General features: G+C 34.4%; 3 protein-coding genes across 3 annotated transcripts; 2 read left to right on the top strand and 1 right to left on the bottom strand.

The window, feature by feature from the left end:
• Nucleotides 1–9360: 9360 nt before the first annotated feature.
• Nucleotides 9361–10404, bottom strand: LOC126776623 (trypsin, alkaline C-like). Its single transcript, XM_050499274.1, has 4 exons — nucleotides 10362–10404; nucleotides 10126–10270; nucleotides 9770–10019; nucleotides 9361–9648 (listed from the first exon to the last, which is right to left on the bottom strand). Exons 1-4 carry the CDS (start codon nucleotides 10396–10398, stop codon nucleotides 9361–9363), a joined length of 720 nt encoding a protein of 239 aa, XP_050355231.1. The 5' UTR covers nucleotides 10399–10404.
• Nucleotides 10405–32982: 22578 nt separating this feature from the next.
• LOC126776447 (uncharacterized) lies at nucleotides 32983–33844 on the top strand. Its single transcript, XM_050498969.1, has 2 exons — nucleotides 32983–33084; nucleotides 33408–33844. Exons 1-2 carry the CDS (start codon nucleotides 33060–33062, stop codon nucleotides 33683–33685), a joined length of 303 nt encoding a protein of 100 aa, XP_050354926.1. The 5' UTR covers nucleotides 32983–33059; the 3' UTR covers nucleotides 33686–33844.
• Nucleotides 33845–41285: 7441 nt separating this feature from the next.
• Nucleotides 41286–142146, top strand: LOC126776418 (IDLSRF-like peptide). Its single transcript, XM_050498928.1, has 5 exons — nucleotides 41286–41455; nucleotides 122227–122346; nucleotides 130525–130653; nucleotides 139507–139659; nucleotides 140202–142146. The coding sequence occupies exons 2-5, from the start codon at nucleotides 122229–122231 to the stop codon at nucleotides 140393–140395; spliced, it is 594 nt and encodes a 197-aa protein (XP_050354885.1). The 5' UTR covers nucleotides 41286–41455; nucleotides 122227–122228; the 3' UTR covers nucleotides 140396–142146.
• Nucleotides 142147–144179: the final 2033 nt, after the last annotated feature.

Raw genomic sequence — 144179 nt, 5'->3', positions numbered from 1 at the left:
AGAGGGAATATGTTCGAATTCTTCCGTATCATATACTATATACGTAAAATATTCACATGTAAAGTTTTCACTGGTGGTAGGGCTTTGTGCAAGCTCGTCTGGGTAGGTACCACCCACTCATCAGATATTCTACCGCAAAACAGCAATACTTGATATTGTTGTGTTTCGGTTTGAAGGGTGAGTGAGCCAGTGTAATTACAGGCACAAGGGACATAACATCTTAGTTCCCAAGGTTGGTGGCGCATTGGCTATGTACGCGATGGTTGACATTTCTTACAATGCCTTCCTATTCTATAAAAATATACATATAATTACAGATTATTAAGCAATGAATTAAGGAGATCACATCCTCACTGTTAATTGTTTTTTAAATATTGGTACGAAGTGTAGACGTAGTCTACCCTTCTATGAATGAATGAATGAAAATGTATTAATTTGTTGCAACTGCTTCTTTTACAACTAGAGCTTAATACTTTACAAACGTATTGTAGTTGATTTAATTCCATGCCCTTTAAGAGAAACTGTCGGTATTATGTTCGTCTGTAGCAAATACTGGTTGTGGAGTCCCGTGAATATAAATACATAGTCATTGGAGCTTAACCAACATTTATAATTTAATCTCTGTAAGACATGAAGAGGTAGTATAATTCAGCTTGCATGATTTGATGCAAAATAACTACGAAACATTCCAAGTGAAATAAACGCTTTTAAAAATTCAATTGATCGAATTAATCAACGTAATTGAATGCCAAAATGGGTGCAAGGTTTACGTGTACGAGATTATACTGGAGCGTTATAAAACTCTCGTTTATGTATTACTAAGCCTTGTTTATGTATTACTATGTTTTATGTATTACTTTTAAGCCAATTAGGCTTAAAAGCTTTGATATATTTAATATAAAAACGTTACCCAGTCAAGTAAGTTCGTAAAAATAAAAGACAATGAGGCTCTCTCTATCGAGCGTTCTGGAAGAGTATCCTGTATGGAATTTCAGCGATAGTCTGCGTATAGGGCGTATACGCGCCCCCTCTCGGAGATTTTATTTTGCTTGAGAATATTTGTCATAGTGGTGTGTGGCGATTTCAACGTAGACTTGTTAAAAGATACGATGTCAAGCCTCAAGCTGGTTACTTTATTTAAATCTTTTAATATAATACGCAAATATTATGAACCAAGCAGAATAATGACCGATGGGCTATTTCTGTACATATTGTTAATATAATATATAATTTAACTTTAATTTTTAACAAATGTATGTAGACACAGGTTCATTTCCTGATTCAGGGAGGGTCGATCAACCATTGACGCCCTGGATGCCCTAAAGACCTGGACCACCGAGGCGGTGGCCCGAGGAGACGTAGTTCTGGCGGTATCGCTGGACGTAGCGAACGCCTTTAACAGTCTTCCCTTCGAGACTATAAGGGAGTCACTCCGATACCACGGGGTGCCTTCCTACCTCAGAAGGCTGTTGGGGGCATACCTCCGGAACCGAGTGGTCCTCTGGGAGGGGGCGATGGGCGACTTGTCCGGCGTTGGGTAGGCTGCGGCGTTCCACAGGGGTCGGTACTCGGCCCAATTCTGTGGAACGTCGGATTCGATTGGCTCCTTAGGGCACCCATCCTTCCCGGAATGAGGGTGTTGTGTTACGCGGATGACACCCTCATCACGACGACGTCGGAGTATCGCTCACGATGGACCGGATTGGGATGCTGGGCTTAAGGGTCTCTGTCACAAAACCAGAGGCCCTCCTATTCCACGGTCCACGTTGGGGTCCCCCTCGAGGGCCGTCTATCACCGTCCAGGGGACGGTGATTAAGGTGCAAGCCCAGATGAGGTATCTGGGCCTGATCCTGGACGGAAGATGGAGCTTCAGGCATACGTGGTACGCTCCATAGCGTTGTACGGTGCACCCATTTGGGTGGATGCCCTCACCGCTCGTAACAGGGCTTTTCTGCGGAGGCGGCAAAGAGTCATAGCGGTGAGAGCGATACGTGGGTACCGTACGGTGTCATGGACGGCAGCGACATTTCTCGCCAGCGATCCGCCCTGGGAACTCCAGGCGGAGGTGCTTGCGGAAGTGCACCGGTTCCGGGTGGAAACGAGGTCAATCGGCGTCCGTCCAGGGTCGGCGGAGGTTGAGCGAGTCAGGGCCCTAGCCCAGCAAGCCTTGATTCGTAGGTGGGAGGAGGACCTGAGGTCCCCGTCGGCAGGCCTAGTGACAGTAGAGGCGGTCCGCCCCCACTTGAGTCGCTGGGTGGAACGGAGTCACGGCACACTCACATTCAGGCTGACGCAGGTACCAACCGGAGCAACCGGACACGGTTGTTTCGGTAAGTACTTGCACCGGATAGCGAGGCGGGAGGTGACACCCTCCAGCCATGAGTGTGGTGCACCTTCGGACACAGCGTGCCACACTCTGATGGAGTGTGCCGCTTGGGGACCTCAGCGCCTGTCCCTGGCGGCCTTAGTCGGTGAAGACCTCTCGCTGCCGAGTGTGATAAATGTCATGCTTGGTAGCGAGAGGTGCTGGTTGGAGACGGTCACCTTCTGCGAAAATGTCATGTCGCAGAAGGAGGCAGCGGAGGACTCGCTTCGCCGAAGAAGACCGGGGAGAAGGCGTCGGCGCTATGCGCATCTACTCCTACGCCCTAAGTGTTGCCGGGGTTAGGGGTCTTTGTACCCTGAGAACCCCCTAGGATTTGGAGGCCTGCACAGGCGGGCCAACCGTCGGGGCGTCACGGTTGTATGTGCAAGCGATCCCGTGACGCCCCTCGAAAAGGCGGTGTGGGTACCGCTGGTTTTTTAGTGGGTATTCCGGCGCATACTCGGCGCCAGCGTAAGAAACGCGTAAACGCGTTTATCCAGCGAAAAAAAAAAAGGTTCATTTCCAATTTTTAAAAGTGAAAACAGAAGTGATACTAGTAATTATAGGCCTATTTCAATAATCCCGTCACTAAGTACATTAAAAAAAGATTTAATATGTTTTAAAATAATATTTTAATCAACTTCTTACACACATGTATACTATCTGCATACAGGTTTTTTTTTTTAATTATTAATGACAATAATTAAGTAAAACCTCTATGAAAATTAATCGTAGCGACCTTTGAGTAAGGCCAGTCAATGTATTTTTGTTAATTATATGTATTACTGAAACCTATGTTTTATGGAATATCCTAAATAATAAGAAAATATTTAATGTTCAACATTAGGTCAACATTAGGGTTTCACATAACACCATATTTAATTATTTTTTAATTATATCATTGTAAAATAATTGTATAAGTATTCGTTTTAATGAGGTGAAAATTGATTTTATGGGTCCTATTACGACTTTTAGAAGTTAGGTTTTTGAATAAAAAGTGAAGTCAATATTAATTATTTATTAGTAAATTGTTCATCGTTACAAGGATAGAGGTCATTACTTCGAATAACTTGTTATATGTTACACAGCGGTTCTGATGATCCAGTTGGTGAAAGAAGCAACCGGGGTGGCGACGATGTGAGACCAGGAGGTGTTTCCGTAGTCGAGTCCGGAAACGACGCCCACTGTGATGTTGCCGAAGAACCAGGGACTGCCGCCGTCAGTGTTGGTCGAGTTCAAACCGCTAATAAGAGTTCCACAGAGGAGGTTAGCAGTGGAGTTGAAAGTCGTCTGGTTGGTCGGTAGGTTGATGCCGCAATGATTGCCACTGACCGTTCTCACTAGAGAAACGCTAAGAGAGCTTGAGAACTGTAACAATGAGAATAACGTATTTACGTAATTTCATACAGGTTTTCCAAACAAAAACGTAACACGAAGTGAATGTGTTTGAATAGAAGGAAAATTAAAAAATATTGATCAATTAACTCACATTGCCACGACCCCAACCGCCTTGCGCCAGGGTTAGGCCATTAGGGATGTATGTTTGCGGCGTCGGAATTGGAGTCCTCTGTATAAGAGGGCTGTATGAGAGAGGGGACGCTAGTCTCACGACTGAGATGTCGCCAGCCTGTAGGTCGGTAGAGTTTCCTCTCGGGTAGTTATTTACTCTCTCGACGTAGTTGATGATGCCACCGGTGTGGCGCAATTCAGCGCCGGCGCGGATACGATATAAAGATGGTCTGTGTGAAACGAGCAGTGAAAAGATGAATTATAAATTATAAGTTTTGAATAACTAACGGTTGTAAAATTTAGTCTTTAATTAAGCATCGAAGTACTTACGATGCAGTGAAGCAGGAAGCAGCAGAGAGCACATTTCTGGTGTTGAGGATACTCGCGGCGCAGCTCTGCTCAAAATAGCCCCACGGCTGGAGAGTCTCCACTTGCACGATGGAAGGGTACGCTTGCAAAAACGCCGATGATGCACCTGATAGTCGAAATGTTGTTTTAGAAATAATCACATTCCGATATGCGAATTCTCTGACAGAATGTGTACGACAGATATCGCACTTACCCACGAGAGCGAGACTCAATAACCAGACGAGAGCCATTTTAATTCACTTTTTTGTTTCGAATGATCCCTTACACACTTCCCTTATTCTTATATACCGTATCGTAACCTTTGTTATCTCCAGTGATTACAACTATATCTATAATAACTTTATATGTATATAATAGAGGATAAACAGATTACAGATTCTTCGTAATATTTTTTGCAAAATATAATGACTTAAGGTCTGGCGGGAAATAAAATTTAACCAAGGTTGAATGATAATTCAATATTCTCATAACCTTTTTTTATCTTATATTAGAATTGCCATATTAAATCCTACCATTTAAATATATGTATAACAAGCTACTCAACTACCTATTGAAATAATACCAAAACTACAAAAGTACTAAAATTGTCTATGATATTATCTCGATATCTTTCATAAGAATTAATGAAATGTTTATAAAAACGGCTTCGTAAATAATGCATTATTTTAGAACAAATCGGTTACCATACAAAAGGTCAACCTTAAACAAACAAAAGGTAAACCTTAATAGTGAGTCAACCTTAAAAGATAAACATATATCTAAGCGTGGGCGTTTTGACCGAGATTATCTAGCATAAGCTGAAGCCTATTTAATATGATTGATCATATAGATCTGAGCTCAACTTACATTGGAAGTGTCTAAATGTCTGAAACTGTTTATTTTTTAAGTTTGTTTTGTTTCTGTAAACTTTCAATCATCATCATTTCATAGACTGTAAGAAATATTGATCATCTTTTATATCGTTAATGTGTCAACAAGCTTGGAAACTAAGTAGTTTTATCTCTTGTGCTGTAATCGCACTGTCTAACTCACCCTTCCAACCGGAACTTACCTTACCAAATATTGCTGTTTGGTGGTGGAATATGTGATGAATGGGTTGTATCTAATCAGAAGGGCTTGCACAAAGCACTACCAAAGTAAATGATAAGTAAGTAATAGTTTTTAAATGTACATAATCAAACTTTATTATGAAGTAATTTGACTGCATAAGGATTAAGTTTTTGCGATTTTACTATAATAGTTAGATATAGCCTTTTTGTATGTAATAATGAGTAATATAAACATGTATGTATTGTATTATATATATATCCTATTTTTGTAATTGAAAGAATTCTTCAATTACAAAAAGATCTAATTACCTCTTTATAATTTTAGTATATAATTATAGATTAAGCAAATACATTTCTTACAACGTTGATTGCCAAATATAAATTAATATTTATATGACCTCTGTTCGTTCCTAAACTATTAATGAGATTTTTCTTTGTATGTTTTATATTTGTTTGACAGATTTGTAGTACCAGGGCTAGCGAACTCCTGAAACAGAACCAGAAAGAACAAGACCGGCGGGCCAATCGGCACCGGCATCTACCTCGTGTTTACAAGGTCGATGACCTTGTCTTCGTAATAAAGTATTCTCAGTCTACAGGGAAACTGGACCCAGGCATGCGTGGGCCTTACCGTGTTCTCAAGACACTGCCTAGTGAACGTTACGAATGATGTCCTGAGACGTGTGCATTCTTTGAGAGTGAGTAGTTGGCCACTTTTATTGCTTGTTTGCTTGAGTTGGACTGAAATACTATGTGTTTAACCGTTTTTATTTGACCCGATGTAGATGATACTAGGTCTGTTCTGCTGAATGACTCGATGTCGATGATACTGAGTCTGCCGTTCCGTTTGCTTAACTTTTCATTTCTATTATTTTAAAATCAACTTCTGGTTCCTAAAACTACAATATACTATATGTTTCATGTACCCTTATTCTACTCGTGCGAAATCGGATCGAGTACATGAGAATCTTAAGTTTATTATATTACAACGGATATGATACTTTAGATTTGAAGATCTATTAGCTTGTAACATTACTAAAAAAAGATTACTATTATCAATATACTGAATATAAATGATACCAAGAAGAGATTTAAAATAAGAATTATATTTACGTATTATAAATTCTCGGAAAATTTTATCAATAACGTTTATTTTGAATCAATAGTTATTAATTATTATTGATAGTATTTTGCCGATTACGTATAAACATTGCTTAGAGACAGCTTTGTTAAACAATGTTGTGTTTTCTTCTTTCGAATGTCAAATCAACAATGATATAAAGAGCTAAATTAGTGTTTACCTAAACAGTCGCTAAGTAACGTTTATAAATAAGGTCGAAAGATCGAATAAATTCGAATTCTTCCGTATCATATACTATATAACTAAAATGTTGGGAAAGGTCGATGGAAATTAAAAATATTTATAAAATTACAAGCAATGAATTAAGGAGATCACATCCTCACTGTTAATTGTTTTTTTAAATATTGGTACGAAGTGTAGACGTAGTCTACCCTTTTATGAATGAATGAATGAATGAAAATGTATTAATTTGTTGCAACTGGTTCTTTTACAACTAGAGCTTAATACTTTACAAACGTATTGTAGTTGATTTAATTCCATGCCCTTTAAGAGAAACTGTCGGTATTATGTTCGTCTGTAGCAAATACTGGTTGTGGAGTCCCGTGAATATAAATACATAGTCATTGGAGCTTAACCAACATTTATAATTTAATCTCTGTAAGACATGAAGAGGTAGTATAATTCAGCTTGCATGATTTGATGCAAAATAACTACGAAACATTCCAAGTGAAATAAACGCTTTTAAAAATTCAATTGATCGAATTAATCAACGTCATTGAATGCCAAAATGGGTGCAAGGTTTTCGTGTACGAGATTATACTGGAGCGTTATAAAACTCTCGTTTATGTATTACTAAGCACTGGCTTAAAAGCTTTGATATAATTAATATAAAAAATGTTACCCTGTCAAGTACGTTCGTAAAAATAAAAGACAATTAGGCTCTCTCTATCGAGCGTTCTGGAAAAGTATCCTGTGTGGAATCAGCGATAGTCTGCGTATAGGGGGCATACGTCCCCCTCTAGGAGATTTTATTTTGCTTGAGAATATTTGTATTAGTGGTGTGTGGCGATTTCAACGTAGACTTGATAAAAGAAACGATGTTAATCCTCAAGCTGGTTACTTTATTTAAATCTTTTAATCTAATACGCAAATATTATGAACCAAGCAGAATAATGACTGATGGGCTATTTCTGTACATATTGTTAATACCATACATAATTTAACTTTAATTTTTAATAAATGTATGTAGACTCAGGATCATTTCCTGATCTGTTGAAAACTAGTAAAGTATTACGAATTTTTCAAACTGATTACAGAAGCGATCCTAGTAATTATAGGCTTAATTAATTATGGGCACAAGCGTAGCCTTCGTGTTTTAGTTGATGGTTGCGCTTCACAATTCTATGTAGTGAATGCTGGGGTCCCCCAGGGATCTGTGCTATCTCCCACACTCTTTCTTTTGCATATCAATGATATGCTCTCTCTTGGGAACATACATTGCTATGCAGACGACAGTACAGTGCATGGTGGATACAACGGACGCGCAGTGGCTGGGCGAGCGGAAATTGAGGAGAGGCGGAAGAATCTTGTCATTGAACTCGATAGGACATTAGAGCTCATCGCCAACTGGGGCTCTGATAATCTTGTTGAGTTTAATGCCAAGAAAACACAGGTATGCGCTCTCACAGCGATAAAGTCAGCATTTTCCCCTCTTCCTTCCCTCTGTGGTACTCCGCTGGTGATACAAAGCAAAATCGCCATGCTGGGGATTGACGTTCGCTGCGACCTTAGTTCAAGGGATTACATCGAGGCTGTTATAAAAACAGCTTCACGGAAACTCGGAGTTCTGAACAACGTGCGGCGTTTTTTCACTCCACAACAACTGTGCCTGCTGTACAAAACACAGGTACGGTCTTGCGTGGAATATTGCTCGCACCTTTGGGATGGCTCCGCTAAGTACCTACTGGAGGCCTTGGACCGGTTGCAGCGACGTGCAGTGCGCATTATTGGCGACGTAAAGGTCACAAACACCCTTGAATCTTTACAATTGCGTCGTGAGATAGCAGCACTGAGCGCTTTCTATCGACTGTATCACGGCGAGTACTCTGAGGAATTATTCTCTCTAATTCCTGCTTCCCCCTTCCTTCTTAAGTCCACGCGAGCTGGTTCTCGATGTCACCGACTAACTGTGACATCAATTCCATTGCGAACAAAGAAATTTGACAACTCCTTTCTTTGTCGCACTTCCAAGAAATGGAATTCCTTACCAGCTCACGTGTTCCCCTCCTCTTACAACCTGGGTTCCTTCAAATGAGGCGTGAAGAGGCATCTTGCGGGCCGGCAAGGCGAAGGCGGCTAGTGCAGAACGTTTTTCCCGTCTGTACTGGCCGTCGTCGCGTTTGGACTCTACTACCACTTACCATCAGGTGGAGTAGAGTCATTTGCCCTCCCGGCGAATATAAAAAAAAGGCTTATTTCAATACATTTAGTCACTAAGTACATTAAAAAAAATGTAAAATGTTTTATAATAATATTTAAATCAACTTCTTATACACTTGTGCACTATCTGCATAGAGGTTTTTTTAAAATTATTAATGACAATAATTAAGTGAAACCTCTATGAAAATTGATCGTAGCGACCTTTGAGTAAGGCCAGTCAATGTATTTTTTGTTAATTATATGTATTACTTAAACCTATGTTTTATGAAATATCCTAAATAATAAGTAAATATTAAAATATTTAATGTTCATCATTAGGTTATATTGTTTCACATAACACCATTTTTAATTATTTTTTAATAATATCATTGTAAAATAATTACATAAGTATTCGTTTTAATGAGGGGAGAATTGATTTTATGGGTCCTATTACGACTTTTAGAAGTTAGGTTTTTGAATAAAAAATGAATTCAATATTAATTATTTATTAGGAAATTCTTCATCGTTAGAAGGATAGAGGTCATTACTTCGAATAACTTGCTATATATTACACAGCGGTTCTGATGATCCAGTTGGTGAAAGAAGCGACGGGGGTGGCGACGATGTGAGACCAGGAGGTGTTTCCGTAGTCGAGTCCGGAAACGACGCCCACTGTGATGTTGCCGAAGAACCAAGGACTGCCGCCGTCAGTGTTGGTCGAGTTCAAACCGCTAATAAGAGTTCCGCAGAGGAGGTTAACAGTGGAGTTGAAAGTCGTCTGGTTGGTCGGTAGGTTGATGCCGCAATGATTGCCACTGACCGTTCTCACTAGAGAAACGCTGAGAGAGCTTGAGAACTGTAACAATGAGAATAACGTATTTACGTAATTTCATACATGTTTTCCAAACAAAAACGTAACACGAAGTGAATGTGTTTGAATAGAAGGGAAATTATAAAATATTAAACAATTAACTCACATTGCCACGACCCCAACCGCCTTGCGCCAGGGTTAGGCCATTAGGGATGTATGTTTGCGGCGTCGGAATTGGAGTCCTCTGTATAAGAGGGCTGTATGAGAGAGGGGACGCTAGTCTCACGACTGAGATGTCGCCAGCCTGCAGGTCGGTAGAGTTTCCTCTCGGGTAGTTATTTACTCTCTCGACGTAGTTGATGATACCACCGGTGTGGCGCAATTCAGCGCCGGCGCGAATACGATATAAAGATGGTCTGTGTGAAACGAGCAGTGAAAAGACGAATTATATATTATAACTTTTGAATAACTAACGGTTATAAAATTTAGTCTTTAACTTTAATAAAGCATAGAAGTACTTACGATGCAGTGAAGCAGGAAGCAGCAGAGAGCACATTTCTGGTGTTGAGGATACTCGCGGCACAACTCTGCTCAAAATAGCCCCACGGCTGGAGAGTCTCCACTTGCACGATGGAAGGGTACGCTTGCAAAAACGCCGATGATGCACCTGATAGTTGAAATGGTGTTGTAGAAATAATCACATTCCGATATGCGAATTCTCTGACAGAACAGATGTGTACGACAGATATCGCACTTACCCACGAGAGCGAGACTCAATAACCAGACGAGAGCCATTTTAATTCACTTCTTTGTTTCGAATGATCCCTTACACACTTCCCTTATACTTATATACCGTATCGTAACCTTTGTTATCTCCAGTGATTACAACTATATCTATAATAACTTTATATGTATATAATAGAGGATAAACAGATTACAGATTCTTCGTAATACTTTTTGCAAAATATAATGACTTAAGGTCTGGCGGGAAATAAAATTTAACCAAGGTTGAATGATAATTCAATATTCTCATAACCTTTTTTTATCTTATATTAGAATTGCCATATTAAATCCTACCATTTAAATATATGTATAACAAGCTACTCAACTACCTATTGAAATAATACCAAAACTACAAAAGTACTAAAATTGTCTATGATATTATCTCGATATCTTTCATAAGAATTAATGAAATGTTTATAAAAACGGCTTCGTAAATAATGCATTATTTTAGAACAAATCGGTTACCATACAAAAGGTCAACCTTAAACAAACAAAAGGTAAACCTTAATAGTGAGTCAACCTTAAAAGATAAACATATATCTAAGCGTGGGCGTTTTGACCGAGATTATCTAGCATAAGCTGAAGCCTATTTAATATGATTGATCATATAGATCTGAGCTCAACTTACATTGGAAGTGTCTAAATGTCTGAAACTGTTTATTTTTTAAGTTTGTTTTGTTTCTGTAAACTTTCAGTCATCATCATTTCATAGACTGTAAGAAATATTGATCATCTTTTATATCGTTAATGCGTCAACAAGCTTGGAAACTAAGTAGTTTTATCTCTTGTGCTGTAATCGCACTGTCTAACTCACCCTTCCAACCGGAACTTACCTTACCAAATATTGCTGTTTGGTGGTGGAATATGTGATGAATGGGTTGTATCTAATCAGAAGGGCTTGCACAAAGCACTACCAAAGTAAATGATAAGTAAGTAATAGTTTTTAAATGTACATAATCAAACTTTATTATGAAGTAATTTGACTGCATAAGGATTAAGTTTTTGCGATTTTACTATAATAGTTAGATATAGCCTTTTTGTATGTAATAATGAGTAATATAAACATGTATGTATTGTATTATATATATATCCTATTTTTGTAATTGAAAGAATTCTTCAATTACAAAAAGATCTAATTACCTCTTTATAATTTTAGTATATAATTATAGATTAAGCAAATACATTTCTTACAACGTTGATTGCCAAATATAAATTAATATTTATATGACCTCTGTTCGTTCCTAAACTATTAATGAGATTTTTCTTTGTATGTTTTATATTTGTTTGACAGATTTGTAGTACCAGGGCTAGCGAACTCCTGAAACAGAACCAGAAAGAACAAGACCGGCGGGCCAATCGGCACCGGCATCTACCTCGTGTTTAGAAGGTCGATGACCTTGTCTTCGTAATAAAGTATTCTCAGTCTACAGGGAAACTGGACCCAGGCATGCGTGGGCCTTACCGTGTTCTCAAGACACTGCCTAGTGAACGTTACGAATGATGTCCTGAGACGTGTGCATTCTTTGAGAGTGAGTAGTTGGCCACTTTTATTGCTTGTTTGCTTGAGTTGGACTGAAATACTATGTGTTTAACCGTTTTTATTTGACCCGATGTAGATGATACTAGGTCTGTTCTGCTGAATGACTCGATGTCGATGATACTGAGTCTGCCGTTCCGTTTGCTTAACTTTTCATTTCTATTATTTTAAAATCAACTTCTGGTTCCTAAAACTACAATATACTATATGTTTCATGTACCCTTATTCTACTCGTGCGAAATCGGATCGAGTACATGAGAATCTTAAGTTTATTATATTACAACGGATATGATACTTTAGATTTGAAGATCTATTAGCTTGTAACATTACTAAAAAAAGATTACTATTATCAATATACTGAATATAAATGATACCAAGAAGAGATTTAAAATAAGAATTATATTTACGTATTATAAATTCTCGGAAAATTTTATCAATAATGTTTATTTTGAATCAATGGTTATTAATTATTATTGATAGTATTTTGCCGATTACGTATAAGCATTGCTTAGAGACAGCTTTGTTAAACAATGTTGTGTTTTCTTCTTTCGAATGTCAAATCAACAATGATATAAAGAGCTAAATTAGTGTTTACCTAAACAGTCGCTAAGTAACGTTTATAAATAAGGTCGAAAGATCGAATAAATTCGAATTCTTCCGTATCATATACTATATAACTAAAATGTTGGGAAAGGTCGATGGAAATTAAAAATATTTATAAAATTACAAGCAATGAATTAAGGAGATCACATCCTCACTGTTAATTGTTTTTTTAAATATTGGTACGAAGTGTAGACGTAGTCTACCCTTTTATGAATGAATGAATGAAAATGTATTAATTTGTTGCAACTGGTTCTTTTACAACTAGAGCTTAATACTTTACAAACGTATTGTAGTTGATTTAATTCCATGCCCTTTAAGAGAAACTGTCGGTATTATGTTCGTCTGTAGCAAATACTGGTTGTGGAGTCCCGTGAATATAAATACATAGTCATTGGAGCTTAACCAACATTTATAATTTAATCTCTGTAAGACATGAAGAGGTAGTATAATTCAGCTTGCATGATTTGATGCAAAATAACTACGAAACATTCCAAGTGAAATAAACGCTTTTAAAAATTCAATTGATCGAATTAATCAACGTCATTGAATGCCAAAATGGGTGCAAGGTTTTCGTGTACGAGATTATACTGGAGCGTTATAAAACTCTCGTTTATGTATTACTAAGCACTGGCTTAAAAGCTTTGATATAATTAATATAAAAAATGTTACCCTGTCAAGTACGTTCGTAAAAATAAAAGACAATTAGGCTCTCTCTATCGAGCGTTCTGGAAAAGTATCCTGTGTGGAATCAGCGATAGTCTGCGTATAGGGGGCATACGTCCCCCTCTAGGAGATTTTATTTTGCTTGAGAATATTTGTATTAGTGGTGTGTGGCGATTTCAACGTAGACTTGATAAAAGAAACGATGTTAATCCTCAAGCTGGTTACTTTATTTAAATCTTTTAATCTAATACGCAAATATTATGAACCAAGCAGAATAATGACTGATGGGCTATTTCTGTACATATTGTTAATACCATACATAATTTAACTTTAATTTTTAATAAATGTATGTAGACTCAGGATCATTTCCTGATCTGTTGAAAACTAGTAAAGTATTACGAATTTTTCAAACTGATTACAGAAGCGATCCTAGTAATTATAGGCTTAATTAATTATGGGCACAAGCGTAGCCTTCGTGTTTTAGTTGATGGTTGCGCTTCACAATTCTATGTAGTGAATGCTGGGGTCCCCCAGGGATCTGTGCTATCTCCCACACTCTTTCTTTTGCATATCAATGATATGCTCTCTCTTGGGAACATACATTGCTATGCAGACGACAGTACAGTGCATGGTGGATACAACGGACGCGCAGTGGCTGGGCGAGCGGAAATTGAGGAGAGGCGGAAGAATCTTGTCATTGAACTCGATAGGACATTAGAGCTCATCGCCAACTGGGGCTCTGATAATCTTGTTGAGTTTAATGCCAAGAAAACACAGGTATGCGCTCTCACAGCGATAAAGTCAGCATTTTCCCCTCTTCCCTCCCTCTGTGGTACTCCGCTGGTGATACAAAGCAAAATCGCCATGCTGGGGATTGACGTTCGCTGCGACCTTAGTTCAAGGGATTACATCGAGGCTGTTATAAAAACAGCTTCACGGAAACTCGGAGTTCTGAACAACGTGCGGCGTTTTTTCACTCCACAACAACTGTGCCTGCTGTACAAAACACAGGTACGGTCTTGCGTGGAATATTGCTCGCACCTTTGGGATGGCTCCGCTAAGTACCTACTGGAGGCCTTGGACCGGTTGCAGCGACGTGCAGTGCGCATTATTGGCGACGTAAAGGTCACAAACACCCTTGAATCTTTACAATTGCGTCGTGAGATAGCAGCACTGAGCGCTTTCTATCGACTGTATCACGGCGAGTACTCTGAGGAATTATTCTCTCTAATTCCTGCTTCCCCCTTCCTTCTTAAGTCCACGCGAGCCGGTTCTCGATGTCACCGACTAACTGTGACATCAATTCCATTGCGAACAAAGAAATTTGACAACTCCTTTCTTTGTCGCACTTCCAAGAAATGGAATTCCTTACCAGCTCACGTGTTCCCCTCCTCTTACAACCTGGGTTCCTTCAAATGAGGCGTGAAGAGGCATCTTGCGGGCCGGCAAGGCGAAGGCGGCTAGTGCAGAACGTTTTTCCCGTCTGTACTGGCCGTCGTCGCGTTTGGACTCTACTACCACTTACCATTAGGTGGAGTAGAGTCATTTGCCCTCCCGGCGAATATAAAAAAAAGGCTTATTTCAATACATTTAGTCACTAAGTACATTAAAAAAAATGTAAAATGTTTTATAATAATATTTAAATCAACTTCTTATACACTTGTGCACTATCTGCATAGAGGTTTTTTTAAAATTATTAATGACAATAATTAAGTGAAACCTCTATGAAAATTGATCGTAGCGACCTTTGAGTAAGGCCAGTCAATGTATTTTTTGTTAATTATATGTATTACTTAAACCTATGTTTTATGAAATATCCTAAATAATAAGTAAATTTTAAAATATTTAATGTTCATCATTAGGTTATATTGTTTCACATAACACCATTTTTAATTATTTTTTAATAATATCATTGTAAAATAATTACATAAGTATTCGTTTTAATGAGGGGAGAATTGATTTTATGGGTCCTATTACGACTTTTAGAAGTTAGGTTTTTGAATAAAAAATGAATTCAATATTAATTATTTATTAGGAAATTCTTCATCGTTAGAAGGATAGAGGTCATTACTTCGAATAACTTGCTATATATTACACAGCGGTTCTGATGATCCAGTTGGTGAAAGAAGCGACCGGGGTGGCGACGATGTGAGACCAGGAGGTGTTTCCGTAGTCGAGTCCGGAAACGACGCCCACTGTGATGTTGCCGAAGAACCAAGGACTGCCGCCGTCAGTGTTGGTCGAGTTCAAACCGCTAATAAGAGTTCCGCAGAGGAGGTTAACAGTGGAGTTGAAAGTCGTCTGGTTGGTCGGTAGGTTGATGCCGCAATGATTGCCACTGACCGTTCTCACTAGAGAAACGCTGAGAGAGCTTGAGAACTGTAACAATGAGAATAACGTATTTACGTAATTTCATACATGTTTTCCAAACAAAAACGTAACACGAAGTGAATGTGTTTGAATAGAAGGGAAATTATAAAATATTAAACAATTAACTCACATTGCCACGACCCCAACCGCCTTGCGCCAGGGTTAGGCCATTAGGGATGTATGTTTGCGGCGTCGGAATTGGAGTCCTCTGTATAAGAGGGCTGTATGAGAGAGGGGACGCTAGTCTCACGACTGAGATGTCGCCAGCCTGCAGGTCGGTAGAGTTTCCTCTCGGGTAGTTATTTACTCTCTCGACGTAGTTGATGATACCACCGGTGTGGCGCAATTCAGCGCCGGCGCGAATACGATATAAAGATGGTCTGTGTGAAACGAGCAGTGAAAAGACGAATTATATATTATAACTTTTGAATAACTAACGGTTATAAAATTTAGTCTTTAACTTTAATAAAGCATAGAAGTACTTACGATGCAGTGAAGCAGGAAGCAGCAGAGAGCACATTTCTGGTGTTGAGGATACTCGCGGCACAACTCTGCTCAAAATAGCCCCACGGCTGGAGAGTCTCCACTTGCACGATGGAAGGGTACGCTTGCAAAAACGCCGATGATGCACCTGATAGTCGAAATGTTGTTTTAGAAATAATCACATTCCGATATGCGAATTCTCTGACAGAATGTGTACGACAGATATCGCACTTACCCACGAGAGCGAGACTCAATAACCAGACGAGAGCCATTTTAATTCACTTATTTGTTTCGAATGATCCCTTACACACTTCCCTTATACTTATATACCGTATCGTAACCTTTGTTATCTCCAGTGATTACAACTATATCTATAATAACTTTATATGTATATAATAGAGGATAAACAGATTACAGATTCTTCGTAATATTTTTTGCAATTTAAAGTGACTTAAAGTCTGGAGGTAAAAATTACATAACTACGAATCATTCAATAATCGTTTTCTCATAATCATTTTTATCTTATATTGAAACTGTACTTATATTTTGTATTATATTATACATAGAGTACCTTTTGAAAATGAAAATGAAAAATAGTTTATTCTTTATCAAGTTGTACATAGCAAATAAAGTTTGGGACCCTCTAGTGAGTATAATATAATACTCGTGACAGAAGGACCCGCTCTTCCATAACATACAATTCTGTCCATGTTCTTAAAAAGAATAAACAATATCTTACTATATACTAAAACTCACAATCAGTAGGTAAACTAACATTATATCAAAATGAATTTTACTTGTGTGTTTGTGTGTGTGTGTGTGTGTGTGTGTGTATGTGTAGATAGGTGTATGTGTAGATTACAGTAGATTAGATTATGTTTTATGAAACAGAATTAATTCGGTGTCATCGTATGTTTTTGTTTTTAACCATTCAAATAATTTCTGTTTGACGTTAAAATATTGTTCGGGATATATGTTTAGAATTTTATTAATTTTATTATAAACCTTTTATTTATATAAATTAAATTTATCCTATAGTTGATCTTCCAACAAGCTACCTAACTTTTTTGTTTATGTAATTTTTTTAATTCCAAATATTTTCTCGCCTACTTTTATCAGTCTGATTACAATTTTCAGCTCAGCTTTCAGCAAATGGTTTTGTTAATCGTTGCGTTTGTTTGTAGACCATGTATATCATATAAATTAATTAGATAACGTTGATTACGAATTCACTATCGTATTAGATTCAATGCTTTAAGCCTTTATTGGGAAATTTGTTATTTGCAACTTTAAATTTCTACTTGATAAATCTTTGATGCTCTCACAAATCTCATATACAAAAGAGGAATGTTACCCGGAGACTGGCTAAAATTTACGTTCATCATTTAACCCTAAAAGCCAATTTCTAAGACATGCCACGAGTACCGTACTATGAGCTTTATGAGTCACGAGAGCAAATAATAAATAAATATGACAGTTATTACACAAGTACTAAACGAAAGGTTCACCGACTAGACAAGTTTCCAGAACTTACGCAGATAATAACCATTCGCGGTTGTTTTTGTGAATAACTGTTAATCTACAAGTCAATTTCATGTCACATAAACACACAATATATAAAACAAAAGGTTCCTAATTATTTCACCTTTTTTTATAGTGTAGGTAGGCGGACGAGCAAAAGGCAACCTGATGGTATGTGATCACCAACGCACATAGACATTGGCAATGTAAGAAATGTTAACCATCACTTACATTGCCAATACTCTACCAACCTTGGGAACTAAGATGTTATTATGTCCCTTGTGCCTATAATTACATTGGCTCACTCACCCTTCAAATCGAAACACAGCAATAAAAAGTATTGCTGTTTTTGAACATTTGTAGTATATGAATACCTCTTGAGTTCCAATAACATCTAAATTGATTCTCACTCAAGTAAGAAAAAAGCCGAGGTGTAAGCTCCACGATTATCGGGAGCGAACAGTGCTACGCTTAGTCTGTTATTTACCTACACATTCTTTTTTGTTGTAAACTATAAACAGTTGAATAGTGCGTTTGTATTTTTTAAAACTATTTATACTTTATACCGCACTATAAAATATGACGTTGGTCAACGGGGCGATAGCTCAGTAGCTCATGGCGCAAATAATTATTAGGTTCCATTTGTATGTAACCGTATGTATTTATTGGGGGGTAGGACTTTGTGCAATCCCGTCTGAATAAGGACCACCCACTTATCACATATTCTACCGCCAAACAATAGTATTTTTGTGTTCCAGTTGGGTATGCCAGTGTAACTACAAGCGCATGGGATATATGCATGCATATAGGGTATATAACATCTTAATTTGGTATCGCGTTGGTGATGTAAGGTATGGTTAATATGTCTTATTTATATATATATATCTAGTCTGTAATTGGCAGGGTCAGCACGACTACCCTTTTTGGGCACGGGCTGCACGTTTCGGAAGTCAAGCTTCTGAAGGGGAGGCAGTGAGGGCCGACAAAAGTTCGCTTCAACTGATTTAGCTAGGGACCAATACGCTTTGTATGTTTATCCAATAATTAAAACCGTTTTGTAGACCCGTATTCTATTCGTGCGAAATCAGAACAAGTATATGACATCTTTATCATATTACACAATATATGATACTACATTTGAAGATCTATTAGCTTGCAACATAAGTATAAAAAGATTACTATTTTTATTATCAATATTCTGAATATAAATGATACCAAGAAGAGATTTAGAAAAGGGATTTAAAATAAGAATTATATTTACTTATGATAAATTCTCAGAATTTCTTATCAATAATATTTATATCGAATCAATGGTTATTAATTATTATTGATAGTATTATGCTGATTACTTCTAAACATTGTTTAGTGACTGACTAGGTAATCAATGCTGTGTTTTCTTCTTTCGAATGTCAAATCGTCGATGATAGAAAGAGTTAAATAACTGTTTAACTAAACAGTCGCTAAGCAACGTTTGTCATAATACTATCGATATTATGTTCGTCTGTAGCCAATCCTGGTTATGGAGTCACGTGATGCTAACAATACAAATACATAGTCCATTGGACCTGAACCAATATAAATAATTTAAACTCTGTAAGATATAAGGAAGTAGATATACTGGCAAGATTTGCCCCAAATTAAGTAATAAACATGGCAAATGAAATAAAATCATGTAAAAGGTTAATTTATTAATTAACGTTATGACAAAATAAGTGCACGGTTGGATTTATTAATGTCTACTTTCGTTTTGGGTTTCGTATGCAGATACATGTGCGGTAATTTGTTATCTTCCACAAGCAGGTTTTTTTAATAACTATTTGAAGAAAAAATATCGATGCCAGTATCGAATATGATTTGTCTTTTAAATGCAAATTACTTGTTATTGTTTATGATGTAAAGGAAAAACGAGAGATAACGCAATTATAACCACAACAACAACCTTTATTACCTAGTGGTAATAAAGGTTTTTTTTAAATGTTTGAATTGTTTTATTAAATTGTTAAATAATTATTTGCAAAACTTGAGCAAAATTTGAAACTGTTAAATATATTTGTCCAATTCCAAAACTATTGGCACTCCAAGTAATAATTCTACAGCTTTTTATTATATTCATCAAAATATTCGGTATGAAATTCGGTATAAAATTTTAATACAGCTTAATTTAACTATGTATGATTTGTATTTACATAAATTTCAATCATTATTATTTTCATTAATTTCAACAGTACTTAAATTATTTGTACTTTCAACGATTGCATTATATCAAAACGTCAGCATGTCGGTGACGCGAAGCCACGAGTCTATCCCCTATGATAAATCAGCGCAACACGCCTAAAGAAGTTTTTCACTAGAAAAAATTGAATCATAATAACCTCTTTACAGGACGAATGTTTCTTTAAAGGAAATGTCATTAATGCGAAATATTGAGAAATTATCAATTTGTTTTTTGTTTTACTAAAATATATCTGTTTTTGGTGAAAAAATATGGTACTCATGGGACGCCCGGCAGAGTAAAACATCGAAATTGATGGTTATTTTATTTTTTCTCATATATTTTTTATAATAGGTTTATTAAAATAATAGAGGCAATTCTTTTTTTATAGAGGTTATGCACAAAGAAAATCGTATTCAGCTTTGTAGCATTACTTTTTCCATTAATTGTCTAGTCATTTTAATTGCTAGTAAAATTCCCTCGTTCGAAAAAATAAAATTTTATGGACTTGCTTAAAAAGTTGTTTCGTAGGTGTTTTTATAAATATTTATTTCTCTCTGTCTGTCATCGCTAATTTGACAGTCGAATGTTACTTACAAAAAAATATGGTACTCATGGGACGCCCGGCAGAAGTAAAACAGCAGAAGTAAAATATCGAAATTGATGGTTATTGAAATAATCTGACTAAAAAAAATATTTTACATATTTTTTAAGAAGAAGGTATGACGGGCCTATTGGCCACCTGATGGTACGTGGTCTCCGCCGCTCATAGATAATTGCTCTGTAAGAAGTTTCTTTTATTGCCAATGCGCCATCAAACTTAGGAACTAAGATGTTATGTCCCTTGGGCCTGTAGTTCACTGGCTCACTCACCCTTTAAACCGGAACACAACAATTATAGTAAGTATTGCTGTAGAATAGCTGGTGAGTGGGTGTTACCTACGCATACGGGCTTCCACCAATTCTCACCGCTTATAAATCAATATGGATTGAAATTAATAAAACATAGGGTTTCATTAATAAAATAAATCATTAAAAAATAATATAAAGGGCATACACTCGTACGGAAAAGCATAGGAATTTATGGTTCGTGCCACGCACTCAGAAAGACGGAAACAGGAATCACGAAATAACGCTTACGGTCACGTTGTACGTCGGGTCTTTTCCCCGAATTGCGCCGGTAGTTGTTTCACAACAAAATGTCTGTTTTTTTTTTTTTTTAATAGAATAGGAAGGCGGACGAGCATATGGGCCACCTGATGGTAAGTGGTCACCAAACGCCCTTAGACATCGGCATTGTAAGAAATGTCAACCATCGCTTACATAGCCAATACGCCACCAACCCCTTGGGAACTAAGATTTTATGTCCCTTGTGCCTGTAATTACACTGGCTCACTCATCCTTCAAACCGGAACACAACAATAACAAGTACTGCTGTTTTGCGGTAGAATATCTGATGAGTGGGTGGTACCTACCCAGACGAGCTTGCACAAAGCCCTACCACCAGTAAATGTAAACTCGAAAGACCAATCGCTTAGAGATAACATCTTGGACTTCAAGTTCTGTAACTCCAAAATGCTATAAGCATATTGTATTTAGTGAATTGTTGCTATTAATAAGCAAAAGGAGTAGCTTACTAAATAATCATCATCTCGACTACATATGATGAAAATCTTCCAATGTGTCATCCAATCCACATTGAAGTTCTCCAACATGAAGCTTCAACCCACAAAAAGAGAAGAAGAGGGCTTTCAGCTCAGAAGTATATTTTCAAAGCAGTCAGAATATTTTTTTTTTAAATAATATAAAAGAGCCGTTCTTTCTTTACATTAGCCGTAGTTTCTGGTATTATTTTACTAGTAGGTATACCGGGCTAGTTAGTTGAGTAACTGTCTTGTAAGTGGTAACATACGTTATTGCAATAGTATTACAGAAAATGATAAAAAAATCAATTATATATTTTCAATTATATGTATATAATCATTAAAGTACGTTGTTTGATAAAGTATATTACAAAACCAATAACTTTACAAGTCAGCTTTAAAATACTACCACCATTTTGTATATATATTTGGTTTTTGTTTAAATATTTGGAATTTATGCTGTTATCCATGAAATTTTATTTTAAAATTGTTATTCTGATGTCAAGATGACCGGCCGTTTATGATTTCGTATAAGGGCTCCGTATTATGCATTTGTCTTTGCACAATCATTTACTAACTAAACACATTTTTATTAGATCAATAACTTAAAAAATAAAGATTTTACTAGTTATTTTACATAATAAATAAAACGTAATCGATATATAATTTTGCTAATAAGATCTTTATTTTAATTTTAATTCCTGTCCTCATTCAGCTTGTTATGTTACTTGAATTTTCATGAGGATTGTTTAAGCGATAAGGTAACAATCGGACGAATATAATTTCAAATAATAATAGTATTAATTACGGTACATCCGTCGGATATGCGTAATAAGCTTACAATGGGAAGTTAAAATTTGAATACTATAACTTCTGTATTAATAATATTCAGATTACACAACAAAATAATATTTATTGTGAATTTAAAGATTATCGTTAATTTTATCCTAATCTAGCTTACCGCGGGTGTTTTTATAATAACGATAAAGAGATAAATATATATTTTATTTCTGTCTGTATGTTACATATTATGAGTATATTTAATTATGATTTTAATTTTAAAAATAAATAAATCTATAAATAATCTTTCGCCGGTGACTTTTCCGAACCGATATGGCATACAAACCTTCAAAAAAAGAGCATACTCTTATCTTGAAGGCCGGCAAAGCAACCTGTTAGCGGGGTGTTTCGGGTGTTGCAGTTGCCCATGGGCGGTGCAGTCACCTTCCATCCGGTTTTCATCCTCCTGCTCGTTTGCCCTCTTTAACATATAAAAAAGATCATGAATTCGTGAAAATTTGCGCTTTTAATGTGGACTAAGTTGTTGGAACTATGGAAGTAAAATTAAATTTGATATAAGTAGGTATGTGAAATATTATTGCATTATAATAAATATATCATTAAGCGTTAATTATATCAGTAATCAAGAACTGTAATGCATAATGTAGCCGTAGCCGAGATGGCCTAGTGGTAAGAGGCGTGAATCTTAACCGATGATCGCGGGTTCAAACCCGGGCAAGCACCATTGTTTTTTTATGTGCTTAATCTGTGATTACAATTCATCTCGTACTTAACGGAGAAGGAAAATATCGTGAAGAAACCTGCATGTGTCTAATTTCACTAAAATTCTGCCACATATGTATTCCAACAAACCGCTTTTGAGTAGCGTGATGGTATAAACTCCAAAACCTTCTCCTCGAAAAGCGAGAGGAGACTTTAGCCCAGCAGTGGAATATTCACAGGCTGTTACTGTACTGTAATGCATAATAAAGCAGTTTTTTCAGTAAATCGCATGGAACGTGTAAATCTCAGGGTTTATTTATCTTTACCCCTTCTGCGATTGAAATAGGCTATATATAAATTTAATAACTGTATTTTCAGTGATATGATTCCTAAGCTGCACTGTACGGCACTTTACCTCGGCCCTTAACTATTGATTTTCAATTGATTTTCAGACAGACAAAGTAACAAGACTAATATAGTTTAATATTTATCTTTCACAATTAAAACCGACTGTCTTAAGAATAAATTTTAATCTATAACGATAAAAACTGAACACCAAATAAGCCGACAATGTATATAAATGTTAAGAAATATCAGAACTATTATCAGATATCAAATAGTGAACCAAAATGGCATTCGTCTGGATCTTAAGCCTCGCCTTCTTCGTGGGTACGAATAGCTTTATTTTTTTATCATATATATTTTTTAATAATAGGCTTATTAAAATAATAGACACAATTATTTTTTTATAGAGGTTATGCACAATGAAAATCGCATTCATCTTTGTAGCATTACTTTTTCCATTAATTTGCTAGTCATTCTAATTGCTTATAAAATTTCCTTTTTCGCAAAAATAAAATTTTAAGGACTTACTTAAAAAAGTTGTTTAGTAAGTGTTTTGATAAATATTTATTTCTCTCTTTCTGTCATCGCTAATTTGACAGTCGAAAGAAGATACAACATTGCTTACCATTGTGGTAAGCAATATTATATTTATAGTAAAGGCGTTGTTGTATAAAATTGACACATAAGAACTGGGCCTATGAATATTAACATTATTTTCTTATATATTAATTCATTAATCATTGTTCAAGGTGCCTCATCGGCGTCTCACTTCAAGTACGACTGGGTTGCGGCGAACTCCACCTTGGCGGCATACCCATCTGTCGTGCAAGTGGAGTTCCTACAGCCATGGGGTGTCTGGCAACAAAAGGGCGCTGCGACCATCCTCAACTCAAGATATGTTCTTACTGCGGCCTCTCTATTCTCTGGACCGTAAGTCCTTAAACTACAAATATTATTTATCAACGTATTCGGATAAGAGCGCATGTCGTGAAGGGCATCGCAGACGCTCTCATCTCATCATGCCTCCACTCCGCCAGCGCTCTATATTTCCTCGTGTGGGCGTGACGCAAGTCTCCTACGCTATATATTATTAAAATAATAAGAATAATATATTTATTTTATAAAGAAAACTATGATCATCATACCAAAACTAACATCATTTAAATAAATTTTCAGAGATTATGACGCGTTATACCGCCGCGTTCGTGCTGGTACCAACTTCCTCAGCTCCGGAGGTATTATCAACTACGTTGAAAAAGAAAACAACTACCCGTCAGGAAACTATACCAACCAGCCCAGAGACATCTCTGTCGTGAGACTAGCGGCCGCTTTCCAATACACTCCTCTCATCCAGCGGTCTCCTATTGTATCGGCTGGATCCATCATCTCTAACGGCTTAATGCTGTCCCAGGCGGGTTGGGGTTCTAGAAATGTGAGTTACTTACAAATATTATATAATACAAGGTAATGTCCTCCAGACATCACACTGTATTATGAGTTTTAAATAAATAAACTTATTAATTGATTGATTAAGAATTAATAATAAATTGAAAATCATTCGACAACGTAAATAAATCCGTAAACCTTATTGTTGCAGATATCAACCTCTTTAAGCGTTGCTCCAATCGTAACGGTCAGTACCAACCAGTGCGGTGTCAACCAGACCAGTTTCAACACCACTTCTGATGTACTCTGCGGAGTCCTTACTCAAGGATATAATGTCTCCAACGCGGACGCTGGTAGTCCCTGGTTCTTTGGAAATATCACCGTAGGCGTCGTCTCCGGCGTGAATTTCGGAAATGTCTCTTGGAGTGGCATGGTCAGTGCCTCCGTCGCTTATTACAGCAACTGGATTATAAGAACCGCCGTCTAATTGACGAGCGTTATTTTGGTGTACCTTATAATTTAAATTATACGAATTAATTTAACTCGTCATTATTATTATTTTTTTCCTCTTGAAAAACGTATGTGTTAACTAACTGTCCGTTTGATATCGTACAAATATGATTAATACAAAGCCCCCTTCCATTTCTCCCTAATGTTTATATTTCCGAAAATAGTTCCGTAACGGATGCTCGCATTAAAAAATATACCTGTGTTCCAATTTTAGCTTCCTAAGCGCAGAAGTTTTGGCAATACGTGACTAGACAGGGCAAACAATTTTATAAGTATAGATATATTTTTTCCTGGAAACAAGTATAATTATGACGAAACAATTATAATTTATGATGGTCTTATTTATATCGATTTTCCTTTTAGTTTAAGATATGGTATCCAATAATGGGTTGATATATATAAGATTAAGTATGCGTGACAAATTAAAAAATATTTTTTCTTAATAAATATAATATATCTGCATAACTGCCACATTGGTCCAGCTTTTAAATATATAGATTTTGGTCCAGGGTTCATATTCCGGGTCAGCTTTATAAAAAACACTTTAAAAAATCTATCACTTTTTTGTAATAAAACATTTAAGTTACTGTAACTTTTGTAATTTGTACAATTTGTTTTGTTTTTGTAGCGTATTATATACACAATCTCAGAATTAGCAATTATTAAATAAAGAATAATTATAGCTGTTATTTAGTTTTCAATCATAACACTAGGTTAATAACAATAAGTTTCTTTGAATCTTTCAAAATATTTTTCATTCTAAATCGATACTTTATAAATAAAAGTAGGCGATATTCAAGTGAAACATTTTGGAACGGAATACTCTAATAAATTTTATAGCACTTAAATTTTTATGACAGGATAAGAAATGTTTTATAAAAATATTTGAGTCGCGCTAATTGTTCGAAGATGACGTGGTTTTGGATTTGTAGCGTCATTCTATATATTGGTAAGTATATCAAATAATTATAACATAATTATTTAGGGTTTTGCTACATATTTTTTGATTAAATTATACGAGTATATATGGTATAACTTTTTTTATACAAAACTTTTGTATGTTATTTTAAACAATATATAAGCAATATTTCAAGTATATTGTAGATTGGAATATATCCAGCTTTATTATACGCACAATTATAAATCCATACGCATTGTTTCGTTGATAGTTAGTATTTCTTTTATAAAAGAGGTAGGTGGACTAGCCAGTTATGGTAAGTGGTCACCGCCGCGCATACACATTGGCAATGTAAGAAATATTAAACATTCCATAGATCGCCAATACGCCGCCAACCTCTGGAACAATGGTTATGTTATGTCTCTTGTGCCTGAAGCTTCTGGCTCACTCGCTATTCAAACCGGAACACCGGAATGGATATTGCTGCTTTGTGGTAGATTATCTGATCATCGGGTGGTACCAGCAAGTTACATTCATAATTTAATCAATGTTTCAGGAGCAATAACCGCATCTTCTGATCGCATTGTAGGCGGTCAACCTACCACTGTTGAAACATATCCTTCTATAGTACAAGTTGAGTTCCTGAGTCAAGTTACAAGCATATGGTCGCATAACTGCGGTGCCAGTATTCTAACCTCTAGATTTGTCTTGTCTGCGGCACAATGTTTTACGGGATGGTAAGATCATTGTTTCTATATTATTTTAAATAATAATAAATGGAGAGGGAATCCGTTCTTGACAGATACGGTTTATAAATTCTTCAAGCGCTGAAAGCGCTTCACAACTTCACCGTTAGTACTAAGTAAACCAGAATCCTTTTTTTCAAATTACACAATACGAATAGATCAATCAAAATAACTTTTTACTGGTCCGTCGGCGCACTTAACAGAGATCCTGGCATCAGCTCCGTGGTTACGGGTTCGATTCCCGACTCGAGTCTGGGTGTATTCTGTATGTATATACATAAATATTTATTTAAAATGTATATAAGTCGGCTCTTATCAATATAGTTATTAAGTTGTCTTAGGAACAGCCTCCGTGTGTGTGTGTCTCAAGTAAGAGAATTCGTCTTTCGTTCTTTTTTTTTTCTCGTGTGTTTAATTGTAACCGCAAAAAATGCATCAAAATTATTATAAGTGTTTTAAATATAATATAATTAATTTTCTGGTAATTGTTTCCTAAAATTCAAAGCCCATTACATCTTTGCTGACTGATAGGAATATTTCCTTTCATACATATTTTATAGGAACTCGGATGCGACATTCCGCCGTATTAGAGCTGGTGCCACCTACCGTCAGGTCGGTGGCTTGGTTGTATACGTAGACGAAGCTTTGAACCATCCAAGTTACGGCTCCAGCGGTATAGGTGGCGACATCAGCGTGGTGAAACTTAAGAGTGCACTGTCTTACTCGCCCGCCATCCAGCAAGCTACCATCGTAACTCATGGTTCAACTGTGCCCGACAATCATCCCGTTGTGTTTGCTGGATGGGGACGGATTGGCGTAAGAATGTTTTTAAATACTTTATAATTCGAAAACATTAAAGATTATTTAGTACTAGCAAAACCCACGGCTTCGCCGGCGTAGAATCCTTCAAGTTCTACCCTTTCAGTGGAAGTTAGGTACATGTTGGTTTCATCACGATGTTTTCCTTCACCGCCAAGCACGATATGAAATTAAATTTAAACACAAATTAAGCAAGTAAAAACTCATTGCCACTTGCCTGGGTTTGAACCCGCATTCCATTATTCATTATTCATTTTATCATTTTTTATTTTAGATTACTGTTAACATTGGTTACTGTTACCCTAACATCGGTTAGGCTAACAGTAATCTAAAATAAAAAGATGGTTATTTTTGTGGCACGCAAATAGTTATAACATAAAAACAGGCAGTTATTTTGAAATCGTTGACACGAACTTCAATTTAATAGAAAATCTGCTGTAAATAACTTGAATATCCTAACCTGAATAATTTGATATAACAATTTATAATTATAAAAATATTTGATGTTTTATTGGTTAGATTAATTGACAACATTTTCTGACATTTTTTTTTTTATAGAATAGGAAGGTGGACGAGCATATGGGCCACCTGATGGTAAGTGGTCACCAAACGCCCTTAGACATTGGCATTGTAAGAAATGTCAACCATCGCTTATAGCCAATGCGCCACCAACCTTGAGAACTAAGATTTTATGTCCCTTGTGCCTGTAATTACACTGGCTCACTCACCCTTCAAACCGGAACACAACAATATCAAGTATTGCTGTTTTGCGGTAGAATATCTGATGAGTGGGTGGTACCTACCCAGACGAGCTTGCACAAAGCCCTACCACCAGTAACTATATACTGCTATTATTTAGTAATTTGTGAACTACATAGGTTCACAAATTACTAAATAATCATTTATATATTTAATGAATACCTACCTATATATATCATATAATAACCCGGGTTCCTTCAAACGAGGCGTGAAGAGGCATCTTGCGGGCCGGCAAGGCGGGGGCGGCTAGTGCAGAACATTCTTCCCGACTGTACTGGCCGTCACCGCGTTTGGACTCTACTACCACTTACCATCAGGTGGAGTAGAGTCATTTGCAATATATATAAATCATTTTCTAATAATGTCTCTCTTCAGTCAGGTGGTCCTCATTCGGATGTACTCCGTGACGTCACAGTGTATACAATCAACAACGACCTATGTGCACAGTTGTACGCACAGCTGTCAATGCCGATTAACATAACACAAGACATGATCTGTGCTGGTGTATTAAAGGTTGGTGGTCGAGATGCCTGTCACGATGACTCTGGTGGACCGATGTATTTTGGGGATGTTGTTGTCGGTGTGATATCTTTCGGTTATGATTGCGCAAATGGCAGCTGGCCTAGCATTAGCAGTGCTGTTGGGTCATACACCGATTGGATTGTTGATTCGGCAGTTTTGAGTTAATAAAAACGATATCGTTATTGGTGCCTTTTTCTCAAATTTTCTTTTTTGTGCTTCGGGTTTAGTTTTAGTTACACTTCATTTATTATGAAAATAATATAAAATCATAAGACAGCTGGATTCTTAAGAACAACTTTAAAGAATTGCTATATAAAAACATTTTAAAGTGCTAACGTAAGTAATTATATTTTTTTATTTCTGCTCAGTAAAAAAGTTATAAAGAAAATATATTTCGGAATTCAATAGACTAACCTTGGTTATTATTAAGTGTCGGTTTTCTAAGAAGAAATCCTTATGACAGATAGGCATTAAATAGGCATATATACACGACTTTCTTCATTAATATTTAACAATAATATTATTATTCTCTCATCACCAACATCTATTATCAAAACACTATTTAATTTAACATTAATTTATTTAAATATTTTTGTTTATTAATGACATCTAGCGGTTATTTTAAACAACATTTCATATCTGACAGTACTGACATGTAAATTTTCATTTCATCGTTTTCTACTAGATGGCACTGATTGTTTTATAAAAAATATTTTAAATCTTTCAAGAAATGTGAGATGTCAGTGTTTTTATATACAAAAGTTCTATCTATTCTATCTGTTGACCGTTGACGAATTCCGTACGTCTAAAGTCAATCCTGGTGAAGACTCAGGTTATCATCGATCATGTCATTAGAACTTAACGAAAATGTAAAATTAAATTATAAGAGTAAGTGGTTTCCAATCACTATTTCACCTATATGAACGAACAAACATTGCAAGTTATTAAAAGCTTTTAAAAAATACAGAGCAAATCTTTAAATAAATCTCTGTACAAATTATAAGGTTGAGAGAGAAAAAATGTTAAGATATAAAATGAAAAAAAAAACGGAATTATTTAAACGCGGTTACAGCCTAAATTAGAAAAGGGAAAATATTGACGAAAATTTTTCTTACTCGTAAAAAATATAGGCAATCCAGAACTCCAGGAGTATAATGAAATGAAATACTTGAGTGGAATAATAAAGGGTACCTTCGTATAAATAGTTATTTATCGATGTTACCTACTTGCTATCTTTATAATATATATATATATATATATATATATATATATATATATTATATATCTCATAAAAATATAAAACGATTGTGTGTATACCCTATTTCAATTGACGCAGGAGACGAGAGAGAAGAAGATAAACAAACCCTAGATATTCTATGCGATTTGCTACTCGTAATTAAGCTGTATTATGCACTACAAAAGGTTATTAATTAATTTACCCTTATTTATAATATATCAGTTTCCAACAGAACTAGTTATAACCACTTTAATTTAACCTCAAAAATTCTGATTACATCTTCGCGGATATTATATGTTTACAATGCCTTTTTTTGTTATTTCTTCGCGAATTCATAGTGAATATCATAGACTATTCAAAATCTCGACCAATAATATCACGTCACTTCGATGTCAAAGTTTTTTGTCTATACTTCTCTTGTGGTTGGAATAGACTATACATTTGAAGGCTTTTTTTATTTAGGGGATTAGATGGTACGTCACCTGTTTATATCTGTTGATATTGGCATAATAAGAAATGTGCACCTTTCCTGGCACCGTTAATTTGCCGAATTAAGAATGTTATTTTTTTTTTATTATTATGAAAAGTTAACTATCTTATTATATATATATATATATATATATATATATTCTTATACAAAAGTATATCATTGGTCCTTTATATTTAGAAAGTCGCAAATCACAGTATCATGTTTGGTGGTAGTACCTATTCTGGCTCTTATAACGGGTGTTAGTTACCAGAAAATCATTTTACTAGATTTAATAGAACACATCAGCACACAAAGCTTATTTATATATTTGTTATAATGATCTATTATCGATAATAATGCATTCGTTTTATTATTAAATAGTTCACAGCGCGTTTTAATATAACATCGAAAACGAAGATCATGTAAACGAAAATGTAAATATATTTGAACGTTACACGGGCTACAAAACGTTTATTATTTACGATGTTGTTTGTACGATGGTTGTTAAGAACAGACATACTAATTATATTTTATTCTATTAATAAGACAGTACAATTTTTTTTATAGAATAATTTTCGAGAAGATCGAAAGAAGGATGCAAATTTTTGTCCCACCGTCCAATGGCAACATGGAATACATCGCTGCATAGGTATTTTTCAGCTGAACTAATGGAGTTCATACGAATCCTGGCATCATCATTTGTCATTGCAATAAATTGCACCTGACCAACGATCGCAACGATATAAGCAGAGACTACCCAAGACAATATATAATAATTATAATACAAGACAAAAATATCCACTCAAGTCACTCAAACTACTAAATAACCCAACATAATACAGGCACTATAAAAATCTGGCTACATAAGAAATAGGCAATCAAATCGAATCAAAATATACTTTATTCATTTCACAAGCACTTTTAAATCGTAATTTCTCAGAATATTAAATGTAAAGCTACCACCAGTTCGGAGCAAAGATTCTCACCAGAAGACCCGGCAAGGAACTCTCTATTTAATTCAACAAAAGTCTCTTCATTATATGGTTTATAATTTTTAATAATAAGTACCAATTATCTTAACATACGTACATATACATATAATTATATATATAACAATGGTTAAGAATTATGATAATAATTATTACAGCGCTTAAGCGCTTAAAGCAACAGCATGATTCATTAAACGCTTGACATAGCATTAATCAGATCGATAGGGGATTTCTTGTACCTATTATATCACATACTACTCATATATTTATTAAGTTTTTCTATTTTATATTATAATATTTTGATGATTTTAGTAGCCTAATTATTCCAATTTAACTGTTCTCAGTGGATCTGCTAAAATAGTAACAGACTGATTTTTTTTAATTATTTCTTCATATTTTCCATTATTTAGCTAGTCGAAAGTAGTTTCTCTTTGAATAATAGTTTGTATTTATTAATATATGTATTAACTACGTATCCGTATATGGTATTGACTAGCGCCTGAAATACGGATATCTATAACATTTGCTTTTCTTAAATCTCCGAGAAAAAGCATATCCGAAGAGATTTGTATAATATTTTTTCGTATTTATCATATATGTACAAAATAACCTTCAGTTCCTGGAAATATATATAAAATAAGGAAGAAAAAGATTATATATACAGATAATAAAAAAGCGTGGAGTATGTGTTGAATTTCATAAAGGTTATATGAATATAATCGTAAAAAAGCCGAGATGGCCCTGTGGTAAGAACGCGTGAATCTTAACCGATGATCGTGGGTTCAAGCCCGAGCAAGCACCACTGAATTTTCATGTGCTTAATTTGTGATTATAATTCATCTCGTGCTTTACGGTGAAGGAAAACATCGTGAGGAAACCTGCATGTGTCTAATTTCACTGAAATTCTGCCGCATGTGTATTCTACCAACCCGCATTGGAGCAGCTTGGTGGAATAAGCTCCAAACCTTCTCCTCAAAAAGAGGAGAGGAGGCCTTTAGCCCAGCAGTGGGACATTCACAGGCTGTTACGGTAATCGTAAAAATAATGGTTAAAAAGAGAAAGAATATCTTATAACAACAAAAACAAACAAAATATACTTTAAAATGGACTTCCACCAGTTTCGAATGTAGATTCTATCGAGAAGAACCGGCAAGAAATTTATATTTTTATTATAGAAAATTATAACAAATTATACTATAAATATAAAAACACTTTTGACCTTTAATTTTTTATCATTAGTTAGGTTACCTTGATTTTTTATTAGCACAAAATAAATTATTAATTAAATACACATATATCACGAGAATTTCCTTAGCTATGTGCTCCCGGGGCTTTCAATCAATAGCGCACCGATCCCAGCGAGGGTAACGCATGCGCGGTAGCCATTTTTCACTTGAATCTAGACCAGGATAGTCTGTGGCTTCGAAAACAAAAGACTGCAGAAAATATTGCCAAAAAATGAGTCCTGAGAGAGAAGTTCAAGGTAATTCGAAGTGTTTTATATTCCGAAAGTTAAAGTGTTATGTAATATGTAAAAAACTTGTGAAATAGTGTTAGTTATAAGTAATACTGATAGGGATTGGTAATTAAAATTACGAATGTGTTATCCTAAAATAATAACAAAATTTTGAGAAAAGGCAAAGATTTTTAATGATTAATTGAATTATTTGAACGTAAATTTTTATTATTATCACAATAAAAATAACTTCGAAATTCTCGCAAAGAAAAATAAATTAAATTTCAAGCTGTGGAGTGAGGTAATACATAATATATAAAAATAATATTTATAATCATTTCGTGTTTCAGAATCAGTAGACGTTATGGAGTCGATAGATGAATTAAAAGAACGATTGTCATCTATGAAGCGTATGATGGAAGAACGGAAGAACGCTGGGTCAGGCACCAAGGAATTGTTCCAAGGCCAAGCCAGGAGTCTCCAAGGAACGACCATGATCGATGGAAATTTTCTCAGTTTCGTCTTCGGCGGTTCTCTTTTCGTAATCCTAAGTGTATCAGTTTATGCTTTTTATAACTTATACCACGCTGTCCTTAAGAAGTTCCCTTCAACGCACACGGAATTGTAAATTGGATTTTGATCCGTACACCTAAGGTTTATATGGCTGAAGAAACAATATCTCCTCTTCATCTTCGGTTAAAGTTTACTACGTAATACATAGAAATTGGTGACGTTTTTGCTGACAAATATAATACCAATAAAGTGTGTTTTATTTCAAAAACGTTAATTGTGTTTCATTTATATACAAGTTTTGGTTGTGGCTTTAGTGATATATTTATTCCCTTATAAATCATATAAATAGATAAAAATCTATTGTTGATTAAATTGATTGAATCAAATCAATATATAAATTATTCGATTAGACTCTTAGAAGCACTGTAGAATGATTCATTTGCTTAACAAGATTCGTTATATTCAATAACTTTATTATTATGTAAAAGATATTATGTAAAGTATCAGTTCGGAATGTGCGCTTTACCACCAATTAAATAACATAGGTTAATTGAATTTTTAAATACATATAATATCTTTATGAATAACAAATACTAACTCCAAGTTTTTGTACTATAAGTACATTTTTGTGTGGAGTAATAAGCCTTATTTAATTTAAAAAAATATATCAAAAATATTAATACTTTCTTTAGATACATACAGTACAGCCTGTGAATGTCCCACTGCTGGGCTAAGGCCTCCTCTCCCTTTTTGAGGAGTAGGTTTGGAGCTTATTCCACCACGCTGCTCCAATGCGGGTTGGTGGAATACACATATGGCAGAATTTCATTTAAATTAGACACATGCAGGTTTCCTTACGATGTTTTACTTCATCGTCAAACACGAGATCAAATATAATCACAAATTGAGCACATGAAAATTCAGTGGTGCTTGCTCGGGTTTGAACCCACGATCGTCGCTTAAGATTCAGGCGTTCTGACCACTAGGCCATCTCGGCTATATAAAGATGAACAGAACAGGAAACAAACAAATATTTTACCAATGAAAGTGTTAACAACGAATACATAAAATTATGATGCCTAGTTAGATATCACATAGCTTAGAAATATTAAAAGCAGAGCTTTCGCAAAACTTTTATTATTTTGTGAATTAACCTTTTCAACATAAGTTATTTTATTACAAAATCCCCTATTGCTATTTGAAATTTATAAGCTGTTATAACTATTAGTTAAATAGAGAATAAAGTAATTGTGCGGATTAAAAAACAAGCGAACCTTTTTGTTTAATTACAATTATATCAATGACTGACAAAAAAAAAGCAAACGAAATACAATTTGATATATTTGATTAAATTTCGAAGTAACGTAGACGAGTAATGGAAGCAACGTGAAATGCTTTTAAATAAATGAAGGAGTTAGAACTAAAAGGTTATAAGAAATATATGTTTATTCTAGTATTTTTCTCTCAAAGACCATATTTTGAACTTCAATTCAGTGTAACAGCAAAAAATATTTTTTGGTCACTTATGTCCTTTCAACTCTGCTTCTTCGAATAGCCTTCACATCGCGTGGCGTTTCTGACAATTCAAATATTTAACATGATATATCGCTTAATGTTTTATGCATACTTTTAACTGTTACACAGGCTCGCGCCTGCGACTTTGTATACATTTCGATTTATCTTACTTTAACAAACATTTCGTCGATCGAAATTACTGGTGCAACGTAGATTTAAAAAAAAAAATTAATTATTGAATTTCCAAACATACCGACAAAAAACACTAACATTCAACATTCAAATTTGGATAAACTACATAAAAGTTAACTATAGCAAGTTCATTTTTTATTAAATATTAGTACATTCCATCATATTTATCGTCCAATCACACTAAAGCCAAATAAGTTGATTTTAATTTGATTAGCGTTTCAGATACTAGAAGAAAGAAGTGATATGTGACGTTGTCAACAATTCACAGTGAGATGTGAGGTGAGTTCTTAGAGAATTGCAAGTTATTTGGTAAGTATTATCAAAGTACATGTATACATTGTTTTAAGGTATTTTCTAAGATATATAAAATCACTGGTGGTGGGGCTTTGTGCAAGTTCGTCTCACTATGACGAGCCGGTTGGCGTGGTTGGTAGATACTTGCCTTTCACGCCGAAGGTTGTGGATTCGATTCCCATCCAGGACAGACATTTGTGTGCATGTGAACGTGTCTGTTTGTCCTGCGTCTGGGTGTAATTATCTATATAAGTATGTATTTACAAAATAAAAGTAGTATATGTAGTATATCAGTTGTCTGGTTTCCATAGCACAAGCTTTGTACAAACTTAATTTGGGATCAGATGGCCGTGTGTGAAAAATGTCCCAGGATATTATTATTATTATTATTACCACCCACTCATCAGATATTCTACCACAAAACAGCAGTACTTGGTATTTTTGTATTCCCGTTTGAAGGGTGAGTGAGCCAATGTAATTACAGGCACAAGGGACATAACATCTTAGTTCCCAAGGATGGTGGCGCATAGACGATGTAAGCGATGGTTAACATTTCTTATAATGCCAATATCTATGGGCGTTGGTGACCACTTACCATAAGGTTGCCCATATGCTCGTCCGCCTACCTATACTATATAGTATATTATAATGGCGTGACATTATAGGCACGGTAAATACGGTAATTGTTTGTTAGTACACGTCAAAGAGATCGCTTAAGGATGCGGATGTGAGCCGCAAAAAGGCGACTGTGAGTAACGTTATAAACATGAAATAATTTGTTTAGTATTTTTAATGAAATACAAATATATCTTTTGATATAAAATACTTTCATAATTTGTTGATGATTTGAAAAAATATAGTAATAATAATAATAATGTCTTCCAGACCGATTTCTAGCACGAAGGATCTCTATCTGGGTAATCTCAGGAGAGATTAGCCAACTGCGCAGGAGATATTATAGTGCACAAGTGTGTGCGCAAACACAGGTGCACTCTCTATTTCCTAACTCCTTTAATTCGATGGGAGTTCAGGCGTAGGACGATCGGCTTTTACGTGATTTTCGAGTCACGGGAGTGTACAGACTTCCAACTTCCAGACTCCGGGCTGCTACTGAGAATATTTTGACAGACAAACTCAATAACTTTTTATTTGCTCCGACAAGCTCTAGTGAAACTGCGTATAAAAGAAATAGCATTAAAACACATGTACTTCAGAGGAATTTCGAATCGTTTCAATGACACATAAACATGAATTTGTCTTCACACGAGTCAACACAGTTCTCTATTTATGTCAACCGTTGATCAAACAGTATAAGTTGACCGGCCTGAAGATTTTACTTGACATTCGGATATGTAAAAATAGGTACTATTATTAAATTATTTAATTAGTTGTATATTTGCGTATGGTATGGTTTATCCATCTTTATGCTAATTTAATGGTCGCACTCTAAAATAGTGGTTTGATCACATGGATCTTAACTGAAGATTGAGGACTCATACCCTGACTTTACCTGGTGATAGAGTTTCGTGCAGGCCTGCCGGGGTGGGTACTACCTATCACATATTCTGCCGCTAAGCAGCAATACTTAGTATTGTACGATCCAGTTTGAAGGGTGAGTGAGCTAGTGTAACTAAGCACAAGGGACATAACATCTCAGTTTCCAAGGTTGGTGGCGCATTGTCGATGTAAGGAATGTTTATTATTTCTTACTTTGCCAATGTCTATAGGCGGTAGTGACCACTTTCAATCAGGTAGCAAATTTACTAGTCCGTCTACCTATAACATAAAAAAAAATCTGAAAGAAAGTACTACTGAATTTTTATGTCCTTAATTTGTCTGGATTATTCAGGTAGAAAATAATAATGACAATTTTAATTTCTAGAGACGTGTAATTATAATGAGCACATGAGGAGAGCTAAAAAATTAAAAAAAAAAAAACTTATTTCTTAAAAGTAATAAAACCTCCTTACACATTTATAATATTAAGAAAAATTACTTTTTTTATTATACGTAAATCGCGTTTATAATCATTTGAGTTTATAATTCATCTCTACGGAATTTAAATTCTACCAAATAGAAATGGAAAGAAACTCGGTAGTTAATCTTTTTATTAATTATTTACACGTGTACATGTAATGGCAAATAAAATATATACAACTAAAGTTATTTATTACGGATTAATCAAAATCAACGAATATTGACAGTAAGTTTTATTTTATTTATGAATAGTTCTTCGACATAAGCTTTATTATTGCAAAATGTAAATTTAAATTTATATATATATACATATATTTATCGAGATTATTTCCGATAATATTTAAATATTACGTAACAGTTATAATTCAACTAACAATATATATGTGAAGTTCTAATTTTAAAATTTAAAATAAAATATGATAAATAGTTTTGAAACTTTGGTGTCCGAAATACAAAAAGAGTCGTTAAAATATAATTTTCATTCATAATTTATAAACGCCGTAGACAACTTTGCCTGGCATAATAGCCCCTATGTTACAATAACACGCCACGTTTGCTAAAATTACACAACCCTTTCAAAATTACCTCTATTATAAAGCTATTTCAAATTTCAGTTAAACACCTCATTTTACTGTACATTTAATATAAACTTTGCGCCTAAGACTTAAAGTATAACTTCGCTTTAATATGCCTTGGCGTTTGTAACGTTGTTCTTGTAGTGTTTTTACTCGATAAATGCATAATGCAATTTGTGAATTTGTTTAAAACTCGCTTTGAAGATAGAAGAACATCGTTAAAACAAAATTCATTTGCGAAATTTTCCGTTATAATTTTAATATAACTTACCAAGATTAATTTGGCCTCCTGTAAGCTCGGTGATACTTAGTGGTAGGGCTTTGTACCATCATGTCTGGGTACCACCCAATCTTCACCAATACTTGTTATTTTTGTGTTCCGGTTTAATAGTATGTGAGCCATTAACTGCAGGCACAAGGGAAGTAACGTCTTAGTTACCAAGGTTGGTGGCGCACTAGCGGTAAGAGATTTTAACGGGATTAAAATTAAGACTACAGTTCAGCTATCAAATATTATTATCGAAAGCTTTTAAGGTTTTATTTCTGCTGAGAGACGTATTTGATAATTAATTCCAATTAACAGATCCATTTAACTTCGCCAAAGTGTTGTGTTACAGATCTAATATTTTATATCAAAGTTTCACGTGGCTTTACCCGCGATATTTATGACTTTTCAAACAAATCGAGATTACAATATTTATTCAATTTAATTACGGTATCGTTTCCAAGTATTGTTGTTATAGTGTGAACATTGGGGCTAATAACATTATTATAGTAACTTATGTGACTTGACATGTTTATGTTAAAGTGTATACTATCATGTTTTATGCAAATAAACATCATTATAATCTCTTGACCTCCTTGTTGTTTTAGAGGCTATATTTAAAGCCGCAGACCCGGAGGTTCAAATCCTAGGTCGGGCTAATAAAATGTTATTCAGATTTTCTGCTGAAAATTCTCAGTAGCAGCCGTTGCTCCTGCGCCAGAACTCTTTCCGGTCGTGTCGGATTGCCGTCCCATCGCATTATGAGAGTTAGGGAATAGAGAGTGCACCTGTGTTTGCGCACACACTTGTGCACTATAATATGTACTGCGCAGTTGGCTAATCTCTCTTTGAGATTGGCCGCCGTGGCCGAAATTTGTCTGAAGGACTATTATTATTATAATCAAGAAGTGTTCCTGAATTGCAGCCACGGTTAAAGAATAAATAAGCCTGAGATATTAGAGAGCAAAAGTGGCTGGGTACTCACATGTGCACTCTCCAGCCCCTCACTCTCGTGATCCCCTGCAGCGGAAATACTTTACAACTGAAGATAGTTCACAAGATCAACGCATTATGCTAGCCAAGGTATGGTAATAAAATCCCAATTTATTTTTGATAACCTATTTATAAAACTATTTTAAATAATATTATTTCAACATGAATAGCAAGTTGATTTTTATATATAGTTGAAATTGAAATCAGCTTAAATTGGCCCGTTATATTAAAAACAATATGCGCCGTTCACAAATTTTCAACAGCTTCCCATCGGTCTAGATTTATATATTATAATAATAAGTTAACGGTTACAATTTTACGGTGACAAATAGATATATAATGTATATAATGTAATATATATAATGTTATAGAAGTTTATGTGCAGAGAGTAACATCAAGGTTTTTTTTTTATTTTATCGGTAGGCAGTCTGGCAAATGTTCCAGCTAATTGTAAGTGATCACCAACATAAACATAAGCGCCTTACGAAATATTCCTTTCATATATACCAATGCGCCACCAATCTTGGGAACTAATGTTATGTTCCTTTTGCTTGTTGCATTGGCTCTCTCACTCTTTCAACTGGAACACAACAATACTAAGTATTGCTGTTTCGCGGTAGAATACACACTACCAAGTATCAATATAAGATATATATATATTATCTGTAATTATCGGGTTATGAGAGAGAGAAAATAGACAGTACAGATGTTCTTGTCCACACATAAAATATACTGCTCAGTTGGCTAGGTCAGTATTCTCTTGTATATTTTAACATAACGTATATTACATTATATATTATTTTGATTTTTTTTATTATATACATTTCGATTATTGCGCAAACTCGCGTGTGTAGCCAGGTTAAATATTAAAGTTATTAATTGTCTAATATTTTTTGACTTTTTATGTTCGAAGTTAATTACGAGAAAACCCTGAAACAAACGACTTGAGTAATTAAACTAATAATGTATGAGACACTGAAGTGCCAAATTACAAAAATTATTTACAGAATAATCCTTCTTATCTTGTACTATATAAAAACGAAAATTGCTTACCAATGTTCCCGTACGTGTAATCGAATTTACACAAACATAAGGAATGAAATATTTCATTCATAACCTGAAATATGTTTGTCTCTTTCAGTCCTATTGATAAATTTGTATATCTAGATTGAGTGAAAGAGAGACAGAAATAGGATGACAGGGCGGGAAAACGCTACGAGTGATATGGCACCGTCAAAGATTATAAAAATAAAGAGAAGTAAAAATTGTGTTTTTTTTTACTAACAATATCGAAATATGTGTATTAAAAATGTATTCAAGTAGATACAACTGTTTTTTGATTTCTAAAGGTAAAGCTATCTTTCATTCAATTCAATCAACATGATTAATAAATATAATAATAGTATGGAATGGTAGGCTATTTATGTGGATACATATGGATGTAAGGTACGTGTCACATACCTTTCACTGATTAATTTGAAAAGGAAAAAGCTCGTGCACACGTAATAGAATTGACATATTGCGTCTGAAAAGTTTCACTTAAATTATTCCACTTGAAAAATTTCCCCCAACGCTTTACAAGGGGCTTAAATTAAAAAATAAAAATAATATCTTACAAATAATTCGTTCTAATTTACAAATATTAATTAACATGAATATTAATTATCGCGTTAGAATCATGGCGGCCTTTCACGCCATCCTGAGCATTTGTTACACACAGACCGAAACGGTCCGAGCACAAAACGAACAGCTTTAACTTAACTAATCTTTGATTCATATTCATCTCTCTTTTCCGTTTCACAGTACTTACATATATCTATCCTTGTCACTGCTCGCGCGTACATTGCGTTCATAAGTCTAACCGCGTCATAACTTTTTCACCCCAGCCCCCGCCCAGAGGGTGGTTCTGTAACAGGTAACGGTACAAAGAGCGGAGCTTGTCATACTCAGTCAGTGTAGCGTTCGACATCGAGGCTAGTAGACGTGCGCGTTTCGGCCTCAATACTTGTTGCTTGAATGTTTTTAGAAAAATTGCGTTAAATTCTACCCGCTTTACCACCAAGTGAACCGATCGGTAAGTTCATTTAATTTTCTTATTTATAGATGAAAACCGTCTACGGATTTTTGGTTTAATGAAGATAATTCGATTTTCGAACATTTAGCACAAAGGATTTCATCTGTTGCGCGCGACGTAATCAACAAGTTGAAAGTTTTAACACTTATTTCTACTAAACTATTGTTAGATTATATTATAAAATAAAAAAAAAATATATATATATATATAGTTCCTTGACTAACATGCAATGCACGCAATACGAACGACAAATACAACTTTACGATCATTATAAAACAGTCTGAATTGCCTTTATTAATTTCTTTTTATTATTCTTTCAAGCGTTCGGTTAATCAGTTATTTAGTATTTAAAAACAATAAGTTACTTGTAAAAGAGGCAATTCAATTAACCGCACAATACCACCTACGCTTTAACTATTAAAGGTCATATATAAATGGTTAAATTTAAGTTTTATTTTAAAGGAATTCAAAGGAAAAAATAGATATTGTTAACAAAATGATAAATTACGTTTAAAATATGAATAAGTAAGAAATATTCTGTATATATCAGATATATATGAGATTTCTTACTTAATATTTCTCATAAAGTTGTAGCTACGACGCATAAAGAGATAAAATGTGAAACTTTCTGCGTACTCGTAACAAAAACGGCTCGTAAGTCATAACAAAGACGGGAAAGGTTGAGGTGTAAAAAGGTCCTCGGAGTTACGAGTTAGTAAATATTACCCTCCTTTTTTGTAAAAATTTTATTCTTCACAAATCCTTCATAAAAGTGCATTTTTGTTTAGATGTAATTCTAAAGATTTATTTAAATTTGGCTTTTTAAAGAAGAATTCAAGTCATTTAATATAAAAAATATATGTCACCCAAAAGCAAATGTTAAATTTTGGATAAATCAGCTCGTGACATAAGACCAAGACGCTTATTTGCTACGCTGAAGATTGCATTGCAAACAATACCTTGAAGCAAAATGTGGCCTTGAATGACGTCACTTATGTTTTTTTGTCCCTTTCTTTAGATTGACCATGTCGCGTCACGGTAGCATGCAAAAGCGATCCCGTGACACTCCTCGTTGAAACGGCAAGGGTACCGCTGGTTTTTTAGTGGGTATTCCGATGTTCGGGGTGCACTTGGCGCCTTGGACACCGGTGAGCCCCACATACCCCCCAACTATTTCCGTGGGGGAAACGCATAATGCGTTTTTCCAGCGATAAAAAAGATTGGCCATGTTGTTTGAAGTCGAGATGGCCCAGTGGTAAGAACGCGTGAATCTTAACCGATGAACGTGGGTTCAAACCCGGGCAAGCACCTCTGAATTTTCATGTGCTTAATTTCTGTTTATAATTCATCTCGTGCTTTTCGGTGAAGGAAAACATCGCGAGGAAACCTGCATGTGTCTAATTTCATCGAAATTCTGCCACATGTGTATTCCACCAACCCGCATTGGAGCAGCGTGGTGGAATAAGCTCCAAACCTTCTCCTCAAATAGGGAGAGGAGGCCTTAGCCCAGCAGTGGGACATTTACAGGCTGTTACTACTATGTTGTTTGCCTAGCTATGATACCATGTACTATGTATGGTAAATCATATATTCATTTATTTATGAAAATAAGATGTTCTGGTATTTCTAGATCATAGGCATCTAGTTTAAAATTTAAACTGCATATTTTGATTTGTATTACCAAATATTTCTTTACGGACTTTGTTGGCGTGGTGAATTTTAAGCAATTTTATTTAATCCGAGACTTAATGTATTATTATAAGGATTAATTGATTTCTTATTATCACAAACATGATTGTATATGGCGGGCTATGGTACTATAATACTAAATATAAGTATTTTTATATTTGGAACTTTTGGATTTCTTCCTTTAAGAATATCCGTAGTAATTGACCCGTTATCTAGATAAGTTGTTTTTTTAATATGAATATGAGTAGAAAGCCATTAATCTATTGATACATGACACTAAAATTATTCTTAAATTTGCCGGGAAGGCAATTGACTACTTCACTTGATGTTAAGTGGTAGTGGAGTCCAAACGCGACGATGGCCAGTACAGTTGGGAAGAATGTTCTGCACTAGCCGCCCCCGCCTTGCCGGCCCGCAAGATACCTCTTCAGGCCTAGCTTGAAGGAACCCGGGTTGTAAGAGGCGGGGAACACGTGAGCTTGAGAAAGAAAGGCGTTGTCAAATTTCTTTGCGCGCTATGGAATGGATGTCAAAGTGAGGCGGTGACATCGAGAGCCAGCACGCGTTAACTTGTGACGGAAGGGAAAAGCAGGAATTAGTGAGAATAATTCCTCAGAGCACTCGCCGTGATACAGTCGATAGAAAGCCTTAGTGCTGCTATCTCTCGAGGCAATTGTAAAGGCTCGTGGGTGTTTTTGACCTCTACGTCGCCAATAATGCGAACCGCACGTCACTGCAACCGATCTAAGGCCTCCAGTAGGTACTCAGCGGAGCCATCCCAAAGGTGTATATTCAAGCAAGACCGTACCTGTGCTTTGTACAACAGGCAGTTTTTTTTTATATTCGCCGGGAGGGCAAATGACTCTACTCCACCTGATGGTAAGTGGTAGTAGAGTCCAAACGCGACGACGGCCAGTACAGACGGGAAAAACGTTTTGCACTAGCCGCCTTCGCCTTGCCGGCCCGCAAGATGCCTCTTCACGCCTCGTTTGAAGGAACCCGGGTTGTAAGAGGAGGGGAACACCTGAGCTGGTAAGGAATTCCATTTTTTGGAAGTGCGACAAAGAAAGGAGTTGCCAAATTTCTTTGTTCGCGATGGAATTGATGTCACAGTTAGGCGGTAACATCGAGAACCAGCTCGCGTGGACTTAAGAAGGAAGGGAGAAGGTTGCTGTGACATGAAAAAACGCCGCACTTTGTTCAGAACCGAGATTCCCTGAGACTGTTATTATAACAGCTTCTATGTAGTCCCTTGGACTAAGGTCGCACCGAACGTCAATCCCCAACATGGCGATTTTGCTTTGTATCTTCAGCATAGTGCCACAGAGGGGAGGGAAGCGAGGGGAGAGAATACATTCTTAACGTTTTATTATGATTCGAAATTTAAAATAAATGATTTGTTAAATTCTTAAATGTTAGTGAAACGTTAATTTATTTGTTATTACGATTCTTAAAAGCTTTTAAATCTTTACAAATACAATGTGCCATTAAAGGCGAGAACTATATTTACGCTATAAGGAATAACAATTTTAATATAAAATAAATAGTAACTGATACCGTCATAAATATGAAGTTTTATCAATTTATAGAATGTTCTAGGCCAAAGTATATTTCATTTTTATTGGGGTCGGCTTTATAGTCTGTATTTTATTAGGGATGTAACCATAGAATGATAACAAGATGGCCGTAACTCGACTGTGTCAATTTGATAATGAGGTTTAGTTGTTTCGAAGGAACTCCTGTCAAAAGCAAATATATCTTTTAAGTTGACTATGGGTTTAAACTTCGGAAATTTTACTCGACTGCATTATGCAAAGATTCAATAACACTTTTGGGAGTAAATTTTCGGAGCAAAGCGGTTTGAACAATTCGTTAAATCATATCACTAGATGATAGCGTACGTTGTTTTTTAAGCGATCGTATGGCTATATGTCTATTATATTGTAAATTGTAAACAATTAAAAATTTAGGCAAAAAAATATTTTCGTTTTTTTTTTTTAAAAGGCGGACGTGTGACTTTGCCCATAGATATCAGCACTGTTAAAAATATTAACTGTCCCTTACATCGCCAATGCGCCACATATCTTGGGAACTAAGACGTCCCCTGTGCCTGTAGTTACACTGGCTCACTAACACTTTAAACTGGAACACAACAACAACAATTATTGCTGTTTGACGGTAGAATATCTGATGAGTGGCTTGTACCTACCCCGACGGGCTTGCACACACACATAGCCCTTCCACCAAGTTATTTTGACCGTGCTTCTCAAGTTTCTTATTTGGTGGGTGGTAATTTTAACTTTGATCAATGAGTAAGTATAACGTAACGGACAACAAAAGTATTAAAATCCAAAGATTCCTGCCCAAAACCGATTCCGGTACCAATGGACCAACAAGTTATATGAAACCATTTGCTCAAAAAAAATCTCGTGTCAAAAGACTTTAGATTTAGAAATGGTCCCTAGCGAGTATATTGAGTAATGATGTGTGTTTTTTAAAAGAACGTAGATGACATTTTTCTCGTGTCGTTCTTGAAACTTTGAGTAATGAAAGAACTTTAACATTTTCATTCACAAAAATATTTCTTTTGACTTTCGAACATCGTATTTCAATTCGACTCCAGAGAAGTTTATATGTTTATATACTTACTATATATGTATATAGTTCGTAGAGTTTAGTTAAATTCAATTTAAACTTGATTGGTATATGAGATAAATATCAAAATAGTCATAATGAACGACGACATGCGTTTACGAGGCGAACTTTCGATCTATTATTTCAGCACTCCTCATTGACTTAGCATAGTTTTATTTTTTGCAGTACCAGTTATTATAGGTGAAGGTGATCACTTACCACGTTTTCCTTCTCGTCTACCTACATAAAATTTATTAAAAAAACCTGCTAGTAAGTAGTAATAGCCTGTGTATGTCCCACTGCTGGGCTAAGGCCTCCTCCCCTTTTTGAGGAGAAGCTTATTCCACCACACTGCTCCAATGCGGATTGATAAAATACACATGGGGCAGAATTTCAATGAAATTAGACACATGCAGGTTTCCTCACGACGTTTTCCTTTACCACCAAACGCGAGATGATTTATAAACACAAATTAAGCACATGAAAATCAGTGATGCTTGCCCGGGTTTGAACTCATGATCATCGGTTAAGATTCCCGCGTTCTAACCACTGGGCCTGCAAATACCTGCAAGCAGCTTAAATTGATAGTTTGTGGTTTAGGTTCGATTCAGTCGACAAATCGAAAAGCGAAATCTATTCCGATCATCGGCTTCCAATGCGGTTTATCAGACGTACTAGTGATTACTACAGAACCTAGTCCATTATCGTTTCCTAGTACGAAATTCAATACAATAATTAAACATGAGCATTTTCCAAATTTTAACCATTATAATTTTATTAAAGACATATTGAACGATGTATTTAATCTTTAATAGTAAATATCTAATATATAATCACACACACATGTATATAATATATCAATAAAAATATTGTTTTTTGTTCAAAAATAAAAAAATATACAATTCTCATAACCTTTTCTCATAAATTTATTTTATTTCTTTATTGTATCAATAACAATTTTAAAAATGGAATATTGAAACTGTCACATTTTGTAAATTAGTAACGAACCAATGAATTTTGAGAGCTTAGTGATATGAATAAGGTCACTTGATTAAGGAGTTTTTATACATAAACATGTTCCATTGTACGGTCAAACTCATCTGGTTAAATACCGGCCTCTAAAATGATATTACATTAGGTTAAGCTAGGTAACAGCCTGTGAATGTCCCACTGCTGGGCTAAGACCTCCTTTCCCTTTTGAGGAAAAGGGAGAGAAGGTCTAAGCCCAGCAGTGGGACTTCTCCTCAGAAGGTTTGTGGCTTATTCCACCACGCTACTCCAATGCGGTTTGGTAGAATACATATTTGGTTTCCTCAGGATGTTTTCATTCATCGTAAAGCACAAAATGAATTACAATCACAACTTAAGCACATGAAAATTCAGTGGTGCTTTCCCGAGTTTGAAACGATCATCGGGTAAGGTTCACGCCTTCTTACCACTGGGCCATCTCGGCTTATATATATATTAATTTACTTGTACTATATTTAAAAATGTGAACTGGAAGATCATTACTTGTAACCTCCTTACACACTTTTGCGACATTTCTTTGTTTGTTCTTGATCTCTTTGGTCTATAATGAGCTGATATAATGATTGAATATGAAAATTGCTTGGAAGCTTTCTTTGAAATCGGGAGGAGCGGATTACTATTAGCGGGTAAGAGGCAATTATAGTTCATGCTTTCAATGTACTTTCACAATTTTTTTGCAATACATCTGACCAATAGTAAAAGTATTTAGGAAATAAGATTCAATAAAAATATATAATAAGCAAATCAGATAATATACTGGAGTATATAACTTATCTAGGATAAAGATAAAGATGGATTTAGATATGTGGACTCATTTAAAAGTTTTTGCGTGTTACGTTCACAAGTATAAGTGAGAGTTTATTACACCTTATATATGCTTACTGTAGATTACCCAACACAACTCCAGTATGAGTTATACTGTATGGGAAAAACGAGTTATTTATGGTTTTTTTTCAACTAAAATAAGTACCGTCGACATGAAAAGCTACTACAAAAGTTGCACTTTCACACTCGGTCCGTGTGAAGAGTACCTACGTAACTTAAAGTGTACGTGGCTCTGCAGTTAGCAACTCATGCCTTTTGGAATATATAAAAAGTTACCCAATTTATTTAGATGAACACTTAACCTACTGGTTGCACGTTTTGTTATCTGTTAAGGTTACATATTTGCGTAAAACTGCCTCGGTGGTGTAATCTTTAGTTTATAAGGCTGTTTATTCTAAGGTCTTAGGCTAATAATTCATGTCGGACCATAGAAACATTACTGGTAAAATCCTAAAAATTAGCCAATATTATTCAATGCAATTTTATCATATATATTCAAAATATCAATTATATAATATATATGAATCATAATGATTTAGCTGCAACTTTTTATATTCAGAGTTTTATTAAAAAAAAAAACTTTTTTTGAATACTTTTCGTGTTGCACATATTTACGATTATTCTGAAGAAGAAATAAGTAGAATACAAAGCATTGTCAATAATTTTTTCGCACCAATATAATATATATTGGTATTTTTATGAAAAGAAAATGTATGTACCAAAAGTTTTTTATCGTTATAAAAATAAAATAAAACGGTTTTCACTACATTACATATTACACAAATTGACAGCTTAACTTATTTTTTTGTTTAGAGTTTAAATAAATATTAATTTTATGAATTCCTTAGGTGTTATAACATTTCGTTACATGAAATTTCCGTGTCGCAAAGTGATTGAATTCAAATGCGCATTGTGATAACGATAAAAGTAATGATATCGATGACCTTGTTACGTGCACGAATGTTACACTAAGGGAATTGCATTCAGACACGTAACGTGTAAAATATAAAGCTTAAATGCACATTGTTCTAGTATTGTAATAGTAGCTGTGGCCCGCGGTTTCATTCGCGTTATTTGAGCTTTACGAGCTGGGTGAATATTCTTAACATAACATTGTTCGGTGAACTAGTGTAATTATATGTCGGGACATTATAATCCCCGAAACAAATATCTATAGTATAAACACAAAGAAACAAACGTAGAAAAATTACCATGAGCGGATATCGAATCTCTGACTATAACACGATATAATGGGTACTATTTAAAGAGATTGTAGTGTGTTAAATACAATAAGAATCTTAAATTAAAACTCAAATAGTATAATAAAAAACAAAAACGTATCTGATTTATAATGAAATTGAAATTAATTTATCTAAACAAAATATGAATCCTTTGTTTCATATGTTTTATCAAATTCAACCTCGCAAGTTCATTTTGCTGAATAAATATGACGAATGAAAGCCTCATCCACCTTTTTAATTTGAACTTAAATGCGAAGGATTTTGTATTAATGTACATATTAATATGAAATACTTTGTTGTCTACCGATTTGGTATAATCCCCGTTTTCAAGTAATTTCTACAACATAATCCTGCTTTCTCTTCCAATAACGCGTAATATTTGAGTTAGAAGTGGGTACGACTCGAAGTGGATAATTCTATGAGTCAGGATCAAACTTACGACTTTAATATCACAATGCCTACGATACATCTACGTACTAATGAGACTAAAAAATGTGAACAAAACGAAACAGGTGTGATACATCAAAACTGATTATTATTGAATGAATTTATAATTTATTTATTTATTTATTAATTTAATTTAATTTAATAATTATTATTAAAGAAGTTTCGTTTGTAAATATATTTTTTTTCTCATTCATATTATAATAGTACATAGTTGCGAAGTATACAAACACGTGTGAAAGGCACAATATAAATTATAAATACATGGAAATGTAATATTGCTTGTCCGGGGTTGAACTCGGAATCATCGGTTATGATTCTCTTCTAACCATTGGGTCATCGCGGCTCAAAACAAAAAATATTGTAAAAAAATATTTTTAACACCATTCCTTAATTGACAAAGGACTCGTCCTGTATTCATCTTGTTATTCGCTCGACTGCTTGATGTATTACGCCTTGGTTATTGTCTTCAAGAATTATTTTTATTTTAAAGCTAGATTTATAACAGCGTAATATTCCTTTAGTTATGACAAGAGCTCTTCGAACTAGCTATGATGTTTTTTATATTGCTTTAGTGCATATCGAGTTTTTTTTTTATAAAGAACTGGTTTAAAATTACACATACACATACAAAAATAATAATAAATTAATAAAACACATTCGAAGATTCTGTAACACATGCATACGAGTACATATACGTGACGTTTCATATGTACGTTATTGCGTCACAGATACTAATCTAAATTTTATTATAGTGTGAGTTGTAATGACGTCCACGTATACGCCAACTAACTGGAAAGTTCAAACAATGACGTAAGCAAAAATTAATATATCCTTCAAATTTAAAGAGAAATATTGCAGTATTATTTTTAAATGTCAAGTAATTTCTTACAAGCTTTAATTACAAGCTATAAATGAAAAATATTAATACTATTATAACAGAAACATTTTAGGTATTATTTTTTATACAGGCAATAAAAGGTAAGTACTACATATTATTATGATTTTATTTTCATTATTATTTTAAAATTTTATTTATAAAAACACCACAAATAAATTAAATACATTGGCAATACATATACTGACATATATATTCCAGCGGCATTGTAAACAGGAATTGACGGACGCGTTGTCTATGCCAGACCTCATACTATCGATCGTTAGAGATTTTGAACACGAGAATGTTATATTTTAGAAGCGTACTGTTGTACCATTTGGGTTAATGCATTTTCAATGCGAGATGGGTTTAGGTAAAACACTGAAGAATTCAGATGTAGTCAGTTATATTAAAATAAATTCCACTGTATATTGCTTAATTTTGTAGTGTTAAAAAAACAACCCATATACAATTTGATGAGTATTCAAGTATACTTTTTAAAATAAATAAACGATTATTATATTATACGACGGCCAATTAAAACCTCCTCAACAAATTTGCTTCATTAACCTCTATATAACAAATCTTACAGAAACGATTTCACATATGCTGTTTATTGAAAGCCTTGATCTTCTAATAGTCATTTGTAGTTCAGACAATCTTTTATTTTAGTGAAGCGTAAACGACCCTACAAGTATATAAGGCTTTATATAATACTGGTTTTAGCATTTAAGGGGGAAGCGGGCAGTAATTATGTAAAAAAATCTTATATCATTTCTTAGGACTTTTATTTCTCATTCAGGCTACTTAATACTAAATTTCATCAAAATTTCTTTAGTAGTGTAGCCGTGTACATAAGTCTTTATATAATACTCATATATTATCATGTAAAGCCAAGGTGAAAGCAAACCAAATTTAATCAGTATTGGTTAAGTAGCTTAGCCGTGAAAGCGTAATAAATAGAGTTACTTTCGCGTTTATAATATTCGTGTACATTATGTCTTCTATAAAAATTGTAAGTAAATCAAAGTAAACTATATACGGTTGGTCTTCATTTTACAAAGGTAAAGCTCCCACCGGGTCGAAATGCAACGAGAAAGGCAGCAGTTACTCTGTTATACGAACCTTTATAGTTATAACTTTATGTTATAAACGCAAAATAGAATGTTCCTACAACTTCCTACAAGTTCCTACAAGTACTTGCTCTAGGAACTTTATGAGAGAAATATATTAGTAAACTGTTGTAACTGAATGTTTCCTTTGTATAAGTTTCACATAATAATTGGAAATTTTCTCTGAAATATCTTCATGCTAATTGAGTTAAAACTTTACTAAATAGATAGTTTACTGGGGTAGAGCTTGCAAGTTCGTCTGGGTAGGTACCACCCCACTCATCAGATATTCTACCGGAAAACAGCAGTACTTGGTAATATTGTGTTCCGGTTTTAAGGGTAAGTGAGCCAGTGTAATTACAGGCAAAACGGACATAACATCTTAGTTCCCAAGGTCGGTGGCGCATTGGCGATGTAAGCGATGGTTAACATTTCTCACAATGCCAACGTCTATAGTCGTTGGTGACCACTTACCATCAAGAGGGCCATATGCTCGTCCGCCTACCTATAAAAAGTGTAATGATTTAACATGTTTGTTTTTTGACAATTTTCTATATTCAATTATATTTTCTATAGAAATTAAATAATCAGTACATTAACTTATTTTGTAGTTTTAAAGATACGTTATTATAATAATATGCTCTGTTATTATAAGCCGAGATGGCCCAGTGGTAAGAACGCGTGAATCTTAACCGATGATCGTGGGTTCAAACCCGGGCAAGCACCACTGAATTTTCATGTGCTTAATTTGTGATTATAATTTATCTCGTGCTATACGGTGAAGGAAAACACCGTGAGGAAACCTGCATGTGTCTAATTTCACTGAAATTCTGCCACATGTGTATTCCACCAACGCGCATTGGAGCAGCGTGGTGGAATAAGCTCCAAAACCTTCTCCTCAAAAAGAGGAGAAGAGGCCTTTAGCCCAGCAGTGGGACATCCACAGGCTGTTACGGTACGGCTCTGTTATTATATAATACTACAAACTCATTTAGTGATCATTATCACGGACTTCGTGGATATATAAATCATACTTAAATAATTTATTTTGTATTATAGTATTTTGGATAATTTCTTTATTAATGATATAAAAAACCCGCTAAGTTTCTTTCGCCGGTTCTTGTCAGAGCTGGGTGTTTATTTTCTGAATCGGTGGTAGTTTCTAGTTTGACTATCAATTAGTTAGAATAATACTTCTATGTTGTACAAAGTATTTTGATTTTATTAAAACAACTTAAGTAACCAAGCAAACGGTTGTGGTCGAGCAACTGGACCACCCGATAATTAGTGGTCACCATGGCCCATAAAATTGGTGCTGTAAGAAATATCAATTATTCCTTACATCGCGCCACATTGTGCCTGTTACACAGTTACACTGGCTTACTCACCCTTCAAACCTGACACGATCATACTAAATACTGCTGTTTAGTTGAATATCTGATGAGTGGTTGGTATCTAACCAGACAGGCTTGCACAAAGCCCTACAAAGAGATCCTATGTGCTTTCGCCGCTGTCTTTAGAAAAGGAATACATTTTGTTTTTTCCCGATAACTCGGCTCTCCGCCATGATACGTGCTAGTGTTGGCACCAAAAGCAAGATGTTAGTTTTACATACGATTATCTGGTAATCCAAAGTCTGCTACGGAAATTGGTATCTTTTATTGTAAAACCGCGTAATAAATTATCTACATAAACTTGTAAATAAACCTAATTTTAAATAGGACGCGTTTAATTTTCAAACTGTTGTAAATTATTCGAAAAATTCTATGCTCTTCATTCGAAATTTAAATTTGTGTTGTGATATTTAACTAACAAAACGCCCAAAATCTATCTAAGCCGAAAAAAATGCGATCATTCCAGACATTAAAAATAAGATTTTCATAATCTTTCGTTGAGTAATAGCAGTAAGGATTTTTTTAATTCGATAATATGTCATGACGTTTCATATTGAGTTAAAACATTAATTAATAACAATAATACTATGACATCATATAAACTGAAGTTTGTTGGATATATTTTCATTAAAAACTCAAATATTCCATATAAAGTTTTCCCGAATAGCTCGACCTGTTTTGTTCTCGTTTGACAATCGATTCAACTGACGACGCGTTTCACGGCTAAGTAATAACGATCGTTAGGAATATAATTGAAGAAATATACAAACCCCACACTCCGTTTTTATGATATTTTTTTTTAATTTTATTTGTCAATTATAAACTTTTTATACTTAAATATATTTCATTATATTAATAAAAGAGTTAGTTTTGAGCTTATTCCTCAGCATATATATATATTCGCTGAGCACGATATATATTATAGAACAAAAATTTAAAATTTTGTGATTCACGCGTTCGAACCACGGAGCCTATAATAATAAATGCACATGGTTTATTTAGTTTATAAATATAATAAAATTTCCTTATTTCCGTACCAAGTTTTTTAAAAAGTATTATATACTAAAAAGAACAAAAAGATAAAATATAATAACTACTTTTGTGGTATACTTAATGAACTAAAAAGAAACGCATAAAATCATGTGTGTTGTGTTTGTGGGTGTGTGCGTGCGTTTATTTATTGATTCTAGACGTTTATTATAATGATAAGAAAAATTCAATAAAGTTTGCGTGGAACGATGAAATAAAATTAAATATCTTACTGAGCGTTTTTTCTCTATATCTTTCAATTCATGCCAACATAAATTCGAAGAGCATAATGAAAAGGCAAGCTTAGGCATTTAAGGCTTTCCTATTGTTGCTAAAATAATCAAATCGGTTCTCTCAAATCATATTATTTATTTAAAATTTCAGATTATAATAATGTTAGAATAATCGTAGCATGATCATGTTTTAAATAACTCGTGACAGCCTATTCTTATAAAAATATTTAGATTTTATTTCATTCAATAATATTGCCAACTGCATTTAGGACAATTTTATTTTAAACGCTGTAAATCGCGACTAATTTTATAAATCCGCGTGGGTATAATAAGGGTCCACACAAAACCTTAATACCTTAGGACAAACATACAAAGAAGTAAAATAGGACCCGTTAACCTTCTTGGTCGTACGCAGATGGTCATATCAAATTTTCATCACAATCGAGTGAATTATTTAGGAACAGATAGAGGACACACATATAAATATTCATTTTTATTTATAAATATAAAGATGATTTAAAAAAAATATGAATCGATAATAATACAAATTTTAAAGAAAAAATGCTTTAACGTGTGACACGCGCACAAAAATGTATAAAATATGTATCACGACTAATAAAAATTATAAATAAATAATGCTCCAACGTGTGTGAGACGTATAAAATATGAGAAAATTTGAAAACAACAAACTTATTGTTTAAATCGTAGACGGGTAAAAATAAGGAAAACCACTGCGATATATACAAAGCCAGATGCGAGTTCGATAAAAACGGTTAAAGAAAGTATTTTTTTCCTAGAAATATTTCTCGGAAAATGGAAAGAAAATATAACCCAGGAAAGTTTCTAAAGAATAACATAATGAAAAGTGGACAGAGGTTTGCTCGGACGTAAAGTATTTTTATAAGCGGAAACGTCGCTATGCTCTTTGTTAAGCGCACCTGGTCTGTGATATTTTTTTTAAATGTAAAATAAAATATTATACCTACCGCATTTCATTTCTTTGTTACAAAGAATAATTATTAAATATCAAATACTTTCAAACAGCTCGGAACAATTGTGTATTGTTGTATGTATGGTGTGTGTGTGTGTTTGTGTGAAGATTTGTTTATGCATTTGAAGATCATCAGCACATTTCCAAATATTGACATTTGGTCATTGAGAAAAGAGTCTTTTATAGGACCAATTGATTTGAAATAGACTTCCCCCAACATGACGGCGCTTGTGTAAAAATATACTATGTATAGTAGGCACTTATAATAAGGTTAAAGAGCCAACATACATATTCTATTTTGTGTTTAGATGTATTTTTGCGATGGAGCTTATATAATTTTTTTATTTAATCATAGTTATTAATCAACGGTGTAAAAAGACGGACTATAAAGAAAAAATCCTAATATGAACATTTTATGTATAAAGTGAAATATAACATTTAGTAAATATTAACTGCTAAGCTAAGGCCTTTCCACTTTTAGAGAAGATTTGGAGTTTAATCCTGATCCAATTCGGGCTGGATCAAAAGTGTCAGAAGGGTGATATTTAAAATATTCATAATATTTTCCTTTAGAACTGAACCCGAGATGAATAATAAACACGAATGATGTACAGGGAAACACAGTGGTCAGTCATACGTTATTACTGGTCAGTCATACGTTGTTACTGGGTCATTTATTTCATAACTCTTACGTCAAGTGTGACGCAAGTTTTATTTAGTAAACATGGGAGTGTTACTTAACTTTATAATAATTTAACTTCAACTTCTCATAATATAGTTATATATATTTACTGTGGTCTTGCGCTCATTAATTTAGTTACTTAGTTTTACTAAGAATAGTTTAAAGTTTATTCGAGTGCAGATTAGATTCAGCGTTGCATCCTCCACGGAGCGTTAAAAGGTTTCTTGTTGGAGCTTAGAATATTCTGTAAAATTTCCTAAGATAAATTTATGTTCGTACTCAGGGAAACATAAAGAATCAATTTGACGAACTACGAACGAAATAGAACCATTTGCAAAAGACTAAGTGGAACTATTAGTCTATATTTTTACAAAAAACGTAACGTGATAATAGCGAGTCCTGAATGTGTGCATCATGTATTTTCTTTGGAGTCAAACATGAGCAAGTTATTTATCGCCCTTATTCACTAATTTGTCAATTGACAACGTGTCAATCGTTTTGCACAACATAAATGAGAATGATCGGAAAGATTTCAGTTAAAGGACCAACGGCTTTTCGTGCTTTCAGAGGCGTGATAGTGTAAGCCCTATCAATTTCAAAACTCCAGGCTGCTAGCGCGAGATTTACTTGATAATTTTATTGGTATGCGACCCGGGGCTAGGATCTGCAATCTTTTAAGTTAGCCATTAGACTAACGAGGCAGTCATATATCAGTGTAATTACACTAACTTCTTCTCTCAAGCCGAAATACACCAATACTAATTTATGAATTAATTTTAACTGGAATGTTGTTTAATGTTAGAATATTTTACAAGTTTGCGATACCTAGCCATTAGCAATTGCAAAAAATCCTTCCAACTGTGCAAAATCAACAAACATATAACTCCACCGCTTTTCATAATATATTCTGAAACAAATATAAAATTAAAATAAATTTAAAAATTTAAACGATGTCGATTTAATTTTATACGTGAATATACGTACCACAAATCTTTTCCCGTTTCACGTTTTAAGCTATAAAAATAAAATACCTAATGGTATTAACGGCCCGATAGCTCGCAATAAAATTCTTGAACAGTGGTTCACAGGTCATTAGCTAGCAATTTACTGAGCCATTTGTCTGCAATAAATTAAGCTGTCTGAAGCTGATGCAATAGAACTTGTACTAACTCAGGACTTGCGACAAATTACTTTAATGAACTCTAGATGCTCTTGTTACTGAGTTAAGTTCAGCTGATGAGATACAAGTTACTCGATAGACCATTTTGCAAATATTTCGGATTATTATTAACCTTAAATAATTAACCAGAAGACTCATTTTTGGAGTACAAATTGATTCACTGCAATCTCAAGGTTCAATATCATAAGTACGCCAATTCGTGTATTTATTTATTACGTTATTGCGCAGCACAAATATATATCGTGCAAAAGCGGAATATATGAAGAACATTCTCTATCTGCCAATATGTGTAGGAAAGAATGTTCGTAGTTTATTAAAAGAAAAATAAATTCATTTATTAGTTTTTTAGTACAATTTGCTCATACATAATAAAATACATATAAACGAAACCATATACAGTTAAATTCCTGTCAAATAAGTGACCTAAGATGTCACGTATGCGTGTAAATAGTTACACTGACTCACTCACCTATCTAATCAGAACGTAAAAGAACTGACTAGTGTTTTAACTAACTTACCAAGGCATATGTTGCAGATATATAGCTAAACTGAATTGCATAACGCCTTGCCTGTAAATTATTGTTGTTGTTGTTCTGTTCGTATATCACAAATACCGTAGGACTAATTGCTACGTCAGCGATATTGGTTGTCGTCATTTATAACCGCTACTTTTCCGTTAAAGACTTGTTTAATGGATTCGTTCGTCCTCACCGAGACCGACAACACTTTAAAATTCATCTTCTAAGCTTTTATTTAAGTTAGTGGATCAAATCTTGCAGAACAAAACAGAACATGCAACCAGTTCATTAAAGAGTTTTTGTGCTGTGACGTGCAATTAGCGAATTTTCATGTGGTTAATGTGTGTTTATAATTCATCTCGTGGTCGGCGGTGAAAGAAAACATCGTGAAGCCTGCATGTGGCTGACGGAGATCTGCCATGTGTATTTATCAACCCGCATCAGAGTAGCCTGGTGGAGTAATTTCCAAAAATTCTCTCCAAAAGGAGAGGAAGCCTCGGCCCAGCAGTGGGACATTTACAAGCATTTTTTACTCATTCAAGCGGTTGATTTGATTTGCACAAACTTTTGCTGCTAAAAAAATACACTCTCGCTTACCTACAGTAAATTAAACTAATCAAAAATTTTTATCGGATTAATAATTATATACTATAATTTTTATTATGTTTTACTTTTTTTTCAACTTTAAATTCAATTTGAGTAACTGACATAAAAAAGTGTTCGAATAACGTCACTTGTGACAAATTATAGTTCACGACTTCAGTCGTTCGTGTCGAGATGAAGTTCAAGTTGAGTTTGAAAGCTCAAGTTTCTTTTTGATAGAGCGTTCGAGTGGAAAATATACGATGTGTCATAATTGTACGTGTATTTTAAAATTGCGTGGAATATTTTATATTGTGCTCGAAATTTCGTTAATTTTCTTGGTGATAGTGTTTTGTACAAGCCCGCCTGGGTAGGTATCACCCACTCATCATATATTCTACCGCCAAACTTACTAATACTTAGTTATTGTGTTCCTGTTTTGAAGGGTGTCAGGGTAAGCCAGTGTAGCCAGCCAACTACATGCACAAGGGCAATAATATCTTAGTTCCCAATGTTTGTGGCGCATTGGCGATATAAAAGATAGTTAATATTTCTTACAAAACTGGTATCTATGAGCGACCATTAGGTATCGTGGCCCATTTGTCAGTCCGCCAACCCATTCCAACTTGGTACGGGTAAAGTAAAGAATTCAAATATCTGTGTTTCTAACTTCAAAGAACAAAGACTTTAGTACAAAGTTCCTCCCTCCCATTTCCTATACATGCGATTTCAAATATCTTTTTTAATGAAAATTTCATGGAATTAATAAATTTGCAGAGAAAAGTTGTCTTTAGTCTCTTTCTCTTAAATCAGCGTGTTTCCTTTTTCGTTAGTAATTTTTACATTAACTATCAATAGGTATGTATATTGCTTAAATATTTCGAATAAAGGAATTTGAATTTGATCGTTACCTAAATTAATGAAATGCCAGCTAGTTGAAAAACGAATAAGCACCAATCGAGTCTTGCGGTTCTTGGAAAATATTTTTAATATTTTTATCAATATTACTGTATCGACCTCAATTCCAACCACTTGATAAATAAGTTATCGTATAATTTTTACAGACTGCTTGTGTTTTATGAAATTTGTTTTAGGAATACAAATATGTATAATTGAAAATTTATTTTTCATTGATTCTGAACTTTGAACTTTTACTAACCAAATACGTTACAAAGATACTGCGGATATTGAACACGTTTCTAGTGCCAAAGTTGACATTTTTCGCTGGTCTTTGAGGAATTTATTTCCGGAAATCTTCGAATCTTTGTTATGTTAAATCATATTTTTTGTAATAATAATAATAATTTATTTATTCAAGTAAGAAGACTCATATACCAAATAACAAAAAAATAAAATAAACACTACTATATACTACTTATACAATTTACTGGTCCAGTTGAAACTTTGCAACAGCGGTTTATAAATATACAGTCTAGTCTGTTAGCAACCTATTAAATTAAAACAAATTATTTCATATCTATGTTTTTTTTTAAACTATTTTTATATTCTATTTTAATATTAATTTGAGTTACTTAGTCATCTTTATATTAAAGTTTATCAATTTATCTGTAGTTTTTAGCTTTTAGCTACATCAGCTTTGTTTGCCGTTTAACAAATAAATGTTTTTCATCAAATTTATTTACAAAAATCTAGATTCTTTCTCTAAGGCAAGGGCTGAAAAACTCTTTTCAATGGGATGCCCCAGACCTGCAGCTTTATACATAACACAACTACTAGACCAACAGAGCACTTACATTATATACCATCGTGAACAAAGAAATATGTACATATATAAATGGATATATAAATATTCATGGTCAGATAATGTTATACATATTAAGTGTTGGAACAAATCACAGTATTGCGTGACACTAGACTATATTGTACTTAACATATAACGAAATTCTTCGTGTAGATTCTCAAAATAGCACAAACACGTAAGTACGTTGATATCGATTGAATGAACATCGGACATGTTGGAATAAGAAATATTATTTGATACTAACAAATAATTCATAGGAATCTCCGAATTTATTGAGAATCGCAGAATATATTTTAACATTGGACTTCTTACGCGTCAGTGTTTACTTTGGCTATTTCCAGAGAAATTCAATTATATAAAGGTCGCAAAGGACCCTGTGAATTTTTATTTACATGATAATTTACATAAAAGATTTCAGTCCATTGATATTCTTATATATGGAATATTCCCAGCACCGATTGGCTGAAATCAAAAGGAATTATGATAATTTTTTACTGAGGCGATCTGCTATTCGCATTTATTTTATTCGATTTTCTAACAAACTAGACTTTATAACTCATTTGAGTACTGTATATTTTAACCAATTTGATCTAATAACTATATTAGAACTGGAGTGAGCACCACTGAATGATGTTGAGCTTAATTTATGTTTATAATTCATCTTGTGTTTGGTGAAGGACAACATCATGAGGAAATCTTCATCGGTAACGGTTGAACACACGTCAAACGCTAAGCTTTCTTTGTTTTTATTCTGCGTGAGGGTTGAACCCCGTTACCAGACAGGCGGTGCTCTATCTCACTGAACCGAAACCATATCAAACCATGTGTTACGAAATAAAATATAAAATAAAAACCTCTATTACAATAATTATCAATTTGTATACAAACTTTTGATGATATTTTCACGAGAAGGTGTCCGTTTGAAATTTTGAAAAGGCACTCTTTTAAATAGACAATACGACATAATGTCTGGCCGAGCGTGTGTAGCGCCCATTAATTAAATAAACATAGACCGTTAATACAAACATGTTTTTGACTCATAGCCTTGACTCTTTTTAGTGTTGTCATATGTACTAATCAATAATTCACAGAGTATAAGACAAAATTATTCAAATAATTGTCCAGGTCAGCCACAATTTATAATGATCAAATAAAAACAAGCATACACATATTGTTTTCATAGCATTCATATTATATTGATAGTCTCATTTTACATTACATTATTTTTATATAGACGAGATGTATGGATTCGTGTGCTTAGTTTGTGTTTATAATTTATCTCGTGCTTGACGGTGAAGGAAAACAACGTGAGGAACCCTGTGTGTGTATAATTTCATTGTAATTTATATTCTACCAACCCGCATTGGAGCAGCGTGGTGGAATAAGCTTCTCCTCAAAAGGGAGAGGAGGCTTTAGCCCAGCAGTGGGGCATTATAACCTCTTAAAAGACTACAGACAAATGTGTATTTTTTAAATATATTATTTTCAAATAAAACAATATATATATATATATATATATATATATATATATATTTATTTTATTTATTTATTTATTTTAAGGACCACTAGTAGCTACTACATGTTTTAATGACAAATGTAAAACAATTTAGTGAAAATAGCTAACATGTGAAGCTTTTTAAAGTAGCCACAACAATTACAATATTTGTTTTAAAAATACATTAACACATAATTATAGCAACATGAGTAGAAAGATTAAAAAAAAAAAAAGTCCAAATTGGTACAAATTAAAGATCATAAAATAATAAACATGCACTTAATAAAATTAAAATTAATAACACAAACAGTTTGAAATTGATATAGGTACAAATTAAAATTAAATAATTCATTAAATTCATGCAAAGTTTACGTTACAAAAAAATTACTAAAAATATACTAATTAATACAAAATAAAATTAAGATAACATTATTTATTATTTATTTATTTATTATTTATTTGCATCTCTCAACAATTCTAGCGCCCGTTTACGATAAATCATGGCAGAGTCATTAAAAATATCTAGATCTTGACAAAAACCATTGTACAACCGTGATGATCTAGGCATTGGTGCATTACTTCCTAATTTCGTTTTTGATATTCTGACATCAAAAGTGCCCAGAAAACTACGAACATTGCGCCTTGGAATACGATAGTATATCTTTTCAAGTAAGTAAGTACAGTCGATCTCGTTACGAATTATCTTAAATAGGAAAGAGAGATCTAATAATTGTCTGCGTACAGAGAGACTATCCATATTAAAGTCTTTCAAGAGATTGCTGTAATTTTTATTAGATTTATTGTATGAGGTTTTTTTGTTTCTGGATAGATGATATACAAATCGCTTCTGTATTCTCTCTATACGCAGACGATGTACATTGTAACAAGGATTCCACACAACACTACCGTACTCCAGTACACTACGCACGTAAGCGTTATAGATTATTTTTTTCGTGTTATTCGTGAAGTGTTTACCATTTCTAATTAAAAATCCTAACGTTTTGGAACTTTTCGTAATTATTTTATTGAAGTGCGGGACAAAAGTAAGCTTGTCATCAAAAATGACACCCAAATCACTTATTTCAAAAACTTCCTCCATTTGATGTTATCAATGCTATATATTGTTTTGATTATATTGAGCTTCCGCGTAAATTTTATATGCTTGCATTTACTGACGTTTAATTCCATTTTATTATTTTTACACCAATTATATATAGCATTAATATCCACCTGTAAGAGCTCTGAGTCAGCTAAGTTGTTTATTACTTTTGTTAATTTTAAATCGTCCGCAAATAAAAATACTCTACTATAATGTACCGTATCGCAAATATCATTAATGAAGATATTAAAGAGCCAAGGTCCTAAGTGTGACCCTTGAGGAACCCCGGAGCAGGCTTTATATAGACTCGAGCTAAAACCTTTTAAGACAACAAATTGTTGTCTATTGTATAAATATGATTTGAACCACTCAAGCATATTACCATTGAATCCGTACTTGCTTAGTTTTAAGAGTAAAATATCGTGCGAAACTTTGTCGAAAGCCTTGGTTAAATCGGTATAAATTGCGTCAACTTGCTTGTGGTTATCAATAGCTGGCACAATGAATTCACTGTACGAAACAAGATTTGATGTTGTAGATCGACCCTTTATAAAGCCATGCTGGTTATTATTATTCATTTGCTTTACATGACATTCTAGATATGGGTAAACTATTGCTTCAAATACTTTGGCAAAAGTGGAAAGTATGGAAATCGGTCTATAATTCTCAATGCACTCTAATATATATATATTTAAGTCGAACACTATTCTGCCTGTGCGAAACTGGAACCGGTAGCTAGTTAAATATATAAAAAAAAGTTTAATATTCAAAATAAATAAAATCATATAATGAGAGAGAGAGAAGAGGTTAATGTAATACGGCTGAAAACCCGTAAGACCGGTGATTTACAAATATAATTTAGAATTAGAAAAAGCTTCACTCGTGCAAGACAAATTGACAGTTGAGGCAATAGATTAAATAAAAAAAAATTAATACATGTATGGAAAAGATGTATTAAAGCATATCATACGTGAGTGTCATGAAAGAGCTGTCCGCAGGATATGCCTGATTGTTCGTTAGTATTCTGAGCCCGACCGCTGTTAGTATCGATTTCTCGTTCGCGTTTTTCAGAAATCCACGTTACACTTCGTTAAGGTTTTCAAAGCGGAATTCACAATTGTATTTTGTTTAAAATAATCTTTCTACTGTTTTTGATTTTAGCTACATGGGTTCTGTTTTTTAATTTGGAATGTTTTATATACTATAAATACATATATGATACTCTAGGTTTTTTAAATGATCGTTTGAACTTTTTGGTAATATTTGTTTAACTGTGGGCCCCGGTAGTTTTGTTTTTCTTTAAATAAACAATAGTTTGTTAAAATTTTATTATCTACACAGTGAAATATTTTTCGAGCGTTGGCAATTTTACTATTTGTCCTAAAATATATTTCAATACATAGTATACTATATACTTATATAATACTGCCTCGTTGGTCTAGTGGTATGATGTATGGCCACAGCCTCGGAGGTCCTGGATTCAATTCCCAGGTCGAGCCAATAAAAAGTTATTGGGTTTTTCTGTCAGAAAATTCTCAGTAGCAGCCTGGAGCTTGGAAGTTGGAAGTGTTTACACTCCCGTGCCTCGGAAAGCACGTAAGGCCGTTGGTCCTGCGCCTGAACTCTTTCCGGTCGTGTCAGATTGCCGTCCCATCGGATTATCAAAGTACAGTCAAAACTGCTCCGTCTAGAAAGCTGAAGTTTGTAACATATGTATATTTTATTAAATAAGCATCCGTATAAATTCCCTGAGAAAGAATTTTTTGAAAATTTCAATTTCAAGGGGGGAAATGGTAGGACATGAATTTGTATCAATTTTACCCGCATGAAGTCAGGGCGGGTATTACACAATAAACCTCAATTACTATAAAATGGTTTTTTTTGAAGACAAACTACTAAACGGCCGATATTATTCAACGAGAAACGACACGGATAACGTACAGTCTATATAGATAACTTAAACAAGCATTCAAACATTTCCCTAAAGCAAATCAGAGGAAACAGACTGTCAATACCTTGATTAATATTCAGAGCGGATCGTCTTATCGATCCTTTGGGACGTCGGATTTAATTATAAAGTAGTGCTACTTGCACTACTGTACACATAAAATGTATGCTCCACATATAACTAAGCATTAGCATGTTTGATAGTACTAATATGAAGTATATTTAAGACTATTTAACTTTATTATGAAAAATATATAATTTTCAGTTGTTTCGCGTTGCGTAAATTTTTCATATATAGATTAGATTATTTAAATTATTTATAAATATTAATTGCTTAAACAATGCAATATTATAATGGAGATTTATTTAAGATTTATTTTCAAAATTTGGCTATTGAAACGCTGTTTATTACTCCTGTAGCCGTTCATGATTGTATTGTATAAATGTATATATAATCTTTATCAGTATGTATATAAACATATAAAGAAAATAAATAACACATATGCAATTTTATTTATACTAACAAATTTGAAGAGTTTAAAAAATGCCTAGATGAAAAATCTATTAAACCAATATACATAAAACTTATTTCAGAAGATGCAGTGCGTTTTGGAGAACGTTTTAGTTTATAATATTATTATATAAATAGATTCGCAGATTCGCCCGCTTCAAACTAAGACTGTTGACATCACAAGCGTCAATGTCATGTTCTTGTAAATTGCATGTTATTTTACACCTTTAGAATACACCGTTTCGAACAAAATATATTTGTTACACTAAAATAAAAATGAAGTAAGTGCCTAATTATCCTTTTAGAGGCGGTAAGCCTCTCCTCTTGCAAATAGCAGTTACGTACTCTGGTCCACTTATCGGTTTTGTTTGGCTCTAATGTTACTTAAGCATTAGCCACCAAACTTGAAACACACTTGGGAACTAAGATGTCATATTCCTTGTGCATGTAGTTACAATGGCTCACTCACCCTACAACTGGAATACTACAGCACTAAGTATAGCTGCTGCTGAATACGAGTTGATGTGGTGGTACTAAGCTTGCACAAAACCCTACCAATGAAGTCGGTAACAGTAGCCTACTCGAGAAATCAAAATCGAGAAAAAATAATACGCGCCATCTGTTGACATTTATATTTAACATAAACTCTTTGCTTCAACAGCCGTTTGTTTATCTTCACTGTTTAATAAATATTACTTTTAGATACAACACAACCAATGAAATGAAACAATAATATATTCTATTAAATTTCAGTCGGAAATTTAATTCGTGTGTTGTTTCTGCCTCGTGATTGGTGTCAACATCGAATTCGGTTTTCATCCTTAATTGTATTAGAAATGTTTATTTAGTTCAAATGATTTTCAACGAAACAATTATTCCTTAGAATTATTGAGCATTTATTTTAATACATATAAATGGAAAATTTAGTATTTATAAATTAAATATTATATATTATTAATATCAGTAATAGACAATGCAAGTAAGTAAGTCCTTAAAGTAATTTATAGTACGTAAAATAAATAAATAATATTATCTGAAATATTAAATATATAAATATTAAAATTAGAGTAAAAAATTTAAATTTATGGAAAGTTCTTCTCAATAACACACACATCCAAGCCGTTGGTTATGGGTCATTCATATTAAAATGAAAAGAAAATGTTATTATAACGATAAAAAGTCAAAACTGCTTGAAAAAACTTATTTAAAAAAGTATACAATATAGGAAATTTAGAGTTTAAATCTGTTCAGTTTTCGTATATCAATCGAATAAAGTCCCGAAAAGAACGAAATTGTACACCTACTTTTATTCAGGTCATCGCAGCAGGTCTGAGCTGTATATAAAAGTCGACCATCGATCGTCGAAGATCGATCGAAGTTTTATTTAGTTGATACGAACTATTCTGTCTATAGCTAAATTTGGCTTCAGACATTAGTAGACAGTTTTACAACTACCCACTGGAATACCTTTTATTTCCGAGGGTAATATTTAGTGAGTAGGTTAGGTGCCAAAATACCAACTTAGTATAATAAGTATAGTAATAGTGAAGCGAAGGCTTGATTATTAAATGAAGTTGAAAATGATAACAGAGTGAACATTGCTAATATCATAGAAAATTTAAGTTTAAAGATTACCTCTCTAGTTCAGTGTAAGGTTAGCCAGTGTGGTTCAGATTGGAATCAGGTAACGTCGTATTCCTGGTGAGTCCGTATACCGTTAAGATAAATCGCTTACGTCGTTATTTCTGACTGGATATCTGCTCAGACACCGTATTAAAATTGCTAGATAATTTATGACAAAAGTCGGCATTTGTTTGTAAAGTGATTCCTAGGAGACAGTTAAAAAAACTGTATGTTCATGTCCAACGAACCACGCAAAACATTGGGGCCACCTTAATATATAAAGTGTGACATAATTATGTATAAAAACTGGAAGTAGGTTAAATTAAACACTTTAAAATTCACACTATCCAATATAAGTTTGATATAAACCAATAAAAACCCGGAAACCTAACCCGGAAAAGCACCACTGAACTTGCATGTTTTTAATTCGTGTTTTACAATTCAATACAGTACAACACAATATACACCATACATTTTGAAATTATTTTATTTTTTAATTTCTAACCACGGCTTCGCCACTAGTGGGTTGTTAGGTACTCGATGTCATTTTCTACATCCTTCATAACTTGTATGCAAACTTGCATTATGATTGGTCTCGTAACAAACAAATAAACAAACAAACTCGGTTTCGCATTTCTAATATTATGATAATAGTTGCATCTCTTAACATTTTGTGCATATAAAATATGACAAATGTATCTAATTATGTTTTCTTATTACACGAAGTAGCTAATCAAAATACCTAGAAATAATTTTAGTATCGACAGTAAGTGGGCCAAGGCCGATCGAAGCTCCAGCGATCGATAAGTCCACAAACACTTTTGTTAACCGTGACGGCTTGTTTGCTTCACATAATTGCTTGAAACTTCATATTGTAATTGAGCCCCTTGTGTTTTTCACCGTAATTACGTTTTAATTATATAAGTAATATACGAACCATTTATAAATGTCATATATGTACAGGGACTATTAATTGTCTGCTAATAAATGTATGAAGCTCCCTACCCGGGATTTAAACCTGGGACTTCTTAGCTTGCAGCCTTATAATCTGGTACTAGACGAACTAATTTCGAATTCTAAAACATTCATGACCTTCGGATAAGATGGGAATGGCTAATGACTAATTTGCAAGTGAAAAATTCACATCACAATCTTCTGATAAAATTAGCTTCATCTATTCACCGTCGGCACTTAGAAAATTGGTGTCTAGCATTTTTTTTTGTGATAAGTTAGATTATCGCCGATGAGCTCGTGTATGTCAGAAGTATATGTATTTAAGACATTGTGGGAGTACTTTATGTCATATTGATATTAACCATATCCTGCCTTATTAACTGTTATGGTGGTATTAGCAAATATGGTACAACTAATAAAAAAATAGAAGCAAAAAAAAACTATTCAACATTCATTCATTTTGGTTCAATTGAATAGGTAGGCGGACGAGCATTTGGGCCACCTAATGGTAAGTGGTCACCAACGCCCATAGACATTGACATTTTAAGAAACGTTAACCATCGCTAAGACCGCCAATGCCCCACCAACCTTGGGATACTAAGATGTTATGTCCCTTGTGCCTGTAACTACAGTGGCTCACTCACCTTTCAAACCAAAACACAAAAATATCAAGTACTGCTGTTTTGCAGTAGAATATCCGATGAGTGGGTGGTACCTACCCAGACGAGCTTGCACAAAGCCCTACCACCAGTATATAACCACCACCACCAGTTTAGTTTGTAAACTTCTAGAAGAAAGGATATAGCAGACTTCTATAGCCCGCTGACTGACTGACAACATCCCCCTCGTGGTAGGTTGTCTTTCGTCATTACAAAAGTTGTTGAGGCTCTAGGGGCTTGATTGATCACTACGATAGCATAATCAATTTAAAAAAAATGCCTTTCTTATTAGATATGTTAGAGTTTGCCAAATATTTTTCGAGCCCATAGAGATATAGGAAAAGCCTATACCACTACTGAGCTAAGGCTTCCTTACTTTACGTTAGGTAGGTATACGTTTTTGGAATTGATAACATAATATATCATCAATTTATAAATCAAACTTATTGAATAGGTTATATTTTCTTTCCATGAGATTAATGTTGGAGATAAACAGAATGTCCGCCAAAAATAATTTATATACGAGTATATATATGAAGTTTGTCCAAGTCCCTTGTATATACATACATTAATTAAACTTTAACGATGCCGTATCTGAGTCAAGTTAAAGAACTGAATTTAAAACATTGTATCTTTGCACTAGATAAACTACCATGCCATTTGTTTATACAAGCATTTACATAAGCCACTAGATAAATTGAAATGAATCGCAGCAAGTTAGTAGTTAGTTTGTTTTTCGAAACATAATTGAAAATATCTCATTAATGCCAACACGAAAGTGAACACGCTTGCTATTAGTTAATTGATAATAAAACATAAGTTTATAACATTCAAAGCATAAAACTGAAAATGGCAACGCATTAAATAATAATTTGGCGAAATTTCATCAATCATGGAGCATTGCGTTGATTACACGTTTACGTACGAGTTGAAGTGAAAACCTCTTTAATTTAAATATTATACTTACTCAGGTTTGATGGATTACGAAATACTCTTATACATTTAGAGAGAATGCCACCTATCCTTTAAAAATGCTTTTACAAGCAAAGCCATTATAATTTTCCGTTTTGTCACGTAACAGTTTGCAGTTAATTAATTTACTTAACGCGTTTTACAAGTCCCTTGTTCCTTGTATATTTTTTAATGCTTAATATATATAATTTAGTTTTTAATTTTAATGTATAGTTTGTTTAAGCAATATAATTAAAGGGTTGAAGCGAATGAGAAGAGGTTACACGGGGACCAATCCTTGGACATTTAGTCTTTCTTCTTTACATTGATAATTTACGTTATCTTGTGAAACACACACATCACAAATATTTTTTTGTGTTTCATACCTCAATAGTTAGTACTTAAGTTAATAATTAATACGAAAGTCAAAATAAAATAGCTATATTTTTATTAAAGCTTTTTTTATGTAATGCTCTTTGTGGTGTACAGTGACAAAATTGTTATTAGATTACTAACAAACAACAAGAAATTTACAAGGTAAACAAAATATTACCAAAGGTACGATTTTGTAACAAAGTCGCAGAAAACGTACCAAAATTTCTCTGTTGACTTTTTAAAAAACCCGTCAAGAGACGTTCGTATGAAGGTTATTAAATTACTGAGCAAACAACTAAAAGCATACATTGTTAATAAAATGATAACCTTCAGGCGTTTTATGTACTAAATTACTAAGCGAACAAACAAAAAAAAAAACATTTGCCAATTCTCCTGAGCTCGGGATTGTTTTCTTTTCAATCCCGTAGTTGATTTTAACTACAATAATAAAGTGTGATAATTATACAATATTTCGACAAAAAATAATCTTTTTCTAAATTACGGTCACGACTTTATCTCAATTCGACTAAACCATTTAGCAAGGATGTTATCGTAAATACTGCGTTTGTGTATAAAGTCAAGTGTTTAAAGTATATCCATTAAAAGATCCAAGAACAAAATTATCTCACCATCTTCAATTTTATCGCTAGTTTTAGTTTTTATGACACGGAAACTCATAAAATGATGACATAGTTTTCAGTGGTTATTTCTCATGCCATCAACTTAAAGATAAAAAACAAAATACTTCAACTAAGAATACATGAAAATAATGTCTAATAATAATTCTTCCTCTCCTTTGCGTTTAAATATTGTACTGTAGGCACGTTGCTTAATTAAGTTAATTACAAAGATCCAAGTTACACCTACTCACTGTGACAACGGTCCCCTTTCAAGTATCATTAAGCTCGATTACTGCAGAATAAAGTAGGACATTTAATCTGTATATATTTCTTGAACAAAGTCCTGTGCCTTAACTGATATTTATAAATGCTGTATATTTTAATATATAAAAGAAGCATTCTTATCAATATTATAAACGTTCCTTAGTTTGATTGTTTCAAAACAATCGTAGCTTAAGTCATCAGAACAATCTGTCCTTTTTTCTTTTCTTTGGCATTTCTTCAATATATAATATAATAAAGTACAAAAATAAGGCATTTTGTAATACAAAAACGGAGAGTATTTAGACAAAAAATAGGAAAAAAAACGTGTCTTATATATGCTTCATTGTTGACCTGTTTCCGTCACTTTCATTACTTAGTCCATTTAAATTTCTCCCCTCATTTCCCAGGAGATATGACCCGTGCACTCCATTGCCATAAAACTCCATTTCAAATTATAAGACTGTCGAAAGCCCCATAGAATCTAAGTATGTTTTAATGAAGAACGAAGATGAAAACTACGTGAGGATAAGTGAAGTAAGAAGCACAACTTGCCCAAAAAATACAACATTTATTAAAAAATATGTTTCAAATCTAACATTAAAGCTTTTAAAAATCATGGGTGCTTACTAAGGCTTAAAACAATACAATTTTACATAACAATAAAGATTTAATCCATCCAGAGCTAACGAGATTTATTGTTGGACTGAATGGCTAAATAATTTGATATGTTTTTTTCAGCAATCCGTTGCTTGTTAGAAATAACTTCATGCCATCATATATGAACGCTTTAAATTTAATCCTAACGGACATAATGCTGAAGTAATTTAAAACGAAAATTGGAATTTTGACAAAGTGAAGAGAATTGAAGAAGAATTGTGTACTGTGTCCAACTGTCAGACGTTTACGGGTTGTTATTTTATAATTGGTTATTAATAATTTTATCCTGTGATCTATGCTACAATCGATAAAATCATTTTATTTTGAGTGATTTTTTTTCAACATGGTGGAAAGTAAAACGATAATACTTAGCTATGCACAAACTTAATTATATTAAAAAATGGAGCTTGTCAATGTACTTTATGGAACTCGTTAAAGCAAATCAAGTAACCCGAAACTCCCAAAGGGCTTACTACTAGCTATTGAAAAGCTCCATTATCTATCCTGACTCCATTATCAGACCAGGCGTAATAAGGTCAGATTTCGGTTCGGATTTCGGTTTAGGACTGCCTTATTACATTTTAAATTATATATATATTTTTTTTATATTTGCCGGGAGGGCAAATGACTCTACTTCACCTGATGGTAAGTGGTAGTAGAGTCCAAACGCGACGACGGCCAGTACAGACGGGAAAAACGTTCTGCACTAGCCACCTTCGCCTTGCCGGCCCATGCCTCTTCACGCCAAGTTTGAAGGAACCCGGGTTGTAAGAGGAGGGGAACACGTGAGCTGATAAGGAATTCCATTTTTTGGAAGTGCGACAAAGGAAGGAGTTGCCAAATTTCTTTGTTCGCGATGGAATTGATGTCACAGTTAGGCGGTGACATAGAGAACCAGCTCGCGTGGACTTAAGAAGGAAGGGGGAAGCAGGAATTAGAGAGAATAATTCCTCAGAGCACTCGCCGTGATACAGTCGATAGAAAGCGCTCAGTGCTGCTATCTCACGACGTAATTGTAAAGGTTCAAGGGTGTTTGTGATCTTTACGTCGCCAATAATGTGCACTGCACGTCGCTGCAACCGGTCCAAGGCCTCCAGTAGATACTTAGCGCAGCCATCCCAAAGGTGCGAGCAATATTCCACGCAAGACCGTACCTGTGTTTTGTACAGCAGGCAAAACCGTACAACCGTAACACCGTACCGTAAAAAAGCGCCGCACCTTGTTCAGAACTCCGAGTTTCCGTGAAGCTGTTTTTATAACAGCCTCGATGTAATCCCTTGGACTAAGGTCGCAGCGAACGTCAATCCCCAGCATGGCGATTTTGCTTTGTATCACCAGCGGAGTACCACAGAGGGAGGGAAGAGGGGAAAATGCTGACTTTTTCGCTGTGAGAGCGCATACCTGTGTTTTCTTGGCATTAAACTCAACAATATTATCAGAGACCCATTTGGCGTTGAGTTCTAATGTCCTATCGAGTTCAATGACGAGATCCTTCCGTCTCTCCTCAATTTCCGCCCGCCCAGCCACTGCGCGTCCGTGGTATCCACATTCACTGTACTATCGTCTGCAAAGCAATGTATGTTCCCAAGAGAGAGCATATCATTGATATGCAAAAGAAAGAGTGTGGGAGATAGCACAGATCCCTGGGGGACCCCAGCATTCACTACATAGAATTGTGAAGCGCAATCATCAACTAAAACACGAAGGCTACGCTTGTGTAGGAAGCTGGCAATCCAGGTGCATAGCTGAGCAGGCAGACCAAATGCCGGCAGCTTGGAGAGAAGACTTCTGTGCCAGACCCTGTCGAAAGCCTTGGAGATATCGAGGCTGACAGCCAACGATTCTCCATGCTTGTCGATAGCTTCACCCCAGAGTCACACAAATCACTTCATGAGTTTTTCACCATGCGTACGGTGGTAACAAGCCAGGCGGATGTTTAACATCCTACCACCAGAAACATGCTTGCAAAGTTTTAAATCAATACAAAAATTAGAAGTAAATAAAGTTTATTTGGCCGAATCATATAATTAGCTAGATTTTGTTCGTGACATTGTTCTTATTAGAGATCGAAACACTATTAAATATAGAACTTTATTTTTGTCGTGAATACGTCAAGAGATTCACGCCAGATTTATAAAACGATTGAATAACGATGTATCGTATACAAATGGAAGTGTTATGTTGAAATAACTGAAAACCAAAACTAACACAGGTAATCTTGACATTGAATACGTAATTTTTACCGTTATCACAAGATTGTAATATCATGAACACCAAGACTTTAAGCAAAATTTGACCCATAAAAACTATCACTTCAAATTGGAAAGAGCTTACAAAAAGTAAGTAAATTAATATGCTACACTTCGACTAATAAAATCTTATAGAATATTTCAAGAAGATTACCATTTATATGGAATAACTTTCCTCAGTCGAGCTATGTTTATTATAAATGGTTTTCTATCTAGGAATTTTACGTAGAAATGAAGTAATTCGTAAATAAATCGGAGAATATTATTCATATATATATATATATATATATATATATATACGTTTCCAGTAGAATACAGATTTAATACAATTGGTTTGTATTGGACTTTTTTGGTTCTATATATCTATATTAGTATATAATTTGTGAACAAAGGATTTATGTGTAGGAATAAAGTGGATTCATTGTTTCCCTTTAAAGACACGTCAAGATCAACGGCCACCGGTTATCGTCACCAGCTGCTAGTTCAGTCGCTAATTCATGACAAAGACATGTATTTCGAAAACAGACATTTTTCTTTAAGTTATCTCGTCTGTAACATTATCCCTTAATCCACAGCACACTCCGGTACCACTAAATTATAGCTGAATCCCAAACTCGGTGTCCAGGTATTTCTGTGCATAAAGATAATGTGACAAAAGAATCAGCCATCATTGGCAATTAATGTTCCCGTTTATTTCGAATCAAACTTAGTTCATAATTTCAGTTCGATTCTGAACGTGACTTTTTAAATGGAAATTCGCAAATTGTTAAGATTGAATAAATTATAAACGTGAAAATAAACTTAAAAACATTATCATTTTTCAAAATAACTTTGCGTGTTAAGACTAAATCATGCACTCATTTAAATAAACGAGTGAGTGAAAAAATATATATAACAGCTATTTTTCGAAATATTCCTTTATGTAAGTAATAAATCAGAGTGAACAGTGTAATTAATTTGGTGTGTTGATGTATGGAGCCGTTATTAACTGCCCTTTGGCCGTTCTTATCACTTTGACTCCTTGCCATTTGTAAAGCAATAATTTTACTTATAAATGGTTATAAATTATGATTGTATCCAACTCATATTATAGAACGAAATCCTCATCATTGTTCCTCTGTTCAAAAGAATGAAATATTTTTTTTTGTATTGATTTTTGTGGAAAAAGTTGTTATCAAATATCTTGTACAATTGACTTATAGATTATATTTAATTATTATATTAAAAATGCGAAAGTAACTCTGTCTGTCTGTTAGGCTTCACGGCTAAACCAATGTAAGCTTGAATCTCAAGGAAGGCAATTTTTTTAACTCACCTCTCACAAACAAAATAGAGATATTTCTCTAACTTTAAAGTTAAAATTGTTAAACTTATAACAAGCTTCCAGCGACATGGAAAGAGCTTGTAGATTATATTTGTCAGTTTAATGATTGTGTACGGTTTTTTTTAAACTAGTTTATACAACAGTTTCATTAAGGTCATATGAATCCAGATCATAGACAATAAACAAAACCAACCAAATAAAATGTGGATAAATTTGGAACATCATCTCAGATAAAACTAGATTTAATATAAAACTAACAATATAAAGTTACACATGTACTTCATTTATGTTAATAAGCCGATTCACTTTAATAAGCTGAGATGGCCCAGTGGTAAAAACGCGTGATCTTAACCGATGATCGTGGGTTCAAACCCGGGCAAGCGCCACTGAATTTTCATGTGCTTAATTTCGGTTTAAAGACATTTATTTATTTATAAAAATAAACTGCTTTAATATTCCAAGCCCGTTGTCTCTGCGATCTCATATTTTCACATTGACACAAAATTCTACAAACAAACAAAACCATGTCTTTTCAACGTTCACATTTAAGTAAGCTAGAATATTTTGTAGCTTTTTAATGTATACATACGTCTTCAGTACATTGGCCCATCTCGCTCTATTTATTATTTAAATATAAATATATTGGTGTAATAAATATGGATGGTTCTTTAAAACAGGTTTCATGGATCAATAACACACTGATGAATACGAACGTACTGTATAATGGAATACATTAGACTTGAATTAACCTACAAATTCGCCCTAGTGGAAATTATAGAATGCTAATGAGTTCGGAAAGCAGAAATTTTATTTTATAGTATCATAACTTAATCTTTATATCTTTATATGTTTCGTCTGCTTACAGATACTTTTTTCTCAAAAAGACAAATCTTCAGACTTGTTTTGTGTCCGCGCTTTTGGTGAATCTTTTCTGTTGTTTTGATTTACGATATAATAACAATCTAAATTTTGAGATTACTCATGGCTACAATTTTTTTTATTGGACTCTTATTTTGAAACATTTTGTTTGTTGTAGGTGTTTTCTATTAAATGTCATACAGTAACAGCCTGTTAATGTCCCACTGCTGGGCTAAGGCCTCCTCTCCCTTTTGAGGAGAAGGTTTGGAGCTTAAACGTCATATTTTACCTAAAATGTTGTGTGATATAGTTGAAAATAATCTCTAATTAAATCGAAAATTACAAGCACTTTTAAATCATCGTTTTACGTTTCTTCCTCTTATTTGTAAAATTGGACTAGCTTTAAAATTAGAACTGGTAGATACAAACTTAAATCATATTTGTCTATATTTTGGAATATCTCCAACATTTACATATTTTGTCATATGTTAGAAAAGTGTTACCTCAGCATACTAGTGCACTAATTATCTCAAAGTCGTTTTTTTCTTATGGCAAATATTTATACAGGATAAATGGTGATTCTATGTGTTTAAGCTAGCTAGGTATAGGATGGTAATGGTGCTTAATAAAGCTGCCTATCTAATGATGGTGCATAACATAATTACAAAATGAAATTTGTTCAAAACCCACGGTCTTTTTTGTTCAATTTCAGGCATCAAAATAATAATACACTTTATTAAAACACTTTTCAACCGTAATTTTGCAAGATAAATACAATGTAAAGTTACCACCCTTTAAGAATGTTACCTACAAAGAAAAACACTATCTTAATATCAACATGATGTAAGCTATCATCACGCAGAGTTTTTTAACATCAGTCTTTATTTTAACGAAAAAGAGACAGTTTTTTAGACAAAAGAATAGAAAATAAGTTATCATAACTATTACGTATATATATGATTGCTGAGTAAGCAGGTTTTATCCTAGACAAAGAAGTGATTTCGGGTAAGCCCTATATACTTATATTTCGGAAAGAATTGCTATTTTCCTCAAAAAAATGTCTGTCCTGAAAATGTAATGAAATAAACTTATATTATCTATCAAAGACTCTTTAACTAAGCAGCTGAAATATTCCAAGCACGTTTCGTTTTCGGTATTTCTATATAAGGATATAAAATGTCTTAAGATAAAGTTATTCTTTCTCGCCTACGCACTCTACGATAGAACACTAATATATTCAAAACAGATCTCTGAAAGGTTGAATAATAATGTGGTCTGATTTTCTCACGAACTTAATGTACAGCAGATAATATAAATATACGGTCTATCTGAGTCCAAACTCCGATCTATTATTCTGCCAAATAATAATACCCCATATTGCTACCGTTTGGACGGGTGAGTTCTTTTGTAATTCCCAACGCAAAGGTTAAAGGCATATTAAATCCGATTACGCATTGGCAGTTTCAAGAATGAATTAAGCTTTTTGCAGCATCAACGATGCTGACAAGGACCACTTACGATCCTTGTCAATTAATGCCAAATTAATATTAAAAATTAAAATGTCAACCAATAATGTTTTCGATGACTCTTAAACTTTATTATAAATGCTTAGTAAGATTTTAATACAAGCGTCGTCGGGAGATAATTTTAAATCTATCGGTCTTGTGAAAGTTGGTAAGGACCTTCTATTTGTAATTGAGCTGATGATCCTCAAACGCATTATTTCTTCTGAAGATCTTCGTCGTTTATGTTTCGGAACTATGATAACACAGACAGACATACAGTACATAAATAAACTGGTAAGCTTATGACATCCTCTTTTTATGTCACGAGTTAAAAATATATTTAAAAAAAAGCCACACAAGGCTAAATTAAATCAAATTCTTATCATAAGATGCGATCCATCTTGAATTCTATTGAGAAGGGTCTTCTAGAAAGTTTCTTTGTTTTACAATGTTGTTAAATTACTTTTATTCTAAACTAGATCCGTTTTATTGCACATTGATTCTAGAACTGTCTCTAGATATTAAAATTTCAACCACGACAGTTTTCGGGTCTCCTGAAGTTTTCCGTTTCAACTTTGCTTTGCATGCTGTAGCTATATTCTTATTACGGCAGGTTAATTCTTTCCACGTAGAAGATAGATAGAAAAAGGTGGATATTGAGCAAAGAAGGGAGATTTGAATCAAATTAGAATCATTATTAACCGTTAAATTATTTGTCTTTATCATCCTGGCTTAATCTGGCCTTGGGCACTGCTAACTGAGGGGCTGCCTCAGCTCAGGTAAATATATTATTTAAATTTAACCACTAAGGAATGTGGGGGGCTCAAATGTCAACGTAACTGGAGGCCTTGGATCTGAAGTCCGGAGCTGCTGTACTCAACGTGAAAAGAAAACTTTGTAAGAAAACCTATATTTGCCAGAATAATGGCACATTTGTAACCACCTGCTTGGGAGCAGAGTTCTTGAATATACTTCAAACCTTCTATTTGAGATGGGAGGGAAGACTGCAAGAAGTTAAATAGATCTGTAATTAACAGCAAATTATTATTTTATAGCGGATCAAAATTAAAATATATTTACTATGAATCAAAATATTATGTTTTATTCAAGTAGTTGCTGGTACCGTGTTAACTCATATGAACACGTTGACTTTTAAAGGTCACTGCTTAATTATAAATATCACTACTAAGTATAAACTTTGTGAAATTCAAATATTAACGTGCACAATTTGTGTTTATAATATATTATATATTTCGTGCTAGTGGATGGAATAGTTTTATCTAATGTTTATGCTATTTATGGTAAAAATACATTTTAAAAATGAGAATACGATAAATAATAATAAAACAAAGCGATTATAAAAATATGTATACTAAAACATAATTTATTTTTAAAATAAAATAAAAGAGATAAATAAGCGAGATACTCATCAATCTTAATCAAAGATTAAGACTTCAAATCCATTGAATTTTCATGAGCTTAATTTGTGTTTATGATTCATCTCGTGCATTGCGCTGATGGAACCTAAGGAAACCTGCATGTGGCGAAAAATCTTTCACAATGTTTATGATGGAATAAGCTCTCCTCTCAAAAGGACAGAAGATAGTAGCCCAGCTGTGGGACATTTTGATAATTTTACTCTACTATGTACTTTTAAAAAAATAAAAATTAATATTACTGGCCTTCGCCATTTGCGATCCGGACATTCTAAATGTTACGCGCCTTTATTTTGAGCTCGTATAATTTTTATCATTTATGTCTATTGTTTAATAACATTAATTAGCACAAGATATAAATACAAAATGGAACTCACAAAAATATATAATTATAATTAGGTCCTCCAGACCGATTTTGGCCACGGCGGTCAATCTGAAGAGAGATAAAACAAATGCGCAGGACATATTATAGTGCACAAGTGTGTGCGCAAACACGGGTGCACTCTCTATTCCCAATTCCCATAATGCGATGAGACCGCAATCCGACACGACCGGAAATTGTTCAGGCGCAGGACCAACGGCTTTACGGGCTTTCCGGCGTACGGGAATGTACACACTACCAACTTCCAGGCTCCGAGCTGCTACTGAGAATTATTGACAGAAAAATCCAATTTTTATTGGCCTGACCTGGGATTTGAACCCAGAACCTCCGGGTCTGTGGTCTTACATCTAGCAACTAGCCTAACCCTTATAATTATAATAACAAAACTCATTAAGATAACTTTCATTTCCTGGATCCAGGCTATTGACTTAGTTCAAGTTTTCGATGTAATAAAATTATTTCTGATGAGCGTCTGATTAGACTACAGTAATAGTTTGATGAAATTAACGATTATAATACAAACAAGAGCTCTATTAATCGTTATAACTCTATGAACAATCTGAAAGCCTTGTTAAGGTAAAGCGACAAATCACTACTTTTATTTTATTCTAATTATTAGTCAGGTTGGTAAATAGGTCACCTAATAGTAAGTGATTATCATAGACCATTATTACTGTAACAAATAACTTAGATGTATCCTTTATGCCTGTAGTTACACTGACTCACTTACCTTTCAATTAAATATTACTCACCAGACGGACGCACAAAGTTTTACCACCAAGTAAAATATGGCCGAAGTTTACCCTTTTTGCGTTAATTACATTTTACTAAAACGTTACATATGCATAGAAACGTTGCTATAATAGACACTGAACTAGTAGATCGTTTGTTATAAAATATCCATTTCTAAAAAAAGCAAATAAAAAAATAATAACACTTAAAAAAGACAAGACACATGCGTGACGTTTGTGTTTTATAATGAGACTCATAATCATACAAATTGAGTCCAAACTTAAAAGTTTACAGCTAACCACTGTAACAGCTTGTGTTAGCAGTGGGGATGACAATAGCCCAACTAGTCGAAATCGAACCTGCGACATGCATCACTAATATAGAATGTTATAATATAATAAAAAGTCTTAAAATAAAACCTTTTTCCTTATGATAGGAAAGAAGTTAAAAAAATATTTAAAAATAATTCTTTTCTTATTTTATAGCAATATATAAAGACGCCACCACGCCAAGACACGCCATAAAGATTATTACAGCAAGATTGTTTATTCTTTAATTAAAACTTTGTAATAGCGAAGATAACAACTTCTATTTTATATAACTTAATAACGGCTTAAGAACACAAAGTGCACTTAACTAACAAATTGAACTTCATGGCTTAACAAGGATTTGTAAAAATTGGATTCCAACTAATTTGAATGTTTAAAGTTCTAATATATTGCTGTCCTTATAAAAAGTATTAACTTCTTAATGCTAAATCAATTAATATTGCACAATAAATCCATGAAATGAAACGGTGGACTATCACAAAATATTTCAGACTCAACGAGATCAATATATGATTTCTAGAAAGATATTCGTTCCTATTATAAAATTTATATCTAACATAACATTAATTAAGATTATAAAGACGATACAGAAATGAGTTATTAATATTCGATGATTTCAAAGCGTTATTATATTAATTGAATTGTATATTCTAGTAGTTGATTATATAATTTGATTTAAAAACAGTAGTAAATACCAAATTTTTTTCAGGTTCATAGAATCTACATTAAAAATTGCCAGTTTCACAATCAATTGAATCATGTTAAACGAATTCAATTGAATAAAGAATAATTGGAGTTCTGAACAAGGTACGGTCTTGCGTTAAATATTGCGCACACCTTTGGAATGGCTCCGCTAAGTAGCTACTGGAGGCCTTGGATCGGTTGCAGTGACGTTCGTTTCGCATTATTTTCGACGTAAAGGTCACAAACACCCTCGAGACTTTACAATTGCGTCGAGAGATAGCAGCGCCGAGAGCTTTCTATTGACTGTATCATGTCGAATGCTCTGAGGAATTATTCTCTCTAATTCCTGCTTCCCCCTTCCTTCACAGGTCTACGCGTGCTGGCTCTCGATGTCCCCTCTTAACTGTGACATCAATTCCATCGCGCACGAAGAAATTTGGCAACTCCTTTCGTTGTCGCACTTCCAAAAAATGGAATTCTTTACCAGCTCACTTGTTCCCCTCCTCTTACAACCCGGGTTCCTGCAAACGAGGTGTGAAGAGGCATTTTGCGGGCCGGTAAGGCGGAGGCGGCTAGTGCAGAATATTCTTCCCGACTGTACTGGCCGTCGTCGCGTTTGGACTCTACTACCACTTACCATCAGGTGGAGTAGAGACATTTGCCGTCCTGGCAAATATAAAAAAATACTATGATTTTAATGGTTTTTTATATACCATTTTAAGTGTTTAGTCAAAAGTTGAATTTAGTTTATATAAGTCGAGTAATAACTCGTATGTATAATACTCAAACTAATTTACTGTAACTTTCCTTTTAGTCGACTTGTATTGTAATAAGATTTGTTTATTTAGAAAATATTCTACCGCGAAAGAAAATAAATAAAATTAACGTTAAAACTAATAAAAGCTGTTCTAAGCAACTTTTTAGATTCTTATTTTTAATTCAGACAGGATAGAAGTTAAGTGCAAAGTTAGTATTAAGAGTTAGTGGATTGGAATAAAAGTTTTAAATAAAAATAAGATTAAATCAATATTAATTACAGGCATATAAACAACATTAATTCTTAACAAAAGGGCTATTTACAATCTCACACGTCAAGACATTCGACGACGGTATATATATATACGAGTAACAGATTAGGCATTCTTACAGCATCATCACAGTATATTTACATCAATTTTATGTATATCCATATTAGGTAACAGGTTCCAAATTTCCTACGGCTGGGCTAAGGTCTCCTCTCCTTCCTCACGATGTTATCCTTCACCGCATAATACGAGATAGATTATAATCACAAATTAAGCACATGAAAATTCAGTGATCCTTGCCCGGGTTTGAACCCACGAACATCGGTTAAGATTCACACGTTCTTGCCACTGAACCATCTTGGCTTTAGGCTTATTATATTCATAGTAATATTGTTTATTTTGATAGAAACAGTGTCTAAACATGACAAATAAAAAATACTTGTAACACCAAGCTACCGTCTTCGGAAAGCCTAGTTACCTTCCTTGGGTAAACTTTATCAATTGACACATGTTATTCATATTTTAAGAAAAAATGATTAATAAGCCTTATTACTCGATAAAATATTATATAGATAATAGAAAAGTGCGTAGTTAGTTTTTTTTGTTTACAGTAACAGCCTGTTAATGTCCCACTGCTGGGCTAAGGCCTCATCTCCCTTTTTGAGGAGAAGGTTTAGAGCTTATTCCACCACGCTGCTCCAATGCGGGTTGGTAGAATACACATGTGACAATTTCAATGAAATTAGACACATGCAGGTTTCCTCACGATGTTTTCCTTCACTGTCAAGCACGAGATGAATTATAAATACAAATTAAGCACATGAAAAGTCAGTGGTGCTTGCCCGGGTTTGAACCCACGATCATCGGTTAAGATTCACGCGTTCTAACCACTAGGCCATCTCGGCTTTTTTTTTGTTTATTTATTGTATTTCATTACTTTGTAACTTGATTGGCAGAAAAGAATAAATCCTGAGGTCCTTGCCGGTTCTTCTCGGTATAATCTACATCCAAACCGATAGTAACTTTAAATTTTATTTATTATTGTATATAAGATGTGTGACGATTCAGAAATGCTCGCATCAACCTACATGAATAAAGTATATCTTAATTAAAACTCACACACAATTATTTTAAAAAGTTGTAAATATATTTTGTTTGTAAATGTATAAGTAGAGAGTAGAGTTTCCGTTTGCCGAACAAAATAATTATTCAATTATATAAATAATAAATATAATGTCCTCCAGACCGATTTCGGCCACGGCGGCCAATCTCAAGTGAGATTAGCCAACTACGCAGGAGATATTATACTGCACAAGTGTGTGCGCAAACACAGGTGCACTCTCTATTTCCTAACTCTCATAATCCGATGGGACGGCAATCCGACACGTCATCAACTCCAGTAGACCAACGAGGCAGTTAAGCTCAATTATAAAGCAAATATGAATTGAGGCGAATCTTCGAATCTTAAGGCGAACAATTGCGTCGAGACGTCGAGCAGCGCTGAGCACTTTCTGTCGACTATATCACGGCGAGTGCTCTGAGGAATTATTCTCTGTTTCTTGTCTCTAATTCCTACTTCCCCGTTCCTTCACAAGTCTACGCGTGCTGGCTCTCGATATCACCGCCTAACTGTGACATCAATTCCATCGCGCACAAAGAAATTTGGCAACTCCTTTCTTTGTGTGGTACAAAAAAAATGGAATTCTTTACCAGCTCACGTGTTCCCCTCCTCTTACAACTCGGGTTCCTTCAAACGAGGCGTGAAGAATCATCTTGCGGGCCGGCAAGGCGGGGCAAGGCAGCTAGTGCAGAACACTGGCCGTCGTCGCGTTTGGACTCTACTACCACTTACTATCAGGTGAAGTAGAGTCATTTGCCTTCCCGGCAAATATAAAAAAAGAATCTAAGAAATAATAAAAAAAACTAACATTTTTTCAGAATAAATTCTTAACTCGAATCCAATAATTTACAAAGCCTCTTGTATAAAAAAGTCTACTCCATGTCCAATGATAAAGTCTTATATCTATTTGTTTTGTTTTTATATTTTGTTTTGCAAAGCCTTTATTTAAGGGTGCCTAATATACTTTTCTCTTTATGAACTATTATTTCTTTATTTTTCTAAGAGCTTGAAAATATTTACACTAAGCTTTTACAAACTCGATTGTACACCACTTACTAAAAGTAACTTAATACAATATATTTAGATGAATATTTATATATGTTTGTATCTTAGCAGACGTGTTGTCCGTACCGTATTTTATCTTTAATTTATATTAGTGTTATTTTAGTATGCCTGCATGTTTATTACCTAACAGTATCACAATCTGCGTTTCATAATTAAAAACTTTTGACGTCGTAGAATCCAGATGACTCGGAATTTGTGTATCTATGAAATTTACGTATAAAATAAAGTTTTCAAAAAATACTCGACTACACTTTGTATAAATTATTACAATAAGACAAATTATGATAAAATCACTGCCGGAAGACATTGGCATTGTAAGAAATATTACCTTTCATTATACCATTAACACTTCCAACTACCGTAATAAGATATTAAGTCCCTCGTGCCAGTAATTACTTCGATTCCCCTTTCTGACCGGAACATATAAATGAAAGGTATTTTTATTCGGTGTTAGGATAAGAAATGAGTAAAGCCTACACGAATAGGTGGCCATGCATATACTATCTTCTACTACCTAGCAAAAATGTGATATAAAAACGATTTTAATGTCACACTTTTTAAAAAAAATATTAATTAACAGCCTGGGAATGTCCTACTGCTGGCCTCCTCTCCCTTTTTGAGAAGAAGGTTTGGAGCTTATTTCACCACGCTGCTCCAATGCGGATTGGTGGAATACACATGTAGCAGAATTTCAGTGAAATTAGACACATGCCGGTTTCCTCACGATATTTCTCTTCATCGTCAAGCATGAGATGAATTATAATCACAAATTAAGCACATGAAAATTCTGTGGTGCTTGCCCGAGCATGAATCCACGATCATCGGTTAAGAAATAATAACATTAACATTTTATTAATCAGTTTTTTTTAACATATTTTTAATCTATCACGGGCAATATTTTGTTTTTTTTTAAATATAAAATCGGTAGGTGGATCGGCTAATAATCACCATTAATAATATTTTTCACCAATGTTATATTATTAACAGGCAATATTAACCATTACCAACGCCAACGCGCCAGCAACCGTGGGAACTAAGATGTTACGCCCCTTATGCCTGTAATTACACTGGCTCACAAACCCTACCAAGTAAAATGCTAGTATATATAAATAAACATAAATTGGTTATTTGTATATACTAGTAAATTCACTTAAACCATATACATCAATTATTAATTTATTACACAACACTAATACAAACTAAATTATATACTCAAGACCACATTACACTAATTTACTAAATCCTTATATTATCTTTAGGTTGACATTTTCTAGTATATGCACACATGTGCACATGTTTCCCCTCTTAGAATAACGACATATATAACAAAGAAATGTTCATTTATTTACTAGGGATCATAATTTATGTTCAGCGACTGAAAGGCGAAAAAACAAAACCGCTCTTTGTTCTTAACATATTTCTTTGGTGTATTTTTTCCTTTTCAGAGGATTTTACGGTTCGCGTCTCTTTATTTAGAGTAAAGGCGTGTAATAAGCCGGCCATGTTCTTAAAATTAGTTTTACTACGCATATACATTCTATTCGCAAATGCTTAGTATTAAAAGCTCTTTGCCGAAACCGTCAATTAGTGCTTAATGTTGTTAAGAAGAAAAAGAGGAATGTTTGCTTCGATTTTATAAACTAATCAATGCTTTATTTTTTTACCACAAAACTCAACAAACGATAGACAAAATTAAATTAAAGGTGAGCGAAGCGATAGGATTGTAGGTTATACTTAGAAGAACTGGCAATAAATTCAGTAGCGATTCTTTTCTACGACACACTGTTATTTATTTATACGTATATATACATATATTTAATTATAAGTATATGTAAAACCAAGATCGCAGTGATTATATATTTTGACAAATGACTACGAAGAGGGTTTGGTGCACACCGGTTTGAACTAACAATCTTTTTTTTATGAATTAGTTAGAGAAGAAGAACAAGAAATATTAACCATTCCGAATTTCGCAACCAATCTGAGGAACTAAGATGTTATGGTCCTTCTACTCGTAGTTACACTGGTTCATTCAACCTTTAAAAAAGAAAAACAGAATATTAAGTATTGCTGTTTCGCAGTAAAATATCTCGTGTGGAGTTGGAACCCATCTACCAGCAAGAAAATTTTCAGTGGATTCATGTTTTCTAACCACTGGCATATCTTGGTTCTTAGATAAACAAGTTCAAGAAATATTTTTTACTTAAAGAAATAAATGTAAAGTTTTGCTATTTTATGGTAAAATAACTGATTAGTGGGTGGTACTTCGGCGTTCAAATATAATGGTATTTATTTCCATATATCAAAGGTTAATATTGCAATATTTTCAGGGCTATAAATTATTCTGTAGCTTCCCGTAGCAGCCTGTAGGACCCCTTTGTATCCCGTAGCTTATGAGTAATTGCAGGTCAGAGATAAAAAAAAGACTATCAAACTTAAAATAAACATAGTAGATACATATATGTTTATATATATTTATATATATGTTTATTTTAGAAACGAAATTGGAAAATGGTTCAGTGGTTTGTAGAGGGTAATAACGCAGTTACCTCATTCGACGAGCCGAATGGCGTGGTGACAATTTATATGTATAAACATGTCTGGTTTCCGTAGTACGAGCTCTGTTTAGTTTGGGATCAGACGGCCTTGTGTGAATAAGGTCCCAGGATATTATTATTATTCATCTTAGCTTCTAACGGTACATATATCAAGTTTCTGTATTCAAAATCTGAGTCAGGCCAAAAACGTTTTTAACTTTTTCCGTCAAGAAAGATGTCGACGGTGTTTTTATTCACGTGCCTTGGTTAACACGTACGTTGGTACTGCGAATGATCTCTCTCTGGTTATGTCGGATTTGCCGTTCTATCGGATTATGAGTCAGGGAATATAAAGTACAGCTTGTGAGTGGTTGCGCACATAGATTATCTCCTGTGTAGTTGGCTATCCAATGGCCGCCGTGACCTAAATCGGTCAAGAAGACGTCATTGCAGACCGGTCTGAACAAAGCCCTCCAGCAGCATGATATACTCGTACTTTTATTATAAATAAGAATTTTCACATTTTAACACAATTCGATATTGACGTTGATTATTTTTGAGTGTTTTTTTTAATTTACTTTTGTCAATAAAAGTAATTGATATATAATGGTAATACCAAACGAAGCAGACAACTAGTTGTATATAATTTGACAACACATATATATCCGTGTCAACATATATGCAATATCAATTATCTCTCGTCCACGTAATATGTAAATAACAAAAGTCAACACAATACGTATTACACAAACTGTGCAGTGAAATCGTGGAACAATACGCTTAATTAAGATAAGCTTATACAGACGTATAAATACATTTGATTCGTTTGTGTGCGTTGTATTTGTTAGTAGTTGATTGCGTCTTTGTCTTTGCAACATCGTTCAATGGTTCGGAGTTCGAACATTTAGATATGTTTTCTGTATTTCGTTGTCTAATAGCTGTAATGTATGTTAATATTGCCGATACTGGCAGGTTATCATTAGTAGTATATTTGACATAAGTTTAGAATGTGTCAGTTTGGGAATAAAATGGTTATGGCGAATCGGTATTATTTTTTCTAAATATAACAATAGCCAACTTATCAAGCTACAGGTGTACAATAGTGTCAAAGTCTATTTATCTTAAACATATATACCAACATCATTTTTATATATAATATTTACAATAAATTAAAAACTAAATTCTTAAATAAATATAATATAATTAATAAATATAATTATTTAATACCGAGATGGCAAAGCGGTAAGAATGCTTGAATCTTAACCGATGATCGTGGGTTCAAACCCGGGCACCACTGAATTTTCAAGTGCTTAATTTGTGATTATAATTCATCTCGTACTATACGGTGAAGGAAAACATCGGGAGGAAACCTGCATGTGTATAATTTCACTGAAATTCTGCCACATGTGTATTCCACCAACCCGCATTGGAGCAGCGTGGTAGAATAAACTCCATACTTTCTCTTCAAAAAGGGAGAGGGGGCCTTAGCCCAGCAGTGGGACATTCACAGGCTGTTCATTTTTACTTTAAATACTTTATCACATAGAAACTTATTATAACCTCTTGATTATTTTGCCAAAATATTCAGTTTAAATAATATGCTCAATGACATGACGTTTTTGTGTATGCATATTTCATACAATCAATAATTCAGTGCCACAGCTTCTCTTATATACTTGTACGTATATAGACTAACTTTTCCCGGCTATCACGTACAAATCATTTTCCTTGTTCAAATGTCAGATGAAAGTTCTATATTCATGTTCTAACAATACGTGTGGCTGGTTCGTGCTCTGCGACTAAGAGTTTGACGAATTCAGTCAAAATTATATTACATAATATTAATTCATTTATAGAAAAATATTTATTTATTTACATTTTGTAAAGCCAAATTACTTCAACAATTAAGGTTTTATGTAACTACTAATAACAGTAATCTGGATCTATGCTACGACCGGGTGTCCCACAGGGCTAAATTTTTTAATTGGTCAGACAGCAATATAAATGAATGACGTAAGCATTGTTTTATCACTGATATACAATTTTAACAAATAGTACAGATATGTTTTAGTTTTAAATGACAAAATAATACGTAGCTTATCTTACCCAATACAAAAACACAAAGTTTCAAGCTAATCTACTCTGTCTGATCTATTACCATATGATTCTTCATTAATCTGTGTTGTCTATATTCAGAATTCTAAAGACATATTCGCCTCTTTTGTGAAAATCCATTCTTTTAATTTAAATTTTAATTAAAACAAATTAAAAAATCACCGCTATTCAAAAATAAAATATTGTCAAGAACATTCTTATCAAACGTGTATTACAATTTTTGCATAAATTCATATTAAAGCGTGTTCGTGGCCTAGTTACAGTTGACGACGAAATTCTGAACATGTAATATTAAATATAATTCTAAAGATTTAAATGTCACTTACATTCAAGCCGGAAATGACATTCTGGATTTATAATTGTATACAAAACGAAGTTTCTTTATATTTTGTAGAAATAATTCATTTGAATTTCAAAAATAGAACGAGTAATTTTAAGAACGTATCATAGAACACGTTTCTTACATTTGCGTTTTTGAAGATCTGAGCCAAGATGGCCCAGTGGCTAGAACACGTACCAACTATCTATTCAAACGGTGATAAGACTTTGTGCCATCCACATGTCAAAAAGCAACTCTTTGTAATACCGCACAACATACATAACATTTCGGATCCAGTGGCAGATAGGATAAAAAGTGGTTTATACTTTTAATAGTGCCTCTGTCATCACTTATTTTTTTATAGAATAGGAAGGCGGACGAGCATATGGGCCACCTGATGGTAAGTGGTCACCAAACGCCCTTAGACATTGGCATTGTAAGAAATGTCAACCATCGCTTACATAGCCAATGCGCCACCAACCTTGGGAACTAAGTTTTATGTCCATTGTGCCTGTAATTACACTGGCTCACTCACCCATCAAACCGGAACACAACAATATCAAGTATTGCTGTTTTGCGGTAGAATATCTGATGAGTGGGTGGTACCTACCTAGGCGAGCTTAACATGTATTAAAGAGAACAAATCGAAACAAATTCAAGAATGAATCACGTACAACTAGGAATTCTGTGTAAATTTAATGCTAATAATTTCAAACAAAAGCATGAAAGTTAAAGTCAGTATAACAAATACATCGCAGTAGTCGAGTCACGTATACACACCAGGGTCGAATACGTACTAAATCAGGATTAGCAAGCCATAGTCCGAAAGAAGCAATACGTGTACGGATAAACATAAAGAAAACTCTAATATGATTATATATGTGACTCAGCTAGATCTACGGAAGTTTTATTTAGAACACATGTAATGCATTCAGATAAAAATGTACAAAATATATTAGAGAAAGGGAACTTATTGGTAAAGCTTTGTGCAAAGCCATCTGCGTTAGCATCAGGTATTCTACCACCACATAGCAATACTTATTAGTGTTGTGTTCCGGTTTGAAGGGCGAGTCAGTCAGTTTCACTACAGGTTCAAGATACATAACATCTTAGTTCCTTGGTAATGATAAAGATGTTATAGATGGTTAGTGGCACCAAATATAGTTAATATAATTTTATTTAACTTTATTAAACAGGAAGAGTTCAGTTCACAAGATCATGACATTACGTACTTTTCGAAGCACGGAAGTGTGAAATGGCCTTAAGAACTCCAAACCTACCTAGCTCCAACTGGGAGGCGAACACGGGTCCTCATCAACTCTAGCTATAAAAGCTGCTAGGGTCAACGAGACGGTTGAATTCACAAACTTTTAATGATATCTCTCTGCTAATTATAATAAGATAATAATTTTAAGTATCAACTTGAAAAAACATGACCTATTTTATTTTCGATTTGGACTGACATTTGGACTGAAACTTCCGTTGTATGTATAATAAGGTTAAAGTTAAGAAGTTGCATTTTTCAAATATCGATATTAACAAATGCGCGTCAGCTGAGCGTTTTTGACAGCGCGAACTTTGACATCTGTCATTTCCACAGTAATAGGTACAGTCAGGCTGTCAATATCCCACTGCTGGGCTAAGGCCTCCTCTCACTTTAGAGGCCTCAATACGGGTTGGTGGAATACACGTGGCTTAATTTCAATGAAATTAAACACATGCAGGTTTCCTCACGATGTTTTCCTTCACCGTCAAGCACGAGATGAATTATAAACACAAATTAAGCACATGAAAATTCAGTGGTACTTGCCCGGGCTCGAACCCACAATCATCGGTTAAGATTCACGCGTTCTAACCACTAGGTCATCTAGGCTTATACAGTAATTGGTATGAGATAATATTCGATTGTTTTTTTTTTTATCGATTGACATTATATTATTATAATTAAATATAATTAATACACATATTGAAGGTAAGGCATGCGAATTTATCTCTTCTATCATCAGTATTTTACATTTGAAAAAATTATTTAATATCGAATTAATATTTAACATAAAAAAACATATTTTTTGTATAGTTAATTATTTTTTTGCTTATTCTACATCTTGGAAAAAAATTTAAAGCTATATTTTTCATTAAACAGATTAAATAATATTATACTACCTGAATATTTAAATCGAAAGAACAATACTAATTAGATTTTAATCGAGCACGGCTAATGAACATTTGAATGAAAGTATATTCAGTAGAATGTTCGGCAATTTCATCGCAGATTATTAAGCTACTATTTTTGAACTGAATTTGAAAATTTCATTATTCGTTTCAATTACGGGATAGATGAAACAAGTTAATATAAATAGAATTTATCTTTTTTTTTTTATAGAATAGGAAGGTGGACGAGCATATGGGCCACCTGATGGTAAGTGGTCACCAAATGCCCTTAGACATTGGCATTGTAAGAAATGTCAACCATCGCTTATAGCTAATGCGCCACCAACCTTGGGAACTAAGATTTTATGTCCCTTGTGCCTGTAATTACACTGGCTCACTCACCCTTCAAACCGGAACACAACAATATCAAGTTTTGCTGTTTTGCAGTAGAATATCTGATGAGTGGGTGGTACCTATCCAGACGAGCTTGCACAAAGTCCTACCACCAGTCAAAGTCTGGAATTAATACCATAATTTATATACAATATATGTGTGATACAAGATAAATAACTTGCATACTTACATACACACATAAGACACACACAAATTGGTGCAGAAGATTAACTATCTTCTCAAAACCTTAATAGTTCTTCAAATTTTTACTAATAAATACCACCGCATTTATTTATTTTTTGTAACGCCAAATGAGGCAGTTCGAAAATCAATTTGTTTATTGATAGCATTTCGGAGAAGGTTTAATATACATAATAATATTAATATATAAATATTAGTATATAAGCTGCACATCGCAGTTTAACCCTTTGACTATTGACAAAACAAATGAAACAAGTTCTTGTTCATTGTTTATAATTAATATGACAAAATTGAACGTGTGTGTTAAAGTTTTCTAACCTTGACTTCTACCCTGGACTAGCAATTAGTATCTTTCATGGCAATCTTGTCATTAATGCACGCATGCACGGTCACAGGCTGCTTTGTTATTGTCTATATGCATGAATAGTCAAAGGATATATGAGATTTACTAGTCATCTACAGGATTGCTAGGTTTGAAGTCATTTTGTTAAAATTCAATTCAAGAAGATAAAGGTTAAGAAAAATATCTCTATATAAATAACTTAAACATTATTTAAACACAAATAAATCACTTTTTCTCATATTGGCAAATGGATCACCGGATAGTATGTGGTCACCACCACCCATAGACATTGGCAGTGTAAGGAATATTTACAATTAAGGCATCGCTCATCAATCTTGGGTAATAAATCGTTATGTTATTGGTTAAAAGCTCACTTACCCTTTAAATCAGAACACCACAATTATACAAACATACACAAGTATTACTCTTTGGCGGTAGACTATGTGGTGAGTGTTAGCTACCTACTACCAATTAAAATGACAAGTAACGTTGCAAATAAAAACTTTATAATGAATACTTATAAAATAAATTGTGATATGAATATAAACTTTACTATAATCATGTTATCTAGAGTAGTTGGATACTCAAATATCGAAGCAACGTAATGGATTCTACTCAAAGGGAGAGACATTTGCTCAGCAGCGACAAGATTAACTGGATTACGTATAATATTACATGGATCTCAACAGAAACTTGCGTTTCCAAACCTAGTCAAACTGGGTGGGTATGCTAATGGGTTTCCGTATGCTTGTTTTGCATTTATAATTCATTTCGTGCTCGGCGATGACATAAAATATCGTGAAAAAACCTGCATGTGCCGAAGAAATACTACTACATATGTATCCACCAACACTAACGTAGTGTAGTAGATTTAACTTTCTTCTAAAGATGTGGCCTTTGTTCAGATATTAAATATTTACGGACTATTCAATTTTCGTTACATACGTGTGAATTAATATTTTTCAAATCTCAAACAAAGTTAAACAATGATTAAACCAACATTGTATAAAACAATCGTTGCAAAGAATTATTAATTTTGTATATTAAATAAAAATATAGTATTCAAATATATTTACTAACCATTTAACTATATAAATAAACTACATTCTGAAACGGTGGTAGCTTGTTTAATTAAACTTGCAAAGTTTCAAAGGTACTTGTCAGAGCAGAATAATATTTTAGTCTTAATTTTTAGATCATAAAAAACCTAATGCTTTTATCAGACACATAATTCGATACAAAATAAACAGTTCAATTACATAAAGAGGTCTTATTATCTTATTATATATACCGCGTAATAAATTACAAAAGCAAATATTACTAAACCCTCTGAGCTCCGGCGACAAAACCTGTCACATCTAAAATACCCTCAAACCATTTCATGTACCTATTAAGAATATAAATGGATGTTTGAAATTATTATGTTATTATCAAAAGCCTTTGAACGAATTACATTGATAATAGTATGAATTAATATAAAAATGATATAAATTATTCGTCTATCAAGGTAGATCGTGTATCTGATAAAATATTTTAAGATCAACGATAATTACTATGTATTTTTATTTTATTTTAAATGGTTCACCTATTAGTCAACACCGGCAATAAGCAATGTCAAGAAATATTAAGCCTTACGTCATCATCAATTCTTCACAAACCTTGGATACTAAGATATTATTAATTCAATTGCTTCTGAGATCTAGTTCACCTCTTAGCAAAGCAGGCATGCAAATGTTTGAGCACCAGATAGTAAGTGCTTTTAAGCAATATAAACTGCTCTACAAATTCAAAGACTGAATATAAGATGTTATACACTTGTATAGTAACGCTGACTCACCATATACCGATACCAATGTTAATGCTCGCTGATAGACATACAAATGGGTTCACAAAGTGCTGCCGGATACATATCTCTTTACTGGTTTCTTTATGTCTATACCGGTTTCTTACACTCAATTTTCATGATACAAATCGCCTGTAAGATACTGTTTAAAGCAATAAGACCACTTATGTTGAGTTTTACACATTTTGTTTTTATAAGACTTTTGTCAATTTATTGTATGCGATCAGTCATTTAACTATATTATAAAATAAAATAAAGAATACCCAAATATGTTTTATGTTAGGTTTACTCGGTGGTATTGTGCAAGCTGGTCTTGGCAGGTACCACCCACTTATCGGATATTCTACCGCCAACTAGCACTACTCAGTATTGTTGTGTTCTAGTTTGAAGGGTGATTACAATGTTACTACAGACACGAGAGATGTAACATCTTAGTTCCCAAGACTAATGGCGCATTGGTGATGTAAGGAATCGATTATATTTCTAACCGCGTTAATGTCTCAGAATGACAAGAGAGCCGCCTGATGGAGAGCTTACCATCAGGCAACCCACTTGTCATTCTTCCTTCCTAATGTAATAAAAATAAAATTATCAACTAGTTTCTTATAAAATAGTTTTGAGTCAGTAATTAAACATGAACCTCTACGTTCTACAGTCATTCTTATTAGAAAAAAAAAACAACTATACATACTACCATAGAATAATTTGCTTACTTTTCTTATAAGTAAACAGCGAGGCACCATGCCTCGCTGTTTCACCCGGCTTCTTGATGGCTATTTAATATTTGCCTTTTAGTCAGAGCATAAAGATAAAAAGCTTATAAGCTTTCACAATAATAGGACTATCGATCGCAAAATTATTCAAATCGGTCAGGTAGCTGAGATTAGCGCAACCAACCAAACAAAATTTTCCTATAGAATAATAAACATTGTGTAATAGTAGTATAGTTATACAACACTTTGTCTCATTTTTACGAACGTCAAATTATTAATGAGAGAAAGAGATGAATGAGTTCCCTCGTTATATATTGATTCGGTGCCAAATATGAAAATATCTATAATAATTTATTAAGGATGCATTTACTTTATGGAGACGGAGAGTTGGTGCTGTAAAATTATCATACAAATATACCTTGAAGGCTAAAATGTCTTCTTACGTAAACTTAAGAAGACATTTTGGTTGAATCCTGAACACATTATGGATTAATCCAGAACATAAACAGACACTTTAAATGGAGTTTTACTTAAATCCTATAATTTGCATTTAGATGTACCGACAAACGGAAAAAGTAATATTTTTCTAGGTTTATATGTTGTTTTGCTTTTGATAAGAATATCATGCTGGTCTCTTAACTTATAACTTCCGTTATTATCATTAACTAGTGGTAATTAGCATCATAATTGATTGATTTCGGCCGCAACTGACATTCTTAGGAGATTAAACAATCTCTTCTAAAAATGTCAGATGTCAATATTATGAAGTCCTCCCGATGACCAGTCGGCCAATACTACAGTGCAAATGTCAGCTGTCAATATTAAGATGTCCTCCTGATGACCAGTCTGCTTGAATATTACAGTGCAAATGTGTATGTGCAAAGACTGGAACACTATTCCCATACTCAAAGTCATATGGGACGGCAATCCGACACGACCAAAGACAGTTCAAACAAAGGGCTACGAGTTAACACTGCCACCTTCCCGCCTTCGAGCTGACATTTATTGACCAGAACCTTTTTTTTAACTTTGAAAACTGTTTGCTTTCAAAGCTACCTACTAGAACTACGGTAGTAACAAAAAAGCAAATTGTTTTATATTAGTTATTTCTATCATGAGAGAAAATTAAAACTTTTTTATGATTAACGTTGAAACTTAATCATAAGTACCTACTTGTCAGTGAAGCCTCTTGATTAAATTAAACCTCGAAATTATGTACATGAATATAGTACTTATGACGTATGTAATAGGAACGAAAATACGCTATATCTCGTCTTTAGTAGAGGAAACTAAAAGTTCTCACGGGATGCAAGTTACCTAACAAAATGGTTTCACACGTAAGACTTAGCTAATGATAGTTCTCGTTTTAATAGAAATAAAACTCTTATATAAAACAACTGACGATACTGCTAAAATAGCCTAATAGCCTAGTTTAAGAAAATCTAATTTAAAATAAAGTAAAAGATATATTATAAGCAAAATTAATCTCATTGAGATAGTTTATATTAAGACTGCAGATGTTTGGGAACCTAAGTGAAATTCCCGGATCGGGCTAGTAAAAAATTAAGTTATTTTCCTAAAAAATGGAGTCACGGAGTCCTAACTCTAATACATTTATATATATAGAAACGAAGTATAATATAGTATATGCACCAAGCACACAAAAGCGACTAGATAGTAGGGCCGGAGATAACATAACATCGTCGCCGTCGAGCGTCGTGCCGTTTGCCGTCACGGCATATAGTCCATCTCAGAATGTTCTCAATAACAATAAACAATTTATTTTGGAGACAATTAAAGTAAAAATAAAAAAATAATTTCAATCCTTTTATACTTATCATTATTATAACAAGGATCACGTTTTTTTTAACGAGTATTCTAATGATAGCAAAGAAAGTATAATATTACAGGTCCTTTTGTATTTTGTTATTCTTAAAGTGATATAAATATAAAAATAGCTCTCTAACTTTGAACTTTTGTTTGAACAATTATAAGAAAATTATACTTGTGTTTTAAGTATGACAATAAAAAAATATTCTATTATATACTATATAACTTTATCGAGGTATCTGATATTAACAATATACTTTATATTGTTAATAGTCTTTGGATTAATAAACACGATTATTGATACTCTATTGCCGGACAAAGGCTTTCTCTATTTTTAAACTTGGAGCTTTTTTCACGATGTTCTGTTCCAGTCATAGGGACTTGTGGTTCATTTGAGAATCCGTTCATCATCTAATGTTATCTTCCTTCACTGCCGAGCACAAGATAAAATTAGAGTACAATTTATGACCTCATATAAGTTCAAAAAATATGTTACGACGGTGACAATGTGCAGCAGAGTGCTGCAATACTTTGGAACTAAGGTTACAGCGAGATTGCTAACATAATAACGTATGACGTGAAATACGAGCTGGAAAATGTTTTTCAAATAAGATTTCTCTTTGTTTCGCTAAATTGAAATTGTTTCTGATATATCAAGATGCAATTGAATACACATGTTACAAATGCTAAATGTATGTACTGTACTTGATCCAATTAGACTGTAAGAATTGTCGTACGTTAACAAGATTAAATTACAATAATTTAAAGATACAATCGGTTCTGGATTTAGATACTACCGAAAAGAACCGGCAATTCATTAGGTAGATATTCGTTCCCATTAATAAAAATACATAAGTGTAATAAATAAATACAATTAAATTATTATATATTCTAAATATTATAGTGTTATTTTAAATTGTTTTAAAAGTGTCATCCCAATGACATTAACGTATGTAAAAGTAACAAGACGAAGTAGCAGCCCGTAAATGTTCCACTGCTGAACAAACCACACTCTCAGCAATTTTCTGTGATGGCAATACTTCATTTTCTGTCATAAAAATAACCTATACAAGCCAGGATATAAGCAATCACTACTTAGATTACAATCTCTGTAAGCTTCCGTGATACGTGCACAGTGTTTTTTTTTTCAAGTAAAATCATCGAAAGCCACGGAGGTGGCTATCAAAAGCCCAATATTATTTTTGAAAACTTTTTGAAGCATTTTTGACCCAAAGTTTCACGTCTGTTACGTAACTTAGTTCGCGATTTATTTTCATATTTTTATTTCAAGAATACAACACAAGCTTTTTTTCTGTCACTTTAATGCATATAGTAAATCTTTTGTTGGGCAATGTATACAGTTTTACAAGATCTCAGAAAACGTCCAAACTACCTACTTCACTATATTTATAATCATAGGTTATATAATTATCATAGATTTGCACACTTTGGGAAGGGAACGATTGCTTCCCAGCTATTTATTTTACATTCTAAATTGTATACATAATAAACGCTTATAATGGTTCTTCTCAGATCAGGGTTTTTTTTTTAAATCGGTTGGTGGGCGGCCATGTAATCCACTTATAGGTAAGTGATCACTATCGTCCATTTACATTGACGCTATGAAGATATGAATCATTCCTTGCATAGCCAATGCGCCACAACCACTTTACTGGTGGTAGAGCTTTGTGCAAGCTCGTCTGGGTAGGTACCACCCACTCATCAGATATTCTATCGCAAAACAGCAGTACTTGGTATTGTTGTGTTCCGGTTTGAAGGGTGAGTGAGCCAGTGCAATTTCACGCACAAGGGACATAACATCTTAGTTCTGAAGTTTGATGGCGCATTGGTGATGTAAGCGATGGTTAACATTTCTTACAATGCCAATGTCTATGGGCGTTGGTGACCACTTACCATCAGGTGGTCCATATGGTACCATATGCTCGTCCGCCTTCCTATTCTATAAAAATAAAAAAAAAACATTGAGAAGTAAGATGCGACTCTATTTACACTGTCTCGCTCACTTTTCAAACTGGAACCCAAAAATACTAAGTAAAACTATTTGACGGTAGATAAGTGAGCCCTATCCTCCAAGTTACCACGAGTTTTTGACTATCAATGAATAAGTGTAACATTTCTATGTAAGAACGTAAAATTCACTTTAGTCACGTCAAAAAGTGGTAAGTGGTAGTGGAGTCCAAACGCGACGACGGCCTTGCCGGCCCACAAGATGCCTCTTCACGCCTCGTTTGAAGGAACCCGGGTTGTAAGAGGAGGGGAACACGTGAGCTGGTAAAGAATTCCATTATTTAGTTGTTGCGACAAATATCTAAACAAAGTCTCCTCGTTTATTAGTATACAATGGATGTTAAATGTTACTTGCGCATCATTATATTAAGAAATTTGAATTTGTTACAGTTATATAAACATTAATAATAAAATTCGAAGAACTGTTCTATTAAATACAAAAGTACTTAACGAAACTGTTCGTCCCAAATACAAAACTATAAAGACCCTAGAGGATATCCCTGAGGACTCACCTTTAAAAATAATCATTCAAGTGAGGCCGACAGAGACAAAGGAAGAACGTTACAACGACAAAAGCGCCCGTTATACCGAGCTACTTTATTTAAAGGGATAAAAACTTTTGATAAAATTATTTCGCTGACTGATATAACTGAGGCAAAAATATTTCATCCTATTTTTGTATTATATTTGGGCATTCTTAATTTGATTTATAACTTATTTAATTAAGTAAAAGTTGTTTTCAAACAGAAACAGTAGAACAAAAAGTTTTAATGAATCTTGTAAATCAGCGATTTTAATAACGATAATAATATAATAATAATTGTTAATATTGTAGTAAAAGTAACAGCCTCCTTTTGATGATGAATATTTGGATCTTTATCCACCACGCTAATGGAATGCGTGTTGTTCACATTTCATCTGACGCATGCAGCATCCCTAACAATATTTATTTATTGATATATATTATGAGTATTTTATATTTACATTTATTTATAAGTTTGTTTTAATCATATATTAATATTATTTTATTTATTATTATAGTACTACCTACCTCATATCCTATGAGTAATTACTTACAGCGTTGCCTGGAAGAGATCACTATGTAGCGATAAGGTCGCCAAAATTGTATACTACTTCTATTTAGGCTGTATCCATGTTTTGTATTTTTTTTTTTGTCGTTGTGGTGTACAATAAAGTAATTTCGCCTACCGCTGAGCAAGATATGAATCAATACAGACAAATTAAGTACATGAATATTGTGTCATGCTTGCCCTGATTTTAAACTAAAATCTTCTGTTTATAAATTAAAATCCGGTCGGTAAATTATAGTGTTTCCGTTTTAGTTGACATATTTTTGTGCACAAGTGTGTGCGCAAACACGAAAGCACTTATAATTCGACGTGGCGGCAATCCGACACGGCGGCAATCCGACACGACCGGAAATAGTTTAAGCGCAAGACCACCTGTTTTGTGTACTTTCTAAGGCACTTCGGCTGCTACTGAATAGGTCTGGATATAAGGTCCGGCGTTATATCTAGACACTACGCAAACGAAGCAGTCTAAAATGAATAATTGTTATACGTGATGATACTAAATGTATCTAGAAGGGGATCTCTTGGTCACGAACTCACGTCAGTATTGGTCTAGTGGTTGAGTCAATAAATTGATTCCGCCTGTTAAGTGAAGTCGTGCGACGCCAAATGAATGATTCGTGCTGGCTTTGCATATTGGTCTCGTGCGTTTGAGTGTTCGGTTCGGTTAATTTTGTACATCAAAGGAGGTTCTTCATTTTGACAATCGCAATTTTGCGCTGCACATCATGTTATGTTGTCAATTTATTTATGTAGATATTAATAAAATATAAGTTTGGATTAATTTCCGCAAAAGATAAAAAAGGATACAAATATTTAAATATGAATGAGTTTGTGTGTGTGTATTGTATTTTCGGCAAAGAATAGCAAACTTCTTATGATATATTATAGTTTACAAGTATCCGATAGAACCGCAATGCGACGATAGGAGATAAATTAGAAGTAGGAACAAAGGCTTTACGTGATTTCCGAGGTAACAGTAGCAACTTATTCTTGACACAAAAACCAAATAATATTGTACAGGTCCAACTCGGAATTCGAACTCGTTATCTGTTGCTGTATTAGCATACCACAAAACCAACAAAGCATGAAACTACAAATATTTAAAAAAAATATATTTTATTCTTAATAAAAAAATCGGAATTATGAACATACGAATATTATTATAACATTTGAGAACTAACCTCGGGCACAAAGATCTTATTAATAATATGCCATTTAATTAATATTCACATTTACAAATATATTTTAAATGAAGTGGAATATGTAACGAAACTTATTAGAAGTATATTCATTTTTAAATTAATAAAACATTCAATCACGATAATATTCAGCTTGTAACCCTCAGAGTGGAATACAAGCACGTTCTTAATGATTGTTTTGTTTTCGATGCAGACGCAGATTAAGAAAATATGGTTTTATATTCACAGTAGTAGTAGTTAGTAGTAGATTTTTTTTCACACATGGCCGTCTAATCAAAAACCAAGCAGAACTTGTACTATGGAAACCAGACAACTGCTGTATTACATGTATTACTTTTCTTTTGAAATACATACTTATATAGATAATTACACCCAGCCTCAGGAAAAACAGACATGTTCATGCACACAAATGTCTGTCCTGGGCGGGAATCGAACCCACAACCATCGGGGCGAAAGGCAAGTATCTACCAACCACGCCAATCGGCCCGTCAATATTATAAGGTCACGATAATGACTAATTTATTTTGTTTATTTATTTGTATCTGCACTGACGTGTTCTCCTTACCTTTGGCGTATCTTATCTTTAATTTATTTTCATGTTATTTTGTTGTACCTGCATGTTTATTTCCAGGCAGTAAAAATCAAAAGTCAAAATCTACGTTTTAGGCTTCAAAATAGATCGAGATATGGCTCATTGGCGAGGTAAGGAATGCTTATTTTTTCTTACCTCGCCAATATCTATGGGCAGTGGTGACCACTTACCATCACGTAGCCCATTTGCTCGACCGCAAATTAACTAATTGCTATTAACATAAAAAAGAAAGGCCGTAGATCCCAAAGCATTATAGTAAGTATTATAGCCAGAGTTTAAACGCAGGGTTTAAACTCTGGCTATAATACTCAGGCTATTAAAAAATATATATATATTGCATTTTTAAGATGACAAATTCGATACTAAATTGACTTCAAAGCTTATTTCTATCATTATATTTAATTTTGTTGTTTCTCGTTACTCATTATAGAATCTCGTAGCGCCTCGTAGCAAAGCGTAGCGTATATTTTACAAGGAAATAGTTGGCTCATTGATATCAACTTACAATATTAAAGTACACGATTTGTGTATCGTTTTAAAATATTTTGAATATTTTTATTTTGTTCTATATATGAAAATCAATGTATTTTCATTTGTATTCGGTTCTATACGGTTTTTGATACTAGCGTGACGGTTTCCTACTTATATTACGTTACGTTCAATGCTAGTATTGTACGTAACGTAATATAAATTGGGCGCGGATCGTATTGGATAATTATTGACAATAAAATATATTGGAATACATACTACTATTTTATTTATTTTGGATTACCAACGGTTATCATAAGAATTAAACAATAAACATTTTAGGTCAAAGCGTAAATTTTCATACTTAAATTTATGCAAAAAAATTATAATTAAAAAAATCAATTCGTAAATGTGGTTTACAATTACAATTTACTAAATATATAACCGTCGTATCGTATATATTAATAAACATTTTTTGTAATACTTAACTAAAAAATCTATTAAGCTCATATATACATAAAACTTATACCTGAAGATACAGCGATTTTGGAAATAAGGCTTAAGTTTATATTATTATTTTATATATAAGTAGTTACACTTCGCAGTTTGCTGCTTGTAATTTTGACTATTGACGTGACAAGCGTGAAATTAATGGTATTACTACAATATTACTCCTAACGGGCAAGCACCACTGAATTTTCATGTGCTTAATTTGTGTTTATAATTCATCTTGTGCTTGACTGTGAAGGAAAACATCGTGAGGAAACCTGCATGTGTCTAATTTCATTGAAATTCTGCCACATGTGTATTCTACCAACCCGCATTGGAGCAGCGTGGTGGAATAAGCTCCAAAACTTCTCTCCAAAAAGGGAGAGGAGGCCTTAGCCCAGCAGTGGGACATTAACAGGCTGTTACTGATACTTTTAACGAAAATATAATAATAAAGGATAAAACAAGTTAATAATAGATTACAGTTCTTATGAGCTATCAACTTAGTTATATCTTAAATATTTAATGCAATTTTATTTATTAATATATCTGATTTTTAGTACAAATATTTATATTACCTACCTATTAAAATAAAAATTTTCATAAAACGTAAATTAAAATATTTACAATTTCTGTTGTTCATATTACAATATTTCATAACACTATTTATAATTAATTAGGATTTGAATGGGTAAATTGAATGTTTAATTGATTTTAATACTAAATATAATATTAGAGTTATATTATTAATATCCTCTTTAACTTTATTCAGAATGCAATTTTTTGACAACTTAATTTGATTGACAATTGCCATGAATGTATTAAATCAATCAATCTAATAATTCTTTATTCAAGTAGGTTTACAGGGCACTCTTAAATCGTCATGTGACAGTATTGAATTAAACATAAAGCTACAACTGGCAGCGACAAGAAACTAAGAAGTTACTTATTTCATACTTTTAATAATTATATTTATGCGTATCTTGTTTGAATATCAACAAATATTAACTCCGCACTTTTTTACAATTTATATAATCTTGTGTTGTATAATATTCCTTATTTACCACAGGTTTTTTGACATGAGATTTAAGTTTATAAACTATATCATGAGTAACTAATTTAGTAATAAATTACTTTTTTACTAGATGTATCTGTTTTGTCTTCTCTATATCTCATGTGTTCTGATCGACAGTTAAAATAATAAATAGAATAAATGTTATTGACAAAATTTAGTTGAATAATATAATAACTAAACATAGTAATAATTTAAGTAAGCAGCCTGTAAAAATCTCACTGCTGCGTAAATGGTCTCCTCGATATAAGGCTTTTATTCCACCACACTGGTCTAATATGAGTTGGTAAATAAATATGAGGCAGAATTTCAATTTTCTAGTTCAAGTCTCCTAACGATATTATCCTTTACCGCCCAAATCCTAACGATATTATCCTTTACTACCCAAATGATGAATTATAAACGCAAATTAAGCACATGGAATGGAATATATGGATAATCACTCGAATACAACACACGTACTGTGTGTGTACTAGAGTACACGTACGTAATGGAGATGGACAGACCATTTATATGCAAATTTAATGATTATAACGACACAGAGCTGATGTGACTCTGTAAAGGTAACCGCAGACTTAGGATATTAATAATTACGTTGTTATAAAACTATTTACCTTTTATATCTACTATAAATTAAATGATATTTTATATATACATATAAATAAAATATTATATAGACTTGTATTGCTGTACACATACGAATATTACTTCGCTTTATGCAGTCGTACCGTAAAGTTATGTATCGAAATACTTTCTTCAATAAACTGACTATAAAAAGGAAAAATATTTATTTAAAATAGGCTCATAGTTCCATATTTCATATATAATATAATTATGTATATATAACTAATAATAATACAAATTTATACTTATTTTATGCTAAAAGCGATTTCAACTAATATTTGTTCCGTTCGTTGAACCTCAACATTTATACATCACGTTTTGTGGTAAATTATATGAATTTAATTATATATATATTTTAGTATAACTAGAAGGTAATAAACAAAAAATATATAAAAAATATATATATATAATATAATTAGTAGTAACATTTACATAGAACTGGTTGTAGGGCTTTGTGCAAGCTCGTCTGGGTAGGTACCCATCACTTATCAGATATTCTACCGCAAAACAGCAATACTTGATATTGTTGTGTTCCGGTTTGAAGGGTGAGTGAGCCAGTGTAATTACAGGCACAAGGGACAAAAAAAAAGAACAAAAGAAAGATAACTTTTTAAAAATTCGTTAAAATTTGATGTATGACATACAATATAATAAGACAGATATAGTTTTTTTTTTATAGAATAGGAAGGCGGACGAGCATATGGCCCACTTGATGGTAAGTGGTCACCAATGCCCATAGACATTGGCATTGTAAGAAAGGTTAACCATCGCTTAGATCATCAATGTTTCGTATAAAAGTTCAAAATGTTATCTCAATCGATAGTATGAAACTCGTTCATAATTCAGTCGACCTACACGTCACGGACAGGCGAAGTTATATAAAAGCTTTTGAAAATTGAACAACGTATAAACGGGGTAAGCGCTTTACCAATTGTTTGCAAGTGATTTTAACAAATGAACCTATTTTAATAAAAGCCTTATATTATAATATGATTGAAATATAATATTATAATTTTAAATTAATTATATTGTAATATTATTGAATTAAATATGGTAATCGTTCTCCACCAAATAAATGGTCTATAGACATTGGCACCGTAAAAAATATTAAGTTTTCCTTACATCAACAATAATAATAATAATAATATATTTCAAGTATCATGGACTCATTTTGTTAGTAATACAAAAACTTGTGTCTATGTTAGTACTTAACCTAAGGCTATCTAAAAAATATGAATATTTAGATATGTGAGTCACCTCTGCGCCATTCCATTAGAAATAGCGCAGCAGTGACCCACATATGTGCAGTCCAGCCTGCCCGCGATTAGTTTCAAGATGCTGTTGGTACTGTCCCGCACTCTGCGCACCAGGGCTCCACATCTTTTACGCATAGTAGTATAAAAACAGTCCACGTGTGCCTCCGCGAACATCCCTGATGCGCTACACAATCGGGGCAGCCCCATCAGCACCCTGAAAGCACATGCACAAACACAATGCGCCACCAATTTTACAAACTAAGATGTTATGTCCCTTGCACCTGTAATTACACTGGCTCAGTCGCCCTACCAACCGGAATACAACAACATATTTAGTACTTCTCTTTAGCGGTAGAATATCTGATGAGTAGCTGGTACCTCCCCAAATGGGCTTGCACAAAGCTCTACCCAAGTAACTCACTACACAACTTAAATTATAATAATACCTGAAACGTAAATCATTGCGCAATTGACGCTAGTTAAACATATTTTTTTATTTCGGGCTGCCTAGTTGTTTTTTTTTTATAACTAGTAACCTTCATGTCGGTTCTTCTCTTTAAATTACATTCATACTTAAAGTTACTTTTCGATCTAATAGGTTTACGTTTAATTAATCTTATAATTTGACGATTACATATATTTGGGGGGTCTCTGTACCCCGAGATACCGCCTAGGAATTGAAGGACCCCAGAGGTGGGTCAACCGTCAGGTCATCATGGTAGTATGCGCAAGAAAAACAGAGCGGACGAGCCGGCTTGAAAAACGCATTTATGCGTTTCCTTCGCATAAAGTGAAATCAAAAAATAAAATAAATGGCACTGCCTGACATAATATAACTATATATATGCTCTTAGTAGGTGAACTTTAGTTCGAGTAAATGTTACGGACACTGCACATACATAAATGCAATCTATAAACTTCGGTTTAAAACTGGAGCTGTTTAACGAGCAAGGCAATTTACATAAGGCTTACCACGTAAAACGTACGCGAACATAAATAGCTCTAGACATAAATGGCAGCGTATTTAGCGATGTGTACTTCGTAAATCTTTTCTGCTTACTTCGTAAATCTAAACCCTGTTAACGATAGTTCAGTTCTTATATACAGAGTATGTTATTTGTGTATGAGTCTATATTTTTTTAAATCTTTATTTAACTGAGTGGTTGCTTATTACGTTTTTCAAATAAGAATCTATAACCTGTTTTTCTCTTGTATGTTTTGGAAGCAGTCGAGTTCACCTTTCTTATTTTTTCATGTGTTTTTGTGTGTTCAATGACTTTTCGTCATGAGGCCATTGAAGATATAACTTGAGTAATTTAAAATTTAATACAATATTTGGGAAATTGATAAGGACTCATTCGATAAGGTTTAGTCAGTTTTTGATTCATTGCAAATACAATATGGCGGTTAAGAACCGTCCTAATAGTTCGCATGGGGTCATACACTCGAATAATACGTTGCCTTTACCTAGCTTTCGACATTCGAATATTTTTACTAATCCGTTTTTTGTAATCTTAACCGATCAATGTGATTCGTTTCTCGTCCAGCCAACGTGATATTGATGAATGAAACTGTGTCCTGTTTATGGTACATCTGTATTTTTCAAATTCCTATACATTTTAGGCTTTGAAGTATGTACGATTAGAAGAATCGACGAAGTTTTCCAAATGAATTTTAATTTAAATGAAAACGAAATGAATAAATATAAATGAGCGGAATATAATATTATGTTTTTGTTTATCTGATTAATCTAATCTGAAGAATTCTAATCCTCACCAAATTCTGCAGTATGTTTATCGTGAGATAATTAACCCCACCTCGTCGCTGGCAACAATTAATGTCTATATATAATACTTCGTTTAATTATTAAATACATTTAGCAGGATTAATAACTAGTGAATTAAATTTATCTCGAGAAATTCTGACATAGCGATACAGAATATAAAATAGTCATGTTATATTTTATGTAAACAATTTAATTTACTGAAAAACCTTTTACTTACAGTAACAGCCTGTAAATGTCCCACTGCTGGGCTAAGGCCTCCTCTCCCTTTTTTTTTTTTTTGAGGAGAAGGTTTTGGAGCTTATTCCACCACGCTGCTCCAGTGCGGGTTGGTGGAATACACATGTGGCAGAATTTCAATGAAATTAGGCACATGCAGGTTTCCTCACGATGTTTTCCTTCACCGTAAAGCACGAGATGAATTATAATTACAAATTAAGCACATGAAAAGTCAGTGGTGCTTGCCCGGGCTTGAACCCACGATCATCGGTTAAGATTCACGCGTTCTTACCACTGGGCCATCTCGGCTATTTACTTACGATACAGTTTTAATATGTAATAAACAGCAAGTCTTTTGACCCCAAGCCCGTCATAAAACCTTATTAAGTCCGTAATTAAATAAAAAATAGCTTTGAGATGGCATCCACATTAACATAAAGTTGCGTTACAGAATCCATTAACGTTAATAAAACGAAAGTGGATCAAGAATAATAGTACATTTTACAAAAATATTTTTTACCAAACACAAACCTGATTTCAAAAAAATCCCTGATTACCTATAAAATGTCAAAGTCTGATAGTAATAAAATTAGGATGGGACGAACTACTGAAGTCTGAACCCAACGCAAGTAGGGAGAAGTTCCCCATAACCCGGTTCCCTTAAGTCCTTAACTAAGTTTAAGCTTTACCAAACAATGGAGCACTATAAGCTAATAGCATATAACAATTTATCAAAATTTTCACTATGAAACAAAGCCTATAAATAATTAATGTACCTATCTCATACCTATAATACTACTTTACATATAATCTGAAAATCTATGTCACTTGTCAAACAGGTGACAGTTGTCACAATTTCACGTTTGACGCTTCTGTCATTATGAGTGACGGCTGTCTAACAAACACGGGTATAACTTTCTATAAGAGCACCTGCGTTAGCGCAGACACTCGTGCACTATAATATGTCCTGCGCAGTTGGCTAATCTCTCTTGAGGTTGGCCGCCGTGGCAGAATCAGTCCGTAGAACATTATGTGCACAGATTTTGTTGTTTCAACTTACAACTAAAATCCATGACAAAAAACTCTTTTAACACTTATTTTACAAACAATAATTTCGATAAGGCTAAAATTTTAATAAAACTAAAACATACCTTATTCTGTATTCAATTGTATAAATGAAATAAATTAAAAATAAATTACCTTCGTAACAAGCTTACATAGCAGTATATAGCGTTTACACGCTCTTCTTAACCAAAGAGCTATAACAAAGAGCATTCTAGAAATCTCATCTCAAATAACAAACATTTAAATGCATTACTCCCCATTCACGTAGCGTGGGCGATTACATAACATGACCATTGCTTAACCTCATAGGTACCCTGAATATATAGCATGTTAACTCCAACATAGCTTTTCATTAACATGGCAATAAAAAAGAACGACCGACGTGGGTTGGCTTTTATTTCATATATACATGTGTGTATTACTCGCAAAAATTGACGCCAGCTTCAAACGTCTCTTTGAAATTTAAAACAGTTATTATGAAGGCAAAAGGCAATTTTGATACATACGTTCCGCAATTTTTAATATTCTATAACTATCGATATATAAATTTAGACGAAACGAAAATTGTTACTATTCCAGATTAGTTATTTTTAATTCGGTTTAAGGTTAAAATTAACAAATTCATCTTTATGTTATTATAAAACAAACTTCAATTATGAACTAAATTAACTTTATTATAATTCAAATTTCCATATGAAAATGTACTCCTAATAATCCATTTATAACTTAGCATATTAAAATAAAATAATAATTAAGGAAATTCCTACATTTGCACAAATTATAAAAAAACATTTAATGTCTCGCAATTTGCAGTCACTAAAAATAACCAAACACGATTTGCACTTCAATTAACTACCTTTGTGAAAGTATAACTCATTATCATACTATTCCTAACTGGTGCTATAGAACGTTATTTCCAACATAAACTAACACACGCTTTGAAGCTTAGAAGCAATTTCTAGACACTACCTTTGATTAAGCAATTTATAATAAACTAACGGTACAACATGACAACGTTGGCGTAATATTGGAATTTCTTGTTCATGCAAGAATAATATAAAATGTAGTTTAAATTCAATTTTTATTTACATAATAAATATTTTCGTTGATAATAAAACTACAAAGAACCTCTGTACAAATCATTACCCCGTGGTACGAATTCTAATAGTACTCCACCTTTAAATCACAATTGCGATTCCTTGGACAAAAAATAGATTGACCCTCCTGTCACCAGTGGAGCCAATAAGACATTAAATGTTATATAAAGTACAATCTTTAAATATATATAAATGGAATTGTCGTAAACGGCGTAGGATGCTTAATATTAGCTGTCTTAATGTTTTGTATCGCTCACTAGTTGTATGTAACAAACATAAACATTGTCGTATTTTAGCAGAAAAGTTTTGACTTTAGCGGGAATATCATTAATATCACATAATAACTATTTAACAAACTAATTTCAAAATCGTATTTTAATTGATGTTACGACTACGTATAAAATTATGCATTCTGTTACAAGTCCTTCTCTTGCACGTCGTTAAGCAGTTAGATGGATGGATGAATGTTTTATTTCCAACGAATTACTGGCTTACTTTGTGTCATCAGTTCATTGAATCGGTGGTATGTCGACTTCTCGATGACTTCTCGTTCACCTTCTGTCTTTCCATCTACAAGAGCCCATTGCCACCCTCATTACCATGTCTTCAAACTTCGAATTTCGTTCGAATATAGAATTTCATAATTTCACTGCAGCGCTACCGGATTCTAATTCAAAAAAAAAAAATACATGGCACAATCAACTTTCAAAGGTTTTAAGGTCACTAACAGACTGAGCAACGATTCTATATATATATACATATATAAGTGATGAATAATTAAGAATATTTATGTGACGTATGCACACTGTTTCTTTAATCTTTCATTATTATAATTGAACCGTAAATAGCTCATTTATAATTTTAATTATGTAAAGCAAAGAATTCCGCATTCCAGTTTCCACTGAAAGAGAAAATTATAATATTAAAGAGAATTAATTAAATTTAATCTAAAGTTACAATTACATCCAGTTTTCCTGATATTTTTTTATTTTAATGTCATTTTACACCTCCTCTTAAATTAATTGTTTATTAAACTTTCTATCTTAGATTCATTATGTTTTATCAATTTAACATTACAAAAATCTTATTTAATTTCAAGTCGTTTGTAAAGATATTATCTGTCCTATTCTAATTATTGTATTTATATAAAATATCTTCTTTTTATAATAAGGCAAAGGTAAAAAAATTAAGTACATTTCATTTAACCTTTATCTCCTGTGTTTGACATCTGATTTTCCTTTTTATTTATTTGACAGATATAAAATAATTTAGAAATTAGAATAATAAAAAAGGCGACTAGTTTATATAATCGAACATAAAATGATATTTGTTACATATTCATGTAATATATAACTTAACGTTATTACCTAGAGCTCGAATAAGTGCGACTTGGAATAAACCCAACTATCCTTAAGAGAAAATACCATTTCCCCAACAGAGGGATGTTAACGTTTGTTACTGGCTGTATAAGACTTACTTTTTAATATGATTATATCTTCCTTTTATATATGTATGAAAGAATGAATATCGAATTACTGACATATCGAGGTAACCTTATATCTGAAGGGTACCCTAAAGGCTTTTTATATCAAAGGTCGACAAAGGGACTCTGTCAAACAACCCACTTATACTTGTTACACAGAATAAACGTGTTATTCTAGTACAGTATACGTTATTTATTTATGATTAAACTTTATTTAAATAATACAGATATTTTTATTATTTTTTCGCAGAAAGTTCCTTACAAGGAATGCCAAATAGGAAATTTGGGCGGATGTCGGCTATTTAGGTTTTGACAAAATAGGTTGTAAGACAGTTTTAGTCTAATAAAGAAATATGTTTAAAAGGGTGGTGATAAATAACTAAAGTAATTTTAAACTGAAAATATTGCTTTTCCTTTTATATATGTAAAGTAATAATTGTAACATTTCATTAATGTGTGATAAGCTTGCATTGATACTGGCATTTAAGTTTTGTGTAATAATTCATGTGAAAATTAAAAAAATTTAGAAATGACATTTAAAAAAAATATTTAATGTTTTAAAAAAAATTATTTAGTAAAAAAGAGTTATAAAGAATTGTGAGGAAAAACGGAATAATTAATTTTAAATGTCGTTTCTTTGGGTATTATTCTTTTTAATATAAAATAATATTAAAAAGAATAATAAAAAACCTGCTAATATATATATATATATGTTATCTAAATATCCAAGGAATACATCAGTAACAATTGTATCAACATATTCTTTACAGTTTTCACCTGATATGACCCGATTTGACGAGCCGGTTGGCGTGGCTGGTAGAACACTTGCCTTTCACGCCGAAGGTTGTGGGTTCGATTCCCACCCAGGACAGGCATTTGTGTGCATGAACATGTCTATTTGTCCTGAGTCTGGGTGTAATTATCTATATAAGTATATATTTACAAAAGAAAAATAGTATATGTAGTATATCAGTTGTCTGGTTTTCATAGCACAAGCTCTGCTTAATTTGGGATCAGATGGCCGTGTGTGAATAATGTCCCAGGATATTGTTATTATTATTTATGCAAAAATAAATATGTATGCCAATTTTTATAGTAATCCTTCAAAGTCAAGTCTAGAAAAGTCACCAACATTCATTTTCATATTAATGTACTGAAACCATAGCACAAGCTTTGTATAACCTTAATTTGGGATCAGATGGCCGTGTGTGAAAATGTCCCAGGATATTTTGTCCACTAGCGCTGTTCCTCTAACAGTTATGCTGATTTGATATCTTCACGCCATATTAATAATTAATATATAAACATATACATTAAGATTAAAATTTATAATATATATTTTTCACGACGAACAATCTGTTTTCGAAGAAACCAATAAGAAATGTTCCTCTCACTCATCAGATAATTTTTATGTCGTAACATTTGATACAATTTCAGCCTTCTCGAGGGACTCTATCGATTCGAGTGTTTTATTTATTTACCTAGACCGAGTCGAATTTCCCTAGTGATCGTAGTGGATTTGACAAATTGGCCTCCATGTTTGTTACGCTATATTGGCCCAAGATGGTATTTATTATTAAATTGTTGGACAGCTTTATAATCAAAACTTCTTTTACGATAATGGATTTTTTTTTAAATATTTCTTTTTATTATCGTATCTTTAACTCTTGATAATATACTTCTTAATAAATTAAAATATAGTATACTAGCTTACGTCCACGGCTACGCCTGTATGTGGAGGGGCGGGTGTCAGGTAACAGATATGTTATATACAAGATAAAAGCTATCCTTATTCCAAATTTCATTTAAATCTAATTTTTCCGTGAGAGAATAATAAAAATCCATCCATTCTCACATACTTTCGCGTTTATAATATTAAAAGGATACTAGGAAGCAGTAATGTAGGATAAGATAGGATTTTCGTGATTGTGACAGTTTATTAAAGTTAGCTAAAAACATTATTAAGATTTCATTAAATAATCTAATAAAATGTGAAATTTGACCAAAGATGCCTTCAAACCCTGGCAAGAACCACTAATTTTTTATGTGCCTAATTTATATTTCTAATTCATTACGTGAAAGAAAATATTGTGAGGAATCCTGCATAAGTCGGATGATATTCTTTCAAATCGAAATTAAAATCTTTTTTATTCAAATGTAATTTACAAGTGCTTATGAATCATCAAGCGCTACCACCGGTTCATAACGTAGATTCTATCGAGAAGAACCGACAAGAAACTCAGTAGGTACTATTTTTATACATAAATACAAATTCGTATCAATTACGTACACTTAGTTCATGCAGGAGATCCAGCAATCATGCAATCCACGCATTTTTATCAGACAAATATTCAGTAACAGCTTAAATATTTTTCCACCAATCGCATAGGAACAACGTAGTCGATGAAGCCATTCATTTTGTTTTTATTACTAGTCGTATATTTTTAACAAATGTTCGTCGAGTATTATTCATAGATAATAATTTAAAAAAGTAAAATCTCGTGCAGTTGCATCAGAGGCAGAGGACAGAATTTCCATTCCGCTCGTGACTAAGGCCGACGAAACTGTCAAGCGATATAAGAGAAGCGGTTCAAACCGGAATAAAATTTAAAAAATGGATATTTATTTGTCTCCGTAGTTCGTTCTCCTACACAGTTTATGTACCTAAAATGTCAGTATTTAACCGAGAGGAGTATTTTATATAAAAGGACCGCTTCAGAGTGGTTGCGAACTCTGTTCAATAATATTTGTACTGAGACTATTGTTTTTTCTATTCGAATGTAAAAATTACATCGGTTGTTTTTAAAATATAAACTGGATCAAGACTCTTGAACGTTATAGAATTTTTTATTTTCAAACATAAAAGTTAAATACTGGTTTTATTTGTTATTAAAACAAACTAATTTAAAAAAAAAAGTTTCATTTAAAGAAATACAAAAAGAAATTAACAGATGAACACATTTCGTATCTCAATTGTGAAATGTGGTGAACGGAATCACGGTGATACGCCATTTTGATGTTAAAACCCATTAAATTTTATAATTATAATAGTCATTATCGCATATCACTTTCTGACAGTTTTCAAGCGTTCTTGCAGAATAGCCTACAGGTCGGAAAACTCGTAACAAGTAACACCATTATATATGTACATACGATCCAAGGTTATTATCTACGAAATTTTGGAGCATATAAAAAGTAGGGTAAGCCTGTTTCCCGTTTTACGAGACACGTATCACAGTATCTGGACTTTAAGGCTTTTTGTTACGAACTGCGATAAAAAACTTTATAAAACAACAATAAAAATGATTGCTCTTTAGTAACTTTGGATATGCTGTGCACTTTTTAGTTTGACGATTTTCTAGAAATAATATTTACTATGAAAAATAAATTTTAGTTGCCACACTGGAAGTTTTTTAAATGAACAGCCTGTTTCTTTTTGTTTCTAATTTCAAATTATATGTTTTTTTTGCATTTGAAACTTGACCGGACATTTCACTTAGTGTTGTCACCCACACATCCCATATCCTACCACCAAATATTAATACTTAGTATCGGTTTGAAAGGTGATTGACTCAGAGTAGCTACAGGCACAAGGGATATAATATCTTAGTTCCCAAGGTTAGTAGCGCATTAACGGTGATGGGATGAGTAGTATTTCCTACGACGCTAATGTCTATGAGCGGTTGCCACATACCATCAGGTGGCCCATTTGCTCGTTAACCTATAATATAAAAAAATCCTTGGAGTAAAAGTGCAAAAAATATGTTATATAGCACCTTATTTGTGCCGCTTGCAATTGAAACCTTGGAGTAATAATGAAAAAATATGTATATTTCATCTTATTGTTCCGACCGCCTGCCGGCTTGTTGATTTTTCATCCATACAATTCCCCATCGAATCGCAATTAATCGGAAACATTGCTAGTATTCTTGCACTATTGATATCTTGCAGTAACTACCTAACATAAAGTTTAAGTATATATTAAGCGTATATATAGTTTATCAATTAATTTGTCATTTAAAATTGTTTTTTAAGTTTGTAATCAAGTCACACATCACTATAAAATCTTCAAAACTTATGATGCTATGTGATAACGGCCAAGAACTTCGCCTGCGTTGTCGAAGTCTAGTTCTTAACAATTGTTTGTAAATCGCTTTGATTAATGCCTATATTTTATATATTACAAATTAGCCAATAAATATTGATTTAAAACATACATATTTCAATAAGGATTAATAAAAATAAACGCATTGTTGATTAATTTGACGTTATAGATAAAAGACGCTTTCTTTTAATGGGAATTTATTTTAAAACATCATCTTTAAATCATCATCATGTACCGATCTCACGCACCCATTAACCCATTACAATAACTTACGCTGACGCCATCTGACGCTCGAAACCTTACGCTGACGTCATCTGACGCTTGTAACTCTCGGTAAGTCTACCGTGTACCGAGAGCTAAGTAATGCCTAAGAATAAAAAGCTTGTGCTATTTAAAAACTATTCGTAATAAATCCAAAGCTTGAGTGACTATTTCACTCTGGAGCAACAGATTATCCGAGCTAACACTTGAAACGAAGATTAATTGCGTTGTTTCAGTGAAAAAGCTGTTTGCAGCCATGTCACGGCAGTTTTGAGTCCAAATAAGCTTATTTGGACTCAAAAATTTTTGCCGTGGAAATTTGTTGCTCTGACATCTATTAATGATTGTTTGTTTAAAACTTGTAATAGAAGATTTTCTTTCATAACATGAATAATATATTATGTAATGTAAGTTTATTTAAACTGTCAAGTGCGAGAGAGAATCTCATGTTCTCCATGAGATTCATTATATTAATAGAAAATATAAAACCATTATTTTACTCCTTAATTAGAAATGTTACGACCGAAGTTTTTATAAAAACAAGCTGTAAATTATTTAACTTGGTCGCAGGCCTTTGGGCAAACTCGTCTGGGCATCCATTTCAGATATTCTGCCAAGCTAACTTGAATACAACTATACGTATTGCTATTTCATAAAAAAATTATACCATTTTGTACTATGTATGTTTATATTGTCAACAGCAATTAGCTTAAAATTATTTTTAAACCCAAATCACTAAATATAATGCAGAAATAATGTTCTCTATAATATTATTGAATTTTCGACGAATTATAATATCAATATTAATTTCATGAAAAGCAGAAGAATTTTTAAATGATTACAGATACCAAGAATTATTCTTCGATCAATCAATCAATCAACAGCCAATCATTGTCCACTGCTGAACATAGGCCTCTCCCAAGGTGCGCCAAAGCTCCCTGTCCTCCGCCTACCGCATCCAGTTGGTGCCCGCCACCCTTTTAAGGTCATCGGCCCACCTGGCTGGAGGGCGCCCTACGCTGCGCTTGCCGATTCGCGGTCTCCACTCTAGGGCTCGTCTGCTCCAACGGCCATCGGTCCTACGACATACGTAACCAGCCCACTGCCACTTCAGCCTGCTAATTTTGCAAGCTATATCGGTGACTCCGGTTCTTTTCCGGATAATCTCATTTCTGATCTTATCCTTCAAAGATACTCCGAGCATATCTCGCTCCATAGCACGCTGAGCGACTTTGAATTTGTGGACTAGTCCCGCAGTTAGTGTCCACGTTTCGGCACCGTATGTCATGGCAGGTAAGACGCATTGGTTGAAGACTTTCGTCTTCAAACAATTATTATATATAATATATAAGAATTATTCTTGGTATAAGTAATCTATTTAGTTGGTTATGAAAGTTCAAAGAATTCCTTTGTGTAATGGCGTCAATTGATATCGAATTTCCTTTCCAAACCTTTGACAATACAATCCGCAAGTGGGTGGTTGAAAAACATTCGCCTGCGTAGCTGTTTCCATTTCAATAAAAGATAAAAATCAATATTTTGCTCGTATTAATAATAATAATGTCCTCCAGACCGATTTCGACCTCGGCAACCAATTTCAAGAGAGATTAGCCAACTACGCAGGAAATATCATAGTGCACAAGAGTGTGTGCAAGCACAGGTGCACTCTCTACTCTCTAACTCTCATAACCCATGCATCATAATTTAATTACAGGCACAAGGGACATGACATCTTAGTTCCCAAGGTTGGTGGCGCATTGGTGATGTAAGCGATGGGTAACATTTCTTACACTGCCAATGTGTATGGGCGTTGACCAACGTTACCACTTACCATCAGGTGGCCCATAAGCTCGTCCGCCTTCCTATTCGATAAAAAAATATATATATATCCGATGGGATGGCAATCCGACACGACCGAAAAGAGTTCAGGCGCAGGACCAACGGCTTTACGTGCTTTCCGAGGCACGGGAGTGAACACACTAGCAACTTCCAGACTCCGGGCTGCTACTGAGAATTAAATCCAATAACTAAACTAAACCCAATAACTTTTTATTGGCCCGACCCGGGAATTGAACCCAGGACCTCCGGGTCTACGGCCTTACATCAAGCTACCAGACCAACAAGGCAGTCAGTGTTCTTATTATTAGTAATATTAAATTCAAAATTTATATTAATAAAATAATTCATTACGTCGTATTGGTATTACAGTACATAGCTTACAAAACCTTTTTTTTCTCAGGTAAATTAAATTTAGCAAGCAAATGTTTTTCAACCACCCACTTGCGGATTGTAATGACAAAGGTTTGCAGGAATTCGATATCAATTGACGTCATTACACAAATGGATTCTTATATAAAACAATGTCAATAGTATAAGAAATAACGAAAATTATTCTTTATAAATATCAAATATATTATACGCTCGATAAACACATTGATAAAATAATTTACGACAAAACATAACGTATAAAACAGTTGATAAAACAGTTGCTAGAACGAACTATCCCGCTATATAAGGTAAATCCTTAAAGTCACACACACAGTCACACACATCGTCTGTATCTAATTATGGTGTAAATCTTCTAACTTAAAACATTAAAGTAACTTAAATGGAAGCGTGATATGAGTCGCTTAAAATCTCTTTCTCTTGTCTTACAATAATGTGATATAAGAAAAGCAACAAGCAGAAACTTAGCTTTTTCCCCATCAGCCTCAGGGGTTTTCAAATGCAAACAAAACAATGCCTAAAAGACCGTCATTTATCTTAGTCATGACAGTTCATATTACTCTCTATCTATAAAACAACATACAATAAATAAACAGGCTTCCAAGGATAATTGTGGTGGTGTACCTTTACAAATATATTTAAAAAATGCGTAGAAAACATTAGTATTTAAAAAAAAGTGTTTTAATCATAAATTGTTACTGATAAAAATAAGGTATTATTTATATTAAGTAGCGTAGGGCTACGAATAAAGAACTCCTCAATTAAATGTAATAATATTATATTTTCTAATAAATAACATTATAACTAAGCATGCTAATATAACGACTATATTATATTACTGGTGGTAGAGCTTTGTGCAAGCTCGTCTGGGTAGGTACCACCCACTCATCAGATATTCTACCGCAAAACAGCAGTACTTGATATTGTTGTTTTCCGGTTTGAAGGGTGAGTGAGCCAGTGTAATTACACGCACAAGGGACATAAAATCTTAGTTCCCAAGGTTGGTGGCGCATTGGCTATGTAAGCGATGGTTGACATTTCTTACAATGCCAATGTCTAAGGGCATTGAGGACCAGTTACCATCAGGTGGCACATATGCTCTTCCGCCTTCCTATTCTATAAAAAAAACCTGATTGAGAGTCATTCAACTAGCAGAAACTGGTATAAGTTTCCACCCGCGCCTTCTTCCACGGGTGGGGTGGTAATATTAGATACTCTACATCCTTTTATGTACCACTGACAGCATGATCATCATGACCGGTTGAGTAGTTAATACGTGAATGAGTAAAAAACACACACACGCTATATAAGAAATTATTTTGAATTGTAGGCTCTAATCGAGTCATGTTTTTTTAAGAGTAAGTAATAAAGAGAAATATAGTTATGTATCTTATTATGTATGACAAATCTTTACGACTCTATACCGTATGAAATATATGTTTACTTATCCCGAATAAATAAACATCGATCGATTCCACGCGTACGAGATAATGCGGAGTTCACAAAGCGCAAGTTTTAATCGCATTTTTCTGTAGTCAGTCCTAATTAAGACTTTGCTTCAAGTAAATTAGATAATGACTTGGCCTTTATTAACGAGACTAACGAAAAACGACTGTATTAATTATTAGAACTATAATTACTTTCTGATTTTCTAGATGAAATAGGAATAGTGGTAAGTTTTTTCTTTTAATTACAAGCTGCTCTATATTTTCACCGTAAAATGCTATCACCATTTTGGGCGTACTATCGTAGAGATGTTACATAGTCTATAACTTTTGCCAAAAAATGAGCTATAAAAAGAATTTTTAAATTTTTAAATTAAACTGTTAGATCCTGGGATTAACTCGTTCAAACAAACAAACTCTTCAGCCTTATATAAAAGTATACAACTTAATTATACAAGAAAAAATATATAGAGTAAAGTTTTTATTTTCAAATAAAAATTGCCAGATGTAAAAAAATATATAAAAAGGGAGCGGGCGACGTGGCAGAAACATTTTAACAGCTTCAGCTTTATATAACAGATAAAAGAGATGCAGTCAAATGGGCAAGCTAATATTAAAAAGTCACTTTTACCTATTGAAATTTGCATTATTGAAGAAGTATAAGTAAAACATTATATATACTTACAAATTATAATCCCTTATTGCTTACCTACGAGTAACACGCTGGGTCCTTTGTGTCTGTAATGATACTGCCTCACTCAGCTTAGAAACTGTAGTAATGCATTGTTGGTGGGCATTGCAGTAGTCTACCACCGTTGTAGATCACAGTCCACATTACTATATTATCACACATATTATTATATTATAAATAAAAATTCTAGAGCGTAATTCAAACGTTATTTAAAAAACACATATTTAAATATGTAAATGTGAAAGCAGCGTAATGAATAAATACGGTTCACAGCTGAGGATTTATTTGCACCCAATTTCACTACAGATTTCGCTCGATCGGTGCCTGTTTTAATTATGTCTGTGGGATTGTGAACTGCGAAATATTTGATATACATACACGATAAATATTCGATATGATGTAATTTGCAAATGTAATCGGGTTTTCGTTGGACAATTTAACCATTTGTTGAACGCGTTATTGATAGTTGCGTTATCGTTCTCGCTTGTGTGATTGTTTTTCTTTAAACATTATACAAATATGCCATTTGGTTATGAAAAGGCACCAACTTTTTTTATAGAATAGTAAGGTGGACGAGCATATGGGCCACCTGATGGTAAGTGGTCACCAATGCCCATAGACATTGGCATTGTAAGAAATGTTAACCATCGCTTACATTACCAATGCGCCACCAACCTTGGGAACTAAGCACTTGTGCCTGTAATTACAATGGCTGTACTGCTGTTTTGCGGTAGAATATCTGATGAGTGGGTGGTACCTACCCAGACGAGCTTGCACAAAGCTCTACCACCAGTACCTTAATATCGTCAAAAAATTTATTTTATATATTTACCTAAATATAATCGATATTTTTTATAAATATAATAAATATATAACAGCTACCAAATTCGTTTAAAGAAATATACAAGAACTGCATAATAATAGTCAGTAAATATCCCATTACTGATCAATAGTCGCCTCCTCTCCTCTCAATGAAGTTTTGGATCTCATTCCAGCACGCTGCTCGAGTTTTGATTGGTACACATGTAGCATTTTGCAGAGCTCCACGCGGATCTACTTATTCGAGCCAATAAGTTATCTCGACGTAAAGAACTGTAAATATAAACTGAATTGAATAAAACATCTTACTTATAATAAGAATGTATGTGGCCTTTAGGGTTCTTAATTAAAAGTGCTGCTTGGAGAATACGATCATTTACTACGATGTACAATAAGACACTCTCTATTCTGGGATACCTAGGTTACATTATATGAAATTAAGTTATACAAAGATTTTGTAAAGTAGTAGACACGATATAAACATAATAGAGTTCTCATAAAGTCCATCTTCCAGGCATACATAACTACCTAAAAAAATACCTAAAAAACGTGGTGGGACCCGTGTCCCGACTAGATGCGTAAGATGTAGAATCGGGACCTGTGCGCACCTCGAGAGTTACCTATGTCCAGTAGTGGACTGCGATTAACTAAATAATGTTTTTATCGTAACTTGTATTTTATACTTTTTTATTTACAACAATGCTTACAGCTAATTAATATATATCACAAAGGACGCCCCCGTTGTTAATTTAATATTTCTTACATTAAAACATATAAGCATGATGATATATATTTGACGCGAAAAATTTCATAATTAAAAAAATATACTTCACCTCTAATTTCATTTTACAAAAAAAAAACTCATTTTCATTAGACTTTGCTAAAGTTTCTCCGTAATACCGTAAGTGCTGTGAATTACGCTTTAGGGTCATTTAAAAGATTTTCGCTGAATCTTCCTAATGGCCCTTAATATAAGTCCCTTTTATAAAATTACTCCCTGTTTCAAAGACCTACACTAACAGACGAGTATGCTTTATTTACAAGTAATTTTCTTTAAATCAATTTAAGTGTTTTATGTTTGTAAATTTTATAATATTTTCTTGGGGGTTTAAGCTTGCTTCATACTAAATTTAATTAAAATCGATTTAGTGGTTTATCTATTAAAGCGCACAGGAATATCAGACAAACAGAGTTACTTTCACATTTATAATATTAGTAATTCTTATTACGTCATTTCTCATGCTCAGTATAACAAAGAAATTTAATAAATATACCTACTGTGTGCCGGTGGTACGCCTTTGTGAAGATCTTTCATGGTGGGTACTATCTATTCATTCGTTAATTCACCGTTAAACAACACTTGTAAATATTTGTACCACAAACCAGAATATGTTATAAATAAAAATATAAAATAGCCAATCATTCGCTTCGATTTCATGTCTCAAGACAAATATTTGCATAGGACGAAATTTTTTGTCGTGGGTTTGTTAAGTGTGTTATATGTTTGTCATATATTCTCTAGAGAGTACTACCCTTTAGTATAAAGCATCAAGTACATAAATATAATAATAATATTACTTATTTCATCCAAATAGTTATCACGTATCACATATTTTATTTTTATTATACAGGAATAACATTGTGAGTCAATTTTATTGGTTGAAACAGGTTAATTATTACTTCGTCACGGTAGCATGCGAAAGCGATCCCGTGGCGCTCCACGCGAAGACGGAAAGGGTACCGCTGGTTTTTTAGTGGGTACTCCGATGTTAGGGGCGCACTCGGTGCCTTGGACACCGGCGAGCCCCCACTGTTCCCGCGGGGGAAAAGCGTAACGCGTTTTTCCAGCGTTAAAAAAAAGTTTAATTATTACTTTGTTTCTTACCACGAAGCTTATATACGTAAAAATATGCTTATTATATTCATAGTATCCACATATATATGATGTACTCACGCATTCAGGATATCAATTATTTATATACTTACTATGTTAAAGATTTGTTTTCTATGTATATAATTATTTATTCATGTAATTTTTATTTCACAGTCCATTCATTCAGAAACGTTATAGCTTACTTATGACGTTATCCTAAGAATTTGGAGTTGAACAGTACGCGTAAATAAATTCACGCAAAAGACAGTAAAATACACATTAAAATTTATTTTTTTCACCTACTCGTAATAAATAAATGGAAGCGTTGTTACAATTATACATTTTTTTCAGTGATGTCTCCGTGTCGAGTAGTGGCGTGTGTCGCCGCTTTGGTGGCTATCTGCTGCGCCCCGGGGTCCGTCGAGTCTCTTGACCTCAATCGACTTTATGGACACCATAATAAACGTTCCGGTAAGTAAAAAGTTTGAAATATTTGTACAATATTATAACAAAACATAAGTCATAAAATCAACCTATACACTAGACTCTCACATAAAATAATAGTTCCGAATTTAATAAAAAAAAGAAAAGGATAAATTGCGACAGACACTAACTATTGCCTCTGTATACTTCTATTTTATTTCTTATAGTAAGGTAGGTCGTATGTGTGTCGTCGTATGTATAAAGCACTAAAATTTTCAGTGAAATCATCTATCATTAGTAACGACAATAGAATAAAGACAATGTTTTTATAAATAGTCTATTTTTATCACGGCTACGGATATATGTATGTATTGATTATGAAGGCCTAATGATCGATTTCGGGCACAGGGCCTATTTCAAGAGAATAGCCAACTGCACAGGACATATTAGGCTTATCGAGGCACGACCGAAATTTTCGACAAAAAAACAACAATTTCTTATCGGCCTGGGTTTTAAGACCAGTACCTCGGGCTCTACGGCCTTATAGCTAACCACTAAGCCAATGGCAGTCGATTCTACATAATATATACTAGTGTACTATTCCACACAGAATTCTTTATATCTTTTTCCATTCATAATACTCTTTTGCTACTTGTAATTAAATTCTATGTAACTTTGGTATTATACAAAGTCAAAGCTGCCTTCGTAAGCTTTGAGGTTTCATCATTATCTCAACTTTCATAATGCCACAAGTCAACTTAATATTTATAACGAACTTAAGATAAATGTTAGATACGAACTTTACCTTTCATAGAACTCGTTTCTTAAGAATATTCATTTAAATTAGCCTAGAGTGAAGTTTGGTCTACCCACGCTAACTCCCTATTTTACATACTTAAAGATGATATTAAACTATTTGTATAATGGCGTGTATTACTACTCAGTAGCGATAGATGGCGTTGATTGAATTTGTCAGATTCCTGAATCACGCTGTCTAGATTTGCTACTGAGTATAATATAGTGTAGAAATTAAATGTTTTTAAATGATCAAACAAATTATAGTTGTGTGAACAAACGGTAGCACTTCCTTTGTTTAATTTTTTTATTATTTAAAACTCGTCGTTCATAAAACTGTTCATATATCACCGTGTATAACCGTAACTTGAGTGAGTTCTACAGAATAGAACTACTGTACAAGTGAGTGTCGCTGAATAATTATAAACGGAAACATAACAATGTAGGTCAGTACGTAATAACTTAGGTGTGAACATGATGTGTCATGTAAGGTCTTGCGTAAAGACGTTTAGCGACTGTTTAGTTTAACAATTATTTTTCTCTTTCTGACAATTTTGATTTGACATTCGAAAGAAGAAGACAAAGCATCGTTTAACAAACAACCTTCTAAGCAACGTTTATAAATAAAAACGAAAGAAAGGTAAAAATCGTGAGTAAATCTGCATGTTTAATACCTTTCCATACTTTATTTCATTGCAATTCTGCCACAAAATTATGTAAGATGAAAGATATTAATTTCCCATTTTTGCATTTAAACACACAGTTAGTTATATGCGCTATATTTTCAGTAAATTAAAAAGTAATCAAATCATTCACATACTATATTAAATAAAATCAAACAAAAAATGCATGTAATCTCAGCTTATGTAATCAAAGCTAGAATGTTCTCATCAAACTTTAACAAAACAATTCAGTATAAAAAGTTTCGACAACTTTATTAATTTAATCCAGTAATTACAGAAACGAAGCGAAGCTACAAGACCATTTATATTATCTGATTAAGGTTTAGCCTAAGATGTTACGTTCGTTGGGGCTAATTATACTTTTAGAAATCTACTATGTTTATTGAGTTACATATATTTTATCTAGTGTTTCTCTTAATTTCATTAAAACATACTTGTATCTTATACTACAATGGTTTGATTAAAGTTTTTATATTAAAATATTTTATTATGTTTGAATAATATGTTTCCATTCATCATATTAGCCGAAAGACGGTCCACTGCTGGACAAAAGCCTCCCCCGAGGATTTCCACGTTGTCCGATCTTGATCTAAGTCGTCGGTCCACCTTGTAGGGGGCCTGCCCACGCTGCGTCTTCCGGTTCGTGGTCGCCACTCGAGAACCTTTCTGCCCCAGCGGCTGTCGGTTCTGCGAACAATGTGCCCCGCCCATTGAAGTGGTTCAATTTAGCAATTCTTCGGGCTATGTCGATTACTTTGGTTCGCCTGCGGATTTCTTCATTTCTGATTCGATCTCGCAGAGAAACTCCGAGCATAGCCCTCTCCATTGCCCTTTGAGTGACCTTGAGCCTTCTTATGAGGCCCATTGTGATCCATAAGTCATCACTGGCAACACACACTGGTCGAAGACTTTCGACTTGAGACACTGCGGTATTTGGGATGAGAAGATATCGTGTAGCTTCCCGAACGCTGCCCAGCTGAGTTGAATTCGACGATTGACCTCTTTGTCGAAGTTGGACCTACCTAGTTGGATGGTCTGGCCTAGGTAGACTCTGGTGGTAGGATGTTAAACATCCGCCTGGCTTGTTACCACCGTACGCATGGTGAAAAACTCTTGAAGTGGCTTGCAGCCGCGTTTCGAGGTCAGCCAGCGTACGGCCAGTGCCCGACCGAGTATTGCCACGATGGGTGTTGGTCCAATGGAGACGGCTATTGAACCAATGCCGGGGGAAACTGTATTGACCTGCCGGACAGGGAGACCCGAAGAAACGGCTGTTCCGCTGGCCGCCCGTGGCATAGTACAGGGGCCCGAGCGTGCCTAACCAGCTCGCGATGCTGCCCCACCAAGCCACGCATAATCTCGGGGTGGACCATCGTGCCGGTTGGTGACCGGAAGGTGGGGTCCTGGCGGCCACTTCCGGGGGCGTTCGGGGGCCCTTCCGTCCGGCGGGTCAGTGTATTTTTCCTTTTGGCAACCACTTGGGGAAACACGCCTCCACACTTTGCCCATCCCTATCGTGGCAATACGTCGCTCGCTTCACGTCTCTTTTCCATTTTTTTCCCTAATAGTAGCACAACAAAACAGAAATAACGGTCGTACAGCGGTGCACACCCCCACCATACCCTCGCTGTTTGAGGTCGAGTTCTCTAACATCCCTGGACTCCACGCTAACCTCAACGCTGTCCACCACTATCTCGAGACAGCACGGCCAGCAATGTTGTTTCACACGGAGACACAAATACTTCGTCCTGCCGATACCAGCTACCTTAATTATCCCGGCTACACGCTTGAAGAATCCTTCAAAGCGAAAGCCGGAGTATGCTTGTTCGTCAGGACGGATGTTTGCTATCACCGACTGCGCTGCTTGGAGGACCCCTCCTTCTCCATGTTAGTGGTACGTGTGGACCTGGTTCGTCAGAGTCGAGTCTACGTGTGCCTCTACAGATCCCACAATGGTGACTTGGAGACAAGCCGATTATTTGACCATCTTAGTCGGTGGCAGATGCTGCGCAAGAGCAGTTTCCTAACGCGGAATTGGTGTTTTGGGGGATTTTAATGCTTACCACGAATCATGGTTGAAATCCTTCAAAACTGACCATGCTGGAAGGACTACTCATGCGTTTGCTCTCACACATGACTTGACCCAACTGGTTGATCAGCCCACCAGGATCCCAGACATTGATGGGCAAGCACCTTCTCTGCTGGACCTTCTGCTAACTTCTCACCCGGTGGAATATAAGGTTGTGGTTCAGGCTCCTCTTGGCTCTTCGGATCACAGCCTTATATCTATAAGAGTGCCACAGACCAAGCTGCCACCACTAGCGGTATGCAAACGTCGCGTTTGGCACTATAAGTCGGCAGATTGGGACGGTATGCGCGATTACTATGCGTCGGTCCCTTGGAAGGAACGTTGCTTCAGTGGGAATGACCCGACAGCTAGTGCCGCTGCTGTTGCTGACGAGATCATGTTGGGAATGGAATACTACATTCCTAGCTCAGATCTCGTCAGTAGGGGTACGCGTAACCGTTGGCTCACTCGTGAATGTACCGATGCTGTATCATCTAAGCAGGTGGTATATCGCAAGTGGATCAACGGCTGCATTAGCGGGGCATCTAACATTGACTCACTGAAAGCAAACTACAGTAAAAAATATATTCCCTCGGGTCGACTTCTATGCCCCCCACGGGATGAGATGGGGTGGTGATATTCGTCGCCGTCACCACACGGCAAATGTTTCCATTAAAGTAGAATATATTTATCCCTGTGTATATTAAAGCAAAGTAAAATAACAGCCTGTAATAGTCCAACAGCTGGGCTAAGGCCTCCTCTCCGTTTTGAGGTGCAGGCTTGGAGCTCGTTCCACCATTGCTCTAATGCGGATTTGTGGATGCACATATGGCAGAACTTCAGTGAAATTAGACTCATATAAATTTCTTCACCACGATGTTTTAGTGATGAAACTGTGGTGCTTGCCTGGGTTTGAACATCGGTTACGGTTCACGCTTTCTACCTACTGGGCTATCTCGAATATTAAATCTAACGAATTTAATTTAGATACATTTTATAACAATTTTGCAAGGTATTATTGTCATAGATAATTATTATATATAAATATAGGTCTCTGCATCTTTGACAGATGATTTAAGCAGCATCGCGAAGACACTTGCGTTCATGACTAAAGAGACCAATGATAATCATTAATTTGTATAAATCCAAGTCACTGTCTGATCGCTTAACACTTGAAGAGACATTACACTAGACACAATAGCAAAGTTATCATTATATATTCAAGGTCTATAGGCGTTCACTCTCCTGGAAGGCGGTGTAATGGATTTTAGTGCGGTTTTCACCAGAAATAGGTAATATATTTCAAATGATTTACTGTGTAATGTGTAGTATTCATATTAAATTTAATAATATTATTGCAATTACAGATATATAACAATTGAATTATATTTATATAATTTCCTTGAAGGAAGAGTAACAGCTTATGCTTCAAATTTCATTTAATCCTATCAAATAACAATTGAATTCTTATAAGAGCTGATTCAAATAAAATTTATTTTGTTTTCGATTTTATTCGTTAACAACAATTTTAAACAGTTAATCTTCTATATTAATATCATATGTGAACGTTAATTGCTGAAAGTTATGCTAAGCTAACGAGTTTGTAAGTAAGCCTTGGGGACAATCCTGAAACTAACTTAACTACGTTTAATTAGTTAACAGCCACGAGAAATCTCAAATACCTATATCTAAAATGATCGTAACGTCGTCTACAAATTTACTAATTAGAACGATACACATATAAACCTTTTTGAAGGGTTTTGCGTCATTGGTCGCGTAGTAACTGTGCTGATCATTTATTTTTATTTCTATTATTAGATAAATGAATATACCAGTTATAACGTAATTTATTGTTTTATGTATATATGTATATATATAAATGTATATTGGTATATCTGTTTGAGATTCAAGACTATTACATAAGACTTTTACACCGTTTCGCCGATAACCAAGTTGGTACATGAATGTATTTTTTTTATAGTGAGAGCTTATCTTCCATCCACTTTGTTGTAACATACCGCTATATATATCATCAATTGGTATGTAAGAAGTGAATTAACAATAGTAGAATTATATAAAAACTAAATTAAGTGAATTCACTCTTCAAGTACGTAAATTCCCAACAAAAATACATGACTTGAATCCTTCCCCTGGTTATGGCTTCCCTCTCCCGGGAAATACTTATAATCACAGCGCGGTATCAAGAATACGTCGTTCCGGGCAATTTCTTTTGTGCCCTCTGATTAGACTCTTTAAAGCGGAAAATTTAGATAACGAATCAGTGAACACGAATGAAAATTCAATGGTATTAGGTGTGTATTCACGTCATTTAATTTTTATCAAAATTAAATATACTTTAAGGAAACAAACTTAGAAACACATTGCTATCGTAGTTTTACAAATTTTTCGGGTCAATGATGTTCTTATAAAATTTAAAGTAGCAGCCTATAAGCTTCCCACTGCTGGGCTAAGATCCCTGTCCCTTCACCACGCCGCTCCAATGCGGGATGGTGGATACACGTGGTAGGTTTGAACTCTGAATCATTAAGATTCTCGTCGTGTAACCACTAAGACATCACGGCTCTTCTTAAACTAAATACAGATCAAAATTTAAACTTAAAAATTTTTAATTTTAAAAAGGAGTTCAGTATCAAATTGTAACAAAATCATCCGCGTGGAATGGTGGAAAGAATTTAAGTAATAGGTAAAGTGTTGTATCAAAGAAGTTAATTAATTATAATCTTTGCGCTGAAATACGCAATTCATTGTAGTCCTAATTATACCAAACCAAATTACAAAATAGCCTTATCGTATACAGCGATTTCTTTCAGGCGCTTTATATAACAAAAAAAATGTTTAGGCTTAAAAAAACAGAGTAATTTAGATAATTTACTTTTGTTTTTAATTAAATAATAATTGATTTGTATTATGTTAGAAGAAATATTTATTTTTATTTAGATTGTAAATCCTATTGAAAATAACTGAAAAGTAACTCAGCTGAATCGCTTTCTCGCAAATGAAATTAATAATATAAATCTATATACGATAAAATTTGTATTTTTTGTATGAAAATGATATTACTTTTTATAAATCTAAATGAAAAGCTCGTCATGAAAATTCTATCGAGAATAATTGGAAAGTAAATTAGTTATCAAGCTTATTCTCGGTTTAAATATATATTCAACTATATACAATTAGTATCTTCAGTGTAGAAATTAATGAAGCTTTTTATCATCCAAACTTTTTTTTATATAAGCCTTATTTATTAAAATTATCTTTAATAGGCAAAGTTGAAATCAATTTACCACTAACGAAAATAAAAACGAAAGTCTTATCCCGAAAATATAGCAGTAATTATAGTACCTTGAAGTAACTACGAATCTATGTATTTTTAAAAATATATAAACAAAATATCTAAGTTTTAACCTCAACAAAGGATTTTTTTTTTTTTTTTTATTATAGAATAGGAAGGTGGACGAGCATATTGGCCACCTGATGGTAAGTGGTCACCAAACGCCCTTAGACATTGGCATTGTAAGAAATGTCAACCATCGCTTATAGCCAATGCGCCACCAACCTTGGGAACTAAGATTTTATGTCCCTTGTGCCTGTAATTACACTGGCTCACTCACCCTTCAAACCGGAACACAACAATATCAAGTACTGCTGTTTTGCGGTAGAATATCTGATGAGTGGGTGGTACCTACCCAGACGAGCTTGCACAAAGCCCTACCACCAGTCAGATTCATGCTTTCTAATTTATTATGAATTTTAACTTGTAGCTTTTTTACACGAGCTGAACAAACTCATCTGGGATATGAAAGTATAAAATACTTTGACCGAGCTAATATTTAAATTATAAAATATTTAAGGTACAATAAAACGAGTTACCTACGTTTTCAGAGAAATTACTTTTATATATTTATAAATGTATTCCAGAACCCTCCGTAACTGTAATATATAATATAAACCCATTTAATTATTTTAATTCTGAAGATACACTACTTTACTTTTTTTCTTTTATCTCGTTTAGGTAAAGAATCTTTTATTTAAATGCTGATAAAATTATTATTTCTTTAAAGCAAAAAAAAAAAAAAACATAATAGGAAATTAAAACACAAAGAGATGATTTTAGTTTGACATTAAACTATTACTAATTCAAAAACGAATTGCATTTATTTGTGAGCGTGTGTGTGAAATGTTTATATTCAATGAAATACAAGGCGAGCGACGCTTAAACTCTAACTAACTCACTAAGCTTTAACGAAAAATGTTTTATATAGTCAAATATAGTATATATTTTAAAATAAATTCAGTTCATTAATATATCATTGCTAGACAAGAGCCTAGCTAGTTGAGGATAAAAAGATTATTGTAAGGTTATACTTATTTATTTATTACACTTGTATTATTCTAAATTTCTTCTTTTTTTCATACAAATTTTTGAACAAAATTTATAGAACTGTGTTTTCTTTGTGTGTTATATAATTTTGTTGAAAATTAAGTGCAGGGTCTTTTGTTACCAAATTATGGTGACAATACGAAAATTACCAATTATTCTCTTTTTGAGACGCAGCTTTATAACAATACTTATTTACAAAACATAACACACATTAGTTATTTCTATTTAATCATATTAATTATTGTTTACAAAACTTTTATTGCTTTGCCATTTTCCAGAGTACTGTCACCCGTACGAACCATTCAAGTGTCCAGTAGACGGCAACTGCATCTCGATTCAGTATCTCTGCGATGGAGCACCGGACTGCATTGATGGCTACGATGAAGACTCCAAGCTTTGCACAGCAGGTAAAGATAACAGGCCTTAATATCTTAGCTTCTCAACTGTACCTTTTAGGTTTACTTCACCTTGCTTCTCCACGTGGCATACTACACGTGACCAAGTAGGCATGGATAGGCTTCTCCACAACTCTACTTCTTACTTGGTGCTAGAGCTTTGTGTACGACCCACTCATCATATACCCCATCGCCAAAAAGAAATACTTAATATGTTTCGGCTTAAGAGGTGAGTGAACCAATGACACTACACATAGCTTAGAATCTTAGTTCCCAAGATTGGTGGCGTGACGATGTAAGTCATGGCTAATATTTCTAATGCGCTTATATCTATGGGCGGTGGGGACCACGTACCAACTAAACGTCCACCTACCTATATTATAAAAAATACTTCAAAAAAAATCTACGATATTCCTGTTTTGTTCAAAATTGTATTCGTCCCAGCATCCCTATTAGTTTACCCAACCAATTATTAATTCAATCATTAGATAAAACTAATCAATAACTAAAAAAATGCTTAGAAGTCTGGTTAAAGTTAGAAGTTTATTATGTGAAGGCGCCACAAACTTATTACACATTATTACATATTATTTGATACAGAAGTATTAGACTTACTTATTGACTGTCAAAACTACCACCGGTTCGGTAAGAAACACCTCAACCCTGAGAGGAACCGGCAAAAGAAACTCAATGATAATTTTTTTTGTGTGTGTCTGAGCGAGCCAGTGTAATTACAGCCACAAAACATGTTATATGCCATGATTGATGGTTTACGGAGTGGTTCATACTTCTTACAAAGTCATTATGGAGCTTAGGGTCTTCGTGTATTAAGGTTAATGGTTGTTTAACGTTTGTATGGTCTAAACAATGGTAAAGTAGCTGTCAACATTTTCGTCAATGCTAATTTTATTCCAATTATACTTTACATAAGGCAGTCATATAGCAAATACATATAGTAAAATTTATTATAAGTTATTATGGTGAAAACCACTGCAAATCCAATTCTTCTCCAACTTTCATGCAAATTTTCATCCCATATTTAACCCCTGGGTGATGAATATTCAAAACTCTTTAGTGCTCGCCTACGTTACCACTATTCACGTGTAAATTTACATACTTCTAAACCCCCTGGATTTAAATCTCGGTTCAGCCCAATAAAATACTATTGTATTTCCTGACCATTTTTTTTACAGTTCCAATACTCAGACTGCCTCGTTGGTCTAGTGGCTATAAGGCCGCTGACCCGGATGTCCAGGGTTCAATTCCCAGGTCGGGCCAATAAAAAGTTATTCGGTTTTTCTGTCAGAAAATTCTCAGTAGCAGTCCGGGGCTTAGAAGTTGGAAGTGTGTATACTCCCGTGCCTCAGAAAGCACGTAAAGCCGTTGGTCTTGAACACTGAACTCTTTCCGGTCGTATCGGATTACCGTCCCATCGAAATATAAGAGCTAGGAAATAGAGAACGCACCCGTGTTCACGCACACACTTGTGCACTATAATATCTCCTGCGCAGTTGGCTAATCTCTCTTAGGACTGGCCACCGTGGCCAAAATCGGCCTGGAGGACCTTAAACATCGGAAAGCATGCAGCTTTTAGTCCTGCGCCTGAACTATGTCCTATCTTATCGGATTATAAGGACAAGAGAATAGAGATTGCACCTGTTTGCCCACAATATGTATAATTAGAAAAAAATCCCATATATAAGCACGCTAATAAATTGGTCGAATTTCTTCTGACCAAATGGAAAACAATAGTCGAATTTACACACACCACTCTCATTAGTGAACTAATCCAACATATAGTGAGACCAAATATCTGTTTATTTACCCCTATTTTTTACGTAAAATAAATAGAAATTCATAACATTATCTCACTTGTTTTTCTTTGCCCGTAAGCGGGAAAGCTGCTTAAGTCGACTTTATTATCTTAATCTTAAAGATTTTTTGTAAACTTTACCTTCCATTATGCAATATAAGCTAAGTAAAGCTGAATGCACAAGTTTATGAAAAGCTTTATAATATCTATTAAAGTTTCAAGGCTGTTTTATACCCACCTAATGACTATCACTAATTGTAATTATGAAATGGTTTAAATAAATATGTTTGTAAGTAAATATGTTATATAAATTCTCATCCGTGTAGTGACGGAGAAAGAATACATTTCACTGCCCCTCTCGTTCCCATCGGTGTCGTAAGAGGCGACTAAGGGATATCTGAGCGGCCAACTGCTCATCTGGTGGTAGGATGTTAAACATCCGCCTGGCTTGTTACCACCGTACGCATAGTGAAAAACTCGTGAAGTGGCTTGCAGCCGCGTTTCGAGGTATTGCCGCGATGGGTGTTGGTCCAATGGAGACGGCTGTTGAACCAATGCCGGGGGAAACTGTATTGACCTGCCGGACAGGGAGACCCGAAGAAACGGCTGTTCCGCTGGCCGCCCGTGGCATAGTACAGGGGCCCGAGAGTGCCTATCCAGCTCGCGAGGCTGCCCCACCAGGCCACGCATAATCTCGGGGTGGACCGTCGTGCCGGTTGGTGACCGGAAGGTGGGATCCCGGCGGCAATTTCCGGGGGGGTTCGGGGGCCCTTCCGTCCGGTGGGTCAGTGTATTTTTCCTTTTCAACCACATGGGAAAACACGCGTCCACACTTTGCCCATCCCTATCGTGGCAATACGTCGCTCGCTTCACGTCTCTTTTCCTTATTTTTCCAAATGGTAGCGCAACTAAGAAATAACGGTCGATCTGCGGTGCACACCCCCACCATACCCACACTGTTTGAGGTCGAGTTCTCTAACATCCGAGGACTCCACGCTAACCTCAACGCTGTCACCACCATCTCGAGACAGCACGGCCAGCAATGTTGTTTCTCACGGAGACACAAATACTCCGTCCTGCCGATACCAGCTACCTTAATTATCCCGGCTACACGCTTGAAGAATCCTTCAAAGCGAAAGCCGGAGTATGCTTGTTCGTCAGGACGGATGTTTGCTGTCACCGACTGCGCTGCTTGGAGGACCCCTCCTTCTCCATGTTGGTGGTACGTGTGGACCTGGTTCGTCAGAGTCGAGTCTACGTGTGCCTCTACAGATCCCACAATGGTGACTTGGAGACAAGCCGATTATTTGACCATCTTAGTCGGGTGGCAGATGCTGCGCAAGAGCAATTTCCTAACGCGGAATTGGTGTTTTTGGGGGATTTTAATGCTCACCACGAATCATGGTTGAAATCCTTCAAAACTGACCATGCTGGAAGGACTGCTCATGCGTTTGCTCTCACACATGACTTGACCCAACTGATTGATCAGCCCACCAGGATCCCAGACATTGATGGGCAAGCGCCTTCTCTGCTGGACCTTCTGCTGACTTCTCACCCGGTGGAATATCAGGTTGTGGTTCAGGCTCCTCTTGGCTCTTCGGATCACGGCCTTATATCTACCAGAGTGCCATAGGCCAAGCTGCCGCCACTAGCGGTATGCAAACGTCGCGTTTGGCACTATAAGTCGGCAGATTGGGACGGTATGCGCGATTACTATGCGTTGGAAGGAACGTTGCTTCAGTGGGAATGACCCGACAGCTAGTGCCGCTGCTGTTGCTGACGAGATCGTGTTGGGAATGGAATACTACATTCCTAGCTCAGATCTCGTCAGTAGGGGTACGCGTAACCGTTGGTTCACTCGTGAATGTACCGATGCTGTATCATCTAAGCAGGTGGTATATCGCAAGTGGATCAACGGCTGCATTAGCGGGGCATCTAACATTGACTCACTGAAAGCAAACTACAATAAAAATTCCACGTCCTGTAGAAAGGCATACACGAGAGCGGATGCACAGCGCATTGTACAGTTTCATGTGACCTTGTTTCGCATCCTAGGGGCTCCCGTAGCTTCTGGCGTCTGAACAAGTCTGTGCAAAACAATTTCTGCCAACCTTCGCTGCCACCTCTCAGAAATCCGGACGGCTAAACTCTTTGCCGATAATTCCGTCATCAATGATTGTAGTGCGCTGCCACCTACAATACCTTCATGTGGCCATACGATGCCTGACATTAAAAATCAGGCAACGTGATGTGCGTGCGGAGCTGCAATCACTTGATGTACGGAAAGCTAGCGGTCCCGATGGAATACCAGCCATAGTGCTGAAGAAGTGCGCAGCGGAGCTGTCTCCTGTGTTAACGCGCCTGTTCCAACTTTCTCTCTCTTCGGGAAGTGTGCCGGAGGCTTGGAGAAGAGCTAATGTGCAAGCGGTTCCCAAAAGAGGGGATCGGTCTGACCCGGCAAATTATCGGCCAATAGCTATCACCTCAGTACTTTGTTATTTATTAGATGATGGAACCTTTTTTATTAGGTGATGGAACGGATTTTAAACAACCAACTGATCCATTACCTAGAAGATCACTGTCTAGTTAATGATCGTCAGCACGGGTTTCGACCAAAACGGTCCACAGGTGATCTTCTAGCGTACGTAACACACCTCTGGGGTGAAGCTATCGACAAGCATGGAGAATCGTTGGCTATCAGCCTTGATATCTCCAAGGCTTTCGACAGGGTCTGGCACAGAAGTCTTCTCTCCGAGCTGCCGGCATATGGTCTGCTTGCTCAGCTATGCACCTGGATTGCCAGCTTCCTACACAAGCGTAGCCTTCGTGTTTTAGTTGATGGTTGCGCTTCACAATTCTATGTAGTGAATGCTGGGGTCCCCCAGGGATCTGTGCTATCTCCCACACTCTTTCTTTTGCATATCAATGATATGCTCTCTCTTGGGAACATACATTGCTATGCAGACGATAGTACAGTGCATGGTGGATACCATGCACTGTACTATCGTGCATGTGGACGTGCAGTGGCTGGGTGAGCGGAAATTGAGAAGAGGCGGAAGGATCTTGTCATTGAACTCGATAGGACATTAGAGCTCATCGCCAAATGGGGCTCTGATAATCTTGTTGAGTAATGCCAAGAAAACACAGGTATGCGCTCTCACAGCGAAAAAGTCAGGATTTTCTCCTCTTCCCTCCCTCTGTAGTACTCCGCTGGTGATACAAAGCAAAATCGCCATGCTGGGGATTGACGATTGACTGTGACATCAATTCCATCGCGAACAAAGAAATTTGGCAACTCCTTTCTTTGTCGTACTTCCAAATTCCAATGGAATTCCTTACCAGCTCACTTGTTCCCCTCTTCTTACAACACGGGTTCCTTCAAACGAGGCGTAAAGAGGCATCTTGCCGGCCAGGCGAAGGCGGCTAGTGCAGAACGTTTTTCCCGTCTGTACTGGCTGTCGTCGCGTTTGGACTCTACTACCACTTACCATCAGGTGGCAGCAGCAGCAGGGCAAATGATTCTATCATTTGCCCTCCCGGCGAATATAAAAAAAAAAATTCAAGAATACGTTCTTTCTAAACTGTTCCGCCGATTTCCAAATAAAGTTCAGTATACATATGTACATTATTATTGGATTACAAATAGAATACTATAATTAACAAAAAGGTTTATTTAAACATAGAACATACTTATATATAGAAATATATCACGTGACCAGAATTTTGACAGCTACTGTCAAACTGCTATGTTAATAATACTAATTAAGTGATGCTTTATTATCTACAATATTATTATGCTCATAATTAACGTAATTAACGAGATTGATCATGTGTTTTGATTGATATTGTTTATTAATACAAAATGTTATGTATATTTAAAGCGCTTATGATCGAAATTCGAATATTTGAATTTTTTTTTTTAAATTAATAAAAAAATATTATAATCTGTATTAAAAAAAAATTACATAGTGTAAATTAAACAACGTTTTAAAGAAGTATTTTACCATAAATAAAGTTAATTATTGAATTATATTATAATTTAAATTATGTACATGTTGATTCATGTTATATAATAATTGATAAAATTATTAATTAATAAATAATCAAAAATATACATTAATACCATTTATATCCTCATACAAAGTGAATTAAATATAGATAACGCATTTATTATATAAATATATTTGGGCGGCTATTTATTAAATAAAAATATATTCCTCTTTCATTTTACTATGCTACCTAATGTACTATTTTGTACACAATAATAAATTGCGAGTTGGATATTGATATTATCTAGATACCTATATGTTAGATGTGGAATAATTTCAACATTTACGTTTTGCTGCTGATGAGCCCTTTTCTTTAGTTAGCGTTTTGAATTTACTTAGTTGTTCCTTATTACCGGCACTATAAGAATATATAATAAAACAGGACCTTTGCTTAAAGTAAAATAAATGTGTTTATTTTCCGCTGGGGAAACGCGTATGTAAGCTCACTGACGCTGATGGTGCCGGAATAGCCACTAAAAAATCAGCGGTACCCACACCTTCTTTTCGGGGGACGCCACGGGATCGCTTGCGTATACTACCGTGACGTCCTGACGGTACGCCCGCCTCTGCAGGCCTAAAATAAATGTGTAACCAACATCGATCTTTTAATTTTACGCTATTTCTAGAACTTAGTCCTCAATTTAGCAGGGCTAAATTTAAGACTAAGTCTATTGACATCAGAGAAAACTGGATAGTTACGAATTTAATTTTTTTTTTTTTATAGAATAGGAAAGTGGACGAGCATATGGGCCACTTGATGGTAAGTGGTCACCAAACGCCCTTAGACATTGGCATTGTAAGAAATGTCAACCATCGCTTATAGCCAATGCGCCACCAACCTTGGGAACTAAGATTTTATGTCCCTTGTGCCTGTAATTACACTGGCTCACTCACCCTTCAAACCGGAACACAACAATATCAAGTATTGCTGTTTTGCGGTAGAATATCTGATGAGTGGGTGGTACCTACCCAGACGAGCTTGCACAAAGCCCTACCACCAGTATTATATTAATTGAATAAAGAAATTGTATACTATAATATTTTATTGCAGTTTAAAGTGAATAGCGATTCTGAAATTAAGCAGTCACATAGCACATAGTGTCATTCGTAGCGTTAACTTGATAGTTATAAAATCATAAAATAATGCTTGCGAAAACTCATCCGGTCAAACAGATGTTAAAACACAATTTATTACAAATTATACATAAAACTTGCATAAAATATACATTTTCGTTGAACTTTGGAAAAGTGTGTCTGAACCTTATTTGAATACATTTGAAATTCTGCAAGTTTCCGAAATACGGTCCGCAGCTGTGCTTCGTAAATAAACCTACTGAATTACTTTTGCATAAACACGTAATATTTTCTTTCAAAGAAAATTCGCGTCAGTTTTCATGAAAACGGTTATACATTATGTAAAGAACGTTTAAAGATTCTTTTTTTTAATATTTCATCGAAATACATTTATTATGTTATATGTCAAGTACTATTTTTTTTTTCTGCGTGCATTTCTTTTAAAAGTAAACTCCTTATAGCAGTATCCCTATTCAAATAAATTGTAGGTAATGGTCTTTCAAATAAATAAATAAATCCGAAATGGCCCAGTGGTAAGAACACGTGAATCTTAACCGATGATCGTGGGTTCAAACCCGTGCAAGCACTACTGAATTTTCATGTGCTTAATTTGTGATTATAATTCATCTCGTGCTTTACGGTGAAGGAAAACATCGTGAATAAACCTGCATGTGTCTAATTTAACTGAAATTCTGCCACATGTGTATTCCACGAACCCGCACTGGAGCAGCGTGGTGGAATAAGCTCCAAGCCTTCTCCTCAAATGGGGAGAGTAGGCCTTTAGCCCAGCAGTGGGACATTCACAGGCTGTCACGGACATATATATATATATACATAAGCTAAATAACACTCATTACGAGATCTCTTAAACTATCCGTCCGATTTAATTGAAATTTGTTACAGTTACTCCTTCCCCGACGTAGACGCTCACTAAGAACGGACTTTACGCAAATCGATTATCGACGATTGGCTAGTATCTATGTATATACAATTTTACTTTCTCCATGATCCTTGCAAATAGATAAAACATGAATAGATACACCATATCCTACTTTGGGCCACAAACAACTATTAAAATTAGCAAATAATCGTTTATATTTGATGTAATATTTTGTCCTAGATTTATTTATTTTTAAATAACTTTTAAAGAGGTTATATATATCATGTGACCAAATACGATTTCGGAAAGCAACTAACTATCAAGGCCGCCAATTTTTTTTATTTATATTTTTTGTTTAGGTAGAAAGAAGAAGACACAGCATTGTTTAACTGATCATTCGCTAAATTACGTTTATAATTATGGCCGTCAGTGTTCAACAAGTAACTATTGATCTAGTCGCGTCACACAATGTTGTCATAAAACTGTTTACTTGGTCTAAACACTTGAACCAATCTTCTAATTGGTTTTTCGTTTAGAAAAGGTTTTTAATAAATTGCATTAAGATGATTAATGTTGATGATATAAGATTTTCCAGCGTAAGATATTCTTCCGAATATTTTTTTAGACTATTATCATTATTAAATTATATATAGTACCGGGGCGACCTAGCTTCGCTCGGCTCTAGTAAATAGTGATCAAACCGTATATTAAAATAAACCGTACTACGCGGACATAGGAGTTGTTTTACAAGAGTTAATTTGAAAAAAACAACAAAAAATCTCTACTTGGTTTTTTATTAAAAGGTTTTAAGTCGGTTTGATTTTTATTAAAAGAATCACAATGAATTATACTTTGATTGAAAATATATTCGACACTAATTGACTCAACTTCGCAAGTTTATAGGCAACCAACATAACATTACTAATCTATTTTAATAGTATTATAAAGTATCTGCTATCGATAATATTCCAAAAACATAAAAAGAGTATTTTGATTAACATTCTTGAATATAAATGCCTGAAATTTGAAGTTATATATATTTCTTTCAGCTAAACGACCACCTGTAGAAGAAACCGCTTCGTTTTTGCAATCCCTCATAGCTTCGCATGGACCTAATTACTTGGAGAAGCTGTTCGGAAGCAAGGCCAGAGATGCCCTGGAACCGCTCGGTGGAGTGGAGAAAGTGGCTATTGCTCTATCTGGTAAATAATCTTTATTTTTACATGTACATAATTATATACTACTTTTATTATATTTGTTCTATTATCGAATAATATTCATTTATTATTATTAATAATATATTTTGTTTGTTAAACTATTTATATAATTAAAGTGTCAAGAAATAATAATAAAAAGGGGTGGCTTAATCTCTTGAGCTTTCGTTACTAAGCTTAATGCATTACCTCCTCGCTTGCTTGCTACGTCAATAAAGTACTAAATGAGTTTGCTCCTAGCAATTGTTGTCGGGCGACATTGTGCTTATAATTTGAATTCAATTATTTGTATTTACATTTTTATATAATATGTTTGTTTTGCTATATTTTGTATCATAATAATTTTTGTTTCCCGACTTTCTAAGGCTTCAAATATTATTACTATTGTATAAATAATAATTGTTAAAAATCAGAAAAATATTTCATTATGACAATGTCACCGCTTTAAAAGAGAGTCAAGTCAAGAATCTTTATAGTAAGAATTATAATCTATATAGGATTGAAATTACAATTACAATAAATAATTCCAGAATCGCAAACCATTGAAGACTTCGGCGCCGCTCTCCACCTGATGAGATCTGACCTCGAACACCTTCGCTCCGTATTTATGGCAGTTGAGAACGGCGATCTCGGTATGCTGAAATCCCTTGGCATCAAGGACAATGAACTTGGCGACGTCAAGTTTTTCCTGGAGAAATTGGTTAACACCGGTTTCCTCGATTGAATAGCACCGGAGTCGGCCTCTGATTACTACCACGTCGTCCAATTTGGCCCTATCAGCTCCTCATTCTACAGTTATCTTCCCTACGACTCCTTTAAGTATAAGAGAAATTGAATTTTCTCTTTTCACGCCCGTGAGAATGATGTATGCTTGAAATTTATTTAACGAGAAGCACTTGTTCGTAATCGTAATCGCCTTCTACAACCGGCCACGTGGAATCGATTCGAATCGAACGATTGCCTCTCAATTTTTATCAAATATATCGATTAAATAATCGCCGCGTCTCACGCATTTCTACATTTAAAAACATTTAGGTAGTTTATAATGATTAATTTTCGAATAACAGTAGGATAAGTAGATATATTTTATCTATTGTAAAATAGACTTTATTTAAACAGTTTTTAAATCTAAATTAAAAAGTCTTGACCAAGGAAATACTCGCGTCTACATCATGGAAGTGCTAATAAAATTACTATTTCCAACAAAGTGTTGAATGTTTAACAACTGGGAAAATAAATGATTAAAAAATGTTTATTGGTATGATTAAAAATACAAGTAGGTACGTTTAAAAGCATTATTCATGATCCTGGTCACGACTTTTATTGAGCTACGTCTGAGAGAATGAATGTCGCCCTTAGTGAAAATTATACTTAAGGCTTTCTATCCCAAAACGATGTCAGAGGCGACTCCATTGAAACGGCTATGTCAAAAAAATTTAAAAGAATATATTATCTTAATGTCAAAAAAAAATTCATTTCTTAGGTAGATATATAGAAATATGTATAAGAAAAAGTAAGGAATGCATGCGCTTTGTATCTGGCTTTTGGAAAAATATTCCAAAGTAGGACCACGAGAACATATCATTGTAACTTAGAACTATTTAATATATTATAGATAACAACCAGTAGTGGATAAAGTACAATTATTTTAATATGATCGGTATTGTAGTGTTTATGAAACATTTTTAGATCTTTTTAGTGATTAGTGGAGTTCGATACATATCAAGCATCGATGGTGCTCCATTCAACACATACATATCAAAATTATGTGATTTAATAAATGTTAGAACGTGTTATTTAATAAATATAGTATATTATAATCGTAGTGGAGAACAAATCATAACTTTCTATCTTTATGGCTACGGTTTTGAAATTCGAATTAATTCTAATGTTTGTCTTTTTAAAACTTTTGTCAAATGCGGGCTACGATGACAACGAAATTGATGCTTTATGCATTTGAGATTGTAAGCTTATATTCTGGCAATTGAGTATTAAAAGTATAGTTTATAAACAATGTAACATCAAATAGGTATTCTGACTAATTTAGATAGACATACGGTATACTCAATAACATTTTACAAAGAACAATAAAGAATGAACAGAGATCAAAAAGAGAAGATATAAAAACAAAACGTTATGGATGGTCTTCACTTGAGCCATAAGGCCAGAGATAACTTCCATAGAATTGAAAAGAATGTGTACATGCCTGTATTTGTCAGAAGTTACTTGATAAATCTTTACAATTCCTACTCTAAATATCACATAGGTTATATTTAGTAGCTACATATTACATTAAAAGTAGCGAACATCTCTTTAAGGGTAAAACCGTATATTTAACTTGCGTCTGATCTCTATAATTATATAGTTTTAAGGACGGTGTTGTCTATATAAATCTTTTAACTCTATTAGTTAATGTGTTTTGATCTATGTATATGGCTTATCTGTTCTTAAAAGACAAATAAATAAATGAATCATCTTGAATTCGACTTTTATTACAACCTCAATCAATCAATCAATCAACAGCCAATCGTTGTCCACTGCTGAACATAGGCCTCTCCCAAGGTGCGCCAAAGCTCCCTGTCCTCCGCCTTCCGCATCCAGTTGGTGCCCGCCACCTTCTTAAGGTCGTCGGTCCACCTGGCTGGAGGGCGCCCTACGCTGCGCTTGCCGATTCGCGGTCTCCACTCTAGGACTCGTCTGCTCCAACGGCCATCGGTCCTACGACATACGTGACCAGCCCACTGCCACTTCAGTCTGCTAATTTTGCAAGCTATGTCGGTGACTCCGGTTCTTTTCCGGATAATCTCATTTCTGATCTTATCCTTCAAAGATACTCCGAGCATAGCTCGCTCCATAGCACGCTGAGCGACTTTGAATTTGTGGACTAGTCCCGCAGTTAGTGTCCACGTTTCGGCACCGTATGTCATGGCAGGTAAGACGCATTGGTTGAAGACTTTCGTCTTCAAACATTGCGGTATAGACGACTTGAGGACTTGACGAAGGTTGCCAAATGCTGCCCATCCCAAGCGAATTCTTCGATCGGCTTCCTTCTCGAAGTTGTTCCTACCGATTTGTATAATCTGTCCTAGGTAGGTATATTCACTAACAACTTCGAGAGGTTTCCCCTCGACGTATATCGGTCCCGGCACGACATGCCTATTGAACATGACCTTGGTCTTGTCCAAGTTCATGCCGAGACCGACACACCGGGAAGACTCGCCTAGGCTACGCAGCATTTCGGTGAGTTGTTCCAGCGACTCTGCTATGATGACGATATCGTCGGCAAATCGAAGGTGTGAGATGTACTCGCCGTTTACATTGACTCCATACCTAGTCCAATCCAGCGTTTTGAAAACGTCTTCCAACGCGTTGGTGAACAGTTTCGGGGATATTACATCCCCCTGTCTCACCCCTCTGCGCAATTGGATCGCCTTCGTCTTACAGTCCCGGATGTGGACAGTCATTGTAGCGGCGTTGTACAGACATCTCAGTACCTCGATATATCTCCAATCGATATGACATCTCTGCAATGAGTCGAGCACTGCCCAGGTTTCGATGGAGTCGAAGGCTTTCTCGTAGTCCACAAATGCCATACACAGCGGCTGATTGTACTCTTCGGTCTTCTGCACAATCTGCCGAACAGTATGGATGTGGTCCACGGTGCTGTAGCCTGATCGAAAGCCGGCTTGCTCTGGGGGCTGGAACTCGTCAAGTCGTCTGGCGAGACGGTTCGTGACGACTCTTGAGAACAGCTTATACACGTGACTCAGGAGGGAGATTGGTCTGTAGTTTTTCAAGAGGGTTTTATCACCTTTCTTGAAAAACAGTATCACCTCACTCCCGCTCCACGTTTCCGGGGTCTTGCCATGTTGGATGACGGAATTAAAGAGGCTTGCTAGCTCTTTCAGGACCGGAGTCCCGCCTGCCTTAAGCAACTCTGTTGTGATTCCGTCATCTCCCGGAGCTTTGTTGTTTTTAAGCTGTTCTATCAATCAATCAATCAACAGCCAATCGTTGTCCACTGCTGAACATAGGCCTCTCCCAAGGTGCGCCAAAGCTCCCTGTCCTCCGCCTTCCGCATCCAGTTGGTGCCCGCCACCTTCTTAAGGTCGTCGGTCCACCTGGCTGGAGGGCGCCCTACGCTGCGCTTGCCGATTCGCGGTCTCCACTCTAGGACTCGTCTGCTCCAACGGCCATCGGTCCTACGACATACGTGACCAGCCCACTGCCACTTCAGCCTGCTAATTTTGCAAGCTATGTCGGTGACTCCGGTTCTTTTCCGGATAATCTCATTTCTGATCTTATCCTTCAAAGATACTCCGAGCATAGCTCGCTCCATAGCACGCTGAGCGACTTTGAATTTGTGGACTAGTCCCGCAGTTAGTGTCCACGTTTCGGCACCGTATGTCATGGCAGGTAAGACGCATTGGTTGAAGACTTTCGTCTTCAAACATTGCGGTATAGACGACTTGAGGACTTGACGAAGGTTGCCAAATGCTGCCCATCCC

Source organism: Nymphalis io, chromosome 20 (assembly GCF_905147045.1).
Source record: "Nymphalis io chromosome 20, ilAglIoxx1.1, whole genome shotgun sequence".
Lineage (NCBI taxonomy): Eukaryota > Metazoa > Arthropoda > Insecta > Lepidoptera > Nymphalidae > Nymphalis > Nymphalis io.
This window is presented reverse-complemented; position numbering and strand designations above follow the sequence as displayed.

Bases quoted from the DNA above. Each gene is read 5' to 3' on its own strand.
- LOC126776623 (XM_050499274.1), bottom strand. From the start codon at position 10,398: ATGGCTCTCGTCTGGTTATTGAGTCTCGCTCTCGTGG. The intron at 10,271-10,361 runs GTAAGTGCGATA...TTCAACTATCAG, and splicing joins ATTGAGTCTCGCTCTCGTGG to GTGCATCATCGGCGTTTTTG. The intron at 9,649-9,769 runs GTGAGTTAATTG...TCATTGTTACAG, and splicing joins GCGGTTGGGGTCGTGGCAAT to TTCTCAAGCTCTCTCAGCGT.
- LOC126776447 (XM_050498969.1), top strand. From the start codon at position 33,060: ATGAGTCCTGAGAGAGAAGTTCAAG. The intron at 33,085-33,407 runs GTAATTCGAAGT...TTCGTGTTTCAG, and splicing joins TCCTGAGAGAGAAGTTCAAG to AATCAGTAGACGTTATGGAG.
- LOC126776418 (XM_050498928.1), top strand. From the start codon at position 122,229: ATGTCTCCGTGTCGAGTAGTGGCGTGTGTCGCCGCTTTGGTGGCTATC. The intron at 130,654-139,506 runs GTAAAGATAACA...TATTTCTTTCAG, and splicing joins CTCCAAGCTTTGCACAGCAG to CTAAACGACCACCTGTAGAA. The intron at 139,660-140,201 runs GTAAATAATCTT...AAATAATTCCAG, and splicing joins AGTGGCTATTGCTCTATCTG to AATCGCAAACCATTGAAGAC.